Raw genomic sequence first — 144179 nt, forward strand, 5'->3', positions numbered from 1 at the left:
AGCCTAAGTCTTCTTTGTAACACAACAATATCACACTAAGTTGAACCCAAAGGAATTACAGTTCGACACTGGGGTTTGAACTCAGTGTCTTATGCTTGCTAGGCAGGTGTCTAATCACTTGAGTCACTACACCAGCCCCTCCAACACCACCTTTTTTATGTGATGGGTTTTCTCAAGATAGGGACTCATGAACTATTTGCCCAGGCTGGCTTCAAACTGTGATCCTCCTGCTCTCTGCCTCCTGAGTAGCTAGTCTCACAGGCAAGCCACCAGTGCCTGGCAGAATTAAAGTTTTGTACTTCAAAAAAGATCACATTTTGGTAATTTCCTACAGCCCAGTCAAAGCCCTGGTTTCAATTCCCAGCCTACAAAATGAAAGTCCCTACCTTGTTTTGGGCAAGTTACTTGATCCATTGATAGTGGAGTTAGCACAAAAGCCCTGGCCCCAGGGATTTTGGAAGGGCTGCCCTTTCCAAAGGCCAGTTGAAGAGAGTGGTGGTGGTAGAGGCAGCAAAGGAGCTTATTAACGGCAGGACCACACCAGAAAGAACAGAGGCCTAATGACCTCTAATGACAGCAGCCTCTGCATTATGTAGGAAGAGGAAAACAGACAAGGATGGGGGTTTCCCTTGTAGCAGTCCATAGATCTGGCTGTGGTCAGGTTGACCATCACCTCAGGCTATTAGTTAAGGATCAGCTATTCAGGGCTTTGAGAGTGCCAAGAAGGTCCCTGCTGTTTAGGGGGCAGTTTCAGTCCTTTATTTTAAGATGTTCATTAGCCAGCAAAACCAACCAAGGCTAATAGTTTGCAAGACCCTATCTCAAAAGAAAAAAAAAAATCACAAAAAAAAGGGGTGTCTGGTGAAGTGGTTAAGGTGTAGTTTAAGCCTCAACACCACAAAAAAAAAAAAAAAAAAGAAAAGAAAGAAACCAGAGGGAGTCAGAAACAAAATGGAGTTAGCTGGGTTAGTGACTTGACCCTCTTTCAAATCCCCACTGTCAAGATATTCCATTTCTAGTCAGATACTGCTGGGGTCACACCTGTAATCCTAGTCACTTCTGCCTGGGCAAATAGTTTGTGAGACCCCCGTGAGACCCCCATCTCCAAAATAACTAGAGCAAAAAAAGGGCTAGAGGTGTGCCAGTTAGGGCAAAGTGGCCAACCTGGATTTTGGGCCTGGGGCTTAAGCATATCCCATAGGATGTCATATGCCTGGTGCCTGCCTATTTGCTCCTCTCTGTTCTTCCAGGTTTAGTACCACCAGTAGAAGGTCATATAGTGGTCATCACATCTCTCAGGATGCAGGCCTTGGGATGGGAAATGTGCTAGACAAGGAAGATACAGGACCCTGATCTTTTTCCTTTTTTGGCAGTGCTGCAGCTTCAACTCAGGGCCTGGAACTTGCAGGGCAGGCACTCTACCACTTGAGCCACTCTGCCAGCCCTAGGGCCCTATCTTCATCTCTGGTCCAAGGTATGAGTCATCTGGAGTTTTATGGTTTTCTCTCCATGAAGCAGGAATAGAATCTTATAGCCAGGGGCATTCCTCATTTCTTCTCATGTCTACCTAGCTGTCTTACACTAACACCTTTTTTGTGTAAACCAAGGAAAAGTACATTATTCTACATTTAACAAATTGTAAAAAAAGTAGAAAGTATGTTAGGGATCATCTCAAAAGTATCAGTAATTGCATTTCAGTAATTAAACTGTATTTCTCTTTGTTCTATTTATAGCAACATCTTTAAAAAATTCTTAGGCATATACCATAGAAGTGCAGAGATTTTGAATGCAGAATTACTGACCATTTACTAATTTATAACCCATATACATTATCTTTTTTGGTTTTTTGAGACCAGGCTTCAATAAGTAACATCAGGCAGGCTCCTAAGACAAGGAACGTTATTCCTATTAAGGTCTCAAACCCACCTATGGTTGAGAACCAGCCCTCAAATAGGTCACTGGGACTTCACCCTTCCAGTTCTGCACAGAAACGTGAGCACTCTTTTTTATCTTGTCGGTAATCTCGTTAATTATCTTTTTCTCATCATTAATCTGTAAACAGCAGTCACTCAGATTGAGATTATTTTAGGTTATTGCAAATTTAGGGAAGTTAGCTAGCAGGTGAGATTGGGGTTCTGTGGGATTGGGAGCCCCCCACCACTGAGTCTCCTGAGTAGCGTCATTATAAAACTTTTGTCCCAAGCAGATCAAGTCCCTTACTAGGGTGGAGAATTGGCCTTTTGGACAAGAGATACAGTAATTCTTAATAATAGAGGTTTTTAGGAGCCAAACACTCTCCCTGAGATTAGAGAGAGTGATTTTTATTAAAGGGCTCTTGTGGGTTTAGCTCTTTTGCCTCCCATGCCCAATGGTCTCCCATATTAATTCCCCCACAAACATAACACAAAGTTACATTTAGAGTTTGTGTTATGGACTCAGCTAGAGAGAGGAACATTTTTGGTTTTAACTGAGATGGGAAACTCACTTTGTATCTCCTCCTAAAAGAAGTAAAAGACCTGGTATGAGGAGCTCTCATGAGTGATCATGATGAGTTTAAAATGCAGCAAAGTGGGGGAGTCTGTTCCCTCTTTATAGATTAAAATGTCAAACTTTTTTTCCAACTTCCCAGCCTGTATCATTGAGATTGAAAATTTCATACAAGGTATGGCCCTCCCCTTTTTAGCCAAGTTACCCACCTTTCACAACCCCAATAAGGGCAGTAGAGTTGTTGATAGTATGCACAACCAGATGTCCCACTGTCATCTTCTGGACATATATACTTGTCATTTTAACCTATAGGTCCTTTCCCAGGCTAGCCTCCCACAGTTGTCCCAGGGCCCAGTGTTTTGTTGGAGTCATTAGCCCAGATGCAGTTATCAAGCTTCCCAGTGCTGGTGCAACTTTGGACCTCTAGCCATTTCTCCCGAGGGTGATAGATGGGTTAAAACAGATATGCTGGCCATCATGAGAGCACACTGAGTAGGTGGTATGGCTGTGGGTGTGTGACCCAATAATGGTGTCTGAATAAGAATAATAGGTATGGAAAACCAGAGTTTTGGCAACAGCACTCCCTGCTAGGGTAGTGCACATACATGAGTCATAGTCCAAAGACTGGGGGTCCCCAGGTAGAGAGCTGACCAAGATTAGCAAGAAGAATACACAGAATGGACTCATCCTCAAAGGTGAGATGGGCAACTCCTCAAGCTTCGGCCATGCGTTGACTAGTCAGCTTCCAGAGTGACTACACCAGGGCTGACATCTGTCTGTGGTCTCCTGGGAAGCAGGGTCCTGTTGGGGAAGGGCACTGGTGTTTTGAAGGGTGATCTTGTATGGTGAGGCTGGGCCAGGGATGCACTCCCATTTGAGGGAAGCTGGCTTCACTTGGCTGTGGTGAATCCAGGGAATGATCTCTGCTACCTTAACTGTGGTGGGGGGTGGACAAAGCAACAACAAAAAGGTCCCTCCAATGGAGCTTTAGCAGTTAACATTTTATTCCTTTACCCAAACAGCATCCCCTGCTTTATAAGGAGTTGTCAGGCTAATGGGGAGTCTCTCTCTTACCCAGTCATTGATTTTTAAGGGAGTCAACCCAAGGGTCTACATATGCTGTCTCAGGGTGAGGTCACCTATTTCCGTAAGGTCCCCTTGCAGGTCCTCGACTAAAGGGGGTGGATGCCCAAAAAGAATTTCTAAAGAGGAGAGACATATCCACTTGGTGGGGCTTGACCTAGCCCTGAGCAAGGCTATGGGTAGTAACTGATCCCATTGCAGGTGGATCTCTTGGCATAGTTTTTCCAATTGCAATTTTAGAGTCCTGTTTCTACATTTTACTTTCCCTGAACTCTGCGGGCGGCAGGACATGAGTAGCTTTTAAGTTATTTCTAATCTCTTAGCCATCAACTGTACCACCTCAGCCACAGAGGTTGGCCCATTGTCTGACCCAATAGACACAGGTATTCTGAATAAAGGGATGATTTCTTTTATCAGGCACCTGGCCACTTCTTGAGCTTTCTCAGTATGAGTGGGGAAGTCTTTTATCCATCCTGAGAAGGTACAGACAAACACCAGTAAATATTGGAGATTGTTTCTGGCATACAGACTGCATCTTTCACATACTGTCTTACTTATGTTGGAGAGCTTGGGGACATAAAAATGCTGGGCCAAGGTGGTCTTGAGAGCTATTCGCCCTGAGTGAGTTCCTTCATGGAACTGTTTGACAAATGTGGGAGCCAATGACTCAGGTATAGCAATGTAGCCATCAGTAAATTTCCACCATCCATCCAGTAGAAAATTTCCTCCTTCAGCCTCAAACCAAGTCTGTTCTTGTGAAGTATACTGTGGGTCCCATTCAGATAAGGGGCACGGGAACAGGGCAGCTTACCAGTGAGGCCGAAGTTTGTCTTCCTGTGAGGGCCGCTTGCTTGGCTTTCCTATAAGCCTTTCAGTTTCCACAAACAGCTGTCATCTCCCCCTTTTGGTTTCCTTGGCAGTGTATGACTGCTATTCACTTAGGGGCCCATACAGCTTCTAGTAATTTTAGAATTTTTTGTCCATATTTAACACTTTCTTCCGAGTTAGAGGTCCTAATGAGCAGTGGTCGTGTTTCAATGACAGCATCCAGCAAAACATGTATCCAGCAAAACCTGTGCTGTTCTGGACAAAGCTGCTGCCCTCTGTGAAATAGTCAACATCCAGATGACTAATGAGCTGCTCGGTCAAGTCTGGCCAGCTGGAGAACACCTCAAGCATAATCTCTAAGCAGTCATGTTCCAGTGGGCCTGAATAATAGGGTGCTGATTTAGGTCTTAACAACCTCTAGCTGGACTTGTGGGTTTTTTACATAATGTGCTTTGATATCTGATCATTCAGGAATTTGCTAACCAATAATTTCCTTTATATTCCATAAGAGTCAAAACAGAGTGGACTGTGAGTTCTTGTCCCAAACTAATTTTGTCTGCTTCAGCCACCAAGATAGCAGTGCCAGCCAGGGTGAACAGGCAGGGTGTCCAGCCTCGGGAAACTGCATTAAGTTGCTTTGATAAATAGGCCACCCAGTGCCAGGAATCTAGCAGCTGGGTCAAGACTCCTACAGCTGTCCCCAGTCTCTCATGTACATATAGGAAGAAAGGCTTTATCACATCTGGCAAGCCCAGAGCAGGTACATTTGTGAGTGCCCTCTTAATCTTTGTAAAGGCCTTTTCTTGCTCCTCTCCCCATACCATGGGTCCCCATCCTCACCCTCCCCTTTGTAGCTTCATAAAGGGGTTTTGCAGAGAGAGGATAATTGGGGATCCAGAGCTGGTAGAAAACTGTAGCTCCTAGAAATTCTCTAATCTGTACAGTGGCACATAAGTGGGCAGGGTCTCCTCAGGCTCCCCCACTAATATGGGTTTCTGAGCTTTTTACATTTTCCCCTGTACTTGGAAGCTACTGCTGCCCTGGCTACCATAACCTTACATGCTTTCTCTAGGTGGGGCTTTAACCACATGGACTGACTGAGGACTGCATTCTGCCAGCAGTCAATATAAGGAAACATCTGGGTGTTCCAGGTTGTCCTACATCCACTTTAAAAACTCTATTGACTGTGACACTATCTAATGACTCCTCTAAGGGCCATCCTACACCAAAAGCAGGCTAGTTTATTTCACAGAAGGTCCTAAGCTTGCCAGGAGTCAGTTTGACCACATAATCTCCATTAAATCCCCTCTTAAATTCTAGGGGGGTGTTATTTCTCTGACATCCTCCCATTCCTCCCATTTGCCAGATGTCTAGACAGAAACAAAGATGGAAGGGATGAGGGCTGTGGAGAGGAAGTAAGGGGTCCTCCTCTCCAGCACACAGGGGAAAACAAATAACAACTTGCTTCATCTCTGGCCACTCCCCTCGTGGGGACTTAGACATCTCTTGGCCCTAGTGAGTCCATATAAACCCGGGACTGGAGGCCCTGTTACAGCTCACCCTAGACCATAATGAGTCCCCCATAGACCCATGGATCAGGGCTCTGCACTCACTTCTTCGTAACCAGTCTACGTCTCAGGCTCACACTTTCACACACTCTCACACAGCACAGTACTTCCACCTTGCTCCCTGAACCTGAAAGACACAGTTTCACCCCCAAAAGGCATTACTAGGGTGTCTTTAAGAGTTGATCAGACTCCCCTTCTGCCTCCTGAGGTAGTCCTGAATTTGAACCTGGGTTCTTACCAGTCTGATAAGCAGGGCTCCCAGGTTGATTCCTGGGCCTTTCTAGGATCTTTGGGCAACTGGAACATGCCTCCTTGGCTTGCTGGAAGAGAGGCTCCATACCCTTGGATCAACATGGTCCCATGGCACCTGGCAGGGGCGGCCCTCCTAATGGGCCAGAGACATTGAGATGGCAATAAGGAGGTGAAAACACCATCCTCCAAATCCCAGATGGGTCCCCCAGAAATGTTGCAGGAGGGTTCAGACAGATATAGAGATGGCATCAAAGCATTTGGGAAGAAAGTTTATTAAGCAAGTCAGCAGTGACTCAGCGGACTTGAGTCCAAAGGTTGAGCCCTGAGAACAAAGGGGGCTTTCCATATGTACCATTTAGAGCAAGTTACAAAAATGGGAGGGGCTACAGCTTGTCCCATACATAATCACATGTTATTTCATTGACTGCTTTAACTTCTGGGGTAAGGTGACCCTTCTCTGGTCTCCAGGTAATATTGTCCTACTCCATTTTTCTTTGTTTCTCTGTAGCACTCAATCTCCCTTCCCCCTTCCTGCCTTCCTGCCACATCTGTAGCATGTTAAGACAACAATTATGATAGAGATCATTATTTAGGACCATCGGGCTTTGAAAATTTGTCCAGTTTATCAATAAAATATATCATATATCATTATACAACAACAGTACCTTATTTAACCAGTTATAAACCAAACTTCAAAGACAAAAACAAATAAATAAAATGAAAGGAGACCTCTATAAATCTAATGGAAGCAAGGACTAGATAGGAAAAAGTAGCAGCTCACCTACTGCAGAGATGCAACTTTACTGTAGTTGCTATTATGAATACTAGTGTCAGCTCACATAAGCACATTCTTTTTTTGTTTGCAGTACCAAGGTGTCACACTTGGTAGGCAGAGGCTCTTCCACTTAACCCTGTTTTGTGTTGGGTATTTTCAAGATATGGTCTTGTGAGCTATTTACCTAGGTTAGCTTCGAATTGAAACCCTCCTAAACTCTGCCTCCTGAGTAGTTAGTATTACAGATGTAAGCCACTGGGGCACAGCTAAGATAATTCTTTTTTTTTCATTTTTCTTTTATTATTCATATAAGATAATTTCTTTAACAGGCTAGGTAAGTGGCAATTATTAACTCTACTTGGAATAGCCTTTATTAATGGCCTTTGCATCAAAACAGAAAAATGTTTTTCTAAAACTGACTGCTACCTACTGACTGCTATTGTGACTTTTTTACAACTTAAATATTAAAAGCGTTACCTTCATACAAAGCATTGGCTATGGTATTTTAAAAAGAATGGACAGGCCTGGTGGAGTGGCTCAAGTGGTACAGTACCTGTCTTAGCAAGCATGAGGGCCAAAGTTCAAGCCCCAACATCACCAAAAATAAGTACATTTTAAAAATGAAGAACAATCATGACCCTTAATTACTTTTAAACTTATTCATTAAAGCTAAGTCTCTCTAAATTAATGGCCAATACTAGATGAAAATGTACTTAAAGCCTTTATTTCTAGATGGTTTTTATCCCTATAGTTGTCCTCAAACTTATTAAAAGATCAGATATCTCTCTCTTTTTTTTTTTCCCTGTGGTACTAGGGCTTGAACTCAGGGCCTTCACCTTGAGCCACTCCACCAATCCTTTTTTTGTGGTGGGTATTTTTGAGATAGGGGCTTCTTAACTATTTGCCCAGGCTGGCTTCGAACTTCCATCCTCCTGATGTCTGCCTCCTGAGTAGCTAGGATTATGGGTGTGAGCCACCAGCGCCCAGCCAGATATCTCTTGATAGTATGTCACAAAGCATTTTTATATATATCAAGAATTTATGAAATGTATTTAATAGACCCAAATGTATTCCTTTTTGAACATTTTAAAAAACCAAGAATAGTTGAACGCATACTTAGTACTTATTTACAAAATGACTCTTCCATCTCTATCATACACATTTATAAACATTTGTAACATCTTATATTTATATGGCTCACTTTTTTAGGGGGTGGGTGGGACTGGGGTTTGAACTCAGAGCTTCATGCTTGCAAAGCAGGTGCTCTACTGCTTGAGCCAGCCATACCTCCAGTCCATTTTTGCTGTATTTATTTATTTACTGTGGTACTGGGGCTTGAACTTAGGGCCTTTATCTTGATCTACTCTACCAGCTCTATTTTTGTGAAGGGTTTTTCGAGATAGGGCCTCGAGGAACCATTTCCCTGGGCTACCTTTGAACTGCAATCCTCCTGATCTCTCCTGCAGAGCTAGAATTACGGGCATGAGCCACCTGTGCCGGTTTTTTCCCTTCTTTTTAAAAATGATTTTATTAGCATATAATAGTTGTACAGGGGGATACATTGGGATATTCACATATGTGTTTCAAATATTTCTTAGTTGGATTTACCCCCTCCATTATTCTCTTCTTTCCCGTCTTAGAACAATTTCAACAGGTTTCATTTTTGTATTTTCATATTGCTGTGGTTATTCTGGAGAGAGGGTCTCACGAAATATTTGCCAAAATTGGCCTCAAACTGCAGTTCTCCTGAACTCAGCCTCTCAAGTAGTTAGGATTACAGGTGTGAGCCACTGGCGCCTGGGCTGGCTTGCAGTTCACTTTTTTTTTTTTTTTTTTGGCAGTACTGGGGTTTGAACTCAGGGCCTACACCTTGGTCCACTCTACCAGCCCTTTTTTTCTGATGGGTTTTTTTGAAATAGGGTCTTGTGAACTATTTGCTTGGACTTGTGGGCGTGAGCCTCTGGTGTAATCTTTTTGTAATCTTTAATTGTGCTCAGAATATTCATGCAAGCTTAAGCCTATATAGAGTGACGTTTCCTTAGGCTATTTCCCACTTTTCCTTATTCTCTCTGCTTTTCTGCCTCACATACATTAATTTAAACAACAGAACTAAAAGGTGAATTCACCAGAAAAAATCCCATGAGTCAAAACGGTTTTTGCAGCTAAAGATACTCTAGCTAATTACTTCTAGAAAAACAGTGGTGGCATCACATCAGAATGCACATTCAGTTATGAACAATCTTTTTCTAAGTCATATGTTCAGAGCTGTAAGTAGAGCGGCCATCTAGAATTTTCCCTAGGGAGCTTCCAGACAATGCTGACTTAGTATTACTCATTGTTACACAAATTACAATAGAGCTCTCTGAAGCACCCTGGTTCCTCTATGTACTTTGTATCTGTCTCCCTATTTGGTATCACATTTTCTCCTGAATTTCAAATTCCCTTGTCAAAACAAACGGCCTAAGCCCAGAATAGCCCCAAAGAGCTTAAACTGTTACCGGAAAACTGGTCCCCTGGCCTCAATGCCAATTCACAATTTACAAATGAGAGAAGGGTTTTGAGGAAAAGGAAGTAAGGTTTTTTTATTGGTCAGATGAAGAGGAGGACAGGGAGAGTCAGCCTCTCAAAGCACTGTTGTCCCCCTTCTGAAATGTCCTTCTTTTAAAGGGTAGTGCAGGCGCTCAGCGTGACTGTGTGACCAGATCCATGTTCACCATGGCCGCGCTGACCTTGATTCTCCAGGTGTCCGGTGCCACTTCTCTGAAGTTGTATATCTTGCTGGCAGGTTTACTGCTCTGGTGGTCAGAGAGAGATAAGCAGTAGAAGACTGCCTGGTGTAATTGAACAGTAAAGGGAGTTAACCTTGGCTCTCCAGCATGTAGACAAAGAGGGGAAAGATGTCAGTTTAATTAATAAGTAAACTGGCCAGCATGTAAACTGGCTACACCAAAACTTTTTTCCTTTTGTAGTCCTGGTTACATTTTCCACTGTCCATTTATTCCTTACATTTCTATGGAAAGGAAGCATCACAGTCATCAGTGTTTCTCAGCAAAAGCAGCTTTTAAGGGCCCCCCCCCTCCCGTTTACAAAATAACAAAGAAATGAGAAAAGAGCGAGGTGCAATGTGCACTGTTAGAAAGGACTTATTTAAGGGTGCCAGTCTAAAGGCCTGTAAATCCCCAGGCTTATTTCTAGGTCTGCTTCATCAAATAGTGGAAAAAGCAACAGATGCTTACCCAAAGCGGAAAGTAAAGTTCCCCAAATAAATCTGAGGACAGCGAGGCCATCTCCCAAGAAGGAAATGAAACAAGATGGAGTCAGAAACAAAATGGAGTTAGCTAAGTAAGTAACTTAGCCCTCAATTCCCCACTGTCAAGCCATCATTCCATTTTTATAGGAGTGAGGCCAAAGGCAAGTCCCCAGTTATATCACCTGTGCCTTAGTTTCTGCATTCATAAAATGGAGGCATCATAAATATGTTAATGATCTCTTACCTTAAATTCTGAAAACCAACAGTTTTTTAAATTCTTCTAGTACCACGTTTTGAGCTGTTGTGAGGCGTTTATACTCTGTATCCCACTTGGTGGAATAAATTTTGCTGCAGATGGATTTCAGGCTGTGTGTGGTACTGATACGCAGATGATATGCAGGAATTTTCGGGTGTTGAGGGGTTTTGGTCTGCTCTTAGCTAGAAAGAAAAGGCGGACTCAAGCAGCAAAGGTCAGAAAGATTTTATTTGCAGAGAAAAGAAAAAAAAAAAAAAGGCTGCATGGGGGCATGCAGCAGGACTGGAAAACGGTGGTCCCGTGGGTCAGGTGGGAAATTGGGTTTTGAAGCCTTTTTTTTTTTTTTTTTAAATTACCCGAGGGCGGAGGTGTTTCTCTGGTGCAAAGTGATGTTTCCTGGGAAGAAGTGTCTCCCTGGCTAATTATCACCTTTTGGGAACACATGGACCTCCTGCAGTTCGCCCTTCAGTACTGTCTGGTGTATCACATATTACTCGGGTGGAAGAGACCATCTCTCAAATATATCTGAAACAAGGTTGATTACGTGTTTAGTAAAGAACCATGATGCAGAACAGTCTCCCTGTACACAGAGCAAATCTTACATAGCTTTTTACCCAAGTGCTGGGTGGGGCTGGTATCTATGCTTATTTGCAATTTGGAATAAGGGGCCAAAGACTTGCCAATCTGTCCACTTCTTTCTTGAATAGGAACTTTTCTCACTCTCACAGGATCTAAAATGTGAAAAATCCTGCGTTTTAGACACATCTGGGGATCTTTAAGGATCTACATCATAAGTTGTGAGGTTTACCTTAATATACATAAAATGCTTGGGTCGGTCAGTAGTTAGCAAAGGAAAGTTGTCTTTAACAGGTTCGCGCACTTGGCATTTATTTATGTGGCATTCGTAAGTGCTACTATGTGCAACTCCGTGAGACCACAACATAAAGAGAGGTAACGGACACAGCTGACTAAACTCTGGTTTCTTTTGCCCCGGCTTAGCGAAAACGTTCCAACCGCGCTTTGGTTGGCCGCCCGCACACAGGGCCGGGCGGGCCTTCCCAGGCGGTGCGCGCTCCCGCAGCTCCCTCCCCGACCCTCCCCTCCGACCAGCCCCCATCACTCCCCGCGCGCTCGCCCGCTTCCGTTCCAGAGGAGGGCTTTCCGAGGCCGCTGCCGCAGCCGCAGCTGACTTCCACCTCTACAGTTCCCCCCGCCGGCCCGCGAACTGAGAGCGGGGCCGCCGCGGTCTCCCGCCCCTCCCCTCACACGCCTTGGAAACGCGCGCCACCGCATCGACCCCTCCTCTCCCCACGTCGCCGCGCGCCGGGGGAGGCAGGGCCTGGCGCGGCCGAGACGCCTGCTGATTGGCCGCTGGGGCCTGTGGGTCGCGCCTCCTCCCTCCCCCTCCCCGCCAGGTTTCCCGCCAGCAGGAGCCGCGCGGTGGATGCGGTGCCTGTAGGCGCTCGGCCCGACCAAACGGTTGGGTTCGCCGACCATCGCAATGTCGCGACAGAGCACTCTGTACAGCTTCTTCCCTAAGTCTCCGGCGTTGAATAATGCCAAGAAGGCCCCAGCCAGGGCCTCACGCGAAGGCGGCGGCCCCGCCACTGCCGCCAGGGCCTCCCCTTCCCCCGCCGGGGATGCGGCCTGGAGCGAGGCTGGGCCTGAGTCCGGGCCCTTGGCGGTCTCCACGTCGCCCCAAGAGGCGAAGAACCTGAACGGAGGGCTGCGGAGGTCGGCCGCGCCTGCAGTCCCTGCCAGGTAGCGGGGCGGGGGTGGGACAGAGGCGGGGCCAGGCGGCGGGGTGCAGAGCCGAGCAAGGGAGGCTCGCCGCGGGGATTGGGGGTGCGTGGCCGGGCGCTAGGCTCGGGGGCGGTGAGGTTCACGGTGGGGTCGGCAGAGTGCAGGCGTTGAGTTCGGAGTACTTGTGAACCGGGTAGGAAATAATACTCTGCAGGGGGAAGGGCTGGTGGGGAGGAGGCGCACAGAGTTAAGGCGCTTTGGAGAAAGCGAAGACACGGTCCGCCAGGAGGAGATTTGGGGGAGGAAGGGAAGGTGCTCGAAGCCCCGGGTAGGGAGGAGACGCGGGAGGTGGGAGCTCGGGGGTGGGGCAGGAAAGAGGCGCTTTGCCCGCCTAGTGTACTGCGCGGGGGAGGGGAGGCGGGACGCCCGCAAATGCGAGATTGAGGGGAACGGCGTTTGGGGTGCGAGAAGTTTTCTCGTCCAAAGCGAGATTTGGGGTTTCAAGAGATGCTAGAGGCTCAGCAAGCCGCTGCGCCGCGGGCCTGGGCGAGAGGCTTGGGGGGCCGGGTTGGGGGTGGGAGCTGGAAGCAGGGACTAAGCCTCCAGTGGCGCGCCGGGGGCGGGCCCCGCTGCGGGCGAGGGGCCTGATTGGACAATGAGGTTACGAGGGCGGGGCAGGGAGCACGGAAAGTGCTGGGATCTGGCTGGGTCCTCCCGCTTTTAGAAGGCTTGTGCGCCCAGACAAATGAAAATGGCAGGAAAAGCTGTATTTTGGCACACGTGCAAGTTCATGTCGAATGAATACCATGTTACTTTTTGGAATACTGTAGTTTTTGTGCACGACTCCACCTGCGGGTGAGGCACCATATTTTTTTCGGAAGTTGGTGGGCCTTTGAAAGACCTTGTTTCTGCCCTGGGCAAAGTTGTGTGGACGCAGCTGTGGGGAAGCCTGCCTGGAGGTGTTTTTCGCGCTTACTGGGTAGTTTGGAGCTGCTGCTTTGCTCGACTGGCCTTTTATCTGGGCAGCGGTAGACATTTTAAAAAGCTCGCTTTTAACTGTTAGAAATAAACTGTAATGGCAGCCATTTGAAATGAAGAAATAGGCTCATTAAAATAAGACCAGAGAGCTAGCTAGTGGCTCTTAGTATCGATTTCAGTTGTCTTCTGTTTAAAGTGTTGTACAGGAATCCCCAGATTTTTCAGAGTGTAACCATAAGGTTACCCTCTAATTTTTTTGGCGGGGGTGAGGGGGTTGAAGTACATGGAACCCAGTTATGGCCTCGCCGTGCTAGACAAGCGCTGCGAACCAATTGAGATACACCCAGAACAGCCATTTAAAAGAGGATAACCCAGGGTGGAGAAAGAGCTCAGTAGCGGAGTGTTTGTGCAGTGTGAAAGCCCCTGGCCAGGTTCGATCCCAGTATTGCAAGAGATAAATCAGTAGACTCTGTGGGAAACAGCCTGCATCCGGAATAACATGAATTAAGTTTACTTCAGTATGAATTGATTTTTGTGGCCTTTAAAGGGATACATTTACTCTAAGTAATACTTTTATATTTATACATCATGTTCGTTTCTCTCGGTGGTGCGTGTGGCTGGGGATCAACTCAGGTCTTAGGAATGTTAGACAAGCACTGTACTTCTGAGCTACATCCCCAGCCAGTCCTTTACGTACGTACTAATAGCATATGCTTTTGTTTGCTGAGGCCTGAGTTCAAGGTTGCTTGCACTATGGAGACAGATTCTGCGGTATTCAATAAAGATGGGCATTTGAATAGTAGGTTTTTAAAAGTTTTTATTTTTTTTGCTGTACTGGGGTTTGAACTTAGGGCCCCACTCTTACTAGGTAGGCACTCTACCACTTGAACCTTTCCACCAACCCAGGTTTTTTTTTTTTTTTTTTTAAGATTTGCCCTTCAGCCGGGCGTTGGTGGCTCACGCCTGTAATCCTAGCCACTCAGGAGGCAGAGAGCAGGAGAATCGCGGTTCGAAGCCATCTGGGGCAAATAGTTCACGAGATCCTATCTCGAAAAAACCCTTTACAAAAAAAAGGACTGGTGGAGTTGCTCAAGGTGAAGGGCCTACTTCAAACCCCAGTACTACAAAGAGAAAAAAAAAAGGATTTGTCCTTCATTTACCAAATGTTCATGTACCCACTGTGCTGAGCACAGTATAAGGCATTGTGGATCCTGCATAAAACATTGAATAGGACAAGCAAGGAGGCATATCTAGAGCACCAGTAGAATGTATGAGCTCCTTTGTGCTTTGGAGGAAGGGGAGGGCATGCATGAGTCAGGCGAGGCTCTCAGCTTTGTATGAAACCATAAGGACCAATAGGTTAGTTAATCTTTGGGGTGTGGGTGGGAAACTGGTCCTAGAAAAAAATCTGGAATGAAAAGAGGAGGGCATGCCAGGTTTGGAGAAGGTAAGTAGCAATCCAGGCTGAAGGGCTACAGAGACATTTGAACTCAATCTGAGAGTGTTGAAAGTTTAAAATGTTGAGCATCTTTCAGTTTTTGTCATTTAAGATTTCCTTTTGTACTGAAGTGCTTAAGTCTTTGGCCTGGTTTTTGTCCAGTTCTTTCAGCTACTGTGATGGAAATATCTTCCATTCTGTATTGTCCTTTCGCTCAGTTTAAATCTTTTAATTAAGAGAAGTTAGTGGTTGTAATGTTGAATTAAAGTCCATCTTTTTCTTTTCTGTGGTAGTTGGGATTGAACCCAGGGCCTCATACATGCTTGGCAAGTGCTCTACCACTTGAACTGCATCCTCTGCCCTTTTGGTTTTGGCCATAGCAGTTTGAACTCAGGGCCTTCTGCTTGCACTAACACTTGAGCCAAGCTCCCAGCCCTTTTTTTGCTTTAGTAATTTTTAAAATAGAGTCTAACCCGTCCTTGGGTATGTCTCCTAGTCCTGTTTGTGCACTCCTTCCCTTCCCTCTCCCTCTCATTCTACTTATGCCTGTCACTTTACCTGGGATGACAGGCATGTCATCCATTGGGTGCCTGTGTTCATTTTTAAAAACTGGGCACTTCCATATGAGTGCTGGTGGCTCATGCCTATAATTCTAGCTACTCAGGAGGCAGAGACCAGGAGGATCATGGTTTGAAGTCAGTCTGAACAAATAGTTCCAGAGACCCTATCTTGAAACTACCTAACACACAAAAAAGGGAGTGGCTCAAGGTGTAGGCCCTGAGTTCAAGCCCTAGTACTGCTAAATAAATAAATAAACAAACAAAATAAAAATTGGGTCCTTGGAGAAAGGAAATACTTCTTTTTTAAGTTATTTTTGAGACACTTGAGACTTCAAACATTTGCAATAATTTGTACAAAGTGACAGCTCTCTTAAAAGACTTAAGTTATGATTAACTTATTTATGTGTAAAATAGCACTATTGTATTTTATACATGTAAGTTTAAAAAAATGAGTCCCCATCCACATTTTTCAGAATCTTGAGTTACTCTTATTTTTTGGGGGAGGTTGGGCAGTACTGGGGCTTGAACTAAGGGCCTGGGGCTTGGTAAGTAAGCCCTTTAACACTTCAACCACACCTCCCAGTTGTGACTTTTTTTTTTTTTTTTTCTTTTGGCTGAGCCACACCTCCCAGCTATCTCACTTTTAATTTTTTTGGCAGTACTGGAGTTTGAGCTCAGTTCTTTATGCTTACTAGGCAGGCGCTCTACCATGTGAGCCAGTCCACCAGCCCTGTCTTGTGTAGGGTATTGTTTGAGATAGGGTCTCTTGAACTATTTGTCCAGGCTGGACTTGAACCTTGAACCTCCTGATCTCTGCCTCAGGAGTAGCTATGGATTATAGATGTGAGCTAACAGTGCTTGATTGTCTCACAGTTTTACTTAAGTATTTTTAATTTCTATAGGACACCTGACATTTTGCAACTTTTGTTGCCTCATAACAGGCAATATAGAATTCCTTTGGGCTTGGGGCATTGTTTCTGTGAATTTAAAATACACCATCATGATGTATGCTGGGTGTGGTGGTGGGAGCCTATAGTCCCAGTTTCTTGGGGGGCAAGGTAGGAAGATCCCTTGAGCCCAGAAGTTCAAACTTCTGAGTTCAAACCATCCTGGGCAATACAGCAAAAAAAACATAATAACCAGAAACATGCAGTAAAATTTTTATTTTTGTGCTGGGGATGTGCCAGGGCCTTGCATATACTAGGAAAGTGATCAGTGATTTGCCACTAAGCTGTGTCCATAGACCCAAAGTGTGCATCATCTACACTAACTCTGTTCTTGAAGACATGTATATAATTAAGTAGCTGATGTCTACCTGAGTTCTTTAGTCCTCAATCCTCTATAACTAAGTTCACACAGGCAAGAGAAATACTCTTAGACCTACTCATCTTCAATGAGTCTCAACTCATCTAGAGGTCTTCATGAGACCAATTGCATACTGTGCTAAGGAAGCACCTTCAGGTCTATAATAATTTCAGTACACAAGGAAAGAAAGACTTGTCAAATTAGCCAGTGATCAGGTTAAAGCCTCACTATGAAGACTCTAAAACTTTAGCGGAATCTCCATCTCCCTCCCACCCTCCCCCTCTCTCTGGTGAGACTGGTTTGTTCACAGAGCTTTGTGCTTGCAAAGCAGGCCCTCTACTACTTAGGCTATGCCTCCAGCTCATTTTGCTGATCTTGGAACCTGGATCCTCCAGATCTCAGCTCCCTTACGTAGCTAGGATTGCAGGTGTGAGCCACCCTGTGCCCAACTGAGTCTCTATCTCTTAAGGAATTTAGTTGCTATTAATAGGGCATTCAGGCTTGACCTAGTGGTTATCCCTATCCTCCCTTCAGAAAAACCTGTCTTGACCCAACAGACAGATGGGAAGTACTCTCCTGTTTGGCCATTCTTTCAAAAGTTACTGGCAGATTTCAGACTGAGAATGGATAGTTCCTTTATGTACACAAAATTTATTTCTCTCCTTTATTTAGCAGAGAGAGTACAGCTTAGGGAAAACATTCTTTTCTAAACTTACAAAATAAATTTACAAAGAAGATTATTTTCAGGTTAATATGTGTGATAGACTTTGTGGTTAAAGTGGCAAAATGGCCAGTGAAGGCGAAGCCTACTTGATAAGAGTGAGACATTGTATTACATACACTGATGCAGGGCTTTTTCTTAATGGGTAGGTTAGTCAGGAGGAAACCCAGCTCTGGTAGAGGCTAGAATTGAGCAGGTAGAGGTGATTTTTTTTTTTTTTTTTTTTTTGTACCATATGCGCTGCCCAGATAAGGTCTGGCTAATTTTGCTCTCAATTGCTATCCTCCTTTCACTACCTCTCCAGTGCTATTTCTGTTTCTTGCCAAGAGCATACTTCTGCCATTGCATTTAAAACTTTGAGTCTGAGAAAATTTCTTACCTTAATATCAGGGTTTTTATATTTGTGTTTGTCTTAATAATTACATAAGCACTATGATACTAGCTTATGTTTTAAAAGTTACTTCAACATCTGATTTAAAACAAAAACATTAACTATGGAATTTCTATGCTTGAAATATTAATGTCAGAGGACTTCAAAGGAGTTTTATAACTTCCTTGAAGTTGTTTATTTGTAGGTAATTGCCTTAGCAAACTATTAACCAAGTTATGTATTTCCTTTTGGCAACAGTTCTTGTGACTTCTCACCAGGTGATTTGGTTTGGGCCAAGATGGAAGGTTACCCTTGGTGGCCTTGCCTGGTTTACAATCACCCCTTTGATGGAACATTCATCCGGGAGAAAGGGAAATCAGTCCGTGTCCATGTACAGTTTTTTGATGACAGCCCAACAAGGGGCTGGGTTAGCAAAAGGCTGTTAAAACCATATACAGGTAAGAGAGATGGGTAAAAGTCACTTAGGAGTGTGTGTGTATGTATGAAAGAGGGAGGGAGGAGAAAGGGGGAGATTGAATATGACAGAATATGAGAATATGATGAAATTAAGTGTATTTTCTCCCTTGTAGATTGCAAGAGTGATAGTTGAGAGTTCTGGCATGGTAAAGGGATGAGATGTAGTTGGTCTGTAGCAAGTTTGTTCTCTGGGGTGGAATGTGTATTTTTGGTCCTTTGAATAACATAGCAGTTAAAGCCATTAAAGAAAAATTTATTTCATGATTGGAATTAATAACCAAACTACAACATTCAGACAAGAGAAAGGTAAATTATACTGTCCCCATCTTGTCTTCAAAAATAGGTAATGCAAGCAGGATGCATACTATGTGGGCTCAAATTGTCACCCATTAGCACATATTTGAGTTGTGTTTTACACTGGAATTCTGGAACTATAGCTTTCTTTTCCTAAACCCAGCTTTATTTATCACAGATAGCAGCAGTCTTGCATGTTTACCCTCACTTGGCCTAGGTGCAGCCCTAGTTTCTTGAATTATATACAGCCCATGCCAGTGTGATTGCAAGATACATTTCACTGCACAGGAGGGTTGTGGACAAGCCATCCTTTGTCCTCAGACAGGCCAGGCACGTTGTTGAGGTCCATGTTGTAGAATTAGAACAAGTATCAGTTTCCTAGAACTCTGGGAATCATACTTTATGGTGTGTGTGTCCCTCTTGCAAAAGGTGTGGAGTGCACTGAAGAAAAAACTATGACTAAATGGAACCCTGATATACAGAATGGAAAGAAATCAGGACTTTTGCTTATCTTCTCTACTAATTTGGTGTATACTCTTGGTCAACAAAAGTAAATTATTTTCTGATAACTGTTACATATGTGTGAAATGAGCTTTCATTTTTACCTCATTGAATAAATGAGGGTTTCTCTAGGACCAATATTGAGATACTGAAAAAGATTGGGCAAAATAACTTAAAGAAAATTTTAACATTTATGTTGTCATTATTTTACAAAATTATCTCTGTGCATATACTGCTCTTTGATCTTTAAAATTCCTAATTCTTGGGCTAGGGGTGTTTGTAGCTTGGTAGTTAGAGCACTTACCTAGCACGCACAAGGCCCTGGGGTTGATTCCCAGCACCTAGTTTTATAAAGGAAAAAAATACCAGTTATTGCAACATAGGCAAGTTAATAAAACAGCCAAGAGGCACAGGTGGAAAAGAAAATAGATCTCTTGTAGACAAGTGTTCATGGGAACAGTGCAGGGTGGTGTGAGTGCAGCTAACAAAAGGCACTTGGGAAAAGTTCTTGGGAGACATACTCCAATTGATTTTGCTTGTTCCATTTTGTAGCTTTTGCTACAGCTCTTTAGAGAAATGGGAAATTGTAGCTTCAATTTATCTTAAGATGTCACATGAAAGTGGTGGGTTCCAATGAAATTTTGGTTGTCCTGTTCAAGTTTTCATGCACAGAAAGAAGGAAGTATAATGTTTTTGGATTAGACAAATACAGATTTCTTTTACAATTATGGTTTAATATTTGGGCAGAACAGAGCAGGACATTTATTTCTAGTTATGTCTCTTGGCAAAGAACTAAACAATTTGTACCATTAGGTTTGTGGGCATCAGTACCTAAGTTTTTGCTCAGTGGATAAAAGTGTCATGTTAATGAAATGAATTTATTTTTTTAGTGGTAGACATTGAACCAGGGCTTCACATGCTAGGCAAATACACTGAACTACACTCCCAGCCCCTTGAAATGAATTTTAAGTGAGATAACTATGAAGAAAAAAGTTTTAAAGCAAAGAAGTTTAAAGTTGAATTTTGATGCTATTATTTTGAAGAAGAAAAAAAATTAAAAAAAAAATACATTTAGAGTCTGAACTGGGTTACCCTTTCCAAATGGTAGTCCCCTTACCAATAGTAAGTTGGTTTGGTTATGCACTTATTTAAATGTAACTAATCTAACTGCTTTTGGGATGAAACTTCAGAAGGGCTCCCCAAACCACATTTGTAACTGCTTTACTTGAGGTATGTACATCAGTTTAGGGCCATAGTCCCAATTCATTAGTAGGAGAGAGACTCTTAAATTGTCCTGGATGACTCAACAGTTATGGCAACTTCTAGAAGTAAAAGTGGTGATTCCAGTTTCATTGGTAGTTTTTTCCTGAAAATTCCTTCTAAGGGCTTTAGTGATGTATCTGTATGGATAAAAAACAATGGGGCATTAGGTATTATACTTGTCATTCTAGTTTGTAAGGGCATTTGCAGTTATAAACTGAGTCAACTGTCCATTTCTTTTGTACACATTTCTAGGTTCAAAATCAAAGGAAGCCCAAAAGGGAGGTCATTTTTATAGTTCAAAGTCTGAAATACTAAGAGCAATGCAACGTGCAGATGAAGCTTTAAATAAAGACAAGATTAAGAGGCTTGAATTGGCAGTGTGTGATGAGCCCTCAGAGCCAGAAGAGGAGGAAGAGACTGAGGTAGGGTATTGCATTTTGTTATTTCTGTTAAAAGAGGGTGATGGGGAAAAATGGTGGGAATATGTGTGGCAGGGAGATATACTGAAGTGATAGAATCTTGTGTGTATATATAACTTTATTGTGAATACCCATGTGCACTTGTACGTTTCTGTTCTTCCATAGATCAGAGGTTAAGTTAGATTATAGCTCAACAGTTTACCCTCTCCCCTTTAAAAGAGAGTCTGTAGCTCAGGCTGGCTTCAAATTCACAATCCTCCTGCCTCAGCCTCCTAAGTGATGAAATTACAGAAATGTACCACCAGGCCCAGCCACGACAGTTGTTTTAAAGTTAGGTGAAAAAGAAACTGATGGTCTTTGAAAAAGAAAACTTGTTTTGGAGACCACAGCAGTGTTGTAGTTTTTCAAATCAATATTTCCTTCCTTCTTCCCTCCCTCCCTCCCCCCATTTAGTGGTACTAGGATTTAAATTGAGGTTTTATTTTTTCATAGTGCTAAGTAAGGACTGAATCCAGGGCCTCTTGTATGGGTCCCAGCCCTATGTTTTGTTTTCATACACTGTTTCCTTGTCTGGCAGGTAGGTGCAACTTATGTGTCAGATAGGAGTGAAGAAGATAATGAAATTGAAAGTGAAGAGGAAGTTCGGCCTAAGATGCAAGGATCTAGGCGGAGTACCCGCAAAGTAAAAAAACGAAGGGTCATATCGGACTCTGAGAGTGACATTGGTGGTTCTGATGTGGAATTCAAGCCAGATGCGAAGGAGGAGGGAAGCAGTGATGAAATGAGCAGTGGAGTGGGGGATAGTGAGAGTGAAGGCCTGGGCAGTCCTGTTAAAGTTGCTCCAAAGCGGAAGAGAATGGTGCCTGGAAGTTGTTCATTTATAAAGAAAAACTCGAAGAAGGAAACACCCTCAACTACCAAACGAGCAACTGGCATTTTGTCAGAAACCAAGAATACATTGAGTGCTTTCTCTGCCCCTCAAAATTCTGAATCCCAAGCCCACGTTAGTGGAGGAGGTGATGACAGTAGTCGCCCCACTGTCTGGTATCATGAAACTTTAGAATGGCTTAAGAAGGAAAAGAGAAGAGATGAGCACAGGAGGCGGCCTGATCACCCTGATTTTGATGCATCTACACTCTGTGTACCTGAAGATTTCCTTAATTCCTGTACTCCTGGGATGAGGAAGTGGTGGCAGATTAAATCTCAAAATTTTGATCTTGTCATCTTTTATAAGGTGGGGAAATTTTATGAACTGTACCACATGGATGCTGTTATTGGAGTCAATGAACTGGGTCTAATATTCATGAAAGGTAACTGGGCCCATTCTGGTTTTCCTGAAATTGCTTTTGGCCGATACTCAGATTCCCTGGTGCAAAAGGGCTATAAAGTAGCACGAGTGGAACAGACTGAAACTCCAGAAATGATGGAGGCACGATGCCGGAAGATGGCACACATATCTAAGTTTGATAGGGTGGTGAGGAGGGAGATATGTAGGATCATTACCAAAGGTACACAGACCTACAGTGTGCTGGAAGGTGACCCCTCTGAGAACTACAGTAAGTATCTTCTTAGCCTCAAAGAAAAAGAGATAGATTCTTCTGGCCACACTCGTGTATATGGTGTGTGCTTTGTTGATACGTCACTAGGAAAGTTTTTCATCGGTCAGTTTTCAGATGATCGTCATTGTTCCAGATTTAGAACTCTAGTGGCACACTATCCTCCAGTGCAAGTCTTGTTTGAGAAAGGAAATCTCTCAACAGAAACTAAGACAATTCTGAAGGGCTCATTATCATCTTCTCTTCAGGAAGGTCTGATACCAGGCTCCCAGTTTTGGGATGCAACTAAAACTTTGAGAACACTCCTTGAAGAACGATATTTTACTGAAAAGCAAAATGAAGACAATGGGGTTGTATTACCCCAGGTGCTTAAAGGTATGACCTCAGAATCTGATTCCATTGGGTTGACACCAGCTGAGAAGAGTGAATTGGCCCTCTCTGCTCTGGGTGGTTGTGTCTTCTACCTCAAAAAATGCCTTATTGATCAGGAACTTTTATCCATGGCTAATTTTGAAGAATATATTCCTTTGGATTCTGACATTGTCAGTACTACAAGATCTGGTGCTGTCTTTACTAAAGCCAACCAACGAATGGTGCTAGACGCAGTGACCTTAAATAATTTAGAGATTTTCCTGAATGGGACAAATGGTTCTACTGAAGGAACCCTGCTAGAAAGGATTGATACTTGCCATACTCCCTTTGGTAAACGGCTCCTGAAACAATGGCTTTGTGCTCCACTCTGTAGCCCTTTCGCGATAAATGATCGCCTAGATGCCATAGAAGACCTCATGGCTGTACCTGACAAAATCTCTGAAGTCGCAGACCTTCTTAAGAAGCTTCCAGATCTTGAGAGGCTGCTGAGTAAAATTCATAATGTTGGATCTCCTCTAAAGAACCAGAATCACCCAGATAGCAGGGCTATAATGTATGAAGAAACTACATACAGCAAAAAAAAAATAATTGATTTTCTTTCTGCTCTGGAAGGATTCAAAGTAATGTGTAAAATTACAGAGATTTTGGAAGAAGTTGTTGATGATTTTAAGTCTAAAATCCTTAAACAGGTTGTTACTCTGCAGACAAGAAATCCTGAAGGCCGCTTTCCTGACTTGACTACAGAACTGAACCGATGGGATACAGCCTTTGATCATGAAAAGGCTCGAAAGACTGGACTGATTACTCCCAAAGCAGGATTTGACTCTGATTATGACCAAGCACTTGCTGACATAAGAGAAAATGAACAGAGCCTCCTGGAGTACTTAGAGAAACAGCGCAGTCGAATTGGCTGTAGGACCATTGTCTATTGGGGGATTGGTAGGAATCGTTACCAGTTGGAAATTCCAGAGAATTTCACCACCCGTAATTTGCCAGAAGAATATGAGTTGAAATCTACCAAGAAGGGCTGTAAGCGATACTGGACCAAAACTATTGAGAAGAAGTTGGCTAATCTGATGAATGCTGAAGAACGTAGAGACACGTCATTGAAGGACTGCATGCGGCGACTGTTCTATAACTTTGATAAAAATTACAAGGACTGGCAGTCTGCTGTGGAGTGCATTGCGGTGTTGGGTAAGACTGAAAAATCTTGTTCCTCAGGGTTTGATTAGTAATGCTTTGTGTCCTAGTTGAATATCCCTAAATGTAAGTGAGATGGTGTGTTTACTGGCATGTATGTATACATGGCTTCTTTATTAGGCAAAATGACTAGGTTGCCCACAGTAATTTAAGTAAGTAATTTAATTATTACTAGCCTTCTGACATTTCTTCAGAAGTGTTGAACAATTGAATAGAAGATTGGTAAATTATGAGTGAGACAAGCTTTGTTTTAAATCGTATTTCTTTTGTTTTTGTTTCCCCTGGCTGATTTCAAACCACAGTCTTCCTGATCTCTGCCTCCTGATAGCTAGGATTACAGGCGTGAGCCACTGGTGCCTGGCTCAATCAAAAACATTTATTTTTTTTGGCAGTACTGGGGCTTGAACTCAGGTCCTTCACCTTGAGCCACCCCACCAGCCCTATTTTTGTAAAGGGTTTTTTACGATAGGGTCTTGCAAACTTTTTTTTTCCCCCTTGGGCTGGCTTCAGTGATCCTCCTAATCTCTACCTCCTGAGTAGCTAGGATTAAGGTGCGAGCCACTGGCACCCTTCTTCAATCAAATTTCTTGAAAAAATTTTTTTAGTAGTGCTAGGTCAAGTGTCACTTTTTGTTTTGGGCGATACAAGTTTGAACTCGGGGCCCTCACCCTTGAACTCCCATTTGAGGGTCCCTCCTCCACTCCCCAAACACTTCTGCTTTAATTTTTCAGATTGGGTCTTGAGCCTTGGGCTTTTGGCTTTGACTGGTTTTGGATTTCAATTCTCCTCTCTGATTCCCAAGTAGCTGGGATTATTGTTGAGATCTACTGGGCCTAGTCATGGGTTTAAACTCAAGGCTTCATGCTTACAAAGCAGGTGTTGTACCGCTTGAGCCACATCTCTAGTCCATTTTTGTTTTGGTTATTTTGGAGATGGGTCTTGATAACTTTTGCCTGGGCTGACCTGGAACTACAGTCCTGATCTCACCCTCCCAAGTAGCCAGGAATATAGGAATTTGGTAATCCTTTGAACTCCATAAATTATTTCTTTTAAATGTCACGGCCAACATACCTGGAGCCTTTTGATTTATTTTTAATTAACTTTTTCTTGGTGGTACTGGTGCTTGAACTCAGGGCCTCATACTTGCTAGGCAGGCACTCTACCACTTGAGCCACTCTGTCAGCCCTTATTTTTAAGCAAAAAAAATTTAAATATAGTAACTATCATTTGCCCAGATTTTTTCTTATTTTTCAAAGCCTTAGGATTGAATCTAGGGCTTCAAGCATGCAATCTACCACTGAACTACACCTATAGCTCCATATCCAGATTTGTAATACAACCTGTTTTGAGCTGAATACAGCTATCCGGTGAAATGAATTAATGTCCTTGTGTTTCAGTGTGCTGCATTTGGTAATTGGGTTGTTTAAAAAAAAAATTCTTCCCTAGTATGGGTGTTTGAAATTGGTCAGTTTATTTGGCTGCTAAGATTGTTTTAGTATCAGTATGAGAAGTCTCAGAACATTCTGCTTCCCCAAGAAGTAAGAGGTAAATGTATTTCTTCACTGTATTTTAAACTTCCCCATGACAATCTTCTGGTGCAAGTGTTGGAGACTAACTTGAACATAATTTTTCATTTCATCCAAGTGCCATAATGAAGACATTGGAAACACCTGGGCTGATAACTTATTTTTAGTAACAAAAGCATTTTATGTGTATTATGCAGTTAGTAAAAAATATATTACTAACTAGAATAGTTAGAAAAAGTATCTGTATAGGGCAAAAGGAAGTACCTCCATTGAGTGAAACACATTTTGGAAGACTACTTATAGAAGTTGGGTCTTTGTGCTTTGTAGAGGTTGTGATAGTTTACTTATCAAGAAACCTCACTTGTATCTTCTTTTTAACAGATGTCTTATTGTGCCTGGCTAACTACAGTCAAGGAGGTGATGGTCCTATGTGTCGTCCAGTAATTCTGCTACCAGAAGACACTCTCCCCTTCTTAGAACTTAAGGGATCACGACATCCCTGCATTACGAAGACTTTTTTTGGAGATGATTTTATTCCTAATGACATTCTAATAGGCTGTGAGGAAGAGGAAAATGGCAAAGCCTTTTGTGTACTTGTTACTGGACCGAACATGGGGGGCAAGTCCACACTCATAAGACAGGTAATTATCTTTATGTTCTGTTAATTGGAAAGCAACAGTGGCTCACACCTATAATCTTAGCTACTTTGGAGACTGAGATTGGGAAGACTGTGGTTCAAGGCCAGCCTAGGCAAATAGTTCAGAGACTCTCATCTCCAAAATAACCCAAACAAAATGGGTTGGGCCAGTGGTTTGAGAGTGCTTGGTTTTATAACTATGAACCTTGAGTTCAAACTAAAAAAAAAAAGTTGTGGCTGGGTGTGTGTTAAGCAGCTCAGTGGTGGACTGTGTGCTTAATACGGGTTCAGTCCCTGGCAACCCCCTTCTAAAAGAAAGTGTAATTCATAACACTAGGCATATTATATTATCTAAGATATTTGTTTTCCAAATAACACAAAGTTAGTAAATTTAGTCACTGTTTTAGGAAGCAAATGTTTTGATGTTTATGTCATCAAACATTTACAGTTTAATGATAAGGGCAGTTATGATAATGGGTGAGGGGGAGGTTTTAGGCTCTTTGACTTGAGGAGGTATTTTCACGAGAAAAAATGTAGAGTGAATGAAGGGAGGGGGTTAAGGGGAGAGACGATGGGGACAATGTAGGTAATGTACAAATCTTAACTAGGATTGTCACTACAGATCCCTCCCCCCCGTAATGAACATATCCTAATTAAAAGTTTATTTAAAAAAAAAGACAAAAAAAGATGGAGTTTTGTACATTTAATTTTGATGCTAGGGACTGAACCCAGGCCTTGGTACATGCTGTAACCACTGAGCCCATTGTTACTCCTCAAGGAATATATTCTTGTTAACTGCCCCACCCTGTTTTTGGTCCTTTTAAGATTCCTAAAAGACTGGAAGACTTGCTCAGATAAGGAAGCAAATAAAATAATAAAATGACTGTAGTTGACTCTTGGGAAACTACTTTTGGGAAAGACATGATAACTTTTTTTTTGGAACTCAGGGCTTTCACGTTGAGCCACTCCCTACCAGTCTATTATTTTGTGAAGGGTTTTTCAAGATAGAGTCTCTGGAATTATTTGCCCCAGCTGGCTTCGAACCACAATCCCCCTGATCTCTGCCTCCTGAGTAGCTAGGATTACAGCCACTGGCACCTGGCTGACACGATGACCTTTTTGATGTTTATCTTCTGTTTCTTTATACCAGGGGCTGCTTGGGCCAGCCACAGAACTAAAAATAAGTTTTTACATTTTGAAAAACTTATAAAGGAAATTAGTTTGTTGACTGCTATTGCTCTCCTGTACATATTATACTTTTGTTCACCTAATTTGGTAACTAGAGGGGCAGTATAGGTGCCTTTATAAAAAATCTGGAGAGAATGTGACAAAATATAGAAATTGCATCCCCTGAAATAAATTCACTCGGTCCAGAATTGGTTCTAAGATCTTGAAAGTGTTTCTAGTTGATGTCTACTCTTTAGACAGTTCTAGTCCGGGTTAGAATTCACTAGAGTTATGTGTTAGTACACAGGTTCAGATGTCAAAGGCATTGTTTTCTTTTTTTAATTTTTTTTTCTTGGTGGGACTGGGGTTTGAACTCATGGCTTTGTACTTGCAAAGTAGGCAGTCTGCTCTTAAGCCACACCAGTCCATTTTGCTCTGGTTGTATTTTTGGGATGGGGTCTCAAACTGTTTGCTTGGGCTGGCCTTGAACCTTGATCCTCCCAACCTCAGCTTCCCAAGTAGCTGGTATTAACAGCCATGAGCCACCAGTGCCCAGCCTGTCAAAGCCATCTTGATTCACTAAGCCTCACTTCCCTTCATTTTGGCAAATGGGTATGAAAACAGATTGTGGATTTTTTTTCAGAATGCCTGACTCTTTTATAAGGATTCTTAAAGAGAAATGTTATTATGTATTGGTTCTTTTTATTATTCCAATCATAAAATACCTTTCCTCCTATCTTCACAGACTGGTCTGTTAGCTGTAATGGCCCAGATGGGTTGTTACATACCTGCTGAAGCATGTAGGCTCACACCAGTTGATAGAGTGTTTACTAGACTTGGTGCTTCAGATAGAATAATGTCAGGTGAGTTGTTCTTTTTCCTCCACACCTAAGGCTTTGTCAGTTCACTTGGAAGTAATAAAGACATCTACCTCTTGGGTGTTTAAACTTGATGTATGATTTTTCTGGTATTGTGCAATGCTTCAGACATTAAAAAAAAATGACTTGTAGTTAAAATTTCAGTTTAAGACTACATCTTTTTGTACATCTATTCAAATGATGTAAAAGCTGAATCTGCTGTTAATGTGATTCTTAAAATTATCTTACATTTGTAATACGACTTTTCTTGTTTAGGTGAAAGTACGTTTTTTGTTGAATTGAGTGAAACTGCCAGCATACTTAGGCACGCAACAGCGCATTCTCTGGTGCTTGTGGATGAATTAGGTAAGACAAAACTTTTCTTGAAGGCTGTCTTAAGAACATGAGTACAAAGAACTACTTCTCTGATTATTTGAAGGACATGAAAAGACTTAGTATAAAAGGTACTGGTTATAATGTAGGGATTATGAGAATACTTACTAGCTTCCTAATGGGAAGTTTCTGAACTTCAGCACTACTTTCTTAAATTCCATTCCCCAAGGACTGCTAAGCAGACCTATTTCCAGAACGCTTTGGTTAAGCTGGGAACTGAATTTATAGCCTCATGCTTGCTAAGATCCTTGAACGGCTCTCTGATCCTAAGGTTGGCCGTGAACTCAAGTTACTCCCACATTGGCCTCTTGAGTAGCCAGAATTATAGAGAAGCACCACTGCCTCTAGCATTGTTATTATTTTTTTAAACTTTTTGGTAAAAAAGGCCCACTGTATATGCATATTTCACTTTTACAGGAAGAGGTACTGCAACATTTGATGGGACAGCAATAGCAAATGCAGTTGTTAAAGAACTCGCAGAGACCATAAAGTGTCGTACATTGTTTTCTACCCATTACCATTCTTTAGTAGAAGATTATTCTAAGAATGTTTGTGTGCGCCTAGGACATATGGTATGTGCAAATTGTTTATTTAAACATTGTTCACTTTTTGAGGGGGTCAAGTGGGCATTTTAAATGCTAGCAAGTAATAGCTATTAAAATATTTTTCTTTCTTTAAGGCATGCATGGTAGAAAATGAATGCGCAGACCCCAGCCAGGAGACGATTACTTTCCTCTATAAATTCATTAAGGGAGCTTGTCCTAAGAGCTATGGCTTTAATGCAGCAAGACTTGCTAATCTTCCAGAGGAAGTTATTCAGAAGGGACACAGAAAAGCAAGAGAATTTGAGAAGATGAATCAGTCACTACGACTATTTCGGTAACTATATTTGGATATAATTTATATATCTGTCTATCTGTTAAATTTTCTAATGGTAAGGGAAGAGGGATAATGTACCTGAGATAGTACCAAAAAAAAGACGATTATTTTTATTTTTATTTTAAGGGAAGTTTGCCTGGCTAGTGAAAGGTCAACTATAGATGCTGAAGCTGTCCATAAGTTGCTGACTTTGATTAAGGAGTTATAGAACTACATTGGAAGTTGGAGTTGACTTTTGACGAAGGTGGTAAATTCAGACAACATTATGATCTAATAAACTTTATTTTTTAAAAATGACCATTTTTCCATTTTCTTTCTAGGAAATTAAACCCTTTTAATTCTTACCTACCTTCTACATAATGGTTATTGAATACTCCACAATATATTAAGTCTAGATGTTATGGTACATGCATACACTTTCAGGCTGTTTATACCCACTGTCACCAATACACATAAATGGGGGAGGGGGAGCTATGAAACTGTATAGGGCTGTATATATACTGGTCTCAGCTTAATGCAAGAAATTGTTTTAATTTCCGCAGTTTTGTCTAAACTGTTCAAAAAAAAACTATGAACAGAGTTCAAATACAGGACTGTTTTGAAGAGACTTTCTAAAGTGTACTTTAAAACATAGTAGTTTTTACCTTTCACAAAACTGAGTTACAAGAATACTTTTGTTTTACAGTGCATCCCTTCCTAGGAAGTCTCATTAAAACACTCACTTTTTCTAGGGGCAATTCTGAATGTTGCACAGGGAAGGGAAGGAAATAATAGTCTTAACTTTTCTTAAAGGATACCAGAAACATTGCTGGATATAATTTAAGATTAGTGTTTTCTCTTTCATAGAAAGAACGTACATACTGGGACATGAGTACAGTTACAGCAAGTCTAGGTGTGCTAACAAAACAGGGCACATTCAAGTACAATAAGATTTTGCTTGAAATTAAAAACAAACTACATGAGATTAAAGCATTAAAATCATATTTCTCAATCTGAATACATGTTAAAAAAAAAATTGAAAGAAACGCAGAAGTGCTAGCTCACATTTTTACCATATTACAAAAGCAATTGGTACCCATGTCCATTAAAGGCAGCAACAAAGCTGCTTGTCTATTGAAGATTACTACTGCAAATTGGACTGCATTCAATGCTAGTTGTAAAAACACCAGCTTTTCAGAAGTTGGTATCTGTACAAAATTGCAGCTTATTTTCTTCACTTCTGTCCCTTCAAAAGTCTTTACACAGTAATGCTAAAACACCCAGCTTTGAGATCCTGAGTCAATATATTGCCACTTTCTTTTTGGTAGCTTGAGCTTCATAGTGTCAACTGACCTTGTGTATCCATTTTAATACAGTCTCTTCCTGTAGCATGGGCAAATATTTTAAATCTTCTTTCAAAAAAATGTTTTTTAAGTTATGATGTTAGAATGGCAGGACGTTTTCTTTTAGGAAGGAATTCAGTTGTGCTGCAATGTATTAGATTCTATAGGCGGAGCAGAGTCATATAGTGTGTCTGTATCATGTGTAGGCTCACCAGCTAATGTACAAGGATTAGACAGTGTTCCAGCACCACAGTCACAGAAAAACCTAAAGCAAAATGAAAATCCAAAAGTTAGGAAAGTGAGGGGGGGGGGAAATGGGGTGACAAAGCAATGTGTGTGCTACGTACCTATCATGTCTAATAAATTCTACATCATGTCCCTGATGGCACTTCTTAATGCAGTTCACACATATGGCATTTCGATCTGTGGTGTTACAAGTATGACATCTAAAAGGCAAAACCATTTCAACATCAATATTCCTGGAATTCAATACTCCACTTTTATTTTAATAAGTCATCTATTAACTATAACCTTTAGATAACAAAAAACAAAAGGAAGTTTGGTGGCTCCAGTCCAGAATATGAAAAGGAAACTTCAGTGGAATAAGTGAATTTTGAGTCTGTATTCTGAGGAAAGGGAATGATTTTTTTGGAGGGATAGGGAGGTTGCGTTGGTTTTTTTTTTTTTTCCCCTTTTAAACTACCACTTGAGCTACATCTCCAGCCCCAAGGGAATGATAAAATTTTAAATTATAAAAGCAGCTCTTAAGTCCTGGGCTGAGGTGATTTATTCAGTGACTCTGTATCACTTAATGCTTTAAAACGCCTAAGGAAAACAGTGATTTTGAATGACCATCAGTTCATATAGTACTGCATTTTTTTTTCTGTATTTTTGGTCTTTGATTATAAAACTCACTGTGAACTACATATGTTCTCTTTTCACTAACATACAGCCAAAAATGCACTGCCAATTTAAAAGGACAATCACTTTACCCTTTTGTGGACTCAAATAGTTTAGAAATATACCTGTAGAAATCATGCATGGGATAGCTGGTATAACTTGATATTTTATATAAGCATTGGCCTCTACTAACAGCCTTTTCTATGGCATCTTGATTGTTCATTATTTTGTTATCTGTAATAAAAGAAAATATAAATTAGAGAACAAAAAACTTAAACTAAGGAATAAAGGATTGTCCTAATAGAAGCTAGCCAATGGGGTAATTTATTTTCCAACTATTTGAACAAATCTGTAAACAGGGACAGAAGGAATCAGTTAAATAGTGGCTTATGAGTATAATCTTTTTGACATTTCATTTATTTGTAAGCAGAACAGACTCCAACATACCTTTCATTGTCACATTAACACCAGATGCTAAAAATAAGCCTCCAAATCGGTTGTTAAAAATCTGATTGCCTTCCAGTGTTGCAGTTGCGTGATTTGTAATTTCAATACCTAAAGTAAAATTTACAAACAAGTGATACGTCACTTTATACTTTCTTAAAAGAAAGCCTGAATTAGCAAATGCAGTAAGCTGGTACTTTGAAGAACTACAAATATTCAGTAACTTTCACTGTCCACTGCTGATACAGTACAATAGTAAAGGTTCAGAAATATTATTAGGTAATAGCCAGTTTACATACTGAAAAGGAACTAAATGGTTATTTGTAAATTAACTGACTTCACTAGCAAAAAAGTCAGAGGGCTTAAGTTTATACTCCAGCATTTACTTTATCCTCATGAGTGGTTCATAGTTATTAATGAAGAGTCGGTTATATATTCTTGTAAATTTAGCCAAGTAGAAGAATCCAGGACTTGGAGAAGATTCTCTCATAAGTGACTGACAGGCATTCAGCTACTTTGGGTGTACTCCGTACACTATTTAGAACAAACAAAACAAGACAAAAATACTTTGCAGAACAAGCCACAGTTAACAAAAGAAAATACAAACCTGCAGCAAATCCATCAAATATTCTGTTTTTCCTTAAGACTGGATGACTATTAGTGCTGATGAGAACACCTGCTTGAGCGTTTCTGAAAATATCATTTTCTTCAAGGAGACCTATAATAAAATATTTCCTTAGAATAAGGTTAACGAATATAGCAAACTATTACTCTTTTTAGGTTTTCTTTTACATCTTACTAGCTGCATTGAAAATTTGCAGGACTACTTTCTTCAAGTGAAAAAGTTTATTAGTAATAAGCTATATTTTCTTCTTTATTAATATAATAGTCATAATTTTCCATTATTTGTCTCCTTTCATCTATTGCATGGTTTCCAGTAAGTTTCTTACAACTCTTAGGCCTTTTATGCTTACAAAACTTTTCGAATAAAGTTTAAGATTTTCAAAGTTTTCCCTCAACCTACTTGTCCTTTCTTACATTATCTGTTCTCTTATTTTATTAGGAACTGAACTTAGGGCCTTGTGGCAAGCACTCTACCACTGAAGACATGTTCCCAGGTCCTTTGTTTTTAGTTTGTTTTCCAGATAAGGTGTTGTGTTTTTGCTTGGGTCACCCTCAGACCCCAGTCCTCCCACCTTTGTCTCAGCTCCTGAGTAGGTGGAACCGTAGAAGGTGCATAACCACATCCACCTTTTCCCCTCCCTCCATTCTGAGGTTTGAACTCAGGGACACCTAGGCGCCCTACCACTTGAGCCCCTGCCTTGTTTCTGATGTAGGATCCTGCTAATTTTGCCCAAGCTGGCCACAAAAATCCTGTCTCCACCTCTGGAGTAGCTGGAGGTACATTTGGTTTCTTTCTTTCTGGAATGTCACTTCCTCTGGAAGGTTTTCCACATCTGTACACCTGGCAGGGTAACAATGTTAAAAAGTGGGCCAAGGGGCCAACATTTCATACAAACTGTACCACTCATATCTATACAGGGGGCAGGTTCTCTTTATTATGGGATTATGAAGATCGAGTCAACAAAAGTATAGCATAAATTAAGCACTATCGAATACCACCATAAAACCTACTAATACAGTGAATTACAGTTACTGGTTTTTCTTTGATATTCAACAGTATTGACCACTAAATTCTTTTCCTATGGATGCCAGAGAGAAAGTTTCTATGAAATGATTTTTGCATCTTCCAGTGGTTACAACTATTACATACTACTGTTAAAAGTCCTGTTTGACTAGGTAACCACTAGGCACCTCCTTGCTATACCAATTCGGATATTCCAAGAATGACCTTGGATTCAATTAAAAAAAAACAAAAAAAACAAAAAACCTGACCTTGTATTTTTCACATCTGTACTCATCAGTGAGTAATCACAATCAAAACCCTCTTGTCCCCGGTATGCACCTCTTCTTTTTTGGTGCTGGAGGTTGAACCCAGGGTCTCATGCCAATTAAGCATCCCTTCTGATCAGTGGTGCAGTACCTACCCTTCTTAGCATCATTAAAGGGCTCCCTCTCTCCCTCCCTCCCTCCCCTTTTTCAGTGGGGCTCCCATTGTTATTTTTTTGCCTAAGGTATTCCAAATCCTTGCATCCAATCTACAAACTGCTATAACCTCCTAGTTTTATTAAAAGGTGGAGCCCAAACTCCTTACTGCATGCAGAAAACTTCTTATGACTTGGGTCCTACCTCCTTTCCTGAATTAAATTCAGTACCTCTTGCCTTCTAAACCACTTTCAGTTTCCTTTAGACTTTGTTTACAATGTGCCACTCCATTAGACTGTAAATTTTATGGATATAGTACTGTTTTATTCACCATTTTAGCATATCTATCACAGTGGTTGGTACAGAGGCGTTCAGTTTAATCAGTATTTACAGAACAAGTGAAAGTGAAATAATTACACTAGGAATGGCCACCCCCTTTTATGAGTGAATACCTATTTGCTTTTCAAAACATGGCTCAAGTGATTTTACTGCACAAACTTTCTCAACATCTTATAACCAAAGCTGACCTTTCTATATGTTGTATCCTTACTGTATCTTGTAAACATTCCTATCAGGTATGTCAGTATACTAAATTACTAGATTCTAAGCTCCTTGAGAGTCTATACCATTAGTGGGGTAATCACTGCTTGGCTCTAGTTGTATTATTTGTTCACTAGGTCTTTGTATATTATTGTTCTGCCAATAAGATAATACACAATTCTGAGTTACATTTCAGGATAGATTTGCATTCAGTGTTTTCTCCTGATCTATTACCAGCATGCATTTGTAAGGCTTTGGCACTCTGGAACTTCTTCAATGCGCAGTTGATTTTTACTGATACCAAATCCAGCACTTAGGCTTTGTTAATTTCTTTCTACAATGGTTACAAACAGTACCTGCTTACCACAGATCTTTTCATGTATTTACACACCAGTTAATTTCTCACACCTAGTCCTATTAACTTGATTTTTATGTTTAACTCTCACTATTCTGAATAAAAGATCCAGAGTAAGGATGTAAACAAATTCTATCTTCAAAAAAGCTTAACTGGATAGCTGGCAGAGTTCAGGCAGCTACAAAAGGAAAAGTACTGTAAACATTTGTCTCCTTTAACTAGGCACTGATCTAAACCATCTCAGGATTTGATAATGAAAAAGACAGACTCATTCATTTATATTAGTTAGCAATGTCATTGACCATTAAAGATATGGAAGAATAATGGAAAATTGGGTTTTTCACGAATGCAAAATTAACAACAATACCTCGACCCCCATTAAATATACAGATGCCACCATCTCTTCCATCATGGATTTTATTTCTTCTTAGTGTAGGATTACTATCTGTCTTAATCCAGACGCCAGCCATCGCATTGTCAAATATTTCATTGTCTTCTATACAGCCTAGACCTATAAATGCAAAAATTTTAGGTATGTTACTTAGAAGGTAAGGTATATTTCCAAAGCTTATTAACAGAAAATGATGATGAATTAAACATACCAGAATTATAAACTAGAATTCCACCATTCTGTCCTCCCCAAATTTTGTTGCGTCTAATTTTGGGGTTGCTTCCAGTCCTATGATAAGATAGAAAGTACACATTTCAGTTGTTTATACGCTCACGTTCATATCACATGAGGTAATAGTGGAGAAATTCTTATGAACCACAGTATAACTAACTGATGAAGTCCCTGAAGATACTCTGCGAAGTCTATCAGAACAGAATCCTGTACTTCTATGCACACTTTGCTACAGATTATAGTATCACTACAGAGCCTACAAATATATAAACTAAGCTGAGGGGCTCAGCTTAAAACTATTACATTCGTGTCTCATATGTAAAATGAAAGGCTGAATTATATGATCATTAAGACTATGGAGGGGGTGGGTTAGGACTACTGGAGTCCTAACTTTCAAACATGAGAAGTGAAACACAAAAAACCTGATTAGTTTTACATAAGTAGCATAAAAGTAGAAGCTCCTACTTTACTGAGTGCCAATTAGATGGCAGGCATATGGTACAACAGTGGAAATGAGCGCTTACAGCACTGCATCATTGGCTTCTGTTTCCCTAGACAAAAGCTACATTCAGGTAATTTATGTCAACAGTGCAGTAAGAATGTAAATATATATACATACAATATATAAAGACTGGGCATAACATAAGGAATTCCTCTACTGGCCATATACTCTCAAGTCCCTCCAAAAACCAAGCCAAATGTGAGAACATTTACCTTATTTGAACTCCTGAATACATATGATTATAGATATCGTTGTCCTCTAGCACTCCATGTCCATTGTCATAAAAATAAACACCAACCTAAAAAAATAAAACTTTTTCTTTAAGAGACAGTTATGTTCACAAAGCAGTATTTCCCAAGGAAGTGTCCAGCAGCTATCCTTACCTGCTTGCCACTGTGTATCCGGTTTCTTCTCAGTACTGGAGTGCTGCCAGTTGTCACCCAGACTCCAGCCAGAGTATTACTATAAACTTCATTCTCTTCTATTACTCCTTGTCCTTTTTCATGCTAAATAAAAGTTAGATTGGTCACAACATACACCTTCTGTAAACAATCATTTACAGTGTATTCCTCCCTTTAAATACAGTTATGCAAAGCCTGGTACTCGGCTCAACCCTGTAATCCTAGCTACTTGGAAGGCTATGATCAGGATTGTGGCTTGAGGCCAGCCTAGTCAAAATGTTCCCAAAACCCCATCTCAACCAATGGCTGGCAACAGTGGTTTATACCTGTCATTCCAACTACGCAGAGAAGCACAATTAGGATAATCAGTCCAAGGTGTCTGATCCTAAAGCAAGACCTTATCTAAAAAATAACCAACACAGGGATGGCGGCGTGGCTCAAGCAGTGAGTACCTGCCTAACAAGTGCTCTGAGTTCAACCGCCAGTGCAGACCAAAAAAAGAAGAAAAAAGATATGCAAACATTTTTTTTCAACTTTTGTTTTTCAGCTGGGTAAGAAGGTAATGTAATGACAGGGATCGGTGGAGTGGCTCAAATGTCAAGTGGTAGAGCCACCTGCCTTGCAAATGTGAGGCCTTGAGTTCAAACCCCAGTATGCACCATCCTCCTCCCTCCCCCCCCTCAAAAAAGGGGAGGGAATGACAATTTTTCTATTTTTTTGGTGCTGGTAACTGAACCAGCACACATTAGGAATGCACTCTTAACACTGAGTTACACCCCCATCCCATTTTTTTCTTTTTTTAGTGTTTTAGTCTGTTTCTGTACTTTGTGTGTTTGAGACAGGAACTCACTACATAGCCCAGGTTGGCCTCATTATCACGGTAAGAACAGAAACATCAATTTTCTTTAGCAAAAGAACTTAATTCATTTTAAGACTTGTAATAAACTTAAGAGATCACATTTAATAGTTATGCCACATTTTTATGGGTAAAATCCCTTTAAAATGATAGCCTCATGTTACCAAAATTTTTACTTTTAGGAGAAAATTTAAGATGGGCTATCTCCACAATTATAAATAAAAATTAAAAGTCACACATGGTATAACACAAGGACTTTTTTTGATATTTCCTATATTTTCTTATGTGAATCAGTTGTAACAATTTCAGATAATGATAAGATACAGGACTGATAGTTTTCAAATATCTGAAAGATAGGTTTCAAAATTCAAGTTAAAAATTGGCTTTTTTGGAAAATAAAAATATTCAACTCTAGCATTACTAGTATTTCTAAGATAATGTGAGTTTTTCTGGGGTGTTGAACCACTCCACCAGCCCTTTTTTGTAAAGGTTTCTTTTCTGAGAGAGAGTATCTTGAACTGTTTGCCTGGGCTGGCTTTGAACCTTGATCCTCCTGATCTCTGCCTCCTGAGAAGCTAGGATAGTCACTGGTGCCCAGCTAACAGTATGACTTTATTTAATGTTTTTATAGAATTTCACAGACTCACACAGGCAAAATTTCAGTGTTATCAAACGTAGGGCAGCGGCAGTGAAAAAAAGAAAACAAAAACAAATGTAATACAGACTGCCAATCAGTTGTTGTTATGACTTAAAGCACATACTTCCAGTAATGAAGCCTTTAATAAAAAGTTATGTACACTGTGGCCAAGTTAAGTCAGCTGTTAATTAAATTTTAAAGAACTCTACACATCATAGAACAAGAAGCCATTCACATGCTGGCAGGAAGAACATGAGTTTTATTTATTGCATAAAAATTATAGACAATTACAAATTCATAGTTCAAAAGCTGAATGTGGCCTACATTACAGTTCCTTCAACCCTTTTTTGCTGCCACTCCTTCCCCTCCCAGTTTGTTTTGTATTTTCTTGGTGAGACTGGAGTTTGAACTCAGGTCTTTGCACTTGCAAAGGAGGCACTCTAGTGCTTGAGTTACGCCTCCATTTTTTATTTTTTGACATCGGGTCTATGTAGCCCAGGATAAACTAAAACTCACAATCTTCCTGCTCAGTCTCTTGTGTGTGGAATTACAAGTTATGTGGCACCATGCCTGGTCACACCCTGATTTTGATGCGTAAGTTTATGTAACTGAATTCAGTAACTTACCACATAAATTCCACCATGCTGTCCATCATGAATTTTGTTATGTCGAACAATTGGACAACTGTTTGTCCTAATCTGGATTCCTGCTAATGCATTGCCTATTTAAAAATAAAAGTTACAAATCAATACTCAGAGCCTAGTGTAACACAGCAGAGTTTTATATAAGGTAGTAGTAAAGTTCTTACACCAGAGTTTTAGCGAGCATCACAAGACAAAACTAAGAGAACTACAATGTAAATGGATGTAGAGGGATTGAGAGTAGTATAGTACTATGGTTAAGAGTAAAGACTCAAGCCAGGCTGCCAAGAATTGAGTTCCAAGAATTCTATTTATTTCTTATATGACTTTGAATAAGTAAATTAAACTCTTTGTGCCTCTGTGTCATGATCACTAAGTGGGGATATATTTAATAATATCTACCACATAGAGCTGAAGTGAATATTATGTGACTTAATTCACAGAAGATACTCAGAATAGTGCTTGGTACTTAGTAAGCTTTAACTACATATATCTGTCAGTTAGCAGAACAGTAATGTATCTAGTACACAGATATTTAATCACTGTTTGCTGAATTAATGCTTCCAAAACCTTAATGAGAAATACTTTCCTTCTCTAATTAGTTCAAAGTGTATTAAACTAACAGAAATATTTAATGTTAAGTAGTGCAGTGAATCTAAGGAAACTGTACATAGTCCTTGAGACTAAGGTCTTACTTATATTTTCCCCGGTATCTGGCACAGTGCTTGCTACACAGTAGGTATTCAGTGAAAGTTCTTAAGTATCACAGGACAATCTTTAATAAGAACTTAAAAAGCCAAATTAGTTTTCCCACTTAAATGATTTCATAACACTACATTTTGCTAATATCAAAAAGCCAGGCTAACGGGGAGAGGGGAATAAAGGAGAATGATGGAGGGGATGAATTCAACAATGATATACTGTAAGAACTTCTGTGGAGTCTTTGATCTCATTTCCTGTATGTGGAACAGGAAAAGTTTCTCTTTCTCCACCCCACATGCACCTTGTCCATACTTATATATGAAAATAAATTCTTGCTAAAACTTCAAAAAAGAAAACTTTTGAAATGTCACAATGTACCTCCAGTACAATATAATAATAAAATATAAATTAAAAAAATCAGGTTAATCTCACATTTTATACAAGACCTTATACTTACCATAAATGTCATTTCCTTCAATAAGGCCTCGTCCATCACCAAAGATGTAAACTCCTCCTTGATTTCCATTAAATATAGAATTCCCCCTATAAGTATGTGAAATAACAATAATTTCATCTAGTAATCTACTTAAGAAAGCTTTTTTTTTTTTTGCAATACTGGAGTTTGAACTCAGGACTTCACACTTGCTACCACTTGAGCCATGCCTCCAGCACAAAGCTTGTTTATACAATGTAAGTTTATACAACTGCCATGTGACAAATAACCAAACTCTACAGGCTCAGTTTGTTAATTTATAAAATGTCATACTCCGATACGTTGATTTCTAAATTCTCTTTTGGTTCCTTCTAATACCTATGCCTTTGGAGAAGCCACCTATTACTTGAAATAAAACAGCATTTTAGGGATCTAACCCAGAGCTGTGCATATGCTAAGCAAGTGACCTAGCATTGAGCTACATTCCCAGTGCCCAAATAGCATTCTTAAAAATTCCCTTCAAAACATTTAAAACTATGTTAGCTGATTAAGAAACAAGGTGAATATTAACAAGATGGAAGTCCTACAGTACATTTTCATAAAGCCAATGGAAAATAATATGTGATAATTAAAAAGCAACTATGCTCTTTGATTAAATTATAACAGATCTGTACTAAGGCTTGGCAAACGCTTTCAAGCCTAGATTTTCTTGCTTTCTTATTGCTACTGGGGTGTGGAGAGTAGGAACTATAAGGGAAAGTGACAGCTGGAAGTTTTGACTTTTTGGTATTCTTCATTTTTCTGTCCAAGAATCTTTGAGATAATTAGTTTCTTTATTCTATCTGTTGACTTTCAGAAAAAAGAGAAGACAAAGTGATTTAGGATCCAAGGAAAAGTCACAGCCCTAGTCATCTATAATAGAATTTGATGAATTTAAAATAAAAATCAACAGCATTTGCAGCTGCTAATAAAACACTGTGTATGGCCCAGATCACTAACAAAAAGAAACAATGCAAAAATTAAATGTGAAATAATTATATTCATTCAGATGTGCAGCTCTTATTAAGAAAAACCTTTTTCTTTTCTTTTTTTTTTTTTTTTTTACAGTAGTCAGATGTCTAGAAAAAGCTCAGTATTTTGAATGTACTTATAAGACAGCCCTGAAATGACATAGCAATTTCCATCTTTAATGATATGTAAATACCTTATTGTTGGGTCACTATTTGAGGTAATCCATACACCTGCAAAGTTGTTTGCATAGATTTTATTCTCTATGAATTGTCCTCTTCCCTTCTCATGGACATATATTCCTCCTGTTTGCCCATGGTGAATTTCACATCGAACCACTGTGGGGTTAGCATACGCTTTTACTTCAAAGCCTGCTATCCTGTTTCTGTGTATGTTACAACTTTCAAAGTAACCCTGAAAAATACAGAAATTAAAGACTACTTTCCAAAAAGAAATACCACTTGAGACTTTTTAATACACACCTCAAAAGTATCAGAAATGTTTAAGATATATTAAATTTCAAACGATGAATATGAAAAGAAGTATTTAAATATAAACTATTACAAATGTTACAGTTACTCTGAATACATTCAAAGGCAGGAAAGAAAAATAGGGAAAGAGCTATTCAATAAATGCAATTAGATACCATTACCTAAGTATATGTATCCTTCAACAAAAGACCAAAGGAAGAAAATAAACCTTGCTTGCCTTAAAATGACCCAACATGGTCTGGGATTTGGTGGTAGAGTGCTTGCCTTGTATTTTGATACCCAGCACCACAAAAAAAGTACACACACAAAAAAATCCCAATAAATCAACTTATAGAAGTTGATTAAAGCCAGATCCACTGGTGTCCACCAGTAGTCTCAGCTACGTGGGAGGCTGATGCAAGAGAACTTCTGGAGCCCAGGAGGTCGAGGCCAGCCTGGGCAACATAGACTTTATCTAAAAACAAATAAACAAGTCGACCTAACAACATATTCAGAGACTGAGAATTTAAAAAAACTTAGAAAGTTCATCCTACTCCAATAATAAGGAACTGGATATAATTTGCTTAAAGATTTATTTTAAAGAAATGCATCTATTTTGTTAAGAGATACATCCAATAATGTAAAATTGTAAGTTGAATTTACACAGAACACTGCCTTGCTTTGTAAGATATAAACTATAAAAGCTTCAATGCATATATTTAATTTTTTGACACGAAATCATCTTTGGTAAATACCACAAAGTAAAAGGTGTTCAAGAGTTTCATAGAAAACCAAACAAGACCCTTTCTCAAAAAAAAAAAAAAAAACCAAAAAAACCCCCAATGTGCTACTTTCATTAAAATAAACTTCCATAATCCCAAATTATAATCTAGAATTTCAGCAAAGTACAGTTTTTCCCAAGTAACTGAATACTCTAATAAGCTTAGCCAAATATCTTCTAATTAAAGTTATGAGATCTAATGGTTTAAATGTGGCCCAATCCTTCTGAAACTCATGTTGGAGTTTAATCCCCATTGTGAGGTATTAAGAAGGTAGAAAATGGGTTGGGGATGTAGCTCAATGATAGAGAACTTCCCTAGTATGGGAAATACATTGTGTTTAATCCTCAGCACTGCAAATAAACAAACAAAAACCCAAGACAAACAGATGAAAACAATCCAGCCAAAGTATTTAAAAAGTGGAGCTCTTTTGAGGTGATTAGGATTAGGTAAGGCACCAGGATGGAGCCTCCATGGTTCAACACTGGCTGCTTATGTTTTTTTCTCCCATGGGAGAAGTATTTGTTTCCTCCTTATGTCCATGTGATGTCCTGGTCAAGAAGGCTATCACCAAATGAGATTCCTTGACTCTGGATCAGAACCAGAGGTCAAAATAAAGATTCTTTTTTTCCTTTTTTTTTTTTTTGGCAGTACTGGGGTTTGAACTCAGGGCCTCACGTTTGCCAGGCAGGTGGCTCTAACACTTGAGCCACTTCCCCAGTCCTGTTTTGTGTTGGTTTTTTGTTTGTTTGTTTGAGTGAAAGAGCAAAGGTTTATTAAGCAGAGACAAAAAGAGAAGAAAAGCCCCCATATAGGAGGAGGTCTCAGAAAGGCTGAGTCAGAGAAGTGACATGGTCTGAGGTTTTTTTAATCTATTTTCTCCATGTCAAACTTGCTCTCTGTGCTCATTAGGTGTGCTGTATTGGTTACTTTTGAGAGTCTGGGCCACTATCTGCTTGAGTCTGGCCTTGAACCATGATCTTCCTGATCTCTGCCTCCTGAGCTGCTAGGATTACAGGTGTGAGCCAGTAATCCTAGCTAAGCCTTCTTTCTTTATAATTTACCCAGTCTGTATTACTGTTATTAGCAACAGAAAACAGAGTAATATAAATGGCATGAATGCCAAGTGGAAAGGAAGGTAAACCTCCTCCATAGTAGTATTTTCACAGAAATAATTGAGGCGTAAAAGGTGAACAGAAGGAAACTAACATGCATTTTTTCTGAGTTAAAACTTATGTTTTCAGGGGCTGCAGTTGTAGCTCAGTCGTACAGTGAATGTTTAGCATGTGAGAGGGCCTGGGTTTAACTACCAGCACCACAAAAAATAAAAATAGATAAAAGCATAACCTTATGCTTACGATCTATAGAAGACTATCCAAAGCAATGTGAAGTGAAAGAACAGGGAGGACAGCCAGATCTCAACACAGAAAACACAGGGACTCAGTCATCTGTCACAGGTTAAGATTAGAATTTCAAATAAATTCTTCAAAAATTTTACAGCAACTTCACACTGTTATTTTAATCATATTCTACAAAATAACACTCTACAGTGGACTAAGTATTAAACAAAAGGTAACGGGGAAACTGAACTCTGGACAGAAAATTTGGTGATACTAAAGAATTATTTTAAATTATTTTATGAGTAAAACTGCCATTGCGGGGTCAGTTTTAAAGATAAGGGGTAGGGGCATAGCTCAAGTGGTAGAGGTATGTGGTTCCATCAGTAGTACTGCAAAAAAAGGAAAAAAAAAAGATTGTTCTCTCTTTCTTTGTGTGTGTGTGCACGCACATGCATGCATGTGTGCTGGGGCCACATAAATGTTACCTATGTGCTCTACCACTGAGCTATATACAACCCTAGTCCCAGAATCCTTATTTTTAAAACACATATGCTAAAATATTTACAAATGAGACAATACTCTCTGGATTATTATTTTCCTTCAAAATAATACAGAATATATAATAAGGAAGGGAGTAAAGAATGAATAAGAAGACAGAAGAAACAAAATTGGCTATGGTATGTGGAGATTCATTATGTTATTCTCTCTTCTTCTGTGTATCCAGAAAGATTTCATTAGAAGAATTAGAAATCAGGAAACAAAAAAGAAAACAACAAAACCAGAAAAGAAAAAAAAAATGAAAAAAAATAAAAATAAGAGAAAAACCCCTCAGAAACAAAATGACAGAAAGCCAGACAAAACTATGGAAACAAAATAAGGGACATAGATTTGATGAGCTCACACAGCACTTGAAGGAAAAAAACCACAGCAATATAAATAGAGCACCAAGTTTCTAAAGAAAAGAACACATAGAACAGGAAAAAGGTAAAACAACACACTAATAATGAAATCAACATATGGATACTAAGGTAGAAAGTAACAAAACAAAACCCAGGATGATCTTAAGAATTCTCTGACAAACTCAATGCTAGAATAGAAAAAAACTTAAAAAATTTTGAGGGAGAGCAAGTATAATCTAATTGTATTCTCAGGTAAATTAAAAGGTAATGGATATCTAAGTATATATATATAAAGGTAATGGATAAGCATTCTTCCAGCAACACACAAGTGGCTAAATGACAAAACCCAATCAAATACCAAGAATGAACCAAAATTAAAACAAACAAATGACAACAACAACAAAAAAACCCCAACACCTCAGTAATGGAAATACTTGGGGGAAAAATAAAGGTAAACAAATATGGAGTAAACATAGACCAACAACTATAGAAATATGTCTTAAACTTTTACAAAAGAATATAAATGATGGAATAAAGCTAGGTTGAAAAATAAAGTATGCCTATTTTCTTGTTTTTCATAGAGGGAGTTCATACTTTGTTCTAAAGCTTAAACAATCAGTTAATGTCACACTCAAGAGTCATAGCCATTATTTTTAGAAAAATGATTTTGTTTCATTAAAAAGTAGAAAATCTTTTCTAATTCATTTTAGGAATACAGGAATTAAAATTCTAAGCATATCATACCTATGGAAAAAGATAATTTCAGAAAACCAAAAATATGAATATATTTGAAGATAAAGGTTGTAACTACTAGTAGCTACTGTGTATGCTCATTCTTACGTTCTTTGAAGTGCTATAGAAAACAAAAAGTCAAATTTTAAAAAGATTATCCTTAGTGATGTATGTCTTTTTTTTTTCCTGCAATACTGGGGTTTGAACTCAGGTTTACACCTTCAGTCACTCTGCCAGCCCTTTTTTGTGATGAGGTTTTTCAAGGTTCTTGCTAACTACTTGCCCAGGCTGGCCTCAAATCACAATCCTTTTGAGTAGCTAGGATTACAGGCATGAGCCACTGGCCTAGCAAATGCACAAGACTTTTGGTTTTTTGGTTTTTTTTGGCAGTGCTGGGGCTTGAACTCAGGGCCTCATGTTTGCTAGGCAGACTCTCTACCACTTGAGCTATTCCACCAGCCCTGATGGATGTCTTCTTACCAATTATGAGATGCTAATACAAAGACAACAAGTGGAAAGAATACCTGGAATGGTATTCTACCAAAGGGTTTTAAAAGATTATGTTACAATACTAAAACAGACCCAAAAGTTATGAAAGACCCAAAGTATGCTTTATTTCTAGTATTCCCTTACTTATCTGTAATGCTTTACAAATCTTCTCTTTAACACTTACTAGGGAATAACTATCTATAGCATTGCCTGGATTTTTTTTTTTTTTTAATTTTATAATACTTGTGAAGCCCAAATCTGTAAAAAACCAAAACCAAGATCTGTCTAAGGGGTGTATGGTAAGTGCTAAGTTACTAAATTGAACTTTACCAACTAACCATCATCATAGGTCCTTCAAAAGTAAAGACCCTGTACTGTATTCAGGTTAAAAATTACCTTTGCACTTCAAATTACTTCTGAATGAGACAGAAGTATGGATAAATATACTTGAATTGTACTTACCTTTGGGGCACAGCCTAAAGACAACTTAGGCACTGAAATATCAGCATATAGTTTCATTACAAAACAAGAGTTCTGTTTAGGAACTACATACAGCCAATATAAATCTCCCAGGGAGAGAATCTCAAGAGTCTCTTTGGACACCCTCCACACCCTTAACCAGACTCTTCCAATTCCCAATACTCCTCTATGACTTGGAAAAACAGCTACACTCTGCAACAAAATGTCAATTTTCTTGCCAGATAGAGAAGGTAAGTGGTCATCTTTACTCTGCCTTGTTATTTATAGGTACAAACTAAAGCCTGAGTTGTATGGATTGTTTTTCTTAAGCCAGAGTTACAACTAAGAACTGGCTAATAGGATGTATTAATTAGCTTCTAGTATGAAACACTTTCGGTCTAATTAGTACTTGCCTCATGGTCTAATTCAGTTGAGATGTGCATTAGGGTTCCAGATACAAGCAGTGACAAAATTTTGCCACTGACGAACTATATCTAAATCTACATATGTATCAGGAAGATGGCTGTTCAAAGTCAGCCCAAGCAAATAGTTCACGAGACCCTATCTCAAAAATATTCAATACAAAAAAGGGTTGGTGGAATGACTCAAGCAGTAAGAGTGTATACTAAAAATGTTTATCTTTGGCTTCATCTTTGGAAATTCTAACTTATTATATCTGAAGTGGAAACAGAAGTTTTCATTTAAAAAAAATACAGGTGATTTTTATGTTTAGATTTCAAAATTAACTATTGGACTAGATATTTGCCCCTCAAAGATCACATCAACTTCCTAAAGACTCTTATCACTAGCATATTTATCTGGAATAATACTTGACACATGAATTTGTAGAATGAATATGGCATTTTAATTTAAAACGTAACACTGAAATTGCATCTAACCCCATACCCTTCCATTAAGACAATCTGATGAGCAAATAATGCTGAAGCACCTTTGAAACTGAACGGATACAAAAGCCAGTTTTTCTATAAATAAATTCTCTTACCATGCCATGATCAAATGTGAACACACCAACGTCACGTCCATGATGAATATGATTCCGTCTAATAATTGGGTTTCCATGATTTTTAACCCAAATCCCAGCTAACGCATTATTGGAAATTTCATTATCTTCATATATTCCCTATAATGATTAATCAGAAACAAACCCTTAGGAGTTTAAAAAATTAAGAAAGTTAAAAAAAAAAAACAAAACCCAAATTTGGGCTGGTAGAGTGGCTCAAGTGCTGGAGCACTTGCCTCACAAGCATGAGGTCCTGAGTTCAATCCCCAGTATTGCCCAAAACAAAACAATAAAAAAAAAAGCCCAAATTAAAAAAAATACCTGTGCATGATCTGTTATATAAAGTCCAACATTTTCACAGTCACTGATGTTACAGTGCTTTATAGTGGGACACGCTCCTTGACCACTAACACATACTGCAGAACCAACTAGAAGAAAAATTATTTGGTCATTAAAAAACCCTATAGAGCAACAACACCATGACTCAATTTTATCTGAAAAGATAAAGGCAACACTAACCTGTACATGTACTTCGGATGATACAGTGATCAATAATAGGGCTACAATTTACTGTGATCTCTAAACAGTGGTGTGCATTGTGGTGCTGAGCAGATTTGTCATCAGGGTTAAACTGAAAAGTAGAAATTTCATTTGAAATAACAACCACTACTTTAAGAATTTCAAAAAGTGCACTTTAAATCTTAACATTTCTTACCCTTATTGTCATATATCCAACATAAGCATCTTCAGAACCTTCCATAAAAACAAACGTTGAATCTCTAGTGTTTTCAATTATAACTTTGTCTGCTACTTTCCCAGGTGCTGTAGAGAAGATATTTTAAGCATATAACTTATTTTATACCAATAGACAGGTATTGTTGAGGCAGAGTCTCACTGTGTAGCACAGGCTGGCCTTGAACTTGCAATCTTCCTGCCTCAGCCTTCCCCCATATGCCTGGCTGAGAAGTAACTTTTTATCCATGTATAGTAATACTTCTAAAAAGATTCAACTATAAATAGTATTACTATTAAATGCAGTAACATATTAAATTTTCTCATAAAATCAAAATCCACATCAGTAGCAATAGTAGGAAAAAAACTCAGGGAGAAGAGAGGAGACCACTTTATTTAAATTTAAAATTTATTTCCAAAAGGGGTCCCCAATTTGGAAAGCAGTTAAATCATCAGGTGAGAATGTTCTACACACTTCACTCTCTTCTTTTGGGGGGGATGGGGAGGTCTGATGCTAGAGATTGAACTCAGGGCCTCCAGTACGCTAGGCAAGCACTTTACATCTGAACTACCCCCCTCCTCCAAAAGAGGTAGTAAATGTGAATTTCATTTAGCAAATAATCATTTATTATCTTAAAACGGTCTATACACTGTATCTTCAAAATATAAGACAGCACAATCTTTAAATGACTCATTAGTGTTCAACAAGTATTTAATCATATTTATTCTTAGAAACTTGACCATGAGAGTATGTTTGAGGGCTGGAGTTGTATGCAAGGCCCTGAACTCAAACCCCAGTACCTCCACAAAAAAAAAGATTATCTTCAAAACAGTACAAAAAGTATTTAAAAATGACATTTCAGTTCCTAGAAACACAGCAATAAAAACATCTGTATTAGTGCTGGAGATGCAGCTCAGTGGTAGAGCACTTTCTTAATATGCCTCAGGCCCTGAGACTGATTTCCAGCACCACAGAAACAAAAAAATTGTCATATATAATTTCAAATGAAAGATAAAATTAACAAGTATTTTTCTTTCTTTAATGAATAACTGAAGGCAAATGGAGCAAGTACTGATATAAAAAATTACATACTTATACTATCATTCCTGACCTCCTTGCTTTCATTTCCTTCATATACAGTATTTGAAATGTTTATTCCTATTCTTTCTTACCATTAAAGTAGTAACAAAATTCAACTAGGTTTTAAGTCACTAGCATTTTATTTTATTTTACTTATTATTATTATTATTATTTTTTGCAGTGCTGAAGTTTGAACTCAGGGTCTATACCTTCAGCCACTCCACCAACCCTTTTTTGTGATGGGTTTTTCTGAGATAGGATCTTGCGAACGATTTGTCTGGGGTGGCTTCAAACTGTGATTCTCCTGAGTAGCTAGGATTACAGGCATGAGCCACCAGCACCCTGCAAGTCACTAGCATTTTAAAAACCCAACATGTGAATTAAGTAATATGAAAAAAATACTAAAGTTCTAATGACATGAATTTCAAAATACCTGCACCAATCATGGTGATTGGAGATTCAATATATATCCATTCATCAGTGTATATTCCAGAATGAACAAAGATAAGTCCATCAAAATGAGCTTCTTGTACCCCACCAAGGGCATCTTCAATAGTATCATAATACTAGGAAAAAATAAAAGTGTTAGTACAGAACTGAAAGATTACCATTTTTAAGTCATAAAAATACAAATCCAACGTACCAACATATTTTCTCTTCCTTTATATCTTGCAGGGTTACTGTAGAAATGTTCAGCAAATCCTGGCTTTACATGTGCACCTTTATACTGAGATGTCAAAAATAAAACAAACACATTGACAACTAATTTATATTAGTTTATATCCTAAATTAATGTATCAGAGTGTAACTTCTATTAAAAAAATTCTCAACTATTCACAACTATTCTCAACTGTCACATAGTACATATAAAATCTAGGCTAAGTTATGATTCAGTAGTATCTAGTAGGACAGCAGTTTTTCAGTTTTTTCAATCTCGCCTCTACTATTACTTTGGCCTAGCTAATTCTTTGTGGTGGGCTTCCTGTGAACTGGAGGATGTTTAGCAGCACTGCTGGCTTCTATACAACTTGATACCAATAGCATGCTCTGTTTCCATTGGGACAAACAAAAAGTGTCTCAAGACATTGCCAAGTGTCTCCTGACATTTGAGATAACAAAATCACTCCCAACTGAGAGCCATTCGTAAAGGATTATATGAAAATTAAGCTAAAATGTGGAGCTTTAAAACTGAAAACAAGTTGTTTAAATACAAATTTAAACAAACCCCTGGGAATTGTTTAGGCTTATTCCCATCAATTTTTTTTTCTTTTCTCTTTTTTGTTTTTTTGAGACACTGTACCCCATGCTGTCTTCAAATATGGATTCTTCTTGCTTCACCCTCCTGAGTGCTGGGATTACAGATGTATACCATCATACCCCATTTGAGTATATTATTAATAAATATGTCAGTAGTAAAAATAGTTGTTGAACATTTTGCTGGTTGATAAATGCTCACTGGCTTATTTTTATAACCTATTCTACAGTGTATTTATTTTTCTAAAGAAACTTATTTACAAATGTGTAAGTCAGTATTTTTATTTCTATTTCATACCAATTGCTGGAAACTTTCTTTCCAAGGATTTGGATGCTCATATTCTTCTGGATTAATCTGGTAGAATTTACCAGGCTCAGGATGCATCATAGGGCGGGTGTATTCAAATACCTCCATGTATAATCGTTTCCTGGAGGGCAAAAGGAATCAAATATTTCTTTATAAAATATCCCTTAAAAAATAAAATTCTACACAAATGTAACAATTATCTGCAGCCACAAAAACTTGAAAAAGAACAGTTACAAATAAGTATCAAAATCCATAACTTTACTTATTTCCTGAGATAGGGGCTTACTCTGTACCCAAGCTGGCTTTGAACTCCTAGACTCAAGAGATTCTCCTGTCTCAGCCTTCCAAGTAGTTAGGACAAGAAGTGTATGCCATCGAGCAGGCAAAATATGAAATCTTACGTGAAATTGTTTTGGGCTAAAACAATGTAATTGCTTATGAAAGTTAGTTTAAAGAATAAAAGTCTTAAGTTTCTTCAAAAATTGTTTACTAAAAGCCACCCCTACTATAAAAGCTTCATGAAATTATTTAAAAAATAATTTTCAACAAGATAATTTTAAATTTAAGTCTTCCTATATCTTCAGGCCATTTATTGCCTATCAAGTACCACCAAAATTTGGAACTGGAATAATAGTAGCTATTATCATTTCTTGTACATGCAAAATGATTTTTTCTTCTTTTGCTCTTCATTCTCATTTCTCCTTTGTAACATAAGTATACCTTTTCTCTCAAATATTTTTCATAACATAAAATACATAAAACTTCTGTAAAACACAGAAAAGTAGAGAGGAAATAGTAGTGAACATACAGTTTTAATACACTCACTATTAAGAATTTACATTATTTCCTTCCAGTCTTTTTGATTGTTTCATTTATTATAGTGATAACATAAGCACATCAAATTTTATTTTCTTCTCATTTTACTTTTTATAACAACTTTCCAACTAAACATTACATATAGTCATTCCTTATTGCTAAAAATTTAGATTATCTCTAAACTTGTACACAAAGCAAAAAGATTTTCAGAAGTAGAATTACTGGGCCAAAGGGAATACATATTTCAATATAACTTTTTTTCAAAGGTGATTTTTTATACAAGTATATAAAAAATATACACTCTCACCAAACTATCAAATTTAATTTATTAGCTATTTTAAATTACACTTAGGCTACACTTCATTTACTGTTCATAAATACTTCCTGGACTGACAAGCCCAAATTTATGATAAATAGATAACTAGGAATTTATAAGCATTTTATGTTTGTTCCAACTACTTAATTCAACTATCAAATCATGCTTCAACTTCCTTATGTTTATCATTTCAGTCAGCAAATAATATATTTTAAGCTAATAAGGAGTAAGTTTTCACTTACCACAAAATTGGATCATTAGCAAGTTCACTGAAGCGCTTACACACACAAGCTGCTCTACAAAGATCCTGTTCCAGCAAATAAGAGAAGATTTTCAGAACTACTTCATCTGGCAGTTTCTCCTGAAGATACTGTTCAGCAGGTGCTGCTAAAAAAGATATTAACAAACAGAATATAAACAATTTACTTAGCATGCTAGCAATGACTTTCATTATTTAAAGAACACGGTTTCATTTTATCTTCTGAATAACTTTTATTTTTTGATGATGGTCATTTTATAAACATTTGGCTTTCAGAGATAACATACATCTATCTCATTCATCTTGACTTAACAAATATTCTCTATTTTAGGTATTACATGACATCTGAGAAACTGGTTAAACTACATAAAAAGTTTTGAGGTTTCTTTGGTGGGACTGGGGTTTGAACTCAGGGCTTTGCAATTGCAAAGCAGGTGCTCTCTCTATTGCCTGAGCCATGCCTCCAGTCCATTTTGCTCTGGTTATTTTTTGGAGATGGGGGTCTTAAGAACTATTTGCCCAGGCTGGCCTCAAATGCTATCCTCCCAATCTCATCCTCACAAGTACTGGTGCCCAGCTAAAAAAGTATTTTTTATATAGCAATAAAAGTCAAAGAGGAAGAGGTTAGAATACTAATGTGTATTTAATTTCAATTTTTAAATAAAATTTGCCCTATCCTATAGCTTTCCATAAGAAATACCTGATAGATCTTGTGACTTTCCAGACACTCTTGCACGTTTTGCTCTATGACCAAAGTTTTCTGTAGTTGAAGTGGAGGCACCCTTCAAAAACAACAACAAACAAACAAAATAATTAAGTATTTTTACCATATATAATCATTACTCTAAAACATGATGACATTTTCTGTCTTGTTTCATTTCTTTTGTGGGGAGGCAGTATTGGGATCTGACTTCTGGACTTCACACTTGCTAGGCTGGCACTCTATTACTTGAGACATTCTACCAGCCCTTTTTTGGTTATTTTCAAGATAGGGTCTCTCAAACTATTTGCCTGGCTGGCTTCAAATCTCAATCTTCCTGATCTCTGCCTCCTAAGTAGCTAGGATTACAGGCACAAGCCACCAGCACCCGGCAACTTTTTTATTTCTTAAAAATCATTCATAAAAAGAAAATTACAATGAGCTTACCTCCATACTGCTCTTTGTAGGACACGCTGTTCTTTTCGGCAAAAGAGTTTTTCTACGAAGTTGGTAGGGACTATTTTGTGCACCAGGACCTGATTCTTCTGCAACCATATCTGCAGGTACATCATCATCTGTGATAAACAAAAGTAGTAAGAAAAATTACACCTACCACTCAAAGAAAAGAAAGGTCTATGGATACAGTGATCTTTTTTTTTTTAAAAACTTCAGTTTGGAAGGAGAGGGGAAAGACATTAACTTTTATATATAATTCCAGCCAATTGGACAACCATCTGAAAGAAATGCTACATTTCTACACAACTTGGAAGACATTTTTAAAAATGAGAAAGAGGGAGGAGGATGTCCACTTGATAGGAGGAGTTAGGAAGGGAACTGGTACTATATGGTTAAGAGTCCAAATGTGGACAGGAGGTGAGAGGAGGTGAGGTGAGGTGAGGTGGGCAATCTGGTGGCAAGGTGTATCACAGCAAAACACAGTGAAGAAGGTATCTATGAAGAGGTACAGCTCAGTATAAGGTATAGATGTGAGGTGGGGTAAAAAAGATTTCCATACACAGGGTGGTCTGCTTTATGGCGCTGGAGTTCATGATAGGCAGGAAAGTACAAGGGGTAGGAAAAAGGGAAGTGGCCTGGAATGGGGATTAAAGAGCCAGAGTAGGAAGGGAAAAGGGCATCACAGAGGAGAGGGAATGTCAAAGATGGATAATTACATACATCAGGGTGAATGATGAGCAAATAAATAAATAGGATAATAAAGGCAGATTTTTCACTGTCAGACAAGAAAACTATAAATATAAAAAGAGAGAAAGCAAGAATAGTCCCTTTGGCATTTGACTGGAATTGAAGGTACTAAATTTGAACTCATGGTTTCCAAATGTAGACACAGATATAAATACAGATACAAATGTTTGGATATATGTGGACATGTGTGCTTACATTCCCTAGCTCTCTCCACTGACAGAACCTAAGAGCAATTGGATCTTCCCAAAGCAATGAGCATGACTAGCAGCTGAATCTTGGCTTCTGAGTAACACTTTCTTAAATGAATTTTGAGATTGCTTGGAGAAATAGCTGATTCCAGAATTGGAACAGAAAAGTATAAGATGAGCCTGGAAGCTAGGCACCAGTGGCTCACACCTGTAATCCTAGCTACTCAGGAGGCAGAGAACAGGAGGATCATAGTTTGAACCCAGCCTGGGCAAATAGTTCTCCAGACCCTATCTGAAAAAGATGAGCCTGAAATATCTTGAATATATTAATAACTATGATAGTGAATAGTATATTTAAAGTTATCTCCTCACAAATTACTTTAGTAGACAGAGAAACAGTAACTCTAGTAGAGATGCTGACCAGACACTATCTTTACCAAATTGAACAAGTGAACACCACAGTGAACATAATAGACAAATTGAGGGGCTGTAGGCATGGCTCAAGTGATAGAATGCAAGTGCAAAGCCGAATTCAACATCTCAGTATCACCACAACAAAAGGACAAACTGAAATTGTGTGCCACCTGATAGCAAGAAATAAAATCACAACATTTCTATGATATTGCTGACAAAGATGCATAACCTGAATTGAATTTTGAAGAAACAAACTCAAATTTATTTTGTTAATCGAAATAAATGGTCTCTAACTATCAAACTGTTCCAAACCTAAAGTTGTTTGGGATTGAAGAAATGTGGCAACTAAATGCAACACATGACTCTGAACTGGACCATCTTGCAAAAATGCAAGTAACCAGTAAAATTTAAATGGAGTCTAAAGATTGGAAACTAGTAATCAGTCAATGTTACCTTTCTGTTTTTAACAGGTGTTGGTTGTACAGCCAGTTATAAGCTTATCCTTGTGTATAGGGAATATATACTAAACTACTGGGATGCGATGGAACAAGTTGGCAACTTAAACTCTTACAGGGCTGGCGGGGTGGGGAAGGAACCTCTGAATTTACTTCTAACTTTTCTGTTTGGATTCTTTTAAAAAAAAAAAGCTAGCAAACACTGAATAAGACTGAATATGGTAATCTTAAACTGACAGAGGCCATTGTGGAAAGGGGACTAGGAAGTAGTGAAGCAGTCTGGTAGAGATGAACCAATTTGAGTTGTAATACACATATGCATGGAAAAAACAAAAAGAATCTCCCTGTATAGCTATCTTTATCTCAAACTAGTAAAAACGCCATACTTTTCTTATTATCTTTTATGTTTTTTCTTCAACAAAATCAGGGAACAAGAGGGCAGAGCAGGTTCTGCCTGGGGTGGGGGGGCTGGCCCAAATAATGTATACTCATGTAAGTAAATGTAAAAATGATAAAATAAAAAAAACCAAACAAACATAAAGTTAGGCTTAAAAGTCTAATAAAAATATATATTAAAACTAAAAAAAAAAGCTAACACATTTTAGTAATAAATGAGAAAATCTCAATTCTTCTAGGAAAGCAAACACTACTAATGAACTCAACAGAAGAAACATGATTAGGAAAAAACATCTGCAATACGTAACAAAAGGGAAATTTCTTTGTATCAGAGTACCAACAAATCAACATGGAAAAGATCAAGTTGGTGTGGTGGCACATGCCAGCACTCTGCAGGCTAAAGATATCAGTGAGACTGTCCAAAAAGGGGGGCAGGGGAGAGAAGGGAGAGGAAATATATTTTTAATCTATCAGATGATCAAAGATCAAAAAGTTTATTTTCATCAAAGGATAAAATGAGAGAAAAAAGTTTTTTATTGCTCTTTGGAAGACAATTTGACAATAACTATTACTTAATCATTCGATTTCTGGGAACTGATCTTATAGCTATCCTTACATGTGTGGGCAAAGTAGTACATACCAATATATTCACTGGAGTAATTATTTATAATACTACAGGGTGACATTCAAAATGTTCATTGTCAGGATTTGTTAAATAAAACATAGTTGTACAATAGATGATTATGTGGTTGTTACAAAATATAAGCTAGTTCTAAGTATAAAAAACTAGAGCTGAAATATAGTTCAATGGTAATGCACTTGCCACACATGCATGAGACCCAACATTGAAAACAAAGCAATTTCCCCAAACCATTAATATGTATCATATATATGAAACATATTTACTATATACTTTTAAAAGGCTACCCGCATATACATACATATGTATAAACTAAAATATAAACTCCACAGGGTAAGGAGCCAACTTGAAGAAGCTACCACACTGGTCAAAGAAAAGATGGGACACTTGAGCGTCAGTAAGGGTAAGTGGAAAGAACAGAAAGAACTACATTTAAATCAATGAATTCATAATGATACTCACAAAAGGAAAATGATTGAAAACAAACGTTTTGGAAAGGAAAATGATTGAAAACAAACATTTTGAAAAGGAAAATGATTGAAAACAAACATTTTGGAAACTGGTAAATGAGGAGTAAACATTTATTCTCCTTCACTTATATAAACCAAACCACCAGATACCCAAGCATTAGATAAGGAGAAGCTTGTCTATAGATATATTCAAGCAATAAATGAAGAAATAATAAAATTGGAGAACCACTACTTTGCAATCTCTAATGAGTTAATGGAATTAATTACTCTAACATTACCAAAAGAAAAACTTTTACAGTTTTAAACTTTAATAGTTCCTGATTAAAAGAACACTACCTATTACCTAAAAGTCTCACCAAAAACAACAAACCTGAATTCAATCAAACCTATAAGGGACTCCACATGCCAATCCGCCAAGTAAACTGGATGGTGGAAACAGTGGGCTGGGGATGGAGAATAAGCAAACCTAAAGCATACAGTTTAAAAACAATACACCTTGGCATTAAAATTATAAAAAGCCGGAAAATGATTGCCATAAAAATGAATTTTAGTGAAGAGGGAGGGGAATAAAATTGGAATGGGGAAGTAACAGACTGATGTTCTTTTTGAATTTGCTATGTAGCCTAGGCTGGCCTTGAACTCATGATCCTGCTGCTTCAGCCTCTGGAGTGGTATGATTACAGGTATGTACCACTATAAGTGGCCAATGAATGTATTTTTGAAGGGGAAAGGGGCTTATTTAAAAGTAGAGGTTTTCAAGTCAGCTAAGTTAATTAACATTTTAGGTCTAAATTTTCTCATCTATTAAAGATGATAATTAGTAGTCTTCCCCTTATTCATGGGGAATAAATTCCAAGACCACCAGTGGATGCCTGAAAGCATGGATATAGTACCAAATCCTGTAATTTAATGCCTTTTCCATCTTAACTAAGTATTTACTGCATTGTGGCAATAACTTTTTAAAAAATTTCTTTTATTCATACGGGCATACAATGTTTGGGTCATTTCTTCCCCCTTCCCCCTGGCAATAACTTTTGAAGACTGGAGTACAACAGGAAAACTAGCAATTTTTTTTCTTTCTTCACAATTTCATGGGTAGTTTTGTTCTTAGTGCAGAGCTTAGCAACTTTAGCATAGGATAAGTTGAGAACTTCCACCTTTTCACTTAAAAGGAAGCACTCTATGGTTTTCTTTGCCCTATTCAAATTGCCGTATCATTACTCTTGTACTCTGAGGCCATTACAAAGTAAAATGAGGGTTAGTTGAATAGAAGACCTGAAATATGTGATAGTATTCACCTCGGTTATCAAATAAACTAAGTGGCTAACAGGTGGACATCATATTCAGATGGATTTGCTGGACAAGGGGTTGATTTGTGACTTGGGACAGAGCTGAACAGCACTGAGATTTCCTCATGCTACTCTAGAAAGGCATGCAATTTAAAACGTATAAATTGTTTAGTACTCAAACTAAACTCTTCATTGAGTATTTTTGGGTCATAGCTGACCTCAGAAAACAAATAGCAAACCTGCAGATAAAGGGGAAGGGGACTAGAGTAGTGTCTTATAATCACTGGGATGTTGAAAGAATTTTAATGGGGGCTGGGATGTGGCTCAGCAGTAGAGCACTTGTCTAGTCCCTGGGTTTGATTCTCAGCACCAGTTAAAAAAAATTAGATAGAACATATGTAAAACACTTAGCGGTGTGCCGGCTCATACTCACTGTTCAGTAAGTGTTATAGCTATTATTTCACTAAAACATATTCTTTTTGACATCACTCTCAAGTGAATCTTGGAAAACTGCATTGCGTCATAGCCTGAAGATGCAGCCTATGTGATATACCTAGGTATTTGTGAAGCCATCCCTTTGTGGTCTAATGTGTGGTGAATTTCTTTAAATGTGTGCTTAAAAGGAACATCTACACTATTTATTTATTTATTTTTTGTGGCCCTGGGGTTTGAACTCAGGGTCTCACACTGTTAGGCTGGTGCTCTTACCACTTGAGCCATTCCGCCAGCCCTTTCTCTGTGATGCGTTTTTTTTTTTTTTTTTCCTTTTTTTTTAAGATAGGGTCTCACAAACTATTTGCCCCTGGCTTTGAACCTCAATCCTCCTGATCTCTGCCTTCTGGGTAGCTAGGATTACAGGTATGAGTCACTGGCATCTGGCTGTACTAAACTTTTTTTTTTAAGACTACAATTTAAAAATGTCTAAAAAACAAGCTTGCCTGGCAAGCTTGAGTGAGGTCCTGGGTTCAACCCCCCAGTAAAACAAACAAACACACACACACACACACACACACACACCCATACCCACCACCACCACCAAACCCAAGCTTTTATATGAAAATGGAAAAATGAGACCTGTTGAAACTCTTCTAATTATGGGGGAAGGGGGATAAAGGAGAATGATAGAGGGGGTGAATTTTTTTTCTTCTTGATAATTTCTTATTTTTAAATTATTGTTGTGCTGGGGGTACACTGTAACATTTACAAAAATTCTTACAATATATCGTAGTTGAATTCTCCCCCTCCGCCCATCTCTCTCCTTTATCTCTCCACCCCCCAATTCCTGGAATAGCTTCAGAAGGTCTCATTTTTCCATTTACATACATGTGTACACAGTATCTGTACCATAGTTATCCCTACATCTCACTGCATCCTCCCCTCTCCCACTGGTACCAAGCCCTCAAATGGGACCTGTTCAGCTATCCTGTTCTCCATTTTTGTTTTAAAAAATGACATTTTGGTTTAAGATAGCTATACATTGGTTTCCTTGTGATATGTATTACAACCCAAATTGGTTCATCTCTATTTTTCTCCTTTCTTACCTTAGTCCTCTTATGGTGATTCCAACAGGTTTAAAAATTCTATATTCATTTCCGTATAGGAAGTGTATCAACCATGGAAAGTACATGAACCATATTCACCTCCTTCTCTTGTACGTGACCTCCCTTTAGTGTGACCTGTTTTTCATACTATTTCTTATATGTGTATTAGGTCTATATTCTACATATGAGAGAAAACATATGGCCCTTGGCTTTCTCAACCTGGCTAACTTCACTTAAGATGTTCTCCAGTTCCAACCATTTACCAGCAAACAACAAAATTTCATTCTTTATGGCTGAATAAAATTCCATTGTATATAAATACATTTTCTTAATCCATTCATCAGTAGTGGGGCATCTTGCCTGTTTCTCTAGGCTTATCTATTGTGAATAACGCTGCAATAAACACAGGTGTGCAGGTGCCTGTATTGTAACCTGAATTACATTCCTTTGGGTATATTCCTAGGAGTGGTATTACTGGATCATATGGCAGGTCTATTTTTTAGTTTTTTGAGGAGCTTCCATACTGTTTTCTTTAGTGGTTGTACTGATTTATATATTCCCACCAGCAATGCATGAGGGTTCCTTTTTCCCCCACATCTTTGCCAACATTTGTTGTTGCTGTTGTTCTTGATAACAGCTATTCTAACAAGAGTGAGGTGGAATCTTAACATGGCTTTGATTTGCATTTCCTTTATGGCCAGGGATGTTGAGCATTTCTTCACATGTGTCTTCCTTCCTCCCACCCCCAATTTTAACTTTTTAGAAGTCACTGCTTATGCCTATTAATTCCAATGTATTTCCTGCTCTTTCCTGCACTAGCTTCAAAGTCTCAGGTCTTATATTGAGGTCCTTGATCCACTTTGAGCTGATACTTGTACAGAGTGAAAGGCATGGATCTAGTTTCAATTTTCTGCCTGCAGATATCCAGTTTTGAGGGGGGTAAATTTAACTGAGATATATTGTAAGCATTTTTGTAAATGTTACAATGTACCCCCAGTACAACAACACACATATTTAAAAAAAAAAAAAAACCCAAGCTTTTTAATTGCTCTGTTAAAACATATTCTATGCTTTTGTTGGGGTGGTGGTGGTGTGATTTATCTATTGGCTTGAGAAGGAAATGTGCTAAAGTTTCCCACTATACCTATAGGTTATTTATTTTTAATCTATCCATTTTTGTTCTATATTGTTATTTAGACACATAGATTCAAGATTATTTTTTCCTAGTGATTATTTTTTCCTATTATTTAATGGCTTTCTATATCCCTAATAATGCTCTCTTTTAAAAATCTGTTTTTTTTTTCTATTAACAGTATTCACTGAGCTGAGTATGGCACTACATGCCTGTAAATCCCTAGCACTTGGGAGGCCAAGGCAGGAGGATCAAGAGTTCAGTTGAAGCTAGCAATCAGTGACTTACATATGCAATCCTAGCTGCTTGGGAGGCTGAGATCAGGAGGATCAAGGTTGGAGGCCAGCCCAAGCAAATAGTTCACAAGATCTCATCTCCCAAATAAACCAGAGAAAAAAATGGACTGGAGGCAAGGCTCAAATGGTAGAGTCCCTGAATTGCAAGTGCAAAGCTCTGAGTTCAAATGCCCATCCCACCAAAAAAGAAAATAAATACCAAAAAACTTCACTTCAAGGCCAGTCTGAGCTACGTCATGAGACCCTGTCTTAAAAAAAAAAAAATCCCCAGTATTTTCTGATCAGTTTTTTGTTTTGTATCTGCCTAGTATTTTTAAATCTTATATTTTCAATGTCCTACTTTTGTGAGGTATTTAAATTTGGTTCTTCTTACGACTTTTTTTCTTTGATGGGACTGGGGTTTGAACTCAGGGCTTCCTGCTTGCAAAGCAGGCGCTCTACTGCTTGAGCCATACCTCCAGCCCTTCTTAACCCTTTATTAAAAGTTATTTTCTTTCCTTTACAACCAAAGCATATGTCTAGCCTGAAATTTAACTCTAGAGCCAGTGTCCATGGTTACAGCTTTAATTTTTATTCTTTTTTAGGCTGAAAATCCAACCCAGGGCCTCACACATGCTAGTCAAGCACTCTACCACTGAACTACAGCTGTATATTTGTAATTTCTAAAAGTTGATCTTTTTTTTTTCAAACTGGCCTATTAAACTTTGTTATGTGGGCTGGCGGGGGGGGTGGGAAAGTGGCTCAAGTGGTAGGCCCTGAGTTTAAACCCTAGTGCTGCCAAAAAATACTAAAAAGTAAATATTTAAAGTTTACTGTGCTTCATTTCCTTCTTTTATCCTTCAATTATTTTACATACACATTTCATATTCTTTTAGACCATTCTATCATTGAGTTTGTTCTTGAATGTTTGACTAATAGGTACTTTTTCTAATCTCTAGGGAAGTTATTTCAACTTCTAGGCTGTGTACTTGGGGCTCTGTGCAAGCTCTATTTTGAAAAGTTCCAAGGTTATGTTTCTTATCTTCGTATGTGCACTAAAATTCCACATATTACATATATTAAGGACCTCATATTACATACATCTAGGCCAAAGGGCCCCTGTGGGCTATACATTGCAGCACTAGCTCCTATTTACTGTTTTGATTTGATTTCTGTCATTTTTGGCACCTATGCATTTTTCTTAGCGTTTAGTTACTCATTGTTGTTGTTGTTGTTACTGACAGGTTGATAAGTTGGGGAGTGATGTATCTGTCAGCTTGGTATGTCATGCTGCCAGGAGTCAGTCAATTTCTATAATCCTCAAAAGCACATTCTCAAAGTTTTTCTCCTATACAACTCCCTCTCTCCCTCACCTTTACCATACCCTGGACTTCTTTCTCACCATCAACACAACAAATATTGAAGACTGAAAAGTAAGATAATAGGAAAAAGGGTGCTGGTTACTTCAGCTAAAATCTGAAGTTTACAGTGAATGAATTAAAAAGCTACATGATTTGAATCATGTAAACCACAGAACCACAACCTCTCATTTGTAAACAATACCGTGTTCTAAAGCACCCAAAGCTCAGTTTTGAAAGTACATTTAAACTCTGTGCTGAGGTAAAAACTCTATGCTAAATTTCCACATAATTCTCACAATAAATTACCACTGATTATTCTGAGTATCAGACACAGGTCCGAAGGTACTTAACAACACAAGGAAAAGATCATTTGGCTAACACGGTGATAAAAAGCAAGGTGAAAGTTCAAAACAACAAATTTTAGTTATTAGTGTTCTCTTCATTTTTCATCTTTGTAGAAGTGAGTACCACACATTCCTTACTATAACTTGGTTGCTTTATATTATTTTTCCTTTTTTGTTGTATGTAGTATTTCCCTAACAAAATCCCTAACCTTTAAGTGCAAGGGCTATCTTTTATATTCTTCTTCAATGTTTGACTTGGTGCCTAGCAAGAACTCAATAAATGTTGATTCCCATCTATAGAGAACTGTTTGATTTCACTCAATTCAAGTTTTTCCCAGAAGCTGTCACTAACAGGGAGCTATGATGACCTATGTCCCACTTCACTGAAGAAAAAGGCAGACAGGAACTGCCCTCAACTTCTTGAGAGCTTGTCTGGAGGTTCTAACAGGGGAGTGCAACTACTCCTTAACCAAAGAATGGTCCTCCTCTATAGGAGATGGTCGTCCTCTCCCACTGAGCATGCACCTTCACAAATGGAGGGATGAGGGAGGAAGGGGACACCTGCCTAGCCAGCCCGGTCAGCCATATCAACCCTGACAACCAATGGGATGACAGATGTTGCAGCCAGATCATTCTCACATTCCCTCAACTTCTTTCTATCTCTAAATCCACAAACTCTTTTTTTTTTTTTTTACATGTATATCTATTATTTTTTGTTCCCTCCTGAAATAATGGAGACATACTACCTGGCATATAAGGAGTAATTAAAAAATACTTATTATATAAATAAAACAGTAAATAAAGCCAATGATTCATGGTAGCTGCCAAACTGGCTCCAATCCAAGATACAGGAAGTCATTCAGGATGAAGGATTGGTTTTGGTTTTGCATTTCTGAGACAAGGTCTAGCTATGTAGCCCAGACTGCTCTCAAACTCTAGATCTTCCTGCCTCTGCTTCCCAAGAGCTGGGATTGTAGTAGTATATTGTCACAACCAGCTGATTAGTTTTGTGTCAACAAGTCTACAAACAAGACCTCAAAATAATTATATATACATATAAACAGTGATGGGAATCAAACCAGGACTTTGCACATGCATGGTAGGCAAGCACTCTTCCAACTGAGCTACATCTCCAGCCCAGCTTTATTTATTTATTTTGGGTGGGACTGGGACTTGAACTCAGGGATTCCCAAATGCAAAGCAGGTGCTCTACCACTTGAGCCACACCTCTGATCCATTTTGTTCTAGTTATTTTGGAGATGAGGTTTAATGAACTATTTTTGCCTTGACTGGCCTCGAACTGTGATCCTCCTGATCTCAGCTTCCCAAGTAGCTGAGATTACAAATGTAAGCCACTTGCACCCCAACCTACTTTTTTCTAACTTCACAGTTTTCATACTTAATTGTAGAATTCTAATATTTAGATGCAAAGCTCTTTTTATAACTTGATATAAAGAATATTCAAACCATAATTTAGAGAAAACTCAGTTTTCAATTAGAAAAAAAATGTCTAGGCCAGATATGCTCAACAGAAGGAGAATCAATCATACACAGTGAACTTAATTTTAATGTAGTTTATGTAATCCATGCTACTTAAAAATATCACTTCAGCATGTAATCATATAAATTACTGAGATGTTTTACATTTTTATCCTGTATCTTTGAAGTCAGTGTATATTTTTAACACAGCACACCTCAATTCAGACTAGACACATCTCAAGTGCTCCACTGCTAAATGAATCTAATGGTTACCCTAATTGGACAGTGCAGTCATATATATATTATATATAATATATATACACACATGCACACACATATATATGTATGTATATATTTCTATACCAATATATCACACATGTGCATATATATCTTTCATTAAACTGCTTCCCTTCCTTTAAAGGACAAAAAGTTAATACCAGGTAATTTAAGAGTGCTATATACATACACATACTTAATATCAAAATTTATTTTATAATTTCTAGATTTTATTTCAAATCCTACAAATGTACTAGACTTTTCACTGTTAATAGGAACCACAGGGATAAGTAAAGCATTCTAGAAAATAAATACTTAACTAAAAAAACCCATCTTTGAAATTTTTAGTATTAAATGGCACTGAAAATTTGTGTTATTTATATTACTTACCCATAGACACAGAGCAGATTGGACACTTAGGTACACCTGTGCTACTAACAACAGTGTGTTTAGAAACAGCTCCCAGTCACAGTGCAAAGAACTACCACTTGACAACTGTTTCTAACACAGCTGGGAACCACCACAGCTTTTCTCCAACTAAAAAAAATTCACCAATAAACTGAAATCAAGGCAGAATTTACTTTAAATACTCTTTAATTAAAATGTTTTACTTAAACCTTAAATATTTTAAGGTAGGGAATCTAAAAGTGAAGTTCATGCTTAAAAACTGCTTTTTAAAAGCTTGTCTTGCTCCAATTAGATGCTTCTGATTATATTTTATATATACTTACAAATTTTTAAAATTTAATTATTCAGGATATTACTACATAATACTTCCATTAATGTATTCATTTATTATATACCCACATACACATTTCTGTTGAATTTTTACCTCTACATGAACAGGAATTATTTAAGCCTACCTCAAAGAAAAAATATACACTTTGACTACTTAATAACAATCTTCAGAAGCCAAATCTTTGATACTATAACTACTCAAAACTCAGGAGGCTTCACTTAACAGAAGATATTTAGACCTATTCATTATAAACTGTCTGGCAGAAAGCATGGTCAACAAATATTTGCTGAATGAGTGAAGAAAAAATGCATGAATGTGCAGTGCTAGGTGAGGGCGAAACAGATCAACTAGAGTACTGCACTTACTCTCCAAGAGCTCAAGAAGAACACAAGTAAACAAGCAATAATAAGTAATAAGAATAAGCAGAAAGTATTTATATAGAAATACTGAAGACTATCTAATGCAACCATAGGTGATGTTGGGGTATTAGTGAAGATTTCGTGAAAATTATATGACAACTAATTAGTCAAACAGAAGGGACAGTGTGTGAAGACTTGAAGGTGCTCATGTCTAGCACAAGACTCAAGGACCTGCTATACCATGTAGTGGAGACCAAATAATGAGCACTGCTATTAACACTTTAAAGAATTAAGACTTTATTTTGAAAGCAAAGGAGTCACTGAAGCATTTTTTAAAAAACAGTGATGTGTTCTGATTTGTGTTTTGGGAAGACCAATCAAACAATGTAAGAACAACCAGAAATGGTCAGCACTGGTAGTAGAGAACAGTAATTAAGCTAAGGTGGTAATGTAATGGAAATGAAGATTGCTTCAACTATGATAATTAAAGATGGAAGAAATGACTAGATTTGAGATATAATTGTAAGACAAATTCATAAAATTTGATGACTAACTAGGTATGGATAGGGATGGAGAAGAGAATGGAGCCAGGAATAATACTGATTTGGGCAATTCAATGGTTGATGGTATAATATACTAAGGCAAGGACCTTTGGAGGCTAAGAGAAGTGGTTGGGGAGAGTGAGTTAAGGAACCTCTAGGACATTCAAGTGGAGATGTCTAACTTAAAACTGAATGTATAGTTCTCATATTCTGGTGAGTTATCTGGCTTAGAGGCAAAAGAATTGGGGAATTTTGTCACTCTGAAAATACACTGCAGTAGGAAAAGCATAGACTGTCATCATTTTCATATAATACAATATTGATGTTTCATATTGGATGTGCCATCCAACTAAGTGGATTGGTTTATGTCAAAATTATCAATACTGTATATTTTAAAAAGTCTGTGGCCCAGAACCGACATTTCATAGCTTTACTTGATGAAAAATAAAATTTCTGAATTTTTGACAACTACTAAGGATTAAAACCTTTGGGAATAGCTTAGTTTTATTTTCATTCTTTTCTAATACACATCACATTTTGTTCTCCCAGGAAATTTTTTCCTATTGCTTATAGGGAAAGAAATGTAGAATAAAGAAGTGGGATGAAGAAGAACGAAATGTTATCATTCGCTGGTAAATGGATGGAATTGGAGAACATCATTCTGAGTGAGGTTAGCCTGGCTCAAAAGACCAAAAATCGTATGTTCTCCCTCATATGTGGACATTAGATCAAGGGCAAACACAACAAGGGGATTGGACTATGAGCACATGATAAAAGCGAGAGCACACAAGGGAGGGGTGAGGATAGGTAAGACACCTAAAAAACTAGCTAGCATTTGTTGCCCTTAATGCAGAGAAACTAAAGCAGATACCTTAAAGCAACTGAGGCCAATAGGAAAAGGAGACCAGGAACTAGAGAAAAGGTTAGATTAAAAAGAATTAACCTAGAAGATAACACCCACGCACAGGAAATCAATGTGAGTCAATGCCCTGTATAGCTATCCTTATCTCAACCAGCAAAACCCCTTGTTCCTTCCTATTATTGCTTATACTCTCTCTACAACAAAATTAGAGATAAGGGCAAAATAGTTTCTGCTGGGTATTGAGGGGGGGAGCGGGAGGGGGTGGAGTGGGTGGTAAGGGAGGGGGTGGGGTCAGGGGGGAGAAATAAACCAAGCCTTGTATGCACATATGAATAATAAAAGAAAAATGAAAAAAAAAAAAAATTTCAGACACCAGAAAAAAAAAAAAAAAAAAAAAAAAAAAGAAGTGGGGACATGCTCGAGTGGTAGAAGACCTTCCTAGCAAATACATGATGCCCTGAGTTCAACCCCAGTAGTACACACACACAAGTGTTAAATAACTTCCCCCTAAAATGGAGCATTTTAAAATTCTTTCTTCTACTTTCATATTTATTTATTTATTTATCCAATTTTACATTTTTAGTATTTCCCAAGTGTCAAAATTTGTAAAACATTCTTTTTTATTTTCGTAAACAATAAAAATTATTTTCTTTCTTTTTTTTTTTTTTAGGTGCTTAGTGTTTTCTTTATTTCATTGTTTCTATATTTGTCTTGACCAGCTAGTCATAGCATTCAGCAAGCACTTAGGTGCTAGAAGTTTTAGTTATTGCTTCTGTCATGGGCCAAGGGTCTTTCCCTTGAGAAATCTTTAAGAATTTTTAAACTCATACATAAAACATAACATTACATATGCATGTTGTATATGTAAGCGCTAGAGCTTTTATGGTTAAATATAGAAAAATTTCCTTATTTTACTCTTGTTTAAACTTGTTTCAGTCATTCTCTTATATTTCCTAATTCTCTAAATCCCTTTTGATTTCCTTTAGGTTTTTATTTGTGGATTGAGTACACTCATGAATTCAATAAATATTTACCAGGCCCAGGTAAAAATTATTTTAAGTTAGTTACTTTTATCAGTTTAAAATATTTCCAAGTTCACCTGGACAACAATGAAAACATAGTGTGACACCCATGTAAAAGTTGATGTGACCAGAGTATCAAATTCATCATTAAAGACCAGAATGACCATAACCCAAATTAACACAAACTTAATAGAACATATATCGTATGTGCACAATTCAAAGAGAAAACAATTTAATCTGCCCCTAATTTTATTTTCACATGAAATTTAGAAACTTCCAGAAGTATCTTTTATTGGTTTAGTTTTACAGGAAAAGAACCACCAAGAGCAGGAAAGAAAAGTATGAAAGAACAAAATAAAGTATTATTTTCTTCAAGTATCAGATACTTAACCTTTCCTTTGTCAGTGTCATACAAGAAACTAAGTACTTTTTTTGAAAGATGGAAAACAGGGGGTAGAAGTTATCAGTTTTTTTTCTTTCATAATCTCATGGACAGTATGAGATAAGACTACAGCAGTTAGACCGTAACTATAGCATGGTTTCAAGTAACGTTTTTATAGGTCAAGAAATCACTGAGGGATGGGAGCATGGCTGAAGCACTCATTTGGCACGCATGAGGTGCGGCACTGGGTTCAATTCCCAGTTAAGTGAAAAAGAACAAAAGAGAACAGAAGGAGAAGAGAAAAGGAAAGAAAAAAGAAAAAAACCCCACTTAGCTAACTAAGTCATGTACACCTGTAATCTCAACACTTAGGAGGCTGAGTCAAGAAGATCTTAAGTTTTTAGCCAGCCCAGGCTAACTAGCAAGGTTCTGTCTCAGAGCACGCACACCTCCCCCCCCACAACCAAATAAAAAAAGAAATTACCTAATAGAAAAAATTATTAGCCTGTTTTATTCATGGACATCTGACACCTATTAAGGTGAAACACTGAAGGTTAGAAAGCTAGTAAGCATAGTAAAACAATTTTTAGGTCAATTAATGAGGTACAGTGCTTTTATTTTTATTTTTCACTACAAAGTTATTTGGATGTCTTTTAAAAAGTTTAGAAAATAACAACAGTAATTGGAATTCTACTACTCCTGTGTACCTAACATTTACTGAAAACTTACACATACAGGTTGTCTCAAGTAAGTAACAATGCAATGAATCCTCCCATCAACTTGTGAGGAACATGTCATTATTCCTATTTTGTAAATGAGGAAGCCGAGCACAGAGGGGTTAAGTAATTTGCTCAAGACCATACAGCATTAAGTATCAGAGGCAGAATCTGTACTCAGATTGTGACCTCCAGAACAATATATATATACCTTTTAAAAACAGATGTTTTTTGACATTAACCTTAAGTTATACAGAATCATAATTTACCAAGCTAGGACATAAATTAAAGTACTTACTATAAAGCAGGTATAGTATCAACATACATTTTCTCATTTAATTTTACCACCAACCTATGTGCTTGATATTAATATTCCCATTTTATAAAGGAGGATACTGAGGTTTAGGAGAGATTAACGTTTTTTGGAAGTCAAACAATAAATGACAAGACTGGGATTTGATTCAGGAACCTACAGTCATAGCTTCTGTCCTATATTTCCTTCCTAGTAACAAAATCAACAATACAACCAATTTAAGACTAGCCAACAACAATGTGCAGTTTACAGTTAATCAGTATACCAGGCACTGTATAAATTATTTTATATATATTATTTCCCTACTCCTAGAAAGACCTAATAATTATCAGTTTAACTTTCCTATTCTGTTCCCAAGACATTACACACACAGACATACACACACACACTCTCTCTCTCTCTCTCTCTCTCTCTCTCTCTCTCTCTCTCTCTCTCCCATTTCAAGCTTTGAAAAATAAAAACCTGGGGAGCGGGGAATGACAGATTAGACTCATTTTATCTTCAAAACTCCCTAATATTATTGGAAACAAAATAAAAAGGCATAAATACCTACAACAAAGAAAACAGGATGCATACCACCAGTACATGAACAATTTCTATCCATTTCTGGGACTTCTGACTGGTGAAGCAAAATAGAAGAAACTATTGTTCTAAGTGTGAATGAACCTCCAGAAGAAAAGGTAGCTGTTAAAATTCCCTCAAAACTTCAGAGAAACTTTAATGTGTGAAAATGCAATGTGTGGATCGAAAAGCAACAGCATTCATTGTAAGTCATAAAAAGGAGGCCAAGACTAATTAATAAATTACCAAACAAGGGGGAAAGTAGAATAAAGAATTTTCTACAGCTGGACATGGTGGTTCATACCTGTAATCTTAGCTACTTGGGAGGCAGAGATCATGCAATTTGAGGCCGGATCCTGGCAAAAATTTTGCAAGACCCTATCTCAATCAATAAAACTTGGGCATGGTAGGTACACAGGGAAAATAAATAGGAGGATGGAAATCCACGCCCTCTGTGCATAAATGCAAGGCCCTATTTTTAAAAATAACTAAAGCAGCAGGGCTAGGGACATGGCTCGAATAGTAAAGCTCCTGCCTAGCAAGTATAAGGCTCTGAGTTCAAACTCCAGTACTACCCTACTCCCTATTTTTTTCAGACATGCAGGGACTTAAAATTTACCACCCAAATAACTTTTCTTAGGAAGTCACCTGAGGACATATTTCAACAAAACTAGGAGTAAACACAGAAATAGGAAGACACAGTATTCAGGAATTAATGAGGTTACCTCAGAAAGATAAGAAAAAGAAGATGTACCGAAATTAAGAATACAGCTAGATGTGGTGACTATACCGCACAACTGTAATCCCAGCACTAAGGAGGCTAAGGCAAGAAGATAACAAGTTTGAGGCTAGCCTAAGACCCTGTCTCCAAAAAAGAAAAAAAAAAAAAAAAAAAGAGTATGAAGCAGGTTTAAAGAAACCAGTATACACTAGAAGAATGTCTTCTGGAGAAGACTCCAGAAATTTATTTTTCCTGGGGGGAAAACGGTAATATTAAATAACAAGGGCTTAAAAAAAACTTGAGCACATGATAGAAGTGCTAAGTGGTTTAAAAAAAAAAAAAAGAATCCATCAGCATAGTTGGGAATACTATTTGAGTGGTCAAAGAATAATATACGAAGTAGACAAATGTACTGAGCAGTATAGAGGTAATATATACATATATATGTATATATCCATTCATCTTCATAAGATGACTACTGCTACTATATTTTTGATTTCTAGAAGCAATCTACATACAAATCACTGAAAACTCCCATCAAGAGATGATGTATAACTGTTAATCTTGATAATGAAAATATAAACTGTTCAAAACAGTGTTGAAAAGCAAGAACCATAAATGCCTTCATTATACAAAAAACAGGGTTCTATAGATACTAACCAAGTCAAGGAACTGTAAAATTTCATAAAAATTTAAGTAGGCGTTACATTGGGATGAGGTAGGTAGAGAGAATGCTCTAAACTGACCATCACAGTGAAATCAACAGACAATGTCTAAATATGATACAGGAATATGATTATCTGACAAATTATCACTGTTTATGTACAGAATTCATCCAGTTTACTCAAAACCCACTGTTCAGGATGCATCGATCTTTACTCTGTACACAATTCTTTTAATTAAGGCAAAAAATTTCTAAGTCTGTATAATAGTGCATGCACATTTTCTAAAGATCACAAAATTAGTGTATACACTGCTCCAGTTAACAGGGAACATGCCACTTATTTGGAGAGAAAAGACATATATGGCAATTAATTAGTAAAGCAGCATTTTTATATTCCCATACATACATACAGCTAGACAAAGTATTAGAGATTATATAAGACAGTTAAAGACTAAGAATATAAAATTAAGATGCTGTGTTTGTAGTTCAAATGAGTTATATAAAAGAAACTACAGAAAAGTGGTAAGAAATAAATGTTTAGACTTACAGGGTGGCATTTTACAACATGGATAGAGTAGGGTTTTAGCGGTAAGATACAGACAATGAAAGATGAAAGACTAGGTTAGGTGTTCAGAGAGAAGGGACATAAAAACATGAGCAAAAGTAAGTAAGGAGTCCAATGAACTTGTTGTACTCAGGACATCAGTCTTGAGACTCAGTAAACTACAGAAGAAAGTCTTCAGGAATTCAAAGGCATAAAATGAATATACAAAAGTGGCAGAGTATTTTTATATAAGTCTATTTCTCATCATCAAATTACAAAGATAACCCTGTTAGCTAGGAAACAGGAATCAAGACGGATGTAGCACATTTTTCTTAATTCCACTGTTGTGCTTATGTGGACAAAAGAAGAAATGATATATATTTGAATCTACTACCTACAAGTTTTATCAAAGTAAATGACATCACATTACAGAACAGCAGATGGCGCCAAAATACCATTTTTAAAAAATATTACTATGTTGGGGTTATTATAAATAATTGAAACAAAAGGAAAAAATAATGAGGATATTAGGACTGGTAAGAATAAACTAGAAAAAATATTACAAATATTCCAGGTTTTCATGTGGTACTCCTAAGGGATGGTGTCAGTAATAATAGTCTAAAACACAAACATTTAAAAACATACAGTTGCATCAAATATAAGAGATCTCAACTGAATGGGAGTACTTTTGGTTTTACTTCTTACAAGGAAGTAGTATTAATATCTATAAAATTAAAGAAATTCACGTCAACATTTACATAATAAATTCTCAATGCACTACCAAATCAACATATGGGTAGCTTAAAGCTAGTGTTTACAGAAATGTATTTTGTTGTTCCTAAACTGTGTAAGAAGGAACACTATCACAATAAAATACATCTACCTATCCAAAATATTAAAACGTAAAAAGAAAATATAACAAAATTGAGGATTGGGAACAATCAGTACCAAAGAAAATGCTTCATGTTTGTGATGATATAAGGGTGAAGATTAATTAGAAATGACTGGTGGGTGAAGCAAAGGGGAAAGAAAATTTTGGCATGATTTAAAAGTTACAAGGTCTGGCTAGTATTTCCATAGAGGAAAAAAACCCTGTATTTTAATAAATTCATATGGATGAGACTTCAAGAACAATTGTTCCAAGAGCCTGGGACATGACTCAAGTGGGAGAGCAACTACCTGGCAAGTGATGCCTTCAATCCCCAGTATCATCTTTAAAAAAAAAGAAAAAAGATTGTTTCAATCCCTTGTATACAAACAGCTAACTAAGTTTTAATGTATCTTTCTTATCTGTAGTCCTCAAAGAAAGTGTTTTTTGTTAGCTATGTTCTCAGAATAGCTGAGGGTTTATGCCCTTTAAGCACTGGAATGGAATTTAAATTTTAATTAAAAAAATTTCCAAAATAAAAGGAAACTTTTTGAGACAGGGTCTCACTCTGTGGCCCAGGGTGGTCTAGAACTTTTGATCTTCCTGCCTCAGTCTCTTGAGTGCTCAGATTACAGGGCTGCACCACCAGGTCTAGTTTCAAAATCTCTTTCTCTTTTTAAAGAAAATTCATAGCTGGGTGTCCTAAACTGCTGGATTGCTTGAGATACATCTATACGATGTTTCCCTTTTTTCTTGCTGTCATGTTGTTACCCTGTCACCTTTTCTAGCTGTCCATGAGATTACCTATAGAATCCTCTCTTAACCAATAAACTTGCTAGAATATTCTGTTCTTAAGTAAGAGTAAACTGGCACTAAATGGGAGCTTAAGAGATTTTTGTAAGAATGAAGTTCATGGATCTTAAATCTACATTCCAGGATGTTGCTCACAAGTCTTTCGTTGTTTCTGTTTTTAGTGTTGTTTAAGATAAATGAGGTTGCTGGGCACTTAAACCCAAAGTTAAAATACTTTTTATCATCATAGTCTTGCTGGAAAGTACACACCAAAGAATCTCCAACAACCAGGGCATTAGAAACTGGCTAATTTTACATGGCTGGCTAATAAATTTAATGACAATTATGAATATAAGATTTCTTATCCTTAATTTAAGAATTATTTCACCCTGGAGCCTTAACCCAAGGCTACCAATCCTTTAGCCTCCTCAGCAGAGATAAAGAAGTTAAACTAAATGCTCATACATAGTAAGTTTGTTCCACCAGAAAAACGAAGGGAAAAAAAGTTTTACTCCTGTATTTTTAAGTCTTAAATTAGGAAGCGTAGCAGGTCTCAACATTTTTTTCTTTTTCTTTCTGTGGTGCTGGGGATCAAACTCAGGGCCTTGTGGATGCTAAGGCAGGCACTCCAATAGTACTGAGCCACTCCGCCAGCCCACTGGTCTCAAATTTAGCCATACTCTGAATCACCAACAGACTGTAAAAACATCTATGAATGCAGTTTTGACCAGGCACAGTCACAAAAAAAAAAATTTTTTTTTCAAAAATCAACCCTAGTACTGTCAAAAAAAAAACCAAAAGAAATTTCAAAAACAAAAATTTAAAATTCCCACACACGCATTATGCAGCTCACCTGATGCAGAGAAGCCCTGTCAGTCCCACGCTACTGTGTTCTGACAGTGGCATACCTACTTCATCTGAGTCCAAGTTATGGATGCTGAGAGCTTCCATACATACAGTATAGGCACGCATACTGAGCTCCGTGCATCCTGAGCATTGGTGGGTTTCCTTAACAGCGAATCTTTGGAACCATACACTTGCAGATATGAAGGGTCTACTGTATATGGAATACATACATGAAGTAACTGGCTTCACATATTCATTCAACTGCAAATAAATAGTCTGGCCATGTATGGTCATTTCACATCCCTCAACAGTAAGCAGGCCCAAGTCAATTTGCTTATTTATTTATTTATTTTTTTGCTTAGGAGAGAGGTGGTCTTATCTTTTCTCTTGGTAGAATCAAACAGGGATAAACATGTTATTTATGGTAGGCAGTCATCCCAGGTCCTTGAGGAGAACTATTCTAAGGCCCATGCTGACAACTGAGAAGGGCAGAGCTAAAACAACTGCAGAAAATCAAAGACAAAACTTGCCACGTGAAATGTGTTTTCTTATTTAAAGTCAGTTTGAGAGCCAGCACCTATGGTTCATGACTATACTCCTAGCTACTCGGGGGCAGAGATCAGGGCAAATAGTCCATGAGACCCTATCTTGAAAATACCCAACACAAAAACGGGGTGATGGAGTGGCTCAAATGGAAGAGTGCCTGCCTAGCAAACCCCAGCACCAGAAAAAAAAAAAAAAAAAAAAAAAAAGGAGTGTGAGTCAGACTGAAGTAACATTGAAAGCATCTTCAATTTTGAAAATGTTCCACTGCTTGTGATATACAACCAAGGTTGAAAGCTACTGGACTAAAAAAGTAGCAACGTGACATTTAAAAGAAGTTGAATGAAGTGGAATAATGTGAAGGACTAGGAAGGAAAAGTGAAAATAACCAAAATCAAATCTACAGGGCAAACAAATCAAAAAGTTCAAGTGCAAACCTCAAAATATGTTGAGAATTCTCCTTCAACAGTGATTATCATAGCACTAGGGAGATGAATGCTAGTTAATAACTACAACAAATCTAAAACAATTAGTCCAAAGACTTACACTAGCTTCAAATACAGTGTTTCCCCTGCATTTCAACCTATTTCAATACAGAAACTGAAACCAAACCAAATATGACCTAGACCTGTTGGTACCACGGAAAAGCTAATGAGCTCATTTTTAAATCAGAGCTTTATTTATACATTTTTGTTAATCACAATTAGCTGATTTTATAGATGTTCTCTGTAAGGGCAAATAGAGAACAGAATGAAATGAAAATATACTTTTATTTCCACTTAAATAGATCATTTACAAGGCTCTGAAATAAACCAGTTATAGAAAACTTGAGTGAAATCTATAATCAAATCATAAGGACATCAAACTTAATAAATTATCCTAAATAAAGGTCTACAAATAGTTCCTAATGTAAGAAGTGTCTAAGTAAAATTTGTAACTTTATTTCAACAGTTCTCATAATTTTCATTAGACCTAATAATTTTAGGTTTTCAAAAGTACTAGTTAATTTTGAAGAAATACAGGACATACATGAAGGACAGTGGTGAGGGGAAACACTCCAAGGGAACAGAAGCAGTGGACCTGGCTGTTTATTTTGAGAGGAGAAATGGCCAGATACATGATTCTGTAACAACCTGTGGTTTGGCTGGATGGTCACAGACATGATTGAAAACTGGTAACAAAAGAAAACTGGGGCCAGGTGTGGTGATTCACAACTGTAATCCCAACTACTTGGGAGGCAAAGGCAAGAGGATCTCAGGCCAGCCTAGGCAAAGTCAGTGAGACCCTATCTAAAAAAAACAAAATAAATAAAACAAAAGCACTGAGGCAGAATACTTGCCTAGCAAGTGCGAGGTCTTGGGTTCAATCCCTAGTACTGCAAAAAATAAAGAAATTATGAGAAGAGGTCTATGGATAGATCTCTGCAAACGGGCAAAACTCAAGGTACCCGTGCTCCGTATCAGTGCCCACCAAAGGGTGCTATCAGCAGAGGATTTTAATATTCAAGTGGTTCATGAATATAATGGCCATAGTGGCAGGCAGGGCAGTTATGCCTGGGCTCACAAACATGGACTTCCACCTCTAGAGGTCTATTTGGTTATGGCTGCCACTGACTGCCCAATCTGACAGCAACGAAGACCAATACTTATTAGTCCTCCATATGGCACCACTCCCTGGAGTGTGATCAGTCAGCTACCTGGTGAAAGGTTGTTTTCAGTGGATTACCTTCCATCATGGAAAGGGCAGCATTTGTTCTTAATGTCATATACACTATACAGCAAATGAAGGACAGCAATGCACCCATATTCATAAATTCACTGACCTTACATTTTTCTCTACCATCCTAAAGCAGCTGCCTTCATAAAACAGTAGAATGGTGTTTTGAAGACCATTAGGTGGTAATACCGTGTAGGACTGGGGCAAAGTTCTCCAGAAGACTATATAGTCTCTGAACCAGTGTCCAACATATGTGACTGTTTCTTCCACAGCCAGGATTCACAGGCTTAGGAATCAAGAGGTAGAAATGGGAGTGGCATCTATAATGATTAATTTAGTGACCCACTAACAAAATTTTTCTTCTTGTACCTGTAAGCTCTACCCTAGAGGCCTTAGTTCCAAAGGCAAGAATGCTTACATCAGGAGACACTGTAATTCTATTGAACTGGAAGCTAACATTGCCACCTGGCCATTTTGAACACTTCATTTTTCTAAATCAAAAAGCAAAGAAGGGGGTTATTATGCCTGGAGTGTTTGATACTACCAGGGGGAAACTGAACTGCTACCCCACAATGGAGGAAAGAAAGAATATGTCTGAAATACAAGAGATTCCCCCAGGGCACCTCAGTATTATCCTGCTTGTGTGAAAGTCAATGGAAAAACCAGAACCTAATTCAACCAGGACTACTAACTAATAGCCCAGACACTTGAACCACGATTAGTTAAGATGCATGCTCTAAAGGTAAAGGGAATACAGAATGGGATGTAGAAGAACGAAGTTATGAAGAGTAGCTATAAACACACAAGCAGATAGTGGAACAAGGGTACTGTTACAGGACAACAGTTGTGTGTGCGTGTATGTACATATGGAAAATATCTGTTCTTGGGAAGGGGTAGGAACTACAGGTGATTGAACCCAGGGTCTCACACATGCTAAGTATACTCTCTACCACTTAGCTACATCCTCAACCCTCTTATAAAGTTTTATCTAGAGATTAAGTATGGTTTAAAGAAATGCATATGGGTGCCAGGCTGACAAAGGGTGGACTTGTTATGATTTATTTTATGTGTCAATGTGAAGAGTGTTTTTGGATGAGATAAAAATTTAGATCAGTGAACTCTTGAGTAGATAGACTGCCCTCCATAATCCAATCAGCTGAAGACTTAATGGAACAAAAAGAATGGCCCCCCCCAAGCAACAAGGAATTCTCTAACTACTGCCTTCAGAGTTCATCTGTACCATTAACTAACTTTCTTGGGTCTCAAGCCTGACAGCCCACAATGAAGATTTTGGTATACCACAGACTGCGTAATTTTTTTTTTTTACAAAGTTTTTATTAGGATATATTCATTATACAGAGGGGAATTCATAGTGACAATTCCAATTAGACTTACATTGTACATTAGTTACATTATCCCCAAGACTGCCTAATTGTGTAAGCCAATTCCTTATAATAATATATGCATCAATACACACATACCTTAGCCAGGTGTGGTAGCAGACACCTGTAATCTCAGCAACTAGAGAGAATGAGACAGGAGGTTTTCAAGTTCAAGGTTAGCCTGGACAACTCAGTGAGTCCGTGTTTCAAAAATAAACACAAAAGCATTGGGCACATTGATTCAGAGGTAGAGTACTTGCCTGGCATGAATGAGACAATGGGTCCAATCCCCATTACGTCAACACACTCAAACACAGTATCAACAAGAAACCCACATACTCATCTCCTGTTGGTTCTGTTTCTCTGGAGAACTCTAATACACATGGATTTTTAATTTATATGCTGCTATTACTATCTTCTCATTCTGTTTCTTCTGAATGGGACATAATAATCATCTGTCAATGAGTCAAATTATGTCCCATCTTAAAAAGGTATGTTGAAGACCTAACCTTCAGTACCTGTATATAGGACATTATTTGAAAATAGGGTATTTGTAGATTCAATCAAGTTAAGATGAGGTCATTAGGGTGGGCCCTAATCCAATAATAATACTGGTGTCCTTATAAGAAAAATGTCATGTGAACATAAAATACACACAGGGAGAACATTAGGTGACAACAGAGGTAGAGACTGGAGTAATAATGCTGCAAGACAAGTAATGCCAAAGACTGACAGCCACCACAATAATCTAGAAAAGGCAAGGATAGATTCTACCCAGATTCTTGAAGAAGCATAGCGCTGCTGCTACTTTGATTATGGACAATAGTTTAAGAACTCACAAACCTCCAGAATTGTGAGAGAATAAATTTCTGTTGTTTAAGCTCCAAGTGGTACTTTGTAATGGAAGTCCTAGGAAACTAACAGAATGCACATTCACGAATTTTACCTATCTGAACTCAGGCTAGGGGAGTTACGAGAGCTATGGGACAAGATTGCCTCCAACTTCATGCTACTACAAATAACAAGTCAGTGAATACCCATGTATCTATTCTCTCACAAAACTCTTATAAAAATACCAACAATGCAAACTTCTAGAAATGAAATTACTGGGTCACAGGGCATTCACATACTTAAATACTGATAAACTGAGCTCCAGAATGGTTGCAGAGTCCACACTCCTAGAAATAATTGGCATTAACCAGTGTAGGGATTTTAGGAAGGCCATGAGATCTATCCTTCCCTCCCCCGTTCCCCGCCCCCCTCAGTATGGTTGGAGTTGGTGACTTGCTTGCCTTGAACAGGAAGCGGCGGGTCATAAAAGGCAGAGTGGCTTCCTGCATACTCTCTCTTAAATCACATGCCCTGGGAGAAGACAGATGCCATGTTATCAGAAGCTTTATGGGTCCGTTTAGGCCTATATAAGACCTGTAACAATCAGCAAGAAACTGAGGCCTCTTACCAACAGATTTGTGAATGAGCCATCTTGGAAGCAGACATTCCTGCTCCAGTCAAACCTTCATATGACTGCAGCCCTAGCTGACAGTTTGCAATCTAAAAATGAGAGCCTCTGATATAGAGACCTTGATATAGCTAAGCCCCTATCAGATTCCTGAGCCTTAGCATCTGTGAGGTAATAAATGTTTACTCTTTTAAAGATGTCAAATTAGGGGGCAATATGTTATAAAGAAACAGAGCACTTTGCTTTCTTTTACCCCTCAAAATTAATGTGTATTGAGTGAGATCTGGTTTTAATTTACATTTTTTTCTGATAACTAATGATTTTGAAAACGTCAGCACAGGTTTAATAGCTTTGAAGTTCCTCCTTCTATAAACTGCCTATTTAGAACCTCTGCCTATTTTTTAAATTGTGGTGACTTTATCTCCCCACCCCCATTCTTTTATGAGACAGGGTCTTGCTTGCTATGTATATGTAGCCCAATATAGTCCTGCCTAGCTTCCCAAGTGCTGGGATAACAGCAGGTTCTACCACTCCTGGCTGTCTTTCTCCTCTGTTTTTTGGAGTTTCTTGAGTTTTCTAGATGTTAAATCTCTTTATTTTTTACATTTCTCAAATATTTTCTTCCATTCTATCAAGGTGTCCCTTCTATGCATTGAGCCCTTTAATTCTGATGTAAACAAATTCTACATTTTGACACAAGTAATGTACTTCTGAAGTTTTGTACACAAAATCATTCCCTACTCCTAGGTTACTGAGCTATCAACAGATTATCTTGTCTTAGTTATCTTCCACATTCCATATCTGCTTTGACAGTTTTAACTACCAAGGTCTCTTTTGCTTTTGTGATGTTATTAGTCTCCAGATCTAGCTGCACAAATATGCTAACTTTTCTAGCCCTGTGACTTTATGAACTTTCAAGTCTTCGCTGTGCCACTTATTTCATGATCAAGGTTTTCCTCAATTGTTTGTTAACCTCCAGATGTCCATTCATACATTAGAGTAAGGTGTTGCATGTTCTTTAGAAATTATCTTTCTTCTTTTTTCTCTTGCTGGCCTGTAACGTTCAATCCTCCTGCCTCAGCCTCCTGAGTTGGGATTACAGGCATGGACTACTGTGCCTGGCTAGAAATTTTGTGTTGGGTTATAATTGGTGAACTTTAATGCAGCACAGCTGTTATCAAAGTGTGGGCTTGAAAATTCCTGGCAGTCAATGACCTTTACGAGAGTATTAAGGTCAAAACTATTTTATTTTCTCATGATCAACTCTAAATTTTATTGAAGCAGGCATATCTCCAAATAGCCATTTTCCCTGAAAACAGGACATTAAAGTCTCCCTGAGCCATTGTGACAGTAAAGTTTCCTTCCCTTTAGCCCTTTCAAGAGGTAACCTGGGGTATCCCTTAACCAATCAGCTTCCCCCATTGGTCTGTTTCCTTGTTGCCCCCTTGTAGCTTTTACAGCCATGGCCCGCTGGGAGCGCTCATCCTATTTTGTAGAATAGAGGCCACCCCATTCATGAATTGCCAGTAGAGCCAGTCAGATCTTTAGTTAAATGTGTTATGACTTCCTTTTATTTTTAATTCAGTGCACACATTGGAAGGAATAATTACAGGTTTTTACTATACTTTTTCTTTTTTCAACTTTTATTTTAACTTACTGACGTGTATACATTAGTTGGGCCACCCCTTCCCCAAAACTACTTTATTATTAACAGACATTATATATCTGGCTGTCTGTCTCTCTCTTTTGACAAGCACATAGCAGAATTTTCCAAAGGCTATATACATGATGTGGACTATCAGAATAGAAGCAGATACTAAAATTCAATTTCTGTTAACTGGACAAAAAATAAAACATTCTAAATTTACTTTGGTGAAGTTATTTTCTATTAAAAAATGACTTGTTAACATTACATAACAGGTTGATTACTATTGCTTTTATTTTTTTAAATGTATCTTTTATTCATATGTATATACAATGTTTGGGTTACTTCTCCCCCCTCCCTGCTTCCCTCCCACCCCCTCACGGCCAGGCAAAGACTGTTCAGCCCTTACCTCTAATTTTATTGAAGAGAGAGTATAAACAATAATAAGGACGACAAAGGGTTTTTGCTAGTTGAGATAAGGATAGCTATACAGGGAGATTCCTTGCATTGCTTTCATGTACATATGTGTTACATTCTAAATTGACTCTTCTCCAACTAACCTTTTCTCTAGTTCCTGGTCCCCTTCTCCTATTGGCCTCTGTCGCTTTTAAGTTTCTGCATTAGTTCCTTTGCATTGAGGACATCAAATGTGATCATGTTTTTTTGGGTTTCTTATCTATCCTCATACCTCCCTTGTGTGCTCTCGCCTTATCATGTGACCAAAGTCCAATCCCCTTGCTTTGATCTCAAGTCCGCATATGAGGGAGAACATACGATTTTTGGTCTTCTGAGCCTGGCTAACCTCACTCAGGATGATGTTCTCCAGTCCCATCCATTTACTTGCGAATCATAAGATTTCATTCTTCTTCATGGCTGAGTAGAATTCCATTGTGTATAAATACATTTTCTTAATCCATTCATCAGTAGAGGGGCATCTTGGCTGTTTCCATAACTTGGCTATTAGCTGGTGGGAATGCAAACTAGTACAATCACTCTGGAAAAAAATTTGGAGGCTTCTTAAAAATCTAAACAAAGATCTACCATATGATCCAGCAATCCCACTCCTGGGGATATACCCAAAAGAATGTGATACAGGTTACTCCAGAGGCACTTGTATACCCATGTTTATTGATTACTATTGTTTTTAAAGGAATACTTAACTTTTTTGTTTTCATACTATAGTAGGTATTGACAGCTATAACCATTCAAAAGTTACTAGGGGGCCTCAGTAACTTTTAAGAAGTTATAGGGTCCTGAAATCAAAAAGCTTGAGAACTGTTCCCTGTAAAGTAATAAAATAGTGACATAATTAGGTTTCAGTGTCAATACTGGTAATCCCTGGAAGGGAAAAATCTAGAAACCTAATATTCAAGGAGGCAAAGAGGATTAAGGCACTGGGATTCTCAACTTTTCACGTGTAGATTTTCCACTTAATCACCATTAGGTTTGAAGGCCACCATCTGTATATGATATATTTTTTCTTCATCCTAAGCTTCAACTTATTGAAAACCAAATGCCTATTTGCATAGGATGCTAGAAAGGAGCTAGATTTTAGCTCCTTATAACCAGGTTTTATCCCACTCTATACCCAGACTTCAAATGTACTTGTGTTTCTAAATCCTTAAGTGTTATTTTTTTTTTGGAGGGGGGGTCCTTTGGCAGGATTTAGCTTGTTTCTTGTAGCTTCCATTCCTGAAGGCTTAGTTTCAACTTCATTGCGTACATTAAGTTGGTGGTAACCAACTTAATCCACTCACTTTTCAGTTTCCAAAGTGTTGATTTCTTTTGTCCAAGCCTCCCTTTTTGTGGGTTCATACATTTAAAATTTTATTTTAGAGTAACATTTTGGTGCTTCTAGAGGAAACAAAAACACACGTGTTCAATTCACCATTTTCACTTCTTTACATTTAGTCTGTGTTCCTTTGCTTTGAGTATATCTATTGAAAACAGCCATTTCATAGTGTCCAATGCAAAAGTAAACTGTGGCTCCGAACCATTGCCTTGCCTCTGTCTACAAGCTGCCGGCACTAAAGAGGGTTGCACAGTGAAAATAGTAATAATGATAGCAGTTAATTTGATTGTAAAAAATCACTTTTAAATCCATGAACTTTGATTAATTTTATCTCTATTACTTTGTTTTATTACATCTATCCTGCTCTTTGTTTCTTTCTTTTTTTGGCAGTACTAGGGTTTGAACTCAGAGCCTCACACTTGCTAGGCAGGCACTCTAACACTTAAGCCACTCTGCCAGCCCCTGCTTTTTCTTTATTTCCCTTTTCTTGCCTTTCCCCATACTTGAAATCTATCATTTATGCTCTGGGTTCAATGGACTCATTTTACATTAATGTCATTCTATAAAGAATCTACAGAAAAATAAAGTAATAGTATAAGTTGACTTTTAAAAGATTTTTTTTTTGAGAGGTCTCACTGTGTAGTCCAGGCTGGCCTTGAACTTAGGCTCATCCTGCCTCAGCCTCCCAAATCCTGGGATTATTAAGCATGTACCACCACATCCAGTGACATCGAAATTTCAGTAAGAATTTAAACATAGAAAACCTCTTTGTACCAAGAAAATATTTATATATAAACTATGAAAGAACAATGTCATAGAACCTTTTTTGGCAAAAAAGGGATGGGTACAGGTTGATGTTACAAAATATTCCTATACATGTTGAATGACTAAATGGCTAAGAATGTATTTTCTTTCTGTCCTTAGAAATATATCATGCAGAGGGCTGGGTGAAGTAGCTGCCACCTGTAATCCAAGCTATTCTGGAGTTGGTTTTCTGCTGTTTGAGTCCAGTAAGAAAAAAGGGAGACCCCATTTCAACAAAAAAGCTGGGCATGGTGGTATATGCCTGGCACCCCAGCTACACAGGAGGCATAAGTAGGAAGACCGTGGGCCATGTGGCACTCGCAAAAAACTGAGACCCTGTATGAAAAATACTAAAAAAAGACTGGGGACCTGGTTCAAGTGGTAGAGCACTTGCCTAGCAAGCACGAAGCCATGAGTTCAAATCCCTATACTGCCAAAAAAGAGAAATATATTGTGCAATTGTTAGAAATACCTTGTCTATCATTGTTAAGCTCGAAAAAAAAAACTCTTATAGGATGTGATCATCTCAAGAATAATAACTAAGATTTCACTTACAAGATCAATTTTACTATCAATATTAAAATCTACAGCAGTGATATCCAACAGGATTTTTTTCTACAATGAAAATCTGCTTTATTGGTGCAGTCCAACATAGTAGCCATGGTGAAGTCAAAATAATTGATAGTTAGATTCCATCTACCTCAAATGTGGTAATCAGTGTAACTAAGAATGGAATTTTAAATTTTATTAATTTTAACTCATTTAAATATAGTCAAATGTGACAAATGGCTACCAAATTACAGACAACTCAGATCTAGAGTGCAGTTTCTCTCTGTGTATTATCTGGTGATGTCTATGCCTTCCAAATTCTTTTGTACTTTTTTTGAATGAGCATGCACTATTTGCACAATGGAATGAGAAAACTGAAAAATGACTATTTCACTACTGCATTTTCCTTCTAGGAAATTTTACCTTTCTTACTTTTTTAAAGCAATACTGGGTTTGAACTCAGGGCCTCATGCTTGAAAGGCAAGTGCTCTACCACTTGAGCCACACTCCAGGCCCATTGCTTAACATGAGTCATTTTTAGCAGAGTATGAAATAATTGGTGAGTAGTGATCAAATTCCTGAGATTAAATAGCAAAGTATTTCAACACATAGGAAAAATAAGATCACTAAGTCCCAAAGTATACCTTAGTCTGTGTTTATTTTTTGTGAGATAAGGTTTCAAAAGGCTGGTCTCAAACTCATGATCTTCCTGACTCTGCAACCTTAGTGTTGGGATTATAGGCTACACCACCACAACCAGCAGTTTATAAGACTAATGGACCCAAGGGACTTGCAAAGTAAAACAATTTTTTAATAGTAAGTAAATTTTGTTCTTTGGAAGATATCTAACAGTAAAATAAAATAACCCTTATAAGTAATTAGAACTGATCAAAAAAGAAAGTCAAAGATAATGGCTTTATATGTATTTCATTTAATCTTCCCCACATGAGAAGGTACTGTCATCCCATTTATAGATAAGGAAACTTACGCACAGGACGGTGAATTAACCCTCTAATGTAGGCTAGTTAGGACTTTATTCAGAGTTTGGTTGCACAGGTACAAGAATAAGGATATATTTTTGTAAGATGCTCTAAAGTTGGTTGGTATTGCTATACTCACTTCTTGTGAAAAAGAAAAATAACCTTCCTAACTTAATAAACTCCCGTATCTTCCAAGGTTATTGTCTAGAATTTTGACTCTATTTTTGAAAATATTACATATATTCACAATCAGCAGTCAACTTGGTTTATCAATATATTTTAACATTGCTTGCCACTGTAGTATTTTAACCAATTTGTCCTTCCCTTTAGTTTACTATTCTTTCTGTTGAAATACATCATTTGGTTCTTGCATCAAACTTTTGTAAGGATGAATTCTTACTTCAGTGTGTTTCTCTGTTTTGGGCCTCATTCTTGCTGAGCTAATAGTTTAACTGGATATAGAAGGTAAACAGTTATATTCCCTCTACGTTATTAGGAAAGAGGACCCTGTTATTTTTTGCAAGTTATTATTCTGGTAAATATGCACTACTACTTTGGTGTGGTTTGTTTCATAATTTTAAAGAACTCTATCTTCTTTTCTGCAACTTCACTATTGAACATCTAGAAGCACATTTTTAAAAACTTGCCCTGTCAAGAAATTGTTCAGTAATGTGCAATTTCAATATAAAAACTTAGTTCAATCTGAAACTTTTTTAGTATGAAAACTTCAATTCTGAAAAACTTTTAATCATTACCCTACTGAAATTGTTTCTCTACTAATCTAAAACTTTCTTTTGGGCATGGGACTTATGTTTGAATCTCTCAACCTATCTTCTTAATAACTGTTTTTTCTTTTTGGCAGTACTGGGGTTTGAACTCAGGGCCCCTTGTGTTTACTAGGCAGGCACTCTATCCTTTTGGCTTTATCCTTTGAAGAAGGTCTCACTTTTTTTTTTTTTTTAAACCCAGGCCAGCATGGACTGTGATCCTCCTACTTATGGCTACCCACATGGCTGGAGTAACAGGTGTGTGTCACCACTCCCAGCTTATTGGTTGAAGTGGGGTCTTGCTAACTGTTTTTGCCCAGACTGGCCTCAAGCTGCGATTCTTCCAATTTCCACCTCCTAAACAGCTGATATTAAAGAGTGTGAAACCACGCCCACCTTTAATAACTTTTTAATATTTTTCACCTTCTTTTGCTGTATTCTTGAGTTTCTTAACATATTCCAAATTACTAATTCTTTCATTGACTATGCTCAAAATAGCACATTTCATCATATGTTATGATTAATGATTTCTAGTGTTCTCCTTTTACATCCACTTATAACTGACATCCACTTCATTTTGTTTCTCTTTTATGGTCATTCTTTCTTTATTTGAGAATCTTAAATGTGCATTCTAAAATCTTTCCATTATTTACTCTTTACAGACTAGGGATTCACTTGAAGATCAATTATTCCCTCACAAAAGAAAACATACCATAAACACTGTACCAAGATTCCTTTTCCAATAGGCAATAAATCTTAAGAGCTATTTCCTAGTCAGTACTTTGACTAGGAAAAGAAAGCACTTTGTTCTCTTTGGCAATACTGGAGATTGAACTCAGGGCCTTGAGCTTGCTAGGTGAACACTCTACCACGTGAGTCACCCCCCACCCCAGTCCAGCACATCTCCAGTGTTTTTAGTTTGTTTTTCAGATAGGTTCTCTCATGCCAGGGTCAACTTCAGAATGGGATTTTCTACCTCTGCCTCCACCTGAGTAGCTAGGATTATACGGATATGCTACCTCTGCCCAGTCCCTCTTTTCTTTTTAATGGTGTTAATTTGTGTTTTCTAGGGTTAGGACTTTATTTTTTAATTTGTCTGCAAGTTCATTGTAACTCAGTTTCATGCTTGCATGTGCTTATCTTATCCTGACAATTCTTCATGCCTCTATCACTTGAGCCACACTGTCAGCCCTTTTTTGTGTTGGGTATTTTCAAGATAGGGTCTCTAAAACCATCTGTACCCAGGCTGCCTTCAAAATGCAGTCCTCTGATCTCTGCCTCCTGAGTAGTTAGGATTACAGGAGTGAGCCAGGCCCCTTTATGTATGTGTCAGGAAGACTACTCTTCATCTGTGCTGTGATTTGCATATAAGTTTTGCTAATTTTTAATAAGTTTTAGGTTGCAAACTGGTTTTGCTAAAACACCACACTCATTGAACAACTCCCCTAACTTCTCTTTTCTCAGCACACCATTCTAACTTTCTGGTTCTGAGTCTGACTACTTTAGATGCCCATTTAAGTGGACTCATGTAATACCTTTTTAATTTAAAAAAATTTTTTTCTGTGACTGGTTTATTTCACTTAGCATAACATCCTGGAGGTTTTCCATGTTATATTACATGACAGAACTTCTCCTTTTTAAAGGCTGAATAATGTATATGTCACATTATCCATTCAGAGAGTTTTTAAAAATTATTACTTGGTTCTGGTTTTGTTTTTTCCTCTTTTTTTGGGGGTGGGGTGGGACTGGAGTTTGAACTTAGAGCTTCATGTTTGCAAAGCAGGAGCTCTACCAACTTGAGTTCCAGTTCATTTTGCCCTGGTTATTTTGGAGATGCACTCTTGTAAATTATTTGCCTAGGCTGGCCTCAAACCTGGATCCTCCCAAGTAGCTAGGATTACAGGTGTGAGGAGCCAGCACCCAGCTGATTTTGATTTTTTTTTTTTGAAACAGGGTCTTGTTATGTATCCCAAGCTGGCCTCAAACTCATGATCCTCCTGCCTCTACCACCTGAGTGCTTGGATTATAGCATGCACCACTACACTTGGCTAGAGAGTGTTCTTTTAATGTAGTAAAATTTATCAATTGCTTTGTAACTTTTGGATTAAGTCACTTTTTTTTTTTTTGGGTGGTCTTGAGAATTGAACCTAGGGTCTCCTGCACACTACAGAAACACTCTACACTGAGGTATATCCATAGTCCAAGCCAGTTTTAAATGCCATCCCTGCACCAAGATTATAAGAAGACTTCTTCCATCTTTTCTTTTAGTCTTTTAGTACTTCCACATCTACTTTTAGTATTTAGTGTTTTTTTTAATCAATCAATTTGACATATATGTATGAAAAAACATCCAATTTCTTTTGAATTTTCCTGGCTATTCTTGTTTATTTTTTCCTTACTTCAGAAACAATATATCTAGTATTTAAAATTAATTTATTTAAGGTACCTTAAGTGAGACCTGTTATCTTTAGGTTATTCTTCCAATTTTTTTTTAAACACAGTATGTCTTTTCATTTAAGACTTAGTGTTTCCTTCATTTAACTATTTCCTGCTACTGATATGTTTCCATTTCTTTTGTAATTTCTGCTTAACCAAGGTTGCTGCTATGTTATCTGACATACATGTTCTCAGGTGTTAAAACTTTGATTGTATCTTTTAAGAAATAAATGACATTTTCTATTTCTTCTTTATATAACAGAATCTTTTATGTTCAGATTGAGACACTCCTAAATTTTTTAATTTCTATTTGTGTCTTATACCTTTGTTCATCTTTTAAAATGTCGACCTTTCACAACTGCTTTGTTTTAGGTGTGTTTACCTGATTTTGCATTGATTCTAATCTCAAAATATTTTTCTTATAAAAGTGAGTTAATAAGCCCATTAATTTTTATGTTGTTTTGTTCTTGTGGTGCTGGGAAACAAACTCAAGGCTTTGCACATGCTAGGCAAGTTATCTACCATTGAGCAACCCCTCTCTCTAGCTCAGGCCTGTTTATTTTATTTTTTTTAGTAAGAAAGGCATGCCTGGTCTTAGGACTGTAATATTCTGTTATACATACGGTTGTATGTGAATTTTGTTTCAACAGATGGTGTTTTACTTCTGATAGGCTTTTAGTTCTTTCAATATTAAAGAAGGTTTATATTTTGTTCCAGTAGTTACCTTTATAGTCATGAGTCACTTAAAAACTAGGACATGTTCTGAGAAATGTGTCATCAGGAAATTTTGTTGTGTGATCATAGGAGTGTTCTTACACAAGTTCACAAATTAAGATGGCTATGGCATCACCAGCTGACATACTCTTATATGGCTACTGCGTTAGCACACAGTCTATTACGGACAGAAACATTATGCAGCACAGAAGTCCCATAAATTTCTATCTCTTCAGACAATACTTACAAGTTCCTTAATATAAACAATGTTAAAATAAGCATGTTTTCTCTTCCTCCCACTACTTGATTTAATAGTATTTAATTGTGGTATCTTTAATGTTCCTTTTGAAGTGTAAAATATGCTTAGACTTCCATTAATTGGTTTGTGATATTACTTGATTTATGATCTCTGTCTTTTGACTATCAGTTATTTATTACAAAAGCAACTGATAAGCTCATCTCACTGTCTTCCTTCTTTCAAATTTTCTTAGTGCTATTTCTCTATTATGGTCTGCCATCATAATCTTCATATTGTTTTAGTCCTTGGCCTACCAATATACATTTATTCAATGTTTATCTCCATTCTCTTTTCAAATGTCTGTTGGCTGAAGTTTATATTGTTTCCTCAGGAGGGATCATACAAACAATAATTCTGTCTACCTAACCATTCTGATCAGTTTTTCCTGTGACACAAATGCCCTCTCAATACATAAGTTTCAGTTCAGTTAGGTCTTCTTCAAATGTATCTTTAACCATTCTGTGGCACTGTTCTGGGTTTCAACTTTTCTTTCTTTCTTTTTTTTTTTGTGGTACTGGGGCTTGAACTCAGGGCCTACACCCTGAGCCACTCCACCAGCCCTTTTTTTTGTGTTAGCTATTTTCGAGATAGGGTCTAGAGAACTATTTGCCCCGCTGGCTTCAAACCGCGATCCTCCTGAGTAGCTAGGATTACAGGTGTGAGCCACCAGCATGGAACCCGGCTTGGGTTTCAATTTTATGTGTGTTAGATCTACGTATTTCTTTTTCCATACTATTTTGTTCACTTTATTTTTGTATGTATATTCCTTCTTATTTTTCTTGTCTAATCTGCTCCCTATGTTCCTATTTCACCTGCATTTTGGAGTTTTTGGATTTTTTTTTTCAACTTTTTTCCCCAAGTTCTCTCAATTCACATCTTCTGTTGCCTTGTCATCTCTTTCCACAATTCCTGCATTTCTGCTTTTTGATCTTTTGTAGAGCTTTGTCTAACTCTTAAAAAAATACATATGGTAAAATGTTGGATCACAATTTTCATCTGCTCTTAGTACCTTTTTTTTTTGGCAGCGCTAGGGATTTGAACTGAGGGCCTCATGCTTGCTAGGCAGGTGCTCTACTACTTTGGGTATTTCTGAGATAAGGTCTTGTGAACTATTTGCCTGGGCTGGCCTCAAACCACAATTCTCTTGATCACCGTCTCCTTAGCTAGGATTACAGATGTGAACACCAGGCCCGGCTGGTACTAGGTTTGAACACAGGGTCTTGTACTTGCTAGGCAGGTGAAAATGTCTATTTGAGCTATGCCACCAGCCTCCTATCAATAGTAACATTTTTCTTTTTTTATTTTTTGGTGGCACTGGGGTTTGAATTCAAGGCTTCATACCTCCTAGCCAGGCGCTCTTAGTGCTACTGCTTGAGCCACTCCAACAGCCCCAAACATTTTTCTAATGTGTCCTGTTTACTTTGGTAAGTTTTGCTACCATGCCAGCCTCTTTTGTATTTTTCATCACAGAATACATAGGATATTCCAAAATTAGCTAATTACATGGATTCTTGGGGATGGAAAGGAAAGGAAATCAGGTTGCACAGTCCAAAGACTCTGCCCTCCCTTTGATACTATAGAGAATAGAAAAAAGCTAGCTCCTAAACATGTGGTATGTGGTTTTGTATAGTTCTACTTTCTTTTCCTTCCTAAATCAAACCAGTTACTTCTGCCACCAACCCTGTCATTACAAATGAGATTTTGCTTTTGAACTTCAAGGTGAACCCATTATCTTCAGCAAGTGTATTTAAGTTCACAGTGTCTGCCCTTCTCAAATGCTTTCAATAGCCTTTAATAAACATAAATCTTCCAGTTTCCTGAAAATGAAGGTTAAGGCTTTTTTTCCTGATCATTCTTTCTTATAATTTCTAGAGGAGAAAGACTCAGACTTATGCAGCTAGCAACTACATTTTTCAAATGACTGATTATTATTAAATGTGTATGCATATTTAGTCTATCATTGCCATCTTTGGAGAGATGGAGAATCTCAATGCTGAAATTCATACCACCATCCTGATAGTTTCTTCTGACTTTTTAAAAATTTTTTTTAGCAGTACTGGGATTCGAACCAGGGCCTCACGCTTGCTAGGCAGGTGCTCTACCACTTAAGCCACTCTGCCAGCCCTCTGAAAGTTTCTTCTTAAAGTGTATTTTATAATAAAGAAAAATTAGAGGTGACCTAGATGCCTAAAACCAGAAATTAAATAATTTTCTGCATATATGTGAAATAAATTAAGCATCCACTGAGGACCATCTTCAAAGAAAATGTATGCACATGTATTTATAGTGGGAAAATGTTAAATGATGAGAGAGAATATAAAAGTATACACACAATACGATTCTAGTATTATATGCATTTTATGTATCTTTTTACATATTATAGATATTTACTTACACAAAATGCAAGAATTAATTTTCTTTTTGCTCAATTATTACTAATTTCAATTTTTTACATTTCACAATTTTCAAGTTTTTCTTTCTAAGTCTATAATTTATGACTTATTACTTCTCCCTTCTGCCTAAAGCAGGAAACTGCAGTGCACTGGGTGATCATTTTTATGTAACAAAAAGTCTACTCTTCCTAGAAATAGTTTTAAACCTTTTATATATAAGAGAGAATGATTACTGAAGCAGTATAATATAGCAATTAAAACTTCATTCAGGCTGCTTAACCAAAAAGACATGGACTCTAATTCTTAAACTACACTCCCTAAACTTACATTTTTTTCTCATGTAAAATGTGTAAAAGATTATCTATCTGATGAGGGCTGTTACAAGAATGAGCATTTAGTGCCTACCTAGAACAGTGACCAATAAACAATCATTATTATTATTGCTACTACTGAATAGTAATTGTAGTAATTATTATTACAAAAATTCATTGTGTTGTTTCCCAACTGTCAAAGTTAGTTAACTGGCACATAAATGCTTTCCAAAATATTTTCTTCTTGTTACACTCAATATATAAATTATGTATCATTTCTGTTGTGTATTACAAAAGTTCATGCACTAGTATTAGACATTAATTAACAAGGTGAGTATTTAGAAACTTCATTGCAAAACAGTATTATAGGTTGAATATCCCTTATCTGAAATGCTTGGAACCACAAGTGTTTCAGATTTTGGAATATTTGCTTGGACTTCACCAGCTGAGAACTATTAATCTAAAAATCCAAAATCCAATTTGCTCTGAAATCTGAAAACTTTGAGTGCCAAGATAATGGTGAAAAAATTTCAGAGTTTAGAGCACTTTGAAATTTTGAATTAGGGATGCTCAATCTGTATAAAGAAAGCATTCAGGGCAGTGACAAGATGAACTTCCTATGCCAAATATTTACTGACAATTCGTCACCCATAATGAACCAACGAATGGGCCTTACAGTAACTGTAAATGACAGTAAGTACTTGAGGTTGGGATATGGGTAGCTACTAAGACAAAAGAACACATAAAAGGAAATGATCAAATACTGAAGTAAAGCAACAATGCACAGATGGATCTGTCTTAAGAAGAATCATGTAAAAGAAAAATAGGTCACAAATGTAAAAAACTTCAAATTCTGAGTGGAAATATTTAGATGGTTACAGTTAGTAAAAACACCAGTGCCTAATCCCACTTTAGTTTCCTTTTTGTAAAAGAAATGCCAATAATAAAGCGAACTGAAAGATAAACAGAATGTTGCAGAATAAAAAAATTCTGTCCTAGTAATATCTCTTCCATGCCCTTTAGCCCATTTCTTCTCACTAAGAATATCCTTTTACCACATTCCTCTGTCTGTGACATACTTATTCTTTAAAGTATCCACTATTTTTAAGTATTTCATGTATTCATTCATTCAACAGTATTTAATCTTATATATTAACAATGGTGGATTATGCACTTTTTTTTTTTTTTTTTGGTGGTACTGGGGTTTGAACTCAGGACCTCATGCTTGCTAGGCAGACATACTACCACTTGAGCCACTCCTCCAGCCCTTTTTTGTGTTGGGTATTGACATAGGGTCTCGAGAACTATTTGTCCTGGCTGGCTACAAATCATGATTCTGATTTCTGCCTCCTGATTGCCTAGGGTTACAGGTGTGAACCACTGGTGCCCCGCACATACCTATTTTGAGAACAAATTTGTCAACATTTACCAACTTTTAAAATACAAATATTCCTTCAAAGTCATCCAAACATATACTTTAAATATGTGCATTTTGGTGTATATCAATTATACCTTAATAAAACTTAAAAACAATAAAAAGGGTTGTTCTCGCTCTCACTCTATAGACAACCCACCTTTAGTTTGCTGAAAGTGTATTCCTTTCCTAATAAACATCACTTTCACTACAAAAAAATGAAATGCAAATAAATATCCCTTCAACCCAAAAACCCTCTTTTATGAATATATTTTCTGAACTTGTGACATAAACATGTGAAGTTATTTGTAAAAGGTTGTATGAGGTAACCTTGTATATATAATGATATAGAAGAATGCTCAGGATATCTACAAAACTTGAGTGACAATTCATACATAGAGTGATTTCTTTTTAGTGAAAAGTTTATATACACATGTATTAAAAAATTTAAAAACAGGGAGGCAGAGATTGGGAAGATCACATTTTGAGGCTAGCTTGTGGAAAAAATTTAATAAGACCCCATCTCAATAAACTGGTCAGGGCTGCAAAGCACCTATCACCCCAACTACATGGGAAAGTGTAAACAGAAGGATGCAGTCCAGTTCCTCCCAGGCAAAAACTGAGAGACCCTATTCAAAAAATAACTAAAGCACAAAGGGCTGGAGGTGCGACTCAAGTGGTAGAGCACCTGCATAGCAAGTGTAAGGCCCTGAGTTCAAACCCCAGTACTGTTAAAATGAATAATAAAAATCCAAAAGTAAATACCTTTGGAAAGTGAAGGTCAAGAAAAGACCCACATACCTGCTTTTCCCTTTAAAGTATGTATACCTCTTATATTCTTTAATTCATGCATGTAGTAATTAAGAAGAATTTCTGGGCTTGGGATAGTACAGTGGCAGAGTACTTGCCTAGCATGGGTTCAATTCCTGGTACCAGACCTACCAATCCCCGCCCCCCTCCCCGAAAAAAAGTTTCTAGGGTGCCAAGCATTCATGATCAACCTATTCACTTAGCACACATTAGCATCTTTTGAGAATATTCAATGTTTTCAACTACCCTTCAGAAAAATAAACTCCTTGAAGATATACTCTTAATTTCCACAGCAACAACCACAACACTTTACATAAAACTAAATGTTTATGAATACACAGTATTAAAAAACAGAATGAACAAATTTGTATCAAAGGCACAACTATGGTTGTTTCTGAGGAGAGTGAAAGGAAAGGAATGGGATGGAAGGTGTTTTTTTTTTTTTTTAAGAGTTCAGTTCCATAAGTAGTGTTTTATAGCTAAAAAAAATTTAAAATAAAAACTCTTATGTATTTGTTTGTATGTTAGATAAGCTGCAATTTTTTTCAGTCTGTCATTTGCCCTAACTTTATTTATAGTGCCTTTCATTGCACAGAACTTTCAATTTATTTTCTGTAGCTAACGTCTTGATTTTTTTTTTTAATGGCTTTCAATTTTTTTGGCCTTGTCTAGGAAAAGGTACTTTTAATTCTTTTGTAACTTTTTAAAAAATTGAATTATTTAATCATTTGGAATATGGTTTTTGGTATGCTGATGTGAAATACCACTGATTTTGAATGGACACTTGAAATTACAGTTGAAAAGAACTTTGCTTTTCTTCTTCAAAAGCATTAACCAGTTTGTAAAAATCTGAAATCAGTTTCACTGGGAAGAATCATGTGAATCTATCAACAACATGGTTCACGTCAAACTGAGTAGTGCCATTCCTTTTTTCTAACAGATCTCTGCTAAAGCAAAACAACAGGGGCTTGGAGATGTAGCTCAGTGACAGAGCACTTGCCTAGCATGTTCAATCCCCAGCACCTCAATGATAACAACCAAACCAATAAAAAAATTAGGTCACACAGTAAGAAACAAACTATAACTTTACTTGCCTATTCCCATAAGCTACTGAATAAAACAAGCATTCTAAAATATTAAAAGATTAGTTCAACTGAGAAATTATAGAAGTATTTATCAGATTAATAGGCTCTATAATTTACTATAACGAAAAATAAATAGAGTAATAAAATGCTGGAACAAAGAAGAGGTAACAACCTTTATCACTGAGCCAGGAGACTTAGATTCTAAATTTTAATGCCACATTGGACAATGGAATAAACCTCAAGAATTGTGACTATGGTTCTTCTATTTCAAACTTTTGTGTGTGTGGTACTGGGATTTGAACTCAGGGCCTCACAGATGCTAGGTGAGATGCTCTACCATTTGAGCCACTCTGCCAGCCCTATTTCAAACATTTTTAAATTGTTTCTAACTAAAATAATTAAAATAGCTTATACTAATAGCTGCCAGAAAAAAGAAAAGTGTATTGTCTTCTTCAATGCTCCATTTGCCCTAACTTTTCTAAAAGACGTAATATTTTTAAGACAAGGGTCTTGCTATGTAGCCCTAGCTGGCCTCAAACTTGTGATCCTCCTGCCTCAGTCTCCTGAGTACTGGTATTAGAGTCATGTGCTATCTCACTGGACCTGAGAGACATTCATTTTTAAACAATAAATTTTATATATCTTACTGGGTTGATATGTTTGCATGCATGCCCATACCCACACATACCACACTTCAGAACTTCAGCTATAGTATAACTGTAGAACTAAGTATATCTGCTGTACTTAGTTCTTTCTAGATCTTTCTAAGACTCTACTCTTTTTTTGTTTGTACATACATTAAAGCACACTTGCCTTTTTAAAAAACAGATTGCTCAAATTAATTTCATATCTTGCTTTTAAGTACTTAATCTCAATTTTTATTATCTATGAACATATTTAATATGCTCAATAACGTAAATTAGTAATTATATGAACAAACCTGGGTCCAGAGAAGGAAGCTAAAGGGAAACAGAAACAATCATTTACTGTCTATTTTCAAATGGTTAGCATTTTTTTTTTTAAGTTAAGGATTTCACATAACACAACTTTTTCCCCAACTAATACCACCAATATGACTGCTCCACTGAAAAATAAAGCTTCATTTAAATCTATGTTGTTCTTCTTGTTGTTTCTTCAGGTACCAAAAGTCACTATTTCAGAGAAACATATTAAATATATATGTTGATTACCACCTAGAATCTACTCACTGATTTTCCCTAATCACATTAATAGCCTCTGTTTTATTTGTTTAATGGTGCTGGGAACTGAACCCTGGGCCTTGTTCATGCTAGGCAAGTACTTTATCACTGAGCTACACATTTAGAATAGAGTAGCCTCTACTCTAAAGTAAAACAAAACAAACTCATTTCACTTCAAGTGAAGGTTTCTGTGTACTTTCAAATAGGAAAATCCTTGTTTTCTCTTGATTTAGGTTTGTAAAGATCCTGGTAAGATATTCAGAAAACTAATCAAATGAGTGTGAGATGAGCCAAATCAAAATCTCACAACTAAATTTAAGTTACAAAGGCCCATATATTTTTGGAAATGGTTATTTATTCCTAGATATATTAGGTCCCACAACCCAAAACTTCCTAGAATATAGTACCTTGAAAGTAAGGAATATTGTATATGTGTGTTTTTTAACTGATGACCAAACAATTTCCCTTAGCAATCCCTTAGCAATCTGTTTCAACACCTCATAAATGGACAGGCATTAATTTATTCAGAGCTAAACCCAGTTTTATGAAAAGAAAATACTACCTCCCCCAACACACACACACACACACACACACACACACAATCAAACAGACATGAGTCTATACCACTAGGGTTATCCTGGAGTAGAGAGAGCCACCTGTTGTGACCAAGAATTTTGTCTTTTCTTTCTAACTAGTTAGTTTGCTTATAGATTAAATATCTCTTTCACCATTTGGCCAGGCATGTAAGCGAAATACTATTTGTATGAATTTACATTATCATAGTCTAACTGATGCAAAAAGAATTCTGTAACAGTGACAAGCTTATCCTGGAAAGACAGAATTGTTGCTCAAAGTCCCAAATAACCAAATTTTGTTTTTAATTCTTAACTGACTTTCTGATCATCAGTTCTACTCATTTCCTAGAAATTATATAGCCAATTATCATCCTAAAGTTACTGTAACCACAAATACTAAAATGCTCATAAATTAATAAAGTTAAACATACAGCATTGAAAAATACAAAATTTAAGCTTTTGTTCAAATTTAAAATGACTTATATGGGGACATAACTATGTTATCAACCAAGTAGTCTGAGTTCACATCATAATCAAAAGTATTAAAGTGTAACTTTATTTTTTTTTTTTTTGGTGGTACCAGGGGCAAGCTATCACTGAGTTGTCCCTTTTTTGTTTGTTTGTTTGGCAGTACTGGGATTTGAACTCAGGGTCTCATGCTTGCTAGGCAGGTACTCTACCACTTGAGCCACTCCACCAGCCCTTATTCTCTTACTTTTTCAGTGTTCAATACAGTATCATTTACTATAGGTACTATCTTATAAAGCAGCTCTCTAGAACTTACTCATAGTGTCTGGCTGAAACTTTACGCTTTTTAATTAGTAACTCTCCACTGCCCCTCCTTACAGTTGCTGGCAACCCCACACCACTCTTTGATTCTGCAAAAGCGACCATTTTAGATACTTCATATAAATAAAATCATGCAGTATTTATCTTTCCGTGACTGGCTAATTTTACTTATCAAATTGCCCTCAAGGTATAACAACGTCATTGCAAACTACAGAATTTTCTTCTTTTTAAAGGCTGAATAATATTCCATTGTGTGCATATATGTTTTGTTTATCCATTCATCAGTAACAAGTGGGCTGTTTTCATACCTTCACTATTGCTAATAGTTACAGTTATGAACATGGGAGTATATCATTAAGATACTGATTTCAACTCTTTTGGATAAATACCAGAGGTGGAAATTGCTGTATAATACAGTTAGTCTTCTATTTTTAGTTTTTTAAAGAAACCTCCATCATGTTTTCTATAGCAGCAGCTTTCCTGTCAACAGAATACAAGGGTTTCAATTCTCTGCTATCTTGTCTGACACTTGTCTTCCCCTCCCTGCCACCCCCAAAGAAGGGGAGAAGCAGTGCTGGGGATTGAGCCCAAGGCCTACTGTATATCAGGCAAGCATTCTACTATTGAGTTACACTCCCACCCTGTTTTTTTGATAATGGTCATCCTAACAGTAGTGAGGAAATCTCTCTTTATAGTTTTGATCTGAATTTATCTTATAATTTAGTGACATCATCTTTTTTCACATATTTGCTTGCCATTTGCATGTCTTCTTTGGAGAATGTCTGTCTGAGTTCTTAGCCCATTTTTTAATAAGAGTTATTAGTTTTTCTGCTATTGAGCTGTAGAAATTCCTCATGTATTTGAGACAAACTCCTATCAAGTGGTTTGCAAATATTTTCTCCCACTTCATAAGGTCTTTTCAGTTTGTTGGTTATATCCTTTGCTGTGCAGCTTTTGAATCTGATGTAGTCCCATGTGTCTATTTTTACTTTTGTTGTCATATCCATGAAATTAATGCCAAGACCAATGTCACGAAGCTTCCCTCCCTCCAGATTCCATATACAGTATTTGAAAAATGAAGAAATGTAAAATAAAAATCACCTCAAATTCTACCATCCCAAGATACTACCAAGATCTCACCATATACTTTTAGACAGTTTACTAAATCAAGAATATATATTCCCAGTCTCTTAGTGTATATAATTGCTAAGTGAAATTTTTCTAACACCCTAAAGCCAGGGATTTAACTTTACAGATCCTGTTAAATTCCCTACATCTAGATTCTCCCAGTTCAGTGGATTTCATTTAAGAGGTTCTCAAATCAAACAACACAGAAATAAGAGTGCAGGTTTCCTTTAAAATATAACAATGGAGACTCTAAGACTGTATCAGAAAGAGCCACAAAGGCACCCTGGGAGTTACAACTACTTGGTATGTGAGATTATAGATGCCAAGAGGAACCTTAAAGTGTTTTATCTCTGTGATTGAGGTGCTTAGATTGTAGCAACATGTAACTTAAGCCTGTCCTCCTACCTTCAATTTCTAGATATAAGGGCAAGGGCTGGCAAAGTGGCTCAAGTGGTAGAATGCCTGCCTAGCAAGCCTAGCAAGAGTGAGGCCTTGAGTTCAAGCCCTAGTACTGCCAAATAAATAAATAAATAAATAAATAAATTCTAGATACAAGGGCAAAAAAAATGAGTATAATAATTAAGAATACCATAAAAATAGAATGAATGACCCCAACTCTGCAGTACTTTCTTACATAAAAATGCTAATTGCTAGGCTGCAACAACTTTTGAAGCGTGGCACAAAGGTAATTCAATAAATAATTAAAGGGTAGAACATATACTAGACAGCAGGGGTTATAATAAACCTTCATTTTAACAACATTTCACAGAAAGCTCTCTAATAGACTCTAGTCTTGGAAATAGTCTAAGGATTAAGGTTACAAGTGAAACCCAATTTTATATATATATATATATATATATATATATATATATATATATATATACACACACACACACATAACTGTATAAAGTCTGTATCTAACTCTAAACCACCCTACATATCACCATCCTTGAAAATGTTTAAGTGTATCTGAATTAGGCAGAAAAATACGGGCTGGCTCAGGTGATAAATTATTGATCTGATCAATGGAAATATTGATTTCTACTTGTTAAGCAGAAAATGAGCCAAAAAAGCAGATTGCAATGAAAACAGTATCCTTATTTGCAACTCATTCCTGTTTTTAAATTCAGCTTCTTAAACTTTTAGGCTCCCTAAAGGCAGGAACTATGTCTATATAGCAATAACTAACAAATTCCAACCACCATTTATTTATACTAATAATTCAACAATTTTAAGAGTATCTCAGATATCATGTTTTTCTAAAAGCCCCCAATGAGAGATCACTCTTAGATAGGTGCCAGTTGCTTATACCTGTAATCCTAGCTATCTGGAGGCTGAGATCAGGTGGATTATGGTTTGAGGCCAGTCTGAGCAAAAAAGTTTGTGAGACCCCATCTCAATGGAAAAAAGGTGGACATGATGGAGCCAGCCTGTCATTCCAAAGACAGCAGGAAGAATAAACTAGGTAGATTATGGCTCAGACCAGCCTGGGCAAAAAGTTAGACCCTATCTCCAAAATACCAGAGCAAAAATAGCTGGAGGCATGGCTCAAGCAGTTGAGTGCCTGCTTTGCAAGCATCAAGCCTTGAATTCAAACCCCAGTAATGCAACAAAACAAAACAAAACCACTCTGAATTAAGAAAAGGGGAGGGTGAGCTACATTTGAATCAGCTCAGGCTCCCTATTCCCAAAGTTAAGGATAACATTTATAGAATGCAGCTGTGTAAAAATAAGAAGAAATGCTTTCTTCTCTAATCTGCCTTTTGTGGACAAAAAAGATCAACTGTTAGTACTGGACTGGCAAGTGCTGAAAGAGCATCCTCCTTTCATATTTAAGGCTACCATATCATCTATTTCAAGCAAGTACTTCCTTAAAAACAGAGCCCCATGTGTCATTCGCAGAGGTACCTGTATCAGAGGGAGTACATGTGAATATGCCATGAGCATTTTAACTCAAGGTTTCACTTGAAGAAGAACTTATCAAGGATGCTGGCAGAGGCACTTCTTCATCTTCCTTTTATGGATAGATCTAGTCAAGGACTAGAAAAACATCTTTTGCAATATTCCTAAAATTTTCTGTGAAAGTTTTATAAATTTAAAATAAGCTGACAATAAGATAATAAAGGGTAATCAAAGATAAGGAGAAAACCAGAGGACCAAATGATAGCAAAAACAAATATAGAATTTAAGCCAGGCATGGTGGTGTACACTGGTAATCCCAGACATTGAGAGGTAGAGGCAGGAGGATGGCCAGTTCGAGACCAGCCCTGGCAGTTAGCAAGGCCTCTCTCAAAAACAAAATGCAAGCAAAAGAGCTGGGAGTACAGCTCAAGTGGTAGAGCACTTGCTTAGCATGCGTGAAGCCCTGAAAAAACTTTGTTGTTTTTGTTTTGTTTTGTTTTGTTTTGAGACAGGGTATTGACATGTAGTCCAAGCTGGCCTGGAACTCAGTATATAGCCTAGGATGGCCCTGAAGACACAATCCTCCTGCCTTTGCCTCCTGAGTGCAGGCACACAGCATCACATCCAGCATAATCTATTTTTAAAGGAATTTAAAAGGGTAAGCTTAAAATGGAACTTAAGCAGAGAAACAAAAACACTTATGACCACTTCAGTAGCAAAAGGAAGCAATAGTTCTTGGAGTGAAGGTTCAGAGAATCACGTTAAGTCCACAATATTTAATTTATTCCCAAAGTACAAAAAAAAAGATCCTCCCTCCTCAAAAAAACCTAAGTGGCAATCTTTTGGAGGAAAACTGAAATAATTAGGTTGATGGGTTTCCCCTCCCTCCTTTCCTTCCTCGCCTTCTGGTATAAAGAAATGAACTCCAGATCACTGAGCTACATACCCAACCCTTTAAAAAAATTCTTATTTTGAGACAAGGTCTTACTAATAAATTGCCCAGGCTGGCCTTGATCTTTCGATCCGTCTGCCTCAACTTCCCGAGCAGCTGAAATTTCAGCATGGATAGGTAAATATTCTGACTGTTTAAAAAAAAAAAAATTCAGATTTTAAGACTGCATACCTGCAAAAAATTAAAATTAAATAAAACTGTTTCCCAAAGTACAAAAGAATAAAATTGTATATAAAACATTTTAGCATCTAAGCCAGATCACAGTGACACACACCTTTGTCCCAGCTGCTTGGAAGACTGAAGGAGGAGGACTGCTTGATCACAAGAGTTCATGGTCAGCTGTGGCAATGTAGTGAGACCCTGGTCTCTTTAAAGGAAAAGAAAAAAAAAAAAAACAACAAGGAAAAGAGGGAAGGAAAGAAAGAAAAGGAAAAGCACAAAACTTTTATAGTAACATGTTTATAGCATAACTTAGCATATTTTAATACCAAATGTGGCTATCTGCAAAAATGAAAATGGAGAACATGGTAGTCTCCTCTACTATTTTTTGGTGGCTTAACTATTAGCCTCAAGATCGAACTTTTAAAGGACACAAGAGCAGACATACCAAACTACTAAAAAAATGAATGCACTGGCTGGGCGCTGGTACCTCTCTCCTGTAATCCTAGTTACTTGGGAGGTTGAGATCGAAAAGACTGTGGTTCAAGGCCACCCTGAAAATATGCTTGGGAGACCCCATCTCCAAAATAACAAGTGGAAAATGGAATAGAGGTGTGGATCAAGGGGCAGCAGAGTGCCTGCTTTGTAAGCACAAAGCCCTGAGTTTGAACCCCAGTCCCACTAAAAAATAAATATGCTAATATTTGAAACAGAATCATCCTGTCCAGTCAAATGTTTTAGCAACAGATTATGAGGGGTCATATTCATGTCTTAAAGATGCCCTTTCATTTCTTGTAAAGCAAATGAAAGTTCTGCCTTTGAGAAAATATAAGCAATAGTATGTGTTGATACATAAAACTCAGAGAATGTGTGCATGTGCCTACTAAAGATATTCATAAGAATGATCACAGAAGCACTATTCCTGACACTCAAAACACAAAAACATTTATGTCTATCTCTATGTTCATCAACTGTAAAATACTCATACAATGTAATATTAAACAGCCACAAGAATGAACAAACTAACGCTACAAGCAACAATAAATACTATAGGAAAGAAACCAGACAGATACATAGGAGTACACATTGGGTGATTATATTTATATAAAGTTCAAAAACAGGTACAACCAATTCATGCAATTAGATAGATGGGAATGGGAGTAATAACTGGGAGGGCCCTCAAAGGGGATTTCTAGGATGCTGGCAGCATCATTTCTTACACAGCTAAACTCACTTTATGAAAGTCATCATGCTGCATACCATGTGTATACTCACCTAGTTCAATTACAAGCATAATTCAAAAAGATTAATAAACATTTGTATAGTTTAAATGTACATAAATTATAGAAATAATATAAAGGATACACAGACTTTCTAACCCAAATGACCCATACATTCTACCACTCCTACAGGCTCTAACACTTCTACTCTCTACCCCAATTCTCAACCCAAAATTAGTCTTTTTTGGAGGAAAGAAAAAAGGAAGTAAGAGGGAGAAGAAAGAAACTTTAAGAAAAAAGCTGAAGTCAGAGGTAGATTAGGTAAAGAAATGTGCGTAGCATGCTGTTTGCAAGAATCTACCCCCCACCTTCCTCTATGTACTTATTTACCTCTAAAGCAGCAGTCCTTGTCAAAAAGTTGTCTCCAAATTACTTAATTTTACCAATCTCTTTAACTGAGCCTAAAATACCAAAATTTGGGAATCAATCACAATTAGACTCTTAAAAATACAAATGCCTTTCAGAGGATTATGATGGTATCAGTTATTCATATGCAACTATGAATTCAGTGGCTACATTTAACATATAGCTGACCTTATACTATAAAATCACTTTGTTAAAAATACTAGATTTCAAAATATAGTGCCTTGTCTTTATTTCCATTTCTATCTTTTTTTGGTGAGCCTGGAGTTTGAACTCAGGGCTTTACACTTGCAAAGCAGATACTCTTGAGCCACACCTCCAGTCCATTTTGCTCTGGTTATTTTGAAGATGGGGGGTCTCTTGAACTGTTTGTTTGGGCTGGCCTCTTGATCTCAGTCTCCCATATAGCTAGGATTAGGGGCATGATCTACTGGCACCAGGCTTTTATTTCCATTTCTTTTCAAGTCTTTATCTTTCTTCCACACCAAGATACAAGCCTGCAAAGACTCCTACTTTTCATTTGTTAAATTCTGTTTATTTTTAATTCTCCTTAAAACTTATTGTTTTTCTCCTTTCAAAAAGATATGACCAATTATGTGGGAAGAAATAATTGCTAGTGACAAGTGTACACCAGTCGTGTCCATCTCAAAACATAATAAGCAAATAAAAAAGTTACATGCTCTTCCTCTTCTCCATCCCTTCCTTTCAAGTGTTAGATTCTTACAAAATCACGTTCTTGTATGTGCACCATGTTACACACTATGGATACAAGATACAAAATCAATGCTTAAGCATAGAAAAAAAAATCTCTTATCTAAACTTTGAACACTAAGCAATCAAGCACCTAAACTTAAATAGAGCAAGAAAACCAGCAAAGACTATTCTGATTCAAGTCAGATGTTTTTATGATACTAAAGAAACCAAAAGGTTGAACCCATATGGTGGCTGGTTAGGTCCATACTGAAGAAAAGCTTTCAATAAAGATTTTGCCACAACCTAACTCAGTTACTGGGAAAAGAAGTACTGTTGCTCACTAGGGGAATATTGACACTAAGATTACCATTATGATCAGAAAAGTAATTTTAAAGCACAGGTTCTTTCTTACTTTCTAACCTTCAAATAATTTTTAAGCTTGAGAAAATACAAAAGTAGACTTTCTTAACCAAAAAAAAAGAAGAAGAATGGCACCTTTTTTTCTCATGAGATGTAGAAGTACTCCTTAGTGACTTTTTAAATGTTTGGTCATCAGCTGGAAGAATAGTTTTTAATAACTGTTCCCCTTTGTTGAACATAACTTCACAATGTTTCATTTGTTAGAAGAGCGGAATATTTAACAACTGGATTTTTAGAAATTGAGAGAGTAAACAATAATCATATAGAACTCTTTAACATACTATCTTACTTGAGGTGTTTTAAAATTAAAGTATACAATCAATATATTCATTTTCAAGGAAAAATAAGCTATTTTCAGCATTTGCCTAGAACCAAAATTAATTATGTAAAGGAAGTAAGTTGGTTTCATTTCTCTATTTTCTAAGGATGAAGTTTAAGCACATATCTTACATTAACCAAACAAATTTAAAAAAAGAATCCAAGCTCATAAAATAAACACAAAATTCTGATGAGGAAAGCATATTTAGTCCACAAATCAGTCAAAATTACTAGGAAAGTCTAATACTATTATTTAACTAACATTTTTCCCCTCCTGAGATAATCCGTCACCAAGAACGAAAATGACTTAACATCTTTTACTCATAACTTGTGAGTAATTCAGGGGAAATCTGCCCTCCTTTGTACAATAAGCACTTAGTGATCTCATCAACACACTGGGAAAAAACATGCTGGTCAATCAGTGCAGTACCTTTTTGAGACAAGTCTACATGAGCAGCAAAATTAAGATCAGGTTACAAGGAAAATGTGAAACCACATGACACAACAAGCAATGGCATTACCCCCAAAGGATAGATGGGATGGGATACAGGACAGAGCTGCAAGGGCAGAAAGTGATGGAGGCATTCTACCAAATTTTTTTTTTTTGTATTTTTCCTTATCAAAAAATGGAATGATAAAAATCAATTTTGAAATTTGTCTTTGCTATGTAACTATGGGTCTTAGTTTCCTCATTTGTTGAAAAACTACATAATGACATCTATTTTCCAGACTTGCTAAAAGAGTTAAATGAGATAGTATGCAAGAAACTGTCCCCCACAGACCAGCATGTAGCAGAAAGCTAGTGTTTATATTCAAATACTGTTTCTTTTGTTTCCTTACTCTTTCTTTAAGGAATATCTCAATTCACTAGCTGGTAAAACTGGTTATTTACAATTACAAATGAGCCTCCATGAGTTTATACCAAGTCATCTAGATTAAATTTTGGGGTATGCCAGCAACTCTTCTTTTGAATGGCTCATGCACATTTTACCTCTTGGGTTTATATACAGCTGATGCAATTTCTTATTATTTTTTACACTTCAAAGACCTGCCATTTACTGAGCATTTGTCATGTTCTAGGTACTTTACTATCTTTTATTCTTACAATTATTCTGTAATTATTGGCAAGTGTTAATTCCTTTTTAAAGATTATGAAGTAAGGCACAGAGAGGTTGCACTGCTTGTTCATTGTTACTAAACAGTTAATCAGTGATCAGACCAGCTTTGAGCTCTTTATGTTTTACTATCCAACTGTCTTATCCCTTGTATTTTCTATCACCATAATTTTATTTTCAGAGGGTACCAACTGTAATTTGGTGCAATAAATCTTATATACTAACCTAATCTTTGGAAAATAGAATGTAACTTAAAGAGCCAATAAATTAGTGAAATGAAAGGTAGAAAACAGTAATGCTTCAAAGGCAAGCAGGATGAGATAAGACACAAAATAAGAGTATTTATTAGTTAGAAATAGGAAGATAATAAGAGATCTCACATTGAAAATAATTCATCATTGTAGATTTATTATTTTCAACATTAGGACATACAGAGGGGAAAAAGAACAGAGAAAATATAGTTGGTCCTCTGTATCCACCTCGTTCCATCATATACCTAGATTCAACCAACCATGAACTGAAAATATTTTGGGGGAAAAATTGCATCTGTACAGAATGTGCCATGTACAAACTTCTTCCCTGTTATTACTCCCTAAACAAGATAGCGTAACAACTACAACTCACTTACATTGTATTAGATATTGTAAGTAATTTGGAGAGAATTTATAGTATATGGAGAACATACATAGGTTATATACAAAATCTGTACTGCGCCGTTTTATATAAAGGACTTGAGCATCCCTAAATTTTGGTATGGAGAGGAGGTCCTAGAACCAGTCCCCCTCAATGCTGAGGGACAACAACTATACTCATGAACTTTGAATGTGTTCAAATCTTGGCGGGGTGGGGGGGGAAGTCCTCACTAACAGGCTGGATCCACTGGTAGTTCTTGCCTTACCTTGTAGGTTTCCAAGCTAGATGGCTTTTCCTTCCTTGGGTTTGCCCGATTTCAAGACAAAAGCAATACAGGGACAGCCTTTTGGCCTTATCAGAACCACTGATACTACCCTCATTTATATGCCTCAAAAAAAATTTTTTTTTCATACAGAGTCCCGCTGTGTATCCCAGACTGTCAGTGAATTTGTGATCCTCCTGCCTCAGCCTCCCAAGTGTTAGGATTACTGGCAGATATCACCGTATCTGGCTCTCCCTCAAATAATTTCTAGTGGACAGAGAAAATTTTTTTGGCAGCACTGGGATCTGAACTCAGGGCCTCACACTTGCTAGGCAGGCACTCTACCACTTGAGCCACTCCATCAACCCCTCAAGTAATTTCTAAACTATGAAAAAACAGACTCTCTTCAGAAAAAAAAACAAAAGTGAATGACACTTCTCTCATGGGATGTACTCTGAAGGTTAAACCAGCAGATGGTAGAGTAATCCCCCAAAGCACTTACATCCTAAAATAGGAGAAATTGTTTTTCTTGTTTTTTGGTTCAAATCTTCTCTATCTATTAAGGTTGTGGATAGAGGTTCCTTATTCTATGAGAAATATGAAGTACCTAAAGATAAGCTACCATGAGTAAAGACAATAGAATGGAAGGTACATATGTTCATGACTAGAACATCAAGGAGTGTCTGGACTACTGCATAATATAAATACTTAGTTCCATCAGGAATATTTCACTTAATAATGTACTACCAAATTATTTCAATATGTTCAATTTTTAAAAACCCTCGAATTTCACGGTCATAAGTGAAATTTTTTGAGGGTGTGGTACTGGGGTTTGAACTCAGGGCCCCATGCTGCTAGGCAAGCACCCTACCACTGAGTCACCACCACCACCCTTAGCCCTTTTTGCTCTGGTTTATTTTTCAGATAGGGTCCCCTGCTTTTGCCCAGAATGGCTTCAGGCTACGACACTCCTTCTTCTGGCTCCCAAGTGGGTGGGATTACAGGAATTTGTCACCATGCCTTGCCCCCAAAGGTGAGATTTTTATCCCACAAGTATGGGACTAAAGAGGCTAAATTATTACATTATAAAATTACTTCAGACTACTAACTGATATCAAAACCTATTAACATTTGGCATTCATTAACTTTTCAGCAGTCCTATGCTTCCCAGTAACTAGAAAAAAATGACACCTACTTTTTAAAACTTGCAGTTGAGTCTTTCATCTTTTATTAAAACATAATGAATAGTGATTGATTCCAGGTAGAATTCAGTAGCTGAAGGCAGATATATGAAGGGAACTTTCAAACTGTGAATTATGTACATTTATTACCTACTCAAATTTTTTTTGAAACAGAGTCGCACTGTGTAGCCCAGGCTGGCCTAGAGCTCTCAATTTTCCTACATCTACATCCTGAGTGCTGGGTTTACAAGAGTGTACCACCATGCCTGGCTCAAAGAAATTAATTTTAATAACTAAAACCTACAGGTCAGAATATACAGCATTTCTGCAGACTTGCAATTTCCCCCCATACTTCTACAAAAAAAAAAAAATACGAAATAGATTCCAGGGATAAAGCAGTTCAGCAGAACAGATTGCAAAAGTTAAATCCCTTTAGAATTTTCAAGCAAACCTGAGTATGTAACCAAAGGAAATGAAATTGGTATGTTAAAAAAAATCTATACTCCCATGTCTGATGCAGCTCTACTCACAACACTTGAGAAATGGAAACAACCTGTGTCTATCAACTGATGAATGAAAAAAATGTGGTATGTACACACACTGGAATGTTATTCAGTCAAAAAAAAAGAGAAACAAGAATAAAATCCCATCATTTTTATGATAGATGGGCAATTATGGAACTAAACATCCATAAGTGAAATAAGCCAGGCATAGAAAGACAAATACCACACACGCTCACTTATATATGGAAGCTAAAAAAGTTGTTGATCTCACTTAAGTTGAGAGTAGAAGAGTGATTACCAGAGGCTAGGGGAAGAGTTGGAGGGAGAGAAGGATGGGGAAAGGCTGGCTGGTTAATGGTACTAAGTTATAGTTAGAAAGGAGAAATAAGTGCTGGGGTTCTACTGTATAGCAGGGTGACTGTAAGAAACAATAATGTACTAGGTATTTAAAAAAAGAGTAGAAGAAAGGATTTTGAATGTTTTCACCAAAAAGAAAATGGCAAATATTTGAAGAGATAGATGAGTTTAACCTGATTTGAACATTACATGATATAGGCATGTATTGAAACATCACATAGTACCCTATGAATAGGTTAAGAAAAATTTTGTGTTGAATAAAAATATACGAAAACAGTTTCTCAAAAATCCAACCCCACATACTTCATTTCATTAAACATGGACTATATTATCAAACTGTGACTATATGGAACACAAATTATTTTCTACTGGTCCAAAGTGGTATGTGAAATTCCACAGGAATTTAAGACTAAAAAGGCTAATGATTAACATTCAGACTTAAGACAGTGGGCCATTTCAGATAACATAACTAAAGAAGACATTCCATGAAATGCCCAGGCCACTATTTCCCAATGTGGCATATAAAAAATCCTTTCCCAAGGATGGCTTTGATGAGTCCTTCTAAGATTTCACTTTTACAAAGTTCAATTTCTTTCTCTTCAAACACTGGCTATAACAGACAAGAGAAAATGTGTACATGTGTACACACACATATATCTGTATCTATCAATACATATATATACACACACACACACATATATGTATACATATATTTGGTAGCATTGCCAAGAAAGTTTTTATTAACATGTTGGTGTGGAAGCAGCTAAAAACTGGTCCCACAAAATGTGTGTTTGAAAACATACTATATTACCATTATAAAACCTGATGTGCATCTTCATATAAATTGGGATTGCATATATAGAGATACATATATTTAAGATATAACTTATCTTAAAACAGAGACTCTCACTTCAATTCCCTACCTGGAAAGTTGTCTTATTGGCTATTATGTAACTCTATCCAAGACTAAATCAAAAATTACATATTCATCAAGAATTAGTAAAGATTAAAAAGAGAAAAGAGCCCACAAACACCTGTTAGCGTTAGTTCCTTAATTAGCTTATAAAAATTATCAAATTCTGCAGATTCTTAAAGAATTTATCAATAATAAAAGTCTCCTTTTCCAAACTAGAAATAGTGACTGTCTGTATGCTCCATAAAAGTTTTAAGAATATTCTTTTTAGGTGACTTCTGATTAATATGTGATCAGGAGACATTTTAAGAATGTAAACAAAACGCTAGTTTTTCAAAAATGATATATTTTTATACAAGGCTAGCAAAATCTTTATGATTATAGTCTAAAGTTCATCTTAATGTTTCACTCATTTTGAGGACATCCATTTGCCCTCTGAAAGACTGTACTATTTTCCCTGAAGGCTAATCAGCAAGTTCTTTTCCCCTCTGTGCCAACACTGACTCTCCAGAACAGTTTCTACTAGATGCAGCAAAGCAACAAGCCTACAGTGCATTTCATTTACCGTTTGACTAGGTACCTACTGATATTCTGATTCATGAACATCTTTGTCAATTTATGAACATCAATAAAAAGAAAACTGACACTTTGGCATGTGACTGCCAACAACCAAGACCCTTTACTTCAAATGTAAGTAAAAATCAGCTTACATAGCTAATAATTTTGAGCAAATGAAGAAAAATGTCCAAGAATTACACCAACTATGCTTGAAATTACACACAAATCACGAAATGGAGATGCAGAATAAACATTTTAAAATACACAATGGAAGTAGATTAAGTTTGGCTGACACATTTTGATTCAGTGTTAATGTTATTAACAAATCACTACATCCTTAATATTCAATGCCAGCATTTCAATTTTGCTTCATTGCTTTCTCAAAAAAATTGGTGAAGTCTATTACATATAGGGCCAATTCTGGAACAAGACCTGAATATTATTTGAATGGAACACCAGAGTAACTGTGATATGCATATATGAAAGGAAATGGTAGACTACAGATTTTTTTTAATTTGCCAAAAAATTGGTAAGCCTATCAAAGAATCATTAAAGCATATTTACCAATTATGTTGCACAAGCCCTCTGACTTAAAATCATCATCTTTCAAGCAACATACAGCAAATTGCTTTCTCAGAGACTATCTGTGACTAGTGCAAACCTTTTTAACTATTTTTCAGACTAACACCTTCATTTCTTAAATATTTTGATTAAGTACAGCAACGAAACAGCTTTTAAGGGAAGAATGTGTAATTTTAAAAACACATTTAATCTCAGTCTCCCTAATCAAAGGAGGTGTGACAACCAACGCATGTGAAAATTAACCTTAATCTGACAACTAAAACACCAAAATGTCTCCTAACAATTCTGCACCTCCTTAAAACAACAACCACACACAAAAACACGGTACTGACCTCCACCCCCACTGCAAGCAGCTAATTAATAAAGAGAATAGTTAGGTTTGGAGATCAAGGTGCAACACCCCCATCTCACGAGCCTCCCAAAAATAACCGTATCATCCAAGCAGAACGGAACATTATTTTTGCTAAAGCAGGAATCCAACCCCGGGGAGCCTCAGCCCTTAGACAATGGTGGTTACCAGACAGCGCTGCACAGTTGGGTCCAAATGACACATTTCACTAGGCCTTGGTCACAACACACACACGCGCACACATGCACACTCACAATCTCAGGGGGCCGGGTCTAGGGAAGGGGTGTTCAAACCCCACCAGGAGACGAAGAGGTGCTGCGCAGCATGGTGGGGACCAGAGCGGGGGTGCCGGCAGAGCGGAAGGGTAACTGCACTGCACACGAGGGAGGGGGCTGGAAATGGCCGATGAATTCGATATTTATTTATTTTAAGGTCTTGATTTAACGGGTCCTTCCCAAGGGTTCTGTAACTAAAGGCAAACTGCGCAGCAAACATTGTGGGGTTGGGAGAGGAGTCGCTGCTCCCCCTTACCCCGTGACCGGGGGTGGGAGGGGGGTGGGGGAAACAAGTTTCCTGGCCAGCTCCACGGCCCACTCGGACCTCCCGGCCCCCTCCTCTACGGGAAAGGGGAGGCTACCCAGAGAAAAGGGGAAAACAAGTTCCCCAGCCAACCCCACCGCCCCATCGCTCCCAGCCGATCCCCCCACCTACCAGGAGAAGGGGGGCGCCTAGACCGTGGAAGGCGGCAGAAAAGGGGGAACTCCCACCCTTCGCCTGCCCCCCAGCCGCCAACAGACTCCCGCGGGGTGCGCGAGCGAGTCGAGAAGCTCCCAGGGAGGGGTGGGGTGGAGGGTGCCGAGCCCCCGAAACCAAACAAAGCGCGGCCTGATCGAGAGCCCGGGCGAGTCGGGAAGCCGCGGCTTTTCCTTGCCGGCCGGGGGCCGGGGGCCCGGGGCCCAGGCTGACACTGCGGCACCGCGGGACCCGCCTCCGCTCGGCCTCCGTCTCCCACCCCCGGGGCGCACAGGCCGCCCGCCCGCACCCGCACCCGCACCCGCCCGGCTTCCCCACCCCGCAGTGCCCCGGCGGCCGAGAGCCGGGGCCGGCGGGAGGGAGCGCGGCCTTACCCCGCTCGCCGGCGTTGTTCCGCTCCTGGGGCAGCGGCGGAGGCGGCGGTGGCGGCGGCGGAGGCTGCTGCTGCGGCGGTGGCGGGGGTTGCTGCTGCTGCGGCGGCGGCGGCTGCTGCTGGGGCGGCTGCGGCGGCGGCTGCTGCGGGGGCTGCTGCTGCTGTTGCTGCACCGGGCGCGGCCGCGACACTCGCCTGGGTCTCCGGTTGGCGGCTCGGACGGAGTTCATTTGCCGGGCTGAGGTGGCGGCGTTGGCGGAGGGACACACACACTCACGCGCAAACGCACAGCGAGCTCCGGGGCAGGAGAAGGGGCTGGGGAGAAGGAGGAGGGGGGAAGGAAGGAGGAGAGGGACGAGGGGAAGGGGAGACGGGGCGGCCGGAGGGGCGAGCGGGACCCCGAGTCCGGAGAAAGGCTGGGGAGACAGACGGAGCCCGAGCGAGGCCGGCCGGGCGGGCCTGGCGCACGGGGAAGGCCGAGGCCGCCGGGCGGGGCGACAGCGAGGGACGGAGACAGAAAGACGGGCTGAGCGAGAGAAAGAAAGAAAGGGCGTCCGCCCGCTTGGGGATCCCGAGGCGAAGCGCGGCGGCGGCGGCGGCCGAGGAGACAGACCCGGGTCCCGCCGACTCCCGAGCGGCGTCTCCGGCGGCGGGGGGAGTGGGCGGGCGGGCGAGCAAGGGAGAAGAGAGGGAGAGCAGGGAGGGAGGGAGCGGGGGGCGCCCGGCTCTCTTTTTTCCCTCTTCCTCCCCCCCACACCCCCTGAAAGAGATTTCTGCGAGGAATTTTTTCTCTTTCTTCGGCCTCTTCTCTCTCCTCCCCCCCTTCTCTCCTCGGCGAAGGGGAAATGAGTGTAAAGGGAGGAGATAGAGGGAAAAAGAGGCGTCGTCGTTCCTCCTCCTTAAAGGAGCCTTTCCTTCTCCTCCTCCTCAGCCCCGTCGCCGCTGCTTCTGCTGCTGCTCCGTGGCAGGAGGAGCCATTGACACCGCCGGAGCCTCCACACTCGCCCAGTCCGTCCCTCCCCGCCGCGGGGCTGGCCAGGGGCGCGGGGGAGGGCCGCGGGGCGGCGGGGGAGGGGTAGATGGGCGGGAACGACGGGGGCGGGGATTCCGGCTAGGTGACCAATGGGAAGCTCGCATACAACCTTCGGGCCAATGGGGCCTCCGCTTTTATCGCGAAGTCCCTTCCTTCAACGCCCTGTTTCCTCTCGGGTTTCCTCCCTCCCCCGCCGTGGAGGGGGAAGGAGGAGAGGGGGAGTGTGGCGGGGCGGGTGATAATGGGGAGGTATCAGGGCATATAATAGAGCTGGGGGTAGGCGAAGGAGCGCCAGTGCGTAGCGACGATGTTAGGAGAGGAGGTGCTCGGAGGAAAGGGCGGGGGCTGCTGATGTAATGGGGAGAAGTGATTAATCCGTCGTTTCGCCCGTTTAAGCCGTCCCTCCACCCCAACCTTCACCCGATTTTTTAAGCGGAAAAAAAAAAAAAAAAAAAGTGGAGCGAGGAAGTCAATCTTTGGTAACTCGGCTTTTCTGTTTTAAGTAGGTTCAAAATCTGAGCTGTAGGGAGCGCTGAAGATTCTGTGCCCTTTAGCCCAGCTAAGGGTATTTGCAAACCGTAGGTATCTACTTTTCCCGAGCTTTGAGGTTGGTAAACGAAGTTTGGAGTCAGTTCCTAATCTGAGCCCTCTCATCCTACAGAAGGGTTTGACCTTTGTTCAGTTCGCTTTGCTTTTTGGGGAAGTCCATATAATGTTTGGAAAGACAGTATATGAGAGAAGGAGAAAAGTCAATGTGTTGAGGTTGTGATTGTTTATGTGATTTACTTTTTTTTTTTTTTAGATCTCACAAACTCAAAGGAAAAAGAAAAACCCCCAAGAGGAGTTATCTTATGTATCTGTAGCTGGTCCCCTCAGCATAATCTCTCCCCAAGGAAAACTCGTTTTTATTCCCTAGCTACTGTTGTGATGACTGAAAATGTACTTTCTCAATTCTCCCTCCTCTCACTCTTGTATATCATTTTTTTAGATGACAAAACTAGCAGATTCCCTGTAAATTCCCTTTGCTTTCAGACTTTTTGGTGATTTCTCTGACATGTGAGTTTCATCAGTTGCTGTCTTGACTTGAGATAGATAAGCCATTACAAGCATGATAAGGGAAAACAGAAAAAAGTATGTATTTTGGGAGAAGGGAAGAAGAGACAAGCCAGTATTGTGTAGTGTAAGCCTTAGATTTGACATGTGATTCTAGGCAAATTGCTTCATCTTTCTAAATATCACCCCCCATAAGAATTTATTTTGTACTACGTAATACTATCTTCTATTTTTAAAAGTTCTTTGATTTCGAGGAGATATTTCTGTCCAGAAAATGGACACTTAGATCCAAAGTTTCCTTTTTAAAAACATACTTGAAGATAGCTATTAAAAAACAGCTTAAAGCCAGCCCCTGGTGGCTCTCACCTGTAATACTAGCTACTGGGGAGGCAGAGATCAGGAGGATCGTGGCTGGAAGCCAGCCCAGGCAAATAGTCTGTGAGACCCTGTCTGGAAAATACCTGACACAAAAAAGGGCTGACGGATCTGCTCAAGTGGTAGAGCACCAGATCCTGAGTTCAAACCTCGGTACCACCAAAACAAAAACCCAGCTTGAAGAACTCTCAAATTTTTATGGTTGTAGGCTAGGTGCAGATGAGTCAAATTTACATTTGGTTGAAATAAACATAGAGGGTAAAAGTGAAAGTACAGGAAAATTGCATGCTACAAGTGTGCCCATAATACTGATTTTTCTAAAAATTTACTTTTTTATTCAACAAGTACTTACATGTTCCTTCCATGTATGCATCATATGTGTGGTGCTATGGGAAATACCAGTAAAATAAAAGCCAAAATCTTGGCCATAAAGAATTTGTATTTTCATGGGGCAGCCTGGGCTGCCAGTGAGACCTTGTCTCAAAAAAACAAAAAGTTTGTATTTTAGTGTAACATAGTTGAAGATTTACTTATATTCAGATTACAAAGAAAATATGGCTTGTTCATTTTCTGTAATTTTTATTTGTGGTACTGGGGCTTGAACTCACACTTGCTAGACAGGCACTCCTATGGCTTGAGCCACTTCGCCAGCCCCATTTTCTGTAATTTTTAACCTCAAATCCACATGTTATCTTAATTTTTTTAACCAAATTGCTGTATTTCAGATTTTATTTCCCTATTTGTTTCTTACTCCAAAATATGTATGGAGTTGTGGGTTTTGTTCCACATTTCGAAGCCAATAGTGACAATTTTTCTGGCTTATTGTAGTAACACACCTTGATCTAACCTGGCATTTCTTGTTCTGTTAGGATCAGACACATTTCTGATCCACGCAAATGAAGTGTCTTGAGAAAGGGAGCACCTTTTTCTAACTCACACAGTGGCTGTTGGGCTGGGAGTAAACCTGAGGATAGGAAGTCTACAGGGCTGCAGGGAAGGGTGTTTAAGCCACAAATGTCAGTACTATGTTCCCTCTGGTATGGCGGCTAGTATGGTCAGATAGCAGAACTGCTAGCCTCAAAGGTAAAACTGGTCATTCTGTCCTTTGTGAGATGTCATGCAGGTTCCTTTCTCAAAGTTAATTCTGAGGTATTCTCTCTAACACCCCCCTCCAACTACAGCTTCTTTGTACTGACCCCAAGTCTCCATAGGTCCACTGATGCATAGGCCTTCATGAGCCACGGGTCTTGCTTTGGGCTGTTTGAGCCACCTCCCTTCTCTAATGTGGCATTATTCTCCCTGTATCAGGTTGAACATGCTGTCAGAGTGAAAGCAATGCTCCTGTAGGTCTTGGCCTTTTACAGACATGCCTAGAAAATGAACCACTATCTTCAACCCACGTGACCATGTCAACTATGTACCTCCAAACTTAGGAGATCTCATTACCTCTTTCCTGTCTGTCCCCTTTTCCTTTGGCAAAGATTGATTTTTTCTCTTTTCTTGTCAAGAACTTTCCTTTTGAGCCATATCCTCTTCATGCTCTCTTTTTGAGCGGGACTGGAGTTTGAATTCGGGCTTCATGCTTGCAAAGCAGGCACTCTACCACTTGAGCCACACCTCCAATCCATTTTCATCTGGTTATTTTGGAGATGGGGGTCTTGTGAACTATTTCCCAGGGCTGACTTCAAATTGCGATCTTCTCGATATAGGCCTACCATGTAGCTAGGCCTACATGGTACCATGTACCATGTAGCCACTGTCATGCACCCTCTTCATTCTTTTTAAATTTAAATTTGTATTTTTTGAGACATTCCTTACACAGTCCAGGGTGGCCCCAAACTTGTGATCTTCCTGCCTCAACCTCCCAAGGGTTGGGATTACATACTTCTCTTCATTCTTGAGAAGCATTTGCTCTGCTCCCTTCCTTGGAACCATGAGGGCTGATGATGTGTAAGAGAGAAACTAATTTAACAAAGATGGATCTGTTAGGAGATATTTTAAAAATGTTATCCTATTCTCATATCTCTGATTTATACATATTTTAGTGTATTTTGTGGGATTAAATCTTACAGTCTTATTTGTGCAAAAGTTTCAATGCTATCATAACTTAAAATTATGGAATGTGGGAGTTTTTAGAATGGGCCTTAGGGATCAATTAGTCTCATTTCTGTATTTGACAGCCAGGGAAACTAAAGTTCAAAGAAGATGACAAAACCAATGTTCTTTCCATTCACTAGTATTACACTTAATGCTTCTGGTGAAAACCCAAAATATTCCAGAGGGCTTCATCCATTACCAGGTCCATCTATATTAGCAAATAGTCCTGTCAATTAACTGCTATAGAAATTGTGGATGATACAAAACAGGAGAAAAACTGAAAGTTGATTTTTACTTGGGGTAGGAGTTTTCCAGAACTATTTCAGTAACACTTAGTATAATTTCAGAGGACTGAATTCCCTCAGGGTTTGCTCTCTCTTCAAGAACATTTGTGTTTGTTTTTCTCAACTAATTACTGGTGCTTAACAGGTTAGTATACTTAAAATTATTTGTTTATAAAACCTATCACAATAGGAGTATGGAAAAAATAAGCTCTTTAATCACTTTAATACCTGGCAGGTGATACTTACTGTGATTTTTAAATTACAATTTTTGCCATTTCAAAGATCCAACTTCCCTTTCCTCTGTCATTCCATCATTTAACACCAAACCGTCAGCACTTAGTCAGTTATATAAGACACCTCAAAGCCGCTCACTCCTTTTATGTCATCTAAGAAATTAGTTTGATCTGAATATGGTTTCCCTACAGGAATAACCAGCTCTGTTTAAAATATCCTTGTTAAAGTATGAATGACTTATCTCACTAAGCTGCAAAAATTTATTCTTTAGTACATGCTTAGATAATATTTTATCCGTTAGGTAGTGAAAATTAACTTGGAACTAAGGATTTAAATTTAACATATATGTGGGGAAACCTGGTAAGCACACTATCTAGTAATACCCATAATAGAGGTTATCTTTAAAGAATTATAGAATCTAACTTTAATACCCTTCCTTGTAGAATAATACAGACAGCTTTATTAAATTAGTTATGTTCAAGATTTAGGATCAGCTGTGATAGATAGTTGTATATACATATTTTTGTTTTTTAAAAAGCAAAGAACCCAGTTTTTTGTTTTGTTTTTATGTATTTATTTTCGGCAGCATTGGGGTTTGAACTCAGGGCCTCACACTTGCTAGACAGGTGCTCTTACCACTTAAGCCACTCTGGCAGCTCCTGTTTTGTTTTTTTGAGACAGGATCTCACTATATAACTCAGGCCTGCCTTGAACTCTGAATCCTCTGCCTCAACTTCCAAATGGTGGGTCTACAGGCACATGCCACCACGTATGGTGAAAACCAAATTTCTAAGTATTGACAAAAGACTAAGTCAGAACAATGAAAGCATGTTGAAATATGGAAGGTCTGGTAGGTGACAGAAGTGTGACTACCTGTGAGAGTGGAAGACCAAGAGGGAGCTCAGCCACTTACTGGCTGTCTGACCTTGGGCAAATTCCTTAGCTTCACTGTGTTTGTTTCTGCATTTGTAACGGGGTAATAATAGTCCTCATTTTGTGGGACTATTTGAGGATTTTGTAATTTAATACCAAGTAAAATGTTTACAGCAGTACTTGATGCATAGTAGGGGCTCAGTAAACCATTAGTCATTATTGTCATTACTGACAGTGGTGGCACTTCAGGCCTTACTTGATGAATTTCAAGGTTACATGGACATTGCATATAGGAAGCAGATATGATCTTGCCTAGAAAATGAATGGCACTAGGAATTTTTTAAAAAGGTGCAAAAAAAAAACAATACCAAAGGAAAAATGCAAAACAATAGGTACAGATCAGACATGGGTTGAAACTGATGGGAGGAGACCTCCTGCACAGGATTTCTTTGCTCAAGCAATACTTGAATTGAGGATCTTGTGGTAGACACAGAATACCCTGACATTTTCTCACTATCAGAGCCTCTCAAGAAAAGTGTGGAAAGAGTAGATCAAGAAACAAACGCATAGGACTAGAAAAAAAAAAGGTAGCAGTTGGAGGTTTATTGTGTTAGAAGAACTGGATCCACTAAAGTAGCAGGTTAAAATTTAAACACTCATCAGGGCCTCCTGGAAAGCAGTAAATTATAGAAAGAAATGGACCAGGAGTAATAAAAGAAATAGCAGAAAGTAGTACACATGATAACTGAAGCTACCTAAAGAACTAGAGATTCTAAAAGCTAAAGTGGGTATTAGGCCACCAACAACAGGTATTGGCAAGGATGTGGGGAAAAAGGAACCCTCTTACACTGTTGGTGGGAATGTAAACTAGTACAACCACTCTGGAAAAAAATTTGGAGGCTACTTAAAAAGCTAAACATTGATCTACCACTTGATCCAGCAATACCACTCTTGGGTATATACCTAAAAGACTGTGACACAGGTTACTCCAGAGGCACCTGCACACCCATGTTTATTGCGGCACTATTCACAATAGTCAAGTTATGGAAACAGCCAAGATGCCCCACCACTGACGAATGGATTAAGAAAACGTTGTATCTATACACAAAGGAATTTTATGCAGCCATGAAGAAGAACGAAATGTTATCATTCACTGGTAAATGGATGGAATTGGAGAACATGATTCTGAGTGAGGTTAGCCTGTCCCAAAAGACCAAAAATCGTATGTTCTCCCTCATATGCAGACATTAGATCAAGGGCAAACACAACAAAGGGATTGGACTTTGAGCACATGATAAAAGCAAGAGCACACAAGGGAGGGGTGAGGATAGGTAAGACACCTAAAAAACTAGCATTTGTTGCCCTTAACGCAGAGAAACTAAAGCAGATACCTTAAAAGTAACTGAGGCCAATAGGAGAAGGGGATCAGGAACTAGAGAAAAGGTTAGATCAAAAAGAATTAACCTAGAAGGTAACACCCATGCTCAGGAAATCAATGTGAGTCAATGCCCTGTATAGCTATCCTTATCTCAACCAGCAAAAACCCTTGTTCCTTCCTATTATTGCTTATACTCTCTCTACAACAAAATTAGAAATAAGGGCAAAATAGTTTCTGCTGGGTATTGAGGGGGTGAGGGGGAGAGGGAGGGGGTGGAGTGGGTGGTAAGGGGGGGGCAGGGGGGAGAAATGACCCAAGCATTATATGCACATATGAATAATAAAAAAATAAAAATTAAAAAAATAAAGTGGGTGTTAGGGACAAGCGCATGTCAGGAGACATATCAGACCCCACTGTGCTCCTGAGATGGCGACCTTTGTAAGCAATAACAGCAGCTTCAGATTCAAGAATCCCTCAAGCTAAGACACATCTTAGGAAAGAGAATCTTGAAAGCAGGATTAGTAGACCTACAGAGTTCTAGAACAGAAAATACTGGCAGTGCCTGTATCATAAAGTTTAAAAAGTCTTAGGTTCCTGCTGGAAATGCAAATCCCCGCCCCCCCAGAAAAAAAAATCAGCTGCAAGGCCATAAGCATGCACTGCAAGGTTGTCAATGTGGGGGCACTGTATTCACACCGGGAGAGGAAGCTTTGTCATTGGACAGTGTCAATTCATTATGTGTCCAGACAAGAAACACCAGCCTTAAAAGATACATGGAAATAAGAAGTATCCAAAGCATAGCAAGGATACCAAGAGCAAGAAGGAAGACTCAAAAATGAACTAAACACTGGAAATGCTACCACTGAAAACCTCGTGTCTTTGTAATAAACTGGCCCTATACCATTCTTGAATTAATCTCTGTCAAGGATGAGGAGATTGCTCATAGACCAGTAAGACTAGCTCTTCTTGTAGCTTCAGATGGATGAGATGGATGAAGAAACTTGTAGGTGTCTAGAAAAAAATTGTTTTTTGGGAGGTATGGGGGTAAGGACAAAGAGGTTGTATAGGAAGTCAACTATGTCCTTACTAAAAATCACAGTTAACCTTGTGGTGAGAAATGTATCTAAACTGAATTTAAATGCATCAATAGTAGTTGGAAAACTGACCCAGTCTAATAGGAGCCTTGGCAAGGCTCCTATTTTGTGTTATTCCCTTTCCCCCAGGGAAAACTAAGTTTACCACCATCTTTGATAGGCAATAGTCACAAGTTTCTATACCCTTGGTTCTTGAACAACATTTTGCTGTTACTGAAGGAGTCACATCTACTTCTGCATTTATGGGCAAAAGATATTTGGGGTAGATTGCTTCAATTTTGAAACTACTGAAGGTGTAAAATGGAAGAAGAGTCAGTGGCCATTGAAGTGACCCCAAATCTCCAGGTAGGCAGGTTCAGACAAGGACTGAAAAACTCAAAAAAAAGGATGAGTATCAAGCTTTGGGGGCAGGGTTTAGGAAGAAAATTAAAGTGAGTATATATGGTTGATGGACTTCATACACCTCTATGAGACAGAACTAAAAAACCTCTTGCAATTGCTTTAATGGTGTGTGTGGGGATTGATGGGGGGAGATGATGGAGGCAATGTAAATAATGTACAATATAAGACTAATCAGAATTGTTACTATGAATCCCCCCATATGTCCTAATAAAAATTTTATTTAAAAAAAGTATCAAGCTTTAAGATCTTTATTAGAGTTCAGTTTACAATAGGAAGAGGAATTTGTCTGGGACTTGAATTTCCCTGGGAATTTGATAATGGCAAGGGCTTCATTGTTCAATTTTCAGCCATTCTTTGTTGTTCTATTTGGACTTTTAAAAGTAGTCTCTGTTGGTCAATTTTTGACAATATGACTAGGCATAATTTCAAATGGAAAATAGACGAGAGAGTAGATGTTTGGCCTAAAGTGCAGTTTTGCCTTGAGGTTAAATTTTGGTTCTAACCCATTACAAAAATCTTGGGAGGAATAGCTCATTGGTCCCATGAGTGAGGATCAGCGGTAGGAACTGAGGGAGGGAGCTGCTTATTTTTCCTTGTTGAACAAGAATTTAGTTATTAAGCCCCATGGTTAAAGAGAGAATAATGGGGCCTGGGACGTTGGAGGTAAGGAATTGTTTAGCATCAATTTCCACATTTCTTCCAAGGCACAGAAGGGAGGAAACTTCCACTTCATCTTCTGCCCCTTTTTCTTACCCTCTTATTAGATCTTCGTTATGGAAGACGTGACTAGTCTAGTCAGAGACCTTGGGGACACTTCTCTAGAAAGAGGAATCAGGACACTGAAAGGTAAAATCTCTTACAGGCACTAATATTTATTTCCTACCACTAGGAGTGTGGCAGGATGGTTTGCACAATTTTCCCCAGGTAGAAAGCAAATCAAAAGTGAGAGGGGGCAGGGGAAAGTGAATGGGTTACATCTTTGAAGAAGGCCTCTTCCTCTCCACTCTCTCCAGTACTGTGGCTCTGGCCTGTCAGCCTTATCCTGGCACCTGTTTGGGTAGGTGGACTTGCTTTTAGCTCTTGCTACTTCTTTATTTGAGTCTTGTTCTTATCCTCAGACTCTTCTGGCACACCCAAGGGGGTCCCAAGATTTCGCTATGGAGTTGGGAAAGTTAAGAGACTTCACTTGGACTTTCGACTTAGCCATGACCCAAGTTTCACTTTAAATTCAGGCATTTGTTTGCTTACTACTAAAATAATACTGTGCTTCTCACTGGGATAGGTACAGGTATGTGTGCTCCCTCCAGAAAGCTGGCACAGAGAAAGGTGGGGTAGGATTTAGGTTTGAAATTCTACCGCAAATTTCTAACATTGTTTTGAGTATAGATAGTTATTTTCTGCATTTTGAAACCATGGACATGTCTTACAAGAGGTTGTCTAAGAAATTTCCAAAAGAAAAATGCAGAAAGAGCAAGAACTTTAGAAAAGTTATGACATAAAACTAGTTTTTTGGGTTTTTTTTTAAAAGAACTCATTTGTTTTGTAACTATAATTTACCTCTATGCTTGGCAAGTTTCCAAGTTAAAAGTGATGGAAAAAATGTGAAATGGAAGATAATATCAAAGAAGTGGTGATATTGTTATATTCAGTACATGTAATAAATTCTTTATTTTGACCATAAAGAGCTATACATTTTATATTCCTAGAAAATGAATTTCTCTCTGTCCTCAGCTATTTAAAGAATATTGGTTTGAAGGGGTGCCAGATTACTCCTTTTCCCAAGGCGCCCATGTGACTTGAGCCAATCCTTTCTCAGCCTTTCCTTCACCCTATAGTCTTCTGTTGCCTGGTTTGTGCTGCCAACTGCACAGGATTGCAGCCCTCTTCTTCCACAACTCCTTCTGAAAAAATAGGCTATTGCAAGGGGGAGTGCATAAGGAGAAGGACAGGGCTAAAGCTGAGAAGAGAATTAGAAAAATTCAGGTACCCTGTATTACTAAACAGATTGTCCACATATATGGTAGACATCCATTCAGTCCCCAAATGCTGCTCTAGGAAAAAGACTATAAGCTTCATACATATGTCAACCATGTCATATGTGGCACTTCTGCCTGTGTCATGTTGTATTCAATAGGTGGTGAGTGAATCATTAAGATCAGCATATAGATTTATATATAAAGTAATTTTAATGAAAGGTGATTATTTTTATTTGGTTCACAGCTTGAGAAGGGGCCTTATTGTGGAGTTCAGGTTTGGGGTGTGAAAGCATCAAGGGATCTTTCCCAATCCATCCTTTTTGCTTCCCTCCCCCATTTCCAGATAGCCTTTGACCCTGTAGAAGCTTACACTTATGGAAATTAAAAATTAAGGAAATGATCTTTTTTGTATAAGTCAAACCCTTCAAGCTATTACTTACCTAGGATCACAAATGAAAGGAGTCAGACTTTTGAAAACAAACAGATCAACAGATTAAACACCTCCTAACATTCTAATAGCCTTAGTTAAAACCCTTAGTTAAAAAGTAAACAAGAGATATTCATCAAAGGTAGATAGCTTTTAACACAGAAGCTTGTGATTTGGAGGGTGGGGGGGCCAGTCCCTGGAACTCAGCTTGTCCTAACAAGAAGAAGCTAGATGTCTGGTCATTATAGTCCTCATTTATAGGACCAGGCCACACCACAGGATGTGTCTTTCTCCTGATAGATCAACTTTCTTATGTGACTTATTATAAATGAATGTTTAACATGAAAATCAAGATATTTTTGTTTTAAAATACAATTTGTTGTTAGTCTTTAGGTCAGGATTCTTTAGAGAAGTAGGCAGGGCAATGATTATTTACCTACAAAGTAGATATTCTGGAATTCTTCACTGAAGAGCCCCCTTTCTAAGCCTCCTTCCAGAACCTAAGTGGCTTTCCCCATTCTAACCTCTAGCAGCCTGTCTTCAGTGACTTGTATTCTGATTAATTTTTGTTGCTGACCTTGTTTCCTATTTGTAGCATCTGCTCCTCCCAGAATTCTAATCTTCATAGGTTAGACCCTGAGCTGGTAGTTTGACCATGGTTTCCTATTTCCTTGCTTGATAATTTAATTTGGCACTAAAATGAAATAGAAAAACATGGATTTTGGCAGTCAGACAGACTTGGGTTTAAGTCCTTACTATATCACTAACTAGTGGTCTGACCTAGGTAATGAACTTCTCTGAGGAAGTTTCCTTTTTTGAGTAAAATGAGGATATATATATATATATATATATATATATATATATATATACACATACATGTATATGCATATACATATATGTATATACATACATATATATGTATATATAGCTCCACCTCAGAATATGGTTGTGATTGGGAATTGAGGTAGGTTCCATGACACAAATAACATATTTAATGCCCAGAATTATACACTTAAGAATGATTGCCAACTATGGAGGTGCACCATTGTAATCCCAGCACTGGAAAGACTGGCAGAATTGAGAGTTCAAAGCTAGCTTGGGCTACATAGTGAGACCCTGTCTCAAAAAAAAAAAAAAAAAAGAAAGAAAGAAAGAAAGAGAGAAAGAAAAGAATGATTAAGATGGGGGAATTTTATGTTAAACATATTTTATCACAATTTTAAAAGAAATAAAATATAGTTGTGACGGTCTTTGTAGATCACCTGTTATGATTCTTGGCACATAGTAGACTCTCAATAAGTAATAGCTGGGTAGCATGGAATGTCTTATGTTGCAAGTGACATAAAAGTACAACTCAAACCAGCTTCAACAATAAAAGAATGCATTGGTTCATGAAATTGAAAAGTCCAGAGTTGAGTAGACTTTTGGGTAAATTTACATAATCAAGAATACACATTCCCACCAGTACCTGGTGGGTCACACCTGTAATCCTATCTACTCAGGAGGCAGAGATCAGGAGGATCGTAGTTTGAAGCCAGCCTGGGCAAATAGTTCGAGAAACCCTATCTGGAAAAAATCTAACACAAAAAGGGCTGGTGGAGTGGCTCGAGGTGTAGTCCCTGAGTTCAAGCTCCAGTACCGCAAAAAAAAAAAAAAAGGCTGGGGAGGAGAGTAGGGAAGGACCTGAAAAAGATAGTGACTTGCCAGTGTGCCAAACCTAGAAAGGTGAGGTTAATTATTGGTCTGTTTTCTACTGGAGCCAGGTTGGAAGCTGTGTGCTGAGTCAGGACAAAGGGACCAGACAGCAGGGGAAGGGGTAATCTGCAAAGCAGAGCTGACTGAAGATAGATCTGCTTAAACCCCAATATTGACTGTTCTGCCCCACTCTTTGTAGCTCTACCCTGCCTATCTAGGACATTATTCTTTTTCTTTTTGCCCCATCCCCCATCTAATGACTCACCAATTTCTGCCAAGTTTATTCTGTCCCTTCTACCAAGAAGGCTCTTTCATACTCTACCACTCTATCCAGCTAACCCATAGTCATTGGTTAAAACTCTAGTTTTAAACTTTTTATTATTTTTCTTTTCTTTTGCCGTGCTGGGGTTTGAACTCAGGGCCTACACCTTGAGCCACTCCACTAGCTCTTTTTTTGTGTGGTTTTTTTTTTTTTTTTTTTTGAGATAGGGTCTCAAGAACTATTTTCCCCCAGCAGGCTTCTAACTGTGATCCTCCAGATCTCTATTTTTGGGTTTTTGAGGCAAGACCTCAAGCCCAGCTGGCCTTGACCTCTCCATCCTCCTGTCTCAGCCTCCCAAGTGCTGAGATTACAGGTGTGTACCATCACACCCAGCTTTTTGGTTAAAACTTTAAATTCTGATTTTCTCCTTCACAGAAAAGGCTTCCTGTAAACCACTGACACCTTACCTCCCACCCTCAAGATACACCTCCCCAGGCTGATTTGAGTAACCCTGTTTGGTACTCCTACCTGTAATCAATACCCTGTAGCCTAATGATTACTTATCTGAATCAGCCATTGGCCCCTCACCCCGACTGCTTTCCAGCTTCTGAGAACAGACACTCTACCTTAGTCATTTTTGGTTCCATCATGCCCAGCACAGTGACTGGCACATGGTAGGAGCTTAATAAAGGAAGGAAGCCATTCCTTTGTTTATTATAACCTCTTAACCCAGAGTTTAAGAAACAGACACATACAAACTAAAGTGTTTCTTAATCAAAGGACATTTATCTTCACTTAGAAGGGAGTTGGAAATGAGGTATCTAGAGAAATTTTGTAGCAGTTTGTAACCACTTAGACTTTGGAAGAGATGAAGACAGAGTCAAACTGCCAAGAAGATCCAGAGTAGCCCTCCCCCCTCCAGCCATTTCTAGTTTCTATCTTCACACACTGTTCCTATCCCCAAACTGTACAAAGATATTTCTTTCTCCTGTTAAGTCACAGAGTGCTCACAATTTTATGTTGTTTATTCTTCAGAGAATAAGGATGCAATGATTACATGGATGTGCCCATTATAATACTTCAAACTTATAAACACTTGTTATTGGCATTTACAGAGTGAAGCAAGCCATGTAAACTAAATACCAGGTGCTCAGCAAACTTACTGTAATGTCTCACTCCTGGTTACAAAGAGCTCATATGACCTTTATGCAAGAAATTTGTTTTCTGTTTAATTTATTTTTCCCCTCTGAAGCAGAGATTCATCCATTCTAGGAAAGGAGTCAATTATTGGGTAAGCACAATAACACCTAATGACTATACTCTCTGGTATTTAGTCTCCAAACATTTTTCATTTCCTAACACGTAGAATTAAAAATATTTGAACATTATACTAAAAAGAGGTCACGTGTCATTTTCAGTGTTCAAAGAGGTAGAACACTCACCCTGGTTTCTCAAGTAGGCTAGCTAAGAGGTCTTATGCATTGCCTAATGATTAGGTTTTAAAACAAGTTGAGGAGCTGGACATGGTGGCACACTTTCATAATCCCAGCATTTAGGAGGCTGAGGCAGGAGAATCTGAGTTCGAGGCCAGCCTGGTCTACAAAGCAAGACCCTATGTGAAACAAACAAAAAAAGTTTAGGGGAGAAGTTTCTGAAGTGAGAGCCCACCTCTTATGTGGATTTCTGGTTATTTAGGATTATTCGGAGTCAGAGCCAGACAGAGGTAAGTTTGGTGATGGTGTCTTATGTCCATCCCAGCATGGCCCATGGCTACTGTTAAGCCTCCTGCCCTCCACTGCATCCTTCTCCCTACTCCATCCTTCTTGCCCTATTTTTGTACTTGAATGTCCTGTGTTTATGACCAGAGCTGAGGGACATAATGCTGTCCCTACATAGGGACCCACATGTAAATCTTTTTCTGACTCCTGTCACTCCCTGAGTCCTTCCCCGAGAATATTAACTTTCTAAATTCTGAAGAACACATTCTGCATTTCAATGTTTTTAAAATTGAGATTTTACAGTCTTTTTCTATTTTCCCCTTAAAAAGTAATTACTACTTTTTTGGCCAATTCTATAATCAAAAGTTAGAACTAAAGAAACTTGGTGTTAACATACTTTAGTGGAGACAACCAGTTTTTTTCAAGAGTTAGGAAATACTGCTGTATTTGGAGATTTGAGTTATATAGCAAGAAGGACTTCAGAGGAAGGAAGATAGGGATAATTTAGGCAAAGGAAATTATTAGTTATCTGGATAATTGTCCAGATAATTGCCTTTGAATGCCTTAACACTTCGAATTTTCTCGTTTAGGAATGGATGCAAAGGAAGCATGAAGGTAAATGTCTCCATCAGGTACTCGAGAAGGGATTTCAAACTGTTTTCATTAATGGTCCCATTGACCAAGAGGCTGGGTTTTAAACAAATTTCTCTACAGAACATTCTTGATGTGGTGGACCAGTTATCTCAACACATCCTCAAGGTCTTCCCCGAAGATACTATAACTTGACCCCATCTATTCTTGCTAAAGAACTGAAAAGAGGCACAACCAGGAATATATAGTACATGCTTCCTGTTGAGGGTACAGTATTCAGAGATATCCAAGCCCTATTTTGAGACCCAGGAAAATTATACAGTGCTCTTCTAAGATATGAGAAAATTGTAAGTTGAATAAAATTATTTTAGGGATCCTCATCTAAACATTCTAAATTGTTAAAATTAAAAATAAAATGGGCCCTGGCCACAGTGGTGCATGTCTATAATCCCAGCACTTGGGAGACTAAGGAGAAGGATCTCAAGTTTGAGGTTAGCCTGATTACTAAGTGAGACCATGTCTCAAAAAATAAAAGAAAAAGTAAATAAATAAAATGGGAATTCTGAGAACATGTTATTCCTAACATTTATAGTGCCCAGGACAGAGTATAAGTAAAAGGTTACATACAATAGGTTTAAATCATTGAAATTACAAGACAAGCTATCAAGCTATTAAATAAATATGTTCTACTCATCTTTCTTGACACATTGCCAAACATATCCTTACTATGAAAATTTTTTCTTTGGTTGGGGGGGGGGGTGTTGAGACAGGGTCTCACTATATAAGTCAGACTGGCCTTGAACTCATTATCTTCCTGTCTTAGCCTCCTGGATGCTGGGATTACAGATGTGTACAACCATACCTAGCACTATGGCAATATTTTTTAAAATGTGTAAAACAATGATTTCTGTATAATTAAATGGAAAGATTGCACTTTTTTTATTGTGCATTTGAGTGTTCTGTTGATGGATTAGTGATGTTTATAAAAGAAATATATAATTTATAAACCACTGTGTATTTGTTACATAAATATTGCATTTTCCTTTTCTATTCAGCAAAATAATTACATTGTTGTAGTTCAGACTTTCATGTAATTTGTGCTTTGTACACAATAATAGAAAAGTAGACAATGTTTCTGGAATCAGTGTACTTTTAGGGAATCAGAATATGCCACCTAAAAACATACTACTTTGGCATAAGGATTATTTTGAGTGGAGGACAATAAAGAAGTAGCAAATGCAGGAACTGCAGGTATAGCTCAGTGGTAGAGTGCTTTACTAGCATGCATGAGGCCCTGGGTTGGATCTCTAGAAACACACACACACACACACACACACGCACACACGCAAAGTAGCAAATACAAAAAAACCTCTTTGTCCTGAAAACTCCTATGACTGGAGACAGAAAGCTAGCACTGAGGTGAATCTACAGAAGCTACACTTATTTTCTTTGAGTTTCCCGCATGTATTTACTGCTCCTGAAAGCCCCAACCCCTTTTCCTTTGTCTTGTCACTTCACAGTTTGTCATCCTTTTTGTTAAATAAGACCCAAGTTCTAACCACTTTTGGTCTTTACTTGTTTTCTATGAAGTCCTCCATGCAAATAAAAATCAAAATGTTAACGCTGAATAAAATTCATATGCCTGTTAATCTGTCTTTTGTCAGTTTAATTTTCAGGCCTCAGTTACAGAACATCCAAGAGTACAGGAAAGCCCTTTTTCCCCCCTCCTATATGTACTTCTGAGCTTTTTTGTTCAACTTCTTATATGGAAAATTTTGAAGTAGAAGCATAGATAATAAAGACCTCCCATGTACCCATCCTTTGGCCTCAATAATGATCAACTATTGGTCAATTTTGCTTGATTTACATTCTCTAAATCTATCCAATTATTTTGAAGTAAATCCTAGGTATCAAATAATTGTATCCATGAATATATCAATATACATAACTAGAAAGAAGACCTCTTAAAAATCTACCCTAGGGCTGGCAAAGTGGCTCAAGTGGTAGAGTGCCTGCTAAGCAAGTGTGAGGTCCTGAGTTCAATCCTCAGGACCTCTCTTCCCCCCCCCAAAAAAATCTTCCTTAATGATATTTTCACATACAGCAATAATCCCTCAATAGTAGATGCTTTTAAATGAAGTCTGATGAAATTGGAGAAATTATTCTGCTGAGGCAGCAGCAACTGGCATTGTCAATACAATTTCTAAATCAATACTTATATTTGGAAATGAACCAGAAATTTTATGCATCACTTATTTACATATTTAATGAGGTTGCACAATGACAATTATCATAGAAAGTATTATAAATTTTAAATTTTATCATGTGAATTCTATTATTTTTATTGATTTTTTGCCAGCCCTTAAAGCTGAGATTTCATAAAGAAAAGCAGGAGTAATATGTAGCTCAGTTTATTCAGTTTATTAAGATCTCTTCTGAAGAAGACCATAGTGCTGTCTAGGAGGTACAGAAAATAACATGTATATATAATGTATAGGTATAAATATGGACTTGTGTGTGAACTTCTTGTTTCTGTGTTCCAATTTCCTCTTATTGGAATACCATTTGTGTTGCATATGCCACATTTTGTGTTTTTCTATTCAGAAAAATATTTATCAAGAGATAGATTGCCTGCCTAGCAAGCTCAAGGCCCTGAGTTCAAACCTTATTGTTGCCAAAAAGGAAATAAAAAAAAAAAAGTGAACTAGCCAAAAACTTTGGTCAGTTTGTGTCTTTTATAAGTTTTGTTGTTGTTTTGTTTTGTTTTGAGACAGAATCTCACTATCTGTCCCAGATTGGTGTCGAACCTCAGCCTCCTGAGTGGTGGGATTGCAGCATCTCAGGGAGGCTGTAGTAGGAGGATCATGGTCTGAGGCTGGCCCTGGGCAAAAATGCAAGACCCTCTCTGAAAAATAACCAAATCAAAAAAAGGGGTTTGTCTTAAGTGGTAGAGCACAAGATCTGGAGTTCAAACACCAGTACAGTACTGCCCCCTCAAAAGAACAAAAAAATCCAAAATGTATTTTCCACTATAGACTCCAATTCCTTATTTATTTGAGAAGAATCCTCTGCTGTTTCATTTAGCTCTTCTAATACAGCTCACTATCTTGTCTAAATTAAATCTAACCACTCCAATGGCATTTTAAATGGCATATCCATTGTTAATCGAGAGTGGCTGTGAGGTCAAATTTGATGTGTGTTTAATCAAGATGATCCAGAATATATTATAAATAATCTTTGAATCACTCCAAAAAATGTCAATGCTATTATCAGAGTTGAGGCCATGTCTCCTAGGAATATGTTGATAGATATTTAATAAATTTGTGTGCACGTATGCTTTGATATGCCGGGCCCTCCAGAGTATGAGGCTCAGAGCAGGAGCTTCTCTTGCTTGAGTCTAAGAGTGGCACTGCAGACCAACAAAAAATGTATTAATAATATCTTATAATATGCATATGCTACATTTTTTAAGTGCTTCCATGTTTATAACTTCTTTTGATCCTCCTAATAACCTGTGGACTAGATAGGGTAATTAGAGATGAGAAACAGAGGTCTAGAGAGGTTAAGTAATTTATCTAAAATTACACATCTAATTAGTAGTAGAACTCAGAGTAGAACCTAGCTTTCTCCATGCCCAGGTTTTTCTGTTACACGAAGCTATACCATAGTGTAGATGGTGTACTGTGTTATACTCTAATGTGTCTGAGACAGAGAAACTTGACAGTTGAACAGGTTGCTTCCTAACATTTTTCATTTCTTAAGGCCCTTTGGATTTTAGTACAGAAAATAAATTTAGGGCAATGAATTAAAAACAAGCCATATGCTTGTTTCATATCTGTTCAGTCCACATGGGACCAATATATACATATTGACCGATGTTTCAGAAACTAGAGATTTATCTTCTTCCAGGCAAAGTTTCACTGAGTAATACAGAATAAATCTTCCAAAAAGGGGAGGATCGTGTTCTTTGACCTACTCTTAAGGTACTTGTACAACTTTGGAACATAAACAGCATCTTCTTTGGGGGAATAAATGATTTCCCTTTTAGTTCAATGTACCTAGAAGTTTACTGTAAGTGCAAAATATTAGCATACAAATGAACATTGTCATCTTCTAATCCAGGTTTCCAGCTGATTTTCCTTTTCCATGTGCTCAGGACAGGACCATCTTGGTGCCTCTGCAGTCTGCTCACATAGATCCAAGCCTTTTGCTTACTAAAGTCCTTTTTCTCCCCCTTCACTTTTTAGCACTCTTGAATTTAGAATGCATATTATTTATATATTTTGGTGACACAGGGATTGAACTCAGGGTCTCAAGCTTGCTAGTCCAATGCTCTACCACTTGAGCCACACCCTCACTTCTTGTTGCTTTGGTTATTTTTGAGATAGAGTCTTGCTTTTAATGCCCTGGCAGGCGTGGACTTTGATACTCCTATTTGCTTCCTTGTGTAGCTGAGATGACAGGTGCATGCCACCATGCCTAGCCACAGGTTGAGATGGGATCTTGCAAACTTTTTGCTCAGGATTGGCCTCAAACCTCAATCATCCATATCTGCCTCCCAAATAGCTAGAATTACAGGCTTGAACCACCACACCTGGCTAGAATACATCTTGTAATCAGTAGTATCTTAAGTGAAATAAAATATAGTGAAATGTGAGCACTGATTACCTCTGGGGAGTTCTATATTGTTTGCTTTTCTATAAGAAAAATACCTTACTTTTTTGATGAAAACAAAGTTTTAAAAATTTGACATAAAATCTGATGTGGTTTATGCACTCTATCTCTTATTACTAAAATAGTATGGAGAATGTAATAACAGTAATCAACATTTCATGCTCATGGATTTCATGAGCATTTACGTGTTAGCAATTGATAGTTCTGAGGTATTCCTCACAGCTGTTAGCTGTGAATTATCCATGATGGAAACACTCCTTAGAGCTAACTTCTTCATATTCATTATATTGTATTATAATTGCCCATTCACGTGATTTTTTTTTTCAGAGAGAGAGAGAGATCTCCTTGAAGGCAGAAACTAGACTAACTCATTTTTGTATCTCTAGGGCCTAACATGGTGTTGAGGTTATCAAGTTAATAAAATAAATGAAGGAATAAAAGACCCATAGGTAGTCAATATATTTTCAATGTTATTTCTACCTATGCAATTTAACAGCTGGCCTCTGGTGAGGGAATTTATTCTCTGCTAGGATATGGCTTGTTGGCTTTTGCTTTGTGGATGGTGAATGGCAAGGCACAAGAAGAAATGTTATTTTCAAAAAGTGTTTTTATATTCTCCCCTCAGGCATCTACAACTGTAGCTTTCTGTTGTCAAATCTGTTAGTCTATTTATTGTGTAAGTAAAGAAAACCACCTTCCAGCTTACTAATAAATTAAGCATGGTCATGCATCACTTAATAATGGGCATAAGTTCTAAGAAATGTGTCATTAGGTGATTTTGTTATTATGCAAATATCATTGTGTGTGCTTACATAAATTAAGATGTCTATGATATTACCAGTGATATGATTTATTGGGTACCAATGCATATGTGGTCTGTCATTGACTGACACAGTTACACAGAGCTTGAATATATCTTATCAAGACAAATTGTGAGTTGGGGAAATTTGAGATATTTGTAATATTAATTTTAATTTAATATTTGTATCACTTATACCTGAAGAAAAAAATTGCCAATGAAGATTTTTAGTCTGGTGTTTAACTGTGGTATCATTTTAATACAAATGAAATCTGCTTGGGGAAGGGTTCTCATTCCTAAAGCTTCATGGTGAAGGGTTGAGCATATTTTTTAATAGGATCTGGTACATGAATAAAAATAAAATACTTGGAAACTCATGAAATGAGAGAAAATATTTGCAAATTACATGTGTGATAAGGGATTAATATCAGAATATATAAAGAATACCTACAACTCAACAGCAGCAAAAATCAGCCTAATTTAAAAATGGGCAAAGGACCTACAAGACATTTCTCCAAAGAAGAAAGATAGCCAATAAACACATGAAAAAAATCTCAACATCACAAATCATTAGGGAAATGTGAAGCAAAACTACAATGAGATACCGCTTTGCAAGTAGTAGGTTGGCTATTACTAAAACAAAACTAAAAAGTAGAAAATGACGAATATTGGCAAGAATGTAGAGAAACTGGAAACCTTATGCAGTGATGATGGTGCAGCTGCCAAGGAAAACAATATGGCAGTTCCTCAAAATATTAAACATGGAATTTCTGTGTGGTAGCAATTCCATTATCAGGTAAATACCTGAGAGAACCAAATGTTCATAACAGCATCAATCACAGTAGTTGAAAGCTGAAAACAAGCCAAAGATGCATTGACACACAAATGGAAAATTTCTATGGACTATTTTCCAGCCTTGAAAAAGGAAATTCACCTCTAGTTCAGCTATTCTGGAGGCTGAGATAGAAATACATTTTTTTGTAGGTACTGGGATTTGAACTCAGGGCCTCATGCCTGCTAGGCAGGCACTCTACCACTTGAGCCACTCCACCAGCTGGAGGCTGAGATAGGAAGACTGCTTGAGCCCAGAGGTTCGTAGCCATCCTGGACAACACAGTAAGACCCTGTTCCAAAAAAAATAATTTAAATAAAAGTTGAAAAAAAAAAAAGGAAATTCGGGCACATATTACAACATGGATGAACTGTAAAGGTATGCTGTGTGAAATAAGCAAGACAGAAAAGGATAAATATTGATGATGCCACGGGTATGAAGTACCTAAAGCGATCAAATTCATAGATACAGAGGTGGAATAAAGGAGGGTTGGTAGAGTGAGTGGTGTGGTAGAACGCCAGCCTAGCAAGCCCTAGGCCCTGAGTTCAAACCAAAAAAAAAAAAAAAGAGGAGGTTTCCAGGAGCTGGGGAAAGAGAGGAATAGGGTGTAATTGTTTAGTGGGTAAAGAGTTTCAGTGTGGGAAGGTAAAGTTCTGGAGATGATTGATAATAATGTGACAACATTCAATACCACTGTACTGCATACCTAGAAATGGTTATAATAGAGAATTTTATGTTATATTTTATCATGATAAAAAAATCTCTTTGATAGCTGCTTAGGAGCTTTCGGTTTGTAAAGCACCTGTCACTCACATTATCTTGTTGGTTCCTTACAATAACTTTGAGAGGTAGGCAGAGGAGCTATTCTTCTCTTCATCTTGTAGATAAGCAAATGAAAGCTCATGTAGCTTAAGTGGATGGCTAGGCTCAGAATTTGGACCCAAGTCTCTTGTCCAGTGCTCTTTCCTCTGTACACACTGTCTTTCACAGAACGGCTTCTGGGCCCTCATAATGATGCTGACATTGAACTCTCTAGCACACGTCCACTTTACACTTGGACTGCACATGTGAAGCCTGATGTCAAAGAATAATCTTGTTTCTGGAGAACATGGGCAAAACAGCAGGCACAGAAATCATTAACTAGGTGTACCTTTCCCTATTATGAAGGACAAAACAGAAATATGAGAACCAAAGCAACAGCCGGGAAATTCTCAGTAGCCATTTGTCAATTCATTATTATAGCTCTAGTTCCTTTGAACAAGTTTTAAGAGACAGTATCTTGTTGGATTGGAATTTTTATTTTTGTCAAATATTCTTTAAAATTCATTTGTAGGTTGTTAGAATGTTTTTATTGTGGTTAAAGAGGAATTTTATAGTTGCCATGTAATGTAATTTGATCTATATCTGATAGCCTCTTTGAAAAGCAGTTGTAATTTAAAAAAAGTATAAAGACAAGAATAACAAAACCAACTTTTATCATACAACTGTGTTTGCATTGTTAATTCACTCTCGTAAAAATCTTTCCAGTAAATTAATTACAGCTAAGAATCAGAAGGGACCATAAAGCAAAAAACTGCAGTGGAATCACAGCCAGCTGGGCTTTAAAAATGGAATGCTGGTATTTATTTTTAAGTATCCAACAAAGAGTCCTGAAGCACATTCTCAAGCATCTTAATCATATATTGTTGGTGAACTAGGAGGTTTTGTTCTGTGTCCTGAAGAAGAAAATGTCTGTTATATAATATTAATATATCCTAGTGTTTTCAGGTTATTTTAATGACAAGCTAAGCACTGAAATTGTGTAGCGGCAAAAAGTTTACAAACTTAAAATGTAAGAAATTGAACAAGGACAAAAAAAGAAATACTTCAAAATTGTCTCAGAATATGGCCGCTTTCATATCTCCTTTCCAGTATTTTTCATATTTTGTAAATGAGTGTGTTTTACTTTAATAGTGGAATAAATAACATAAAATCTATGTGTTCATTTGTGTGTTTATTTATTTATTTATTGGCAGTGCTGGGGTTTGAACTCAGGGTCTCACACTTGCTTGGCAGGCGCTCTACCACTTAAGCCATTCCCCCAGCCCTAAAATTTATTTTTAAAATAATGATAATTAAGGACTGGGGACATTGCTCAGTCATAGAGGGCTTGCCTAGCGTGTGCAAGGCCCTTGGGTTTAATCACCAGCACTGCAAAATAAATAAAATCATGATCATTAGAAAATCATGCAGGTGGATGTATTAGTCAGCTTTCCTTACCGTAACAGATATCTGGGATAATTTAGACGTTTATTTTGGCTTAAGGTTTCAGAGGTGTTAGGCCATGGTTGTTTGACCCAGTTGCTTTGGGTCTGTGGCTGTACAGAACATCATGGTGGGAATACGTGATTGAGAGTGCCTGTTTACCTCATGGTGCTGGGGAAGCAGAGAAAGAGGAAGGGGCCAGCAACCACACAGTCCTTTCAGGGGCATACTTCTGGTGACCTAACTTCTTTCCACTAGGCCTAACTTACTGAAAGTTCCATCACCTTCCAATAGGGCCATGGGCTGGGGACCCTTTAGGGACACTCACATTAAAACTAAGCCAAGAGAACTCAAAAGGTAGTTAGTTAATTCTAGCTTTCAAGTGAGTAAGTATATTGACAATTACATTGATAGAAAAGAACGAAGCGCTGATGAGTTAAGAATGTGGGCTAAGATCATCCCACTAGTAAGCAGCAGAACAAAGTAAACCCAAACTTTTGTCCTGCTGGTGGGGAGCTGATTTGGGGGAAAAGATGGTTAGCTCACTTTACCACACAGCCTGCATCCTGTCTGGGGTTGTGAGCAGGATAGGAGAACTGTAAACTCAAACATTGGCACACCACCATTTTCTCTGATTTGATAAGCTTGCATATAATTAAGCTCCTAAGATGGCAGAAAAAAATGGTTCATTTGCTCTGCAGCATCATTTGTCTTAATGATTTAAGATCTTTAGTTCATGGGCTACAAAGGAATCATGCCTGCAGCCACATGATTCAATGTATGTTTTACAAAATTCAAGTATTATTATATTTCAACACTCCTGTGCACATTGGTACATTACCTATTGCCAAGGGTGTCTTGCTGTTACCTTTGGGATCCCTCAAGTCATCCTCCATCCTATTCCAGTTAAGACTCCATTTATTTTCTTCCTTCTCTTGGCTTAGCTATTGCTAAATCCTGTGATTGTAGGTCCCAGTTTGGGCTATAAATTTCACTTCCTTAAAGCTGTCTTCTAGTTCCCCACTATGACACATCAAATCAATACTAATATCTACCCTTTATTGAGTGCATAACAGATACCAGCCACTTTATACCTAATATTTCTAATCCATGACATAAACTTTGACTACTTCTGCAATTTCATTTTTCACTGCTCCCTAATTCACCTTATGTTGGAGCTCCAAAGTCAGCAAACTGTCGCCTGTGGACCAAATCTACACTGTTGCCTGTTTTTGTATGACTGGCAAGCTAAGAATGGTTTCTATATTTTAAAAAATGGTTGAAAAAATTTAAAAAATGAGTGTAATATTTGTCACATGTGAAAATTATATTAAACTCAATGTCTAGTGTCCATAAATTTTTATTTGAACACAGCCACTTTCATTCATTTAGGTGTTATGATGGTTAATTTTATGTGTCAATTTGACTGGTCTGGGGGTGCCCATATTATACATTATTCTAGGTGTGTCTGTGAGGGTGCTCTGGGAAGAGATTAGCATTTTAAACAGAAGGTGGAGTAAAGAAGACCACCCTTATCAATGGGTGTGTGTACCACCCAATCCGTTGAGAGCCTGAGTAGAACAAAGAGTGGAGGAGGGTAAGTGTGCTCTCTGCTTGAGCTGGGCCATCTGTCTTCTCTTGGACATGAGTGCTCTTGGCTTTCAGGATTGTGGACACAGACCATAAAGTTCCTTTACTTCTCAGACCATAAAGTTTGGGCTGGGACTATACCACTGGCTTTCCTGGGTCTCCAGCTTGCAAACAACAGATCATGGGACTTTTTAGCCTCCGTAATTGTCTGAGCCAATCCCTCTCTTAGGATGTATTTCTATTGGTTCACCTCGAAAGAATTCTGACAAAACCAGGTGCTGTGTGTGGCTGCTTTCATGCTGTGACGGCAGAGTTGAGGAGCTGGAAACTTTATGACTTACAAAGCCTGAAATAGTTATTATTTGGCTTTTTATAGAAAAGTTTGTCAACTCCTGATCTAGCTTAACAAACTAATTTCTATACTTGCCCTCTCCTCCTTACATATGTCTCCCCCTCTCTCTAGAATGCTTTTCTTTATTTCTCTTTATTCCCTTTTATATCCTCATTCTCTCAGGGAATTTTACTCAAACTCATGTTATTTTTCTCATGGTTTTATTTACAATATCCAATTCACATTCATTGTTTATACTTATCACTAGTTGTTTGCATCTGTCTCTGTCTCTCTGTGTTTGTCTCGCTTTCTCTCTTCGTTTCTCTCTCTCACATCTCTCTCTCCGTTCCTCCCTCTCCTGCTGCTGGAATTGAACCCATGGTCTTATGCTAATCTATATATTAATGGTACCCAAATTTATATTTTTCAAACTCAACCTCTCCCCTTAACTGTAGACTAAGATATACAACTATTTGACATTGCTAGTTGGATATCATAAACTTCTCAAACCTGTCTTAATTCAAAGTTGTATTCTGTCCTTTTAAACCACCTCCCGCCAGTCTGCCCCATTTTAGTTGATGGCAATTCTATCTTTGCTTTGGGTCAGGCCAAACACCTTGGCACTTCTCTTACTTCTTAGTCTTACATTTCATAGTCAATCTACCCATAAATCATGTTGGCTCTTCCTTCAAAATATAACCAGAATGGGACCATTTATTTCTACCCCCACTGCTATAACCTGGTCCAAGCCACCACTGTTCACATGGACATTGCAATGACCTTCCAACTTGGTATTGTCTGTTCCTGCCCTGTGCAGACCAGTGAAACGTGACATGCATATATCATGCAGTGCCAGCTTGTCAGATCATGTCACTCTTTGTACCTTCCAATGACCGACCTCCTGTCCAAAGTCAGCCTTCTCTCTCATCAGTTACCTCTCCAAACTCATCCCTACTATGCTTCCCTCATTCATTTTACTCTGGGGATACTGCCCTTGATTTCCCTTAAACATTCCAGGCACATGTCTACTTCAGGTCTTTTGTGCTTGCTATTCCCTTTGTCATATTGCCTACTTCTTCCTTGTTCCCGTACCTTCTGCAGATATTAAGAATGACTTTCTCCTGGTCTTCTTCTTCCTTCTCTTCATCTTCTTCCCATGCATTCTAAGTGAACACTCTACAAATGGCTAAACCCTCAGCCCCTAGAGTCACCTTAGTTACACATTCCATGAGCTACTGTATCAAATACACATTTACTGTTTGTTTTGGGTTTTTTGGTGGCACTGGGGTTTGAACTCAGGGCCTCATGCTTGCTAGGCAGGCACTTTTACCTCTCAACCCATTCCACCAGCCCTTTTTGGTGATTTTTTTCTTTTTTTGGTGATAGCGTCTTGTGAACTATTTGCCCAGGGCTGGCAATCCTTCTGATCTCTGCTTCCTGAGTAGCTAGAATTATAGGTGTGAGCCACTGGTGCCCAGTTTATTCACTGTTTTTGTTGTTGCTGATGTTTTTCTTCTTAGCACTTATCACTAGTTCTCTTCTTTTCTCCTCCTCCTACTCTTCCTTCTCTCTCTCTCTGTCTCTCTGTCTCTCTCTCTCTGGTGCTTGCATTGAATCTGAGGCTTCATGTATGCTAGGCAAGCACTCTATCACTGAGCAACACTCCAGCCCACTTAACGCCAGTTAGATAAATAAGTAATGCATTTACTTATACTCTTTCTTGTCTATACAAGAATGTAAATTCCACGAGAATTCACGTTTATATTCCCAGTACATGTGACAGTTCTAGCCACATAGTGAGGTGACTATTTGTGGAATGAGTGGAGGAGTGAGAACATTCAGCTCAAGGGCCTCCTCCACGGAATGTTTCTTGCAGCACCCCTTCCTCTGTGGCAACAGTGTTCATACCTGTACTTCCACAGTGCAGAACGTGCCTTATTGGATATATCTGTTCCCCTGCTAACCTGAACTTATTTATTTTTGTATCTCAGTGCCTAAGCATAGCTCCTAATACATGACAAATGCTCATTTAATGTTTCCTAAGTGAATGAATAATTGTTCAGCATGAAAAAAGTGTTTTTATTTTCAAGAAGATGTTTTTCAGAGTTCTGTTTAAATAGTGAAAAATATCTGAATTGGAATTTGATGAGAAACACAACAACAAAACCATTCAGAATTTTGTCACTTTGGATAGTAAGCCCACAGGAGGCAGCTCTGGGCTTACAGGACATGATACCAGAGGCTTCCTGGTCAGGAATCAAGGAATGTTGTCTTGCCCAGTGATATTCTGGCTATACTGCTTGCTTATCCCATAATTTATTTTGAAGGTACTGGGGTTTGAACTCATGGCCTCATGCTTGCTAGGCAGGCACTCTACCACTTGAGTCACTCCTGTTTTGAGTTGGGGTTTTTTGAGGTAGAGTCTTCCAAACTATTTCCCCAGACTGGCTTTGAACCTCTATCCTTCTGATCTTTACCTCTTGAGTAGCTAGGGTTACAGGTGTGAGCACTGGTGCCTGGCATATCCCATAAATTAATACTACTGATGTGTGAAGAAAATCTCTATTTTTATTTGTTTGTTTTCGATCAAGACCTGCTAATTGGTGAAGTGGAAAGGATTAAAGATCTTCAATCATTGTTGGAATGAAAAATGCATGGATTGTTTTCCTGTCTCTAAATAGCCGCAAGTCAGCTAAATAAAAATCTTTGGGTTGTTCTTTAAAAACAAGTATTTACTGGGAGATCATTGACTACAGACCAGAGGCCGCAGTTAGAGAGAGCTGATTTGGTGGGGGAGGGGAGAGACTGTAGCAACACATTTGGAAGGAAGATTGCACAAGGAGAGGGATGGGCAAAAACCCCGCCCTCAGTCACTCTGGTATTCTAGTCAAGGGTCATTAGTGAAATTGGATTGAGATTAAACATTGTATTTGATCACTTCACATCCTCTGTTAAGGGATGTCATGTACATTCCCTTATTTGAATCTCAGGGCATGCATGTAAGGTAGTGAAGACACTGTCTCAATTCATGGATGGACAATCAGTGTGAGACAGAAAAAAGGTAAGTGACTTGCTTAAAGTCAGTGACTGCTTAGGATGAGAACTCTGGTATGTATTTGGTACTCTTTCCACCGGTCTTTTATTCCAAGATATCTTCAGCTTGCTCCAAGGTATTTTTGTTGTTGTTATGTTGGTTTGTTTTTACTTTTCAGTTTAATTGCAAATGTATAGGTTTCACAACCAGAAATGTTTAGATGCTTTTTGCTCAGCTTTGAGGTTGATTCAAAGAATTATACATGGGCTGGTAGTGTAGCTCAAGGTGTAGAGAACCTGCCTGGAATCACGAGGCCCTGAGTTGAAACTCTAGTATTACCAAAGAAGTATACAAGGAAGGATAAAATGCAGTCCTTATTCTCCAGATAGTTAAAGCCTAGTGGGGAAAAGGAAATTATAAATAAAAACATTAAACAATACTGTAAATTAAAAACATCACTTTACAAAAGTGTGTACGCTGAAAATATTTGTAGATTTTATTCAGTTCATTTATTTCATTTTATTAAAAATACTTATAAGATCTGTAGTGGAGACACAGACTTTCACTACTCATAAGCAAAGAACAAGTGACTTTTTTCTTTCTTTCTTTCTTTCCTTCCTTCCTTCCTTCCTTCCCTCTCTCTCTCTTTCTTTTTTTCTCGTTGGTGGTACTGGGGATCAAACTCAGGACTTTGGAGCCCTACAACTTGAGTCACACCTCCAGCACCCTTTACTTTTCTTAACTGATATAATTTCTTATTCTTCCAAGTAGGGTTATCTCCTCCAGATTAAACAATCTCTGTTGGTTTAACAGTATGTTTTGATATAAAATGGTCCCTAGTGGATAAACATTCCTCAACTCGAAGTTCAGTTCCCTTATAAGGCTGTTTACCTCTTTCTTCTCAAGATGGCGGCTATGTTTGGGTCTCACCAGTCCTCACAGCGTTGGGTGGGGCTGGTTTCTACTGAAGGCAGCTGGTCAGGTCAATGTGCATGGCTGGCTCCCTAATCTAAGTTTTAGATTCCCTTTGGAGCGTCCCTTGGAGCTCTACCTCCCAGTAGAGCCATGACTTGATTGAGATTGCTATTTGACTTCATCCAATCATATCCCCCTGTTGCTGTGCTGTGGAGCACTCCAACCCTGTGCCAGGGTGGCATCTTCCCCAGCAACAGTGTCCTCCTAGATTTCCTTTGGGAAGCAGGGCAAAGCCTTCTTTCCCTCTGAATGTGCCTTTCCATCTGTCCAACATGCTTTTTCCCTCTAGAAATCCAGTCCACAAAGGGCAGTCATAATACAGGTGTTTCACTATCTAATTTGTCTTTCTCCATTTTCTTCTTTGTTCCCCTACAGTCTCTTCCTATATCTTAAGATTTCTCTTCTCCTGGCTTATATGATTTAGTTGATTGCCTCTAGCTCTTCTTATATTAAAGGGAAATAAAATCATTAAAAATTATATTCTCTGTTCTTAATGTTCAGCTTTTAAAACTTTTTGTTTGTTTTGAGATACAGTTTCAAAATACAGCCAAGGCTCATAGAACTCATGATCCTCCTGCCCCAGACTCCTGAGTGCTGGGATTATAGATGTGCACTACCACACCTGGCTTCAAAACTCTTAATGTTTGCTCACAAGTCTTATTTTTGAAATATAAAAAACTGAACATTAGCTCTTTTCCCACTTGTCTCATTTCTGCTCCAATAATCCTAATCATCTGAAGAAAAGGTGGAAAGGTATGCTTCATACAGAATGGGGGGGTGACATAAAAAAAAGCAAAAGAGAAAAATCACACTAATACAGCTCAAAAATATTTTCCCTGTTCCATAAGCATGGAAAAATAATGTAGAAAAATATACACCAGAAATGTTAAGAGTGGCCTTATTTGGGTGGTGGCTTTTCAAGTTATTTTATTCTTTATATCTCCTTCAATTTTCTGGACTTGAAAACAGATGCAATGTATATTGATTTTGTAAATAGCAAAACCAATAAAACTATATCCTTTGGCTGGAATGAAGGGCAGGAACTGGGGAAGAGAAGAGGTTAAATAGCATAGAAATATCTCAAGACTGAACCCCCAAATTAATTTCCACATAGGTGATTCAGCCAGAGTTGTAATGAATCACTATTAAGTACCATTTTCTTTTCTTTTTAATTGAGATATAATTCTTACATAGTAAATTTCATCCTTTAAAGTATACACTTCAGTGGTTTTTAGTATAATCACAAAATTGTGATCTAATTGTGATCACTGCTATCTAATTCTAAAACTTTTTCATACCCCCCAAAAGAAACTCATATATGCATTAGCAGTCACTCTCCTTTCCCTCTTTCCCCAGCAACCACTAATCTTCTTTCTGTTTCTATGGATTTGGCTATTCTTGGCATTTCATATAAACGGAATCACACAATATGTGGTCTTTTGTGTTGGTTACTTTCACTTAGCATAATGTTTTCAAGGTTCATCTGTGTTGAGTCATGATTATCTTGATTTCTTTTTCTGAAAAGATTTTTCCTCAGTGGTGCAATAATACTCAGACAGTCCCTTGACCTTTGTGGTACAGTCCACATGACATAAAAAAGAAAGTCAGATTACCTTTTTCTCTGAAATTGCATCACCTGTTTTATGAATCGACTCAGTTGTACAGAAAATGAATCACAATGAACTACAAAAAAATTGTCTTTGCCCTTCAGATACATTCTAGTATAGAGAAAAGCAGAGAGAGGCTAGACCCAATGAGCTAGTTGTCTTAGAATCTAAGGTTGATATTATAAATGCTTATAAGCAGTGCAGTCAATTACACGCTGATAGTTAAAGACTGTTTATAATGATTTTTACTGATTTTTCTTTTAGTAAAAAATATCTGATGTCTCCTGGTCCTGGTTTTGGCAACCCGTCAACTAAATTTCCTGCCAACCTAATTTTCCTTGAAAATTTTTAAATTTAAGATAAAAATGGGAGCCTCAAATAAAGACCTCCCTCCACCAGGGACCCTTAGATAGGTCTCTGTGAGAAAGCCCTGACTACCATCCCCATCCCCTACTATGTCCCTTCCTAGCTCAAAGCAGTCAAAGAGTGGCCATTACCCCTTTTCCCTAACAGCAGTTAGGGTCATTTCTTCTG

At 38.1% G+C, this 144179-nt stretch overlaps 2 protein-coding genes across 4 annotated transcripts; one reads left to right on the forward strand and one right to left on the reverse strand.

The window, feature by feature from the left end:
• Positions 1-11894: 11894 nt before the first annotated feature.
• Positions 11895-29452, forward strand: Msh6 (mutS homolog 6). The gene is made up of 10 exons (XM_020171702.2): positions 11895-12260; positions 17873-18072; positions 20402-20571; positions 21146-23690; positions 25604-25863; positions 27772-27889; positions 28160-28249; positions 28694-28848; positions 28956-29155; positions 29282-29452. Exons 1-10 carry the CDS (start codon positions 12001-12003, stop codon positions 29361-29363), a joined length of 4080 nt encoding a protein of 1359 aa, XP_020027291.1. The 5' UTR covers positions 11895-12000; the 3' UTR covers positions 29364-29452.
• On the reverse strand, positions 29419-113088 carry Fbxo11 (F-box protein 11). 3 transcript variants are annotated; one of them, XM_020171703.2, is made up of 23 exons: positions 112069-113088; positions 52666-52793; positions 52219-52300; positions 51502-51646; positions 50119-50248; positions 49210-49293; positions 49000-49132; positions 47469-47575; positions 47273-47384; positions 47075-47181; positions 46736-46873; positions 40761-40978; positions 39581-39666; positions 38407-38501; positions 36270-36392; positions 36099-36184; positions 35365-35441; positions 35130-35273; positions 32429-32539; positions 31825-31932; positions 31503-31611; positions 30825-30923; positions 29419-30742 (listed from the first exon to the last, which is right to left on the reverse strand). In XM_020171703.2, the coding sequence occupies exons 1-23, from the start codon at positions 112295-112297 to the stop codon at positions 30613-30615; spliced, it is 2781 nt and encodes a 926-aa protein (XP_020027292.1). In that variant the 5' UTR covers positions 112298-113088; the 3' UTR covers positions 29419-30612. The 3 variants fall into 3 exon arrangements, with proteins under 3 accessions (XP_020027292.1, XP_020027293.1, XP_073905738.1); XM_020171704.2 differs by having other exon boundaries at positions 51502-51643; positions 112069-112940; XM_074049637.1 differs by lacking the exon at positions 112069-113088.
• Positions 113089-144179: the final 31091 nt, after the last annotated feature.

This window comes from Castor canadensis, chromosome 12 (assembly GCF_047511655.1).
Source record: "Castor canadensis chromosome 12, mCasCan1.hap1v2, whole genome shotgun sequence".
Lineage (NCBI taxonomy): Eukaryota > Metazoa > Chordata > Mammalia > Rodentia > Castoridae > Castor > Castor canadensis.

Excerpts from the sequence above, each read along its gene's own strand:
- Msh6 (XM_020171702.2), top strand. The coding sequence starts at position 12,001 with ATGTCGCGACAGAGCACTCTGTACAGCTTCTTCCCTAAGTCTCCGGCG. Across the intron at positions 27,890-28,159 it reads TTCAGATAGAATAATGTCAG|GTGAAAGTACGTTTTTTGTT; the intron begins GTGAGTTGTTCT and ends TTTCTTGTTTAG. Across the intron at positions 29,156-29,281 it reads CAGTCACTACGACTATTTCG|GGAAGTTTGCCTGGCTAGTG; the intron begins GTAACTATATTT and ends TTTTATTTTAAG.
- Fbxo11 (XM_020171703.2), bottom strand. The coding sequence starts at position 112,297 with ATGAACTCCGTCCGAGCCGCCAACCGGAGACCCAGGCGAGTGTCGCGG. Across the intron at positions 36,393-38,406 it reads AGCATGGTGGAATTTATGTG|CATGAAAAAGGACAAGGAGT; the intron begins GTAAGTTACTGA and ends ACTTTTATTTAG. Across the intron at positions 30,924-31,502 it reads CCCATGCATGATTTCTACAG|ATGTCATACTTGTAACACCA; the intron begins GTATATTTCTAA and ends TTTGCCTTTTAG.